This window comes from Nelumbo lutea, chromosome 5 (genome assembly GCF_056320005.1).
Source record: "Nelumbo lutea isolate HS-2025 chromosome 5, American lotus-T2T, whole genome shotgun sequence".
Lineage (NCBI taxonomy): Eukaryota > Viridiplantae > Streptophyta > Magnoliopsida > Proteales > Nelumbonaceae > Nelumbo > Nelumbo lutea.
In genome coordinates, this window is record NC_142688.1 from 10,067,323 (window position 1) to 10,185,666 (window position 118,344).

The window sequence follows — 118,344 nt, forward strand, 5'->3', positions numbered from 1 at the left end:
GCATCAAAACAGGTTTCAGTTACTATATCAGAAAGTTGATATTAGAAATTTTCATCTAAGCTCACTTTGGAAATAGTACAAATACAAATATATATATTATAAATACATACAAAATAATATAAGATATAAATTTTTGCACTCTACATATTTGTATTTGTATTCCTTCAAAACTGAGCCTTAGTTTCGAACCTTCTTGCTTAATGTATCTCATTTGATGGGACTTTAGTTAAAGGCTTTCTAATGAGTTTTTAGGTAGGTCAGGCCTGCACCTAGTAGTTAGTAGTTACAGCTTAAAAGCCACTGGTCTTAATGGCGGGAAACCACCATCTCCTTTGTCACCAAATATTCCCATGAAGCTCCAAGCCAATCCGAAATTCCTTCAAAAGTTCAAAATATTATATGTGATTTATAAAAAGGGGGACAAGTCCCCAGTGTCCTGAGTCCTGACAAAAAGAAAAAGAGAAGAGGTCCAGACTCCAGAGATGAGATCCCAAATCTTGGGTGTCATTGTGTGAAAAATGGGGACTACAAACAATCAAAATTCAAACATATAAGATGAGTAGGTGACTGCCAAAAAAAAGGTTTCAGTGCCTCGCTGCCTTGAGGCGTGACCGAAGAAGCCTGGAAACACCTAAAACTCCTCCAATCGTCCTTTTCTTCTTCTGACGACGTAAAAGGGACACTTGAGGCCTAAAGCCTTCCCCCTGCTGAGCCAATTGGCTGCAGCCATTCATTATTCCCCAAACCCATCAACAAGCAATATCACACCTCTCTTCTTCTGTCCAGATATTACTTGAACAGAGTTATAGCTTCACCTTCCATTTCCATGCCCTCCTCCTCCTCCTCCTCCACCTTCTTCCCTTCAACTTAACCCCAATCAAATCTTCCCCAGGACCACTTTGCCCCGCCCATTTACCTTGCTGTTGCTGTGGCCATTATAGCTTAGCTGCTGCTGCTGCTGCATTAAATGCGGCTTCTCGTCTTCTTCTTCTTTAATATTTTCCTTGTGAAAACTTGAACCAAGTCCAAACCATAGAGCCCACTCTCCCTTTCAAATTTCAATCCTTCCCAGATGACAAAATCCTTTCTCACGGACTCTGCATTTTGGTTTCCTTAGAAGAGAATTGTTACGCATACGCTGGTCCCAGACTCCCAGTGATTTGTTAGGATTATCCTGCATGGCTGCATCCATTCCAGGGTCCAGAGACCTGTAGGCCAGGCCAGGTTTTTTCTTTTCTTTTTCTGGGTACGGCCGATCCACCCGGTGGTCCGATCCATGCGATATTGGACCACATGTACCATAAACCGTATTCGTCGTCGTCTTGTCTTGCTTAATCAAATAAAGATGTAGCTGTGCAGATTCAATGTTTGGCATTGCATGAGATGGTGACCAGCTAGAATTAGGACACGGACACATTGGATACTGATCGTGTGGTGCATTCAGAAAATAATTGAGTGGAACAGGGAAAACGAGGGCAGTCATTTGGGGCACATCCCATTTTTTTTATAAGGAGGGTACACCCTTAATTATGAGACAACAAGTTCACCATTTGAAAACTCAGAAGCGGCCTCATATTTCTTACTTGTAGCAATGGCGACAACAGGGTTTCATTGTCTTTTCACCCACCAGGGATTTTGCCTGGTTTATCAAAAATTGGATGTGCCCAAATCAATCCAATGACAGTATGTCAATCATGGATTCACCCATTCAGGAGGAGTGCACAATTATTAGACTCACGGAGAGAATGTGCTTGGCAGCTAAGTCCAGATATCTGTGTCGGGTTGCTAAGATAAATCAAACTTGGGTCCTTTCTTTTATAGAACGGAATCCTATTCAACCAATATGGAACAGTTTTAACGCTCTTAGCAGAACCCGAATATCACTGATTGCAATAGCTGTAGCAGTTCAGTATCAGAAAACACCATGCACATGCTGGCAGCAGCTATATATCTGCAGAGTGCAGCCCATCATATGGCAGGTTGGGTCTTAAATGTACCAGACCCGAATGCAGGGCTGATGCTGTAATTAGGTGGGTGTTTGGCATAGATGCCGTTTTTTGAAAAAGTGGCGCCACATAGGTACCACATCACACATCAGAGTGCTTCAAGTAATGCCTTTTTGTTAGATATTATTTTTCAGGAAAAAAAAATGTTGCTCCAGATCATACATTGAAAATTAGGAAAGTGTGGTATGGAGTAGCCTAAATTTAAAACAGTGCATTGTTGTGTGTTACAACGATGTAGCATCATCTTAGATGTTAGATAATATAGACCATGTTGAAAATATTGTTGCTAGCATTGATATGAATAAAACCAGTATTGTTTTCTCAGGAAACAGCCTATGTGGTAGCATCGCTTCCAAACAAAAAACAAGCATTGTTTTCTCCACATGTTCAGCACCATTTTTTGAAAAACAAAATGGTGCAATGTTCCCAGCACCAATGTCAAACACCTACTGTGTCTTCTGTTAATACTCTAACTCAATAGATTGGGTTGAGTGAGTTCGCCTTGAGTTTGGCTTCAATCAGAGTAAAGTCCATTCGAGCAACTTTACTGCTTTGCATTGAAAATATCTCTGTAATTGTGTGTTTTATTTCATTGGAAAATATTTTCAAGACAAAGTTGTAAAAGACTGTTAGAACGGTATGAGCACAAGTTTACCCTAATGGAAGCTGATCTCATCTGCCTTTGGTCAAGAATCAAGATAGTCCCGGTCTTTAGCCAGGCCAGGCTTGAAATTGAAGCTAATAAGACCCAATTTTAACTAACAGGCCTTGAACCCTGCTAATTTGACAACAAATATTTTCTCTCTCTATATTATACATTTGGGACAAGTCAAACCTAATTCTGACACTATTATAATCAGGACTCCAAAATGCAGATTCAGAACTGACCCCATTAATAGTTTAATATAATTGAGATGAATTGGTTCGGGTGTGTTGGGTTGACCCGACAATTGACAGTCTAGGGCAAGAAGAGCCAAGTATGAATCCTGTTTATGACTTTGGTTAAAAGGCTTGACATCGACATTAATTTATAGAATAGGCATCTATAGATAGAAATATTGTCTCTGTCTGGACTCTGGAAACACTGGCCACATTTGGGGGTGTCCGGGTGGAGAGAGAGAGAGAGAGAGAGAGGGAGGTGGGGGTAGTCTCATTTCTATTGTTGCCTTTTAACCTTTACAGCTGTATAAGGGAAAAGAGGAGAAAGAAGTAAGGAGAGGCAAAGAGGAGGGAAAAAAGTGATAAGAAACAGATTGTAAATGAAGAAGAGTGGGTTAGTTTTAATAAAACAAGAAATATATATGGATGAGAGATTTGAGGGGAGGGATTTTGGGTTCCATCATCCATGAAATGAGGACTGGGTCAAAAGAGAGTTTTTTCTCTTTGCCATCATATTATTCGACAATTATTGGGTGGGGACTAAGCAAATCTTTTAGCTTTGAATCGGGCTGTTGCCCGTTGCGTTGAAAATCCAAAAGCCAAACCCTCAGACCCAAATCAGTCGATCAGATTTACATATATAAATACATATCTACTACACCTACCATATGCCATATCGTCTGTACTACGTTAAAGCTATAAAAAAAAAAAAAATTGTAGGACCCGAGACATCCCCACAAAATCAAAAGATTTTATTGTCTCCCAATTTCCCAAATTCAAAATCCCCCTCTTTAACCTCTTGCCTTTTTGTGGGTTTCTAGTGGGTGGGGCACTAGGATTCTCAGGAAACCGGATTAAGTCGGTACAAAACCCGTTTCAACAGTTATTATAGCTTTACATCGAAAATATCTCCTCATAAAATAAAACACAAAAGTATGATAAAATCTTTATTAATTATGTGCTTCGCTTCTTGATGCTTGCTTCAAATTTTGATTTTAACACCCACTTACACGCGCGGCTGCTCGCATATAATGCATACAACATATTCAAAAGACACAAAGCCCGGAATTTGTGTTGTGTCTCATACTCTTATGGCTGGCATCTGGACTGGAGGATGAAAACAAATGTCCGGAAAAAAAAAAAAAGGAATAAAAAGAAAAACAAAAAATCTAATCTCGCACATTTCACCTATAACCACATCTAAATTATTAATTAACATGTTTCTTTAAAGAAATTATTAATGAGAAGTTGGAGACCAAACGGACAATTTAGCTTGAATTTGAGTAAGTCAGATTGTGACTTGTGAGGTACATCTATATAATCAAATCAAAAGACCCAAAAAATGAAAATCTGAAAGAAGCTAGGCAGACATCAGTGGGGGCCAGTGGGTCCAAAAACAACTTAGGCTCAGTTTGGAAAGATTATAAATACAAATATATAAAAAATAATATAAAATACAAAGATTTATACTCTATAAATTTTGTCCCAAATGGGTAAACCTGAAAGAAGTTTGTTGGATATTTATATTAAGAGAATTAATGGAATGTTTAACATTTCACTGAATGGAATGCTTCACTGCTCGTATTTCTCTCCATCAGAATTCAGAGATATGCACAATATATAGATGCTTCTTCCTAATTATTAGTAATTACCGGCAGATAACCAGAACCATGGATTGGCATTGATCAGCAATAAATTTAATGCAATCTGTTTGGATCTTCCAGCTGTTGGATATTTGATCGAACCCATTTGCCTGACAGCAAAAGGTTTCCGACAAGGACTAGCAATGAATGAAGAAAATAGGTATTATAACAATTTTGATCTGTACATTTTCCATGGATAGCAACCCATCAGAGAAAAGTGTCCCGAAATCAAACAATCCAGATTAATTGAGACGTACAGAAATCAGAGAAGTGAGATGGTTGGCCAGCGGACAGTGGGCGGGAGGGAGGGGACCAAGTCACCAAACCAAATCAATTAACAAACAATAGTTCAATACAATGGGGGTGGGGAGCCAGAGGCCCGGACCCGTGCTCTTTCTGTGTGCCCCAACCCCAAAAGGTCTAAAATGCGCATGTCGTATCCAAGCGCAAATTAGAAGATTAATGGAGTAGGCAGTAGCTGGGATCGGACAATTTGTCAAGGAGCGTTTCACTTCACTCCACGCTACTCACCCAAATAGTCCAAGCTACAGTAAACACAACATAAACATAAGAAGCACTATAAAAGTTGATAAGCACTATAAAAGTTGATATATAAAAACATGGTTGTGGGTGGGTATTCCGTATCGCATTCCAAATCTAACCTCTTCACGTTACATATCAAAGATTGAATATTTTAAGTGCAATCAAATCGAGTTCGTCTTTTCATCTCTCCTAATATTTATGTTCAGTTAGTTTAACATTATGAAAGCTGTGAATCATGGTTCCCATTAGTTCAAAGTGAGAGAAGAGCACATGCACCGTGCATGTGTTCTTGTGGCTGTGGGTGTAGACTGTGGTCTGTGTAGAGTAGGGGTATATTAATTACTATTTTACTACTTCGTAGCAGCTTACGAGCACGATCAAGTCCAAGTGTGCTACATTTTTACAGAGAGAGAGAGAGATCAGATCTCTCAAACCAGATCTAAAATTAAAATGGTTTCAAAGTTAAAATGAGGTGGGTTAAGTTGGGTTGGGCGGGATCGACTGGAGACTGGAGAGGACGGACACAATAAGGAGAGACGCTTAGAACGAGGTCAAACCCAAAATAAAAAAGTGTCAAATAAAACCAAAACTAAAACCCGAGTGGCCGACAGCTCGTTCCACCCTCCACATGCAAACAAAACTCATCCCATGAATTTCCTTATTTTCTTCTTTCTTGTTCCATCCTTTCTCTCTCGCTGACTTGATTTAACGATTCGCGCGATTGTGATTTTAGACACCCACCTCCGTCTAGATTCTAGAATTCCATATCAAGCAATTTTATGAGATTGAATTTCTTCATGTAATACACAATAAGCAAATATGCAAGTCTGCAACTTATATTTTTATAATAATTAATAATATATGTTCATGAACACATTACTTGAAAATTCTCTGAGACTAGTAGAGATAATTTATAAGCAACTAGTCTTTCATTGATGCAGCCATGGTTCATTTTCCGAGCAAAATGCCAGCCATCTCTGCTTTTCAATCTTCCTCCCCCACCTCGTCTTATCTCTCCCTCTCTCCAGGAGACGATGGGGACAATTGTCTATTTAATCTTCTCGTCCCATATGATACGTTTACTGGGCTTACACGCTGGAATTGCAGAGATGGAAAGCAATTTAACTTGCACTTAAACAACATAATTTCATGGAAAGAGAATGTACGATAGCATGGGTCTGATGAAATGGGTAGATTAAGATTGGATTAAGAACCGAAGAGGATGGATGGATAGTAATAAAATGGGGGGTAAAGAGTTCTAACTAGGGCTGCTAAGCACGTCCACGATAACTCGGCTGAAAGGAGGCAAACCCATCTGCTGCTCCTGGGCTCTGCTCTTCTTAAGCAGAGGCTCCGGCGAAGACGAAACTGATGATGCCACCGCCCATGAATCGTTGGAACTGTCGCTGCTGAAAGACACATCAATGACGCCGTTTGGACTTCCCGGTACGGACAGATACTTGCGTTTTCGACTGTGGTTGAGACCTTGGCAGCCCGATGTCAATTCCCGGATGAGTTCATAACAGTCATCCACCATGTCCTATTTGAGTACAAAGAGAATTGATAATACATTGTTAATGGTTAATCATGGTGGGTGGATGCTGAAAGATGGAGTACAAACTAATCCATCCACAATGTCGTAAGATAAGAGACTACCAACCTTGCTGATTTTCAGGACTCCCATGAGCTGCTTTTGATATTCGATCGGATTACAGGGCTCAACTTCCTCGATAACATGCAGCATTGTAGCAGCAGCCAAAACAGAAGGAAGATAACGAACAAACCTCGAGTCTAAAAAGCAAACCCAAGGGTCATTCACATTAAATAAAATGAATTGGACGAGAACAAGATAGGTCGTTCGTTTTAGACCGTATCATTGTCGCTGTAATGGAAGACAGAGATCGTTCAATTGCTTGCTTACCGGCAATGACGGAGAGGAGGAGTTGCTCGCAGCTCCTGAGAAACACCCAGTGAAGATGGTTCTTCAATCCCAGCCTTCTTATTATGTGATCGATGAACGAGAGTGGGGTCACGGGATTCATCTTCCACTGAAGGGTGGAGAGCACCAAGAGTTCCATTCTCTGAATAGTTTTCGCCTCGAACACATACTTGGTGTCCTCCACCTGAGCAAATAAAGAAAACATAGATCAGAAACCGAGACGACCAAGAACCCCATCCGACTTCCGGTTAAAAGGGGAAAAAAAATAAGGAAGACGAATGATGTTGCAAGACACGTACTTGCAGGTCTAAGAGAAGGGGAACTTGGGTCTCCTCCACCTTGGCAGCCAGAGAAAGACAAGCCACAGCGGCGAGTTGGGTCATCCATGGTTTGTCTCTCTGGAAATGGAAGCTATAGAAGAACCTATCGAGATAGTTAACTGCAAGAACACCGGTGAGAGCAGAGAAGGCGTAATGGGAATTGACCCTGAGAATCCAGTTCACGGCCTCCCGACGAGCCGACCCGACAGAAGGGTCGCCAATGTCGAGGTTTCTGATGAAGTGGTGATTCTGCTGTTCTTTGGTAAAAAGAGAGAGGAGCTCCTCGTCTTCCCAAAACAGGTCTTGTTCCAATAAGAATAGAGGGAAAAGAGATGGATTCGCTGTATTGTTTTCACTGTTTTCGCCCTTTTCTTCGTTTGCTGTAGCTCTTTCTTCTTCTTCCTCCCAACCGTTCTCTTCGCAATAGAGAGCATCGAGGAGGGATAGGGGGTTGGATTGCTGTTGATGCTGTTGTTGTTGTTGTTGAGCCATCTTCTTCTGAGAAGAAGAGGTTTAGGCCTCTGTTCATTCTACAAAATAGAAGAAGAACCACTTAATTTCACACCCAAAGACATATCTAGAAAATCTCTCTTGCTCGTTCTCTCTCTCTCTCTAAACAGAGAGGGGGACTCAAATCAGTAAAACGAGGGAAGGGTTTTTATTTTGGTGGTTTTTCAATTTTCACGCCTGTCCTTTTTTTATATATTGCAACAGTTTTTTAATTTTTATTTTATGTTTTTTGGTTTCGTTGGCGGGCAGGAAGTGTAACGGCACACAGACCAAGCAGGACCCATGAAAAGTTTGAAAACCACCCCGCTTGGCATTAAAAAAAAAAATAGACGTTGCTACTACTCTACTTCTAAGTTCTACCGTTCTACGTCTACGCTACTTAAAGGGGAGAGACTAGAGAGAGAGAGAGAGAGAGAGAGACGCTAACGAGTGTATTATACTGATTTAAAGGTCAACCGTAGTAGCAAGTAGCAACTAGCAACTAGCAAGCGGTATAGTATTTTTTAACATACTGACTGATTAGTCTCGTCGCTCGTTCTCTCACCCCAACTTTTCCCGGTTAGACCTCCGGTTTGAAGAGGGAAAGCCAAAAAGGAAAAATCAATCACCCGCGCTCTCTGAAAGAGTGAGAATGAGAGAGAGAGAGAGATGAAGGGAAGTGTAGACGATTTCCTCTCTCTCACAACATTATTGTTGCCGTCTTGTCTGCTTGTCCAAGCCTGAAACAGGGGCCGTACGCTTTCCTTTGACATCTCTATTTTGATTCAATTCTATTAAACGTTAATCAATATAAAATGGGCACCACCCATTAATCAATTTTTACTTCATCTTTAGTAAAATTTTTAATTAATTATATTGGATGAATCCACGAAGCAAGACAAGAGTTAATGAGCTAGCTATACAGCAGCATACAACAAGCACACAGACATACACATACAACTAGTGTATGTTTTGCCAGTAGTTCTTCTACCCAGTAGTTCGGTTTTGCCAACAAAAAAAAAAAAGAAAAATTTGAGGATGGATCAACTCATCAACCTATACCAGCCCAATTACGATCAACCACTGACATTGTGCTTGTTATTTGTTTTGTTTTGTTAAAGTTGTTTCTGTTGCCTTGGGAGTTCGTCTGCTGCAATCTGCCGCATTAGTAGCTGTGGCTCCTGCTGCTACATCTCTGTCATTAAACAAAAGAAATGAATCAATTAATGTGAGAGAGCCACCTAACTTTATCACAGACTTGTCCAATTCATTGTTGTTTCTTTCTTATACATCTGATTTTCTCATATTCTCTTCCCCAGTTTCTAAGAAGTATTCAGACATGTTATCCCATCAAAACCCAATACCAAGTTCTGGAAAATTATCCTGTAATTGAAATCATTGGAGGGATTTTTGCTATATGGAATGAGGAGTGAGGAGTGAGGAACACCCAAGGCTTACCAGCTGATTTAAGAAGAGTTGCATGGTGAAGACATAGATTACCTGTAAATTTGTACAGGTCCGGTCCTCCTTTGTGTCCAGGGAGCCCCCCCCCCCGTGGACCACTGATCTGGTCTGTAATAGTAATGTAAGCAAATTAAAGCTTTGGATTTTTCACCTTTTTCTAAAGCCCATATAATCATCTTTAGAATTCGTCATAACCCTTTCACCATCCGTATGCATGCTTCTCTGTGTGGCAGTAAGTACCCTTTTGTTCTTCTCTTTATTAATAAAATTCAAAACAGGATAAAACCACCTTCTGTTCGTTAATCTGTTGAGCCTTCGAACTTCAAAATCCAAGCAAATAAATGAGATTTCTGCTCTGAATATCTGATTATGGATGAGAATTGAAGTGGGTCATCTTTTTACGTACCGGATCAGACCAGTTCTGAATTCTGGCGATCCATGCCCTCCTTTTCCCATCATCATCAAGGCGGGTTTTTTTCTTTTTCTCTGAAGATAATAAAGCTCTAGTGTATATGTTACTTGTAAAGGAGTAAGGAGGGGGGAAAAAGGTACTCCACCAGAAATATAGAGCATGCGCTGGGAAATGAAATCATGGGGCTATTGCAATTTTGATTTACTTGCCTTGTTTTCTTCTTAAGCATCTGTACCTCTGTCTCTTTTTTCATATATATATATATATATATATATATATATATATATATATGAAATTCCTGGTTTGCATGTGGACTATTGAAGTCGACGAAATTGGATTGGGTGTTGGCTCATGGGTCATGGCTGACTGTGCGTTCACGTACTCCCCAAGACGATAAGTCGGTGATCGATCGTATACGATTGAGAAAAATGGAAGGAAGAGGTAGAGGTTTGCCTTGTACAAAACGATCGAAATCCAGTGAATTGTCCATACAAGGAGGCAGGAGCTAAGGTAAAGTGCATGCACAAAGCTAAAGTCTAACTAAAGCAATTGGATTCCGATTTCCTCTGGAATTGTGCAACTACGGAGCTTGAAGGATACATACATGAATAGCTACGGTTTAGCTATGGATGCATAGCTGGAGCTAAATTTAACATCAATCGCATGCAATCCAACCCCACTAGCTTGGCTTCAAGCGCAAGATGCCTAGCTCTCAGGCCCGGACTCTTATGTATATATATATCATTTGTGCATGCATGGCAGATTTTATATCTTAGTTTGCTCTAATTGTACCACCCTACTAATGTGTCTTGTCAACGCCATGAATTGCACTATTAGACTCTTGTTAAATTAAACCTCACTGAATTATTATTTTACTCTCACAACTACATATAAAACCACAGAAAGATTAGATTTAATTTAGGTGCAGCTATATAAATCCAATATTAGTGTTTTAGGAGGGAGCAGGCTAGAGCCACAAAACCTAGGGAACTGTGATCGAGCTCATGTATGAATATGAACCACAGACACAATATATAAAACATGGGTTTTTGTTTTAGTATTCCATCTTATTAATTATGTTTTGAAAAAACGTTCAATCATGCATTGTGTAATGTGTATTGTGTTGTAGACTCACAGTTGCCGTGGCTCGTGGCCCTCGATTAAGGGAGTTGAACCCGTATATGCGATTCTGGAGGAGTGAGGTGTCCTCCACGAAGGGACAGCCTGCTCTACCTACCTAGGGAGAAGGACAGACCAGGACAGCACGACCCATTACTTAGAGCTCACTTTAATTGAAATAATTAAATTACAAATATAATGGATTTTAATGTGCTTCGTTTGCTATGTTCCACATTATGTGTCCGGTCCTTATTTGAGAGGGTTTTTCATATTGTTGCTTTGGGTTTTGTGAGATGGGACCCGTAAAAAAGAGCCTTTTAAGAGTGTCGAGTGGTTTTATACTGGACTGCATTAATGTGAAATGCTGCTCCCAAGATTGTGTATAATGGGCTGTGTATCCAATCATCAATGAATACATCAGTGTATTCGATGGGGGTTTTCATAAGTAACTGAATCAAACCCAGTGAAATGGAATAAAAATTTGATTAATGGAATCTTCATTCATTATTTTTTAAAAACCAAAGGACCAGCTCAATTTTCCATTAACCTAAAAAACAGATATTAACCAAATCAATATATGCATTTTATATAAAGATATAAAAAAACAAAAAGTTGAAGAATCAAACTGGTCAAAAGTCAAAACTGGTCAACCAGTCAAATAGTTGATTCGGTTCAAAAACCTAAAAAATTTGAAAGACTGTTTTGGTTTCAGAATCAGAATTTTTCCCTCCCCTAGTGTTCTACACCTGTGGAGGGCAGCACATCCAAATTCTAATGAAGAATCCTTTTGATGGTATATGTATTCAAAGCAACTAAATTATATGTAGGCAATTGAGGGCCTGTTTGGAAGGGGTAAAGCTTTCTTCTAGCTTCTTACATTGAATTGTTTGGTAGTAACCACTAAGGCTATGTTTGGTTTGAAAGAAAAAGTAGAGAAAGGAAAAGAAAGGTGATGAAGGAAGATTTGGCCCGACCTCTTTATTATGTGACACGTGGCAGAAACGACAACTCGGCAAAAGGGGCCAAGCCTAGGCGGGAACAAGGGGACACACTTTGCCGAACTGACCCACCTTGTAACAGCTCGGGATGGACTTCGCCGAACTGCCACCTTGTAACAGCTCGGGATAGACTTCGCCGAACTACCTTGTAACAGCTCGGGATAGACTTCGTTGAACTGTCCCACCTTGTAACAGCTCGGGATAGACTTCGCCGAACTGACCCACCTTGTAACAACTCGGGATACACTTCGCCGGACTGACCCACCTTGTAACAGCTCGGGATAGACTTTGCCGAACTGCCACCTTGTAACAGCTCGGGATACACTTCGCCGAACTACCACCTTGTAACAGCTCGGGATACACTTTGCCGAACTGACCCACCCTGTAAACAGCTCAGGATACACTTCGCCGAACTGACCCACCTTGTAAACAGCTTGGGATACACTTCGCCGAACTGACCCACCTTGTAAACAGCTCAGGATACACTTCGCCGAACTGACCCACCTTGTAAACAGCTCGGGATACACTTCGCCGAACTGACCCACCTTGTAACAGTTCGGGATACACCTCGCTGAAACTGACCTGCCCTTTAGACACCTCCGAGCTCAAGACCGCCTCGCTCAGCACTTCGCATCATCTTCTGGGCACCAAAGCCAAACAAGTTGTACCATGCTTGACTGACTTGGGATCTGACGTTTGGCAGCAACACTCTAAACGGCCACCTGCCACCGCCACTGACGTCGCCATATCCAGTTAGACGGTTAGCCAATGATGGTTCTGTCTCAGCAGAAAGGATGACGGCCGAATTGACAAGCACAGGGGTAATCATACCCGATCTGACAAGGGCCTCGGGACGAGTACACGAAGTGACTATAAGAGCCCCCTGCCCCCCGACAACGGAGGTATGCAAACTTTGCGTTATCTGGTATTACCTTGCTTTTCAAGGGTTCTAACTTGAGTTTCGGAGCCTCTATACCGGGTTCCCCCTGGAGCTTTCCCATCTCCTCCGTTTCAGGTTCCCTGCTACCCCGTTCGGAAGCAAGGCAGCGGACAGCTAAGACCAGCCGGATCGCACTCCATCAATTGGCGCCGTCTGTGGGAACGCTTCAAAAAGCCTCCCTCCAAACTTCGATACCCCCTTTTTTTCTTCAAAAAACCCAACACTCATGGCCTCCTCCAGCAACACCGGACGTGGCACAGAGACAAACACCACCGGGGAGCAACTTCAGGTCCCCGTAGTGTGCGTTGGACAGTTCACCATCCCCCTTTCGGCGGATGGGATCCCCATCTTGAACACGACACAAGCAGTGGCACCCGTAAACCCTCCTACCACAAGCGTCCCCTTTCCTCTCCACATTGAGACAACCCTCACTGAACCAACTGCCGTCTCCCTAACAGTTAGCCAAAACCGACTGGAGGACCTGATGCAGTGCATGCGGGCAATGCAAGCCCAAATGCAACAGTTCCAGCAACACCAGCACCAAGTGCTGCACAACATCTCCCAGTATCACTATCAACAGCAGTTCCCCCAACTGCCACTGAACCAACCACTACTTCCACCTCGCCACCCCGCTCCGAGGCCGGTCAAGGCCTCCCCGCAGGATGGGCGCCCCCGCCAGGCGAAGGCCTCCCGGCACCTGAACCACCCCAATAGCCAGGCCTCGTCCCCAGGCCGAAGAGAGAAAAATGTCATCCCCGCCTCGCAACCCGCAGGCGGGTCGAGAACCTCGCCCGCGAGGTCGGCACCCCGGCGCTCCAAGCCCGAGCTCCCGCTCACCGAAAACCGATTCAGCGTCCTAGCGGCAGACTACCAGCACTCCGGGCCCATCAAGCTCGGTAACACGAAGGCCAGCAGCGCCAGCACAAGGCCTGCTCAACGGCGAAAGCGCCGGTGAAGTCGCCAAACCGCCACCCACGCCTTGTCGGAATTTAGAGGCAAAGACACGAGCTCGGACGAGGTAGGGGCTGCCCCGGCTCTCTCCGTTCCTTCCCCCCCTCGCATCAGAACTCCTGGCGGTCCCCTTACCCAGAGACTTCAAACTCCCACCTCTGGACAAGTACGACGGGTCCATTGACCCCAACGACCACGTTGACGCCTTTCAGTCGCAAATGCACCTCGCCAGGGCTAGCGAATCGTGCATGTGCGTGGCCTTTACCACCACCCTCAGGGGAGTAGCCCGCACTTGGTACAGGAACCTGGCCCCCGGGTCGATAAAGTGCTAGGCCCAGTTCGTGCAAGTCTTCACCACACACTTCGTCACCAGCCGACGGTGCCCCAGAACAGAGGAAAGCATCTTCGGAGTGGTCCAAAGAGAAGGAGAATCTATTCGGGGCTACATCAAGCGGTTCAACGAAGCATGCTTGCAAATACCGCGGTTGGACCCCGTAGTGCAGCTCGCGGCGGCCAAAAGAGGGGTGACGCACAAAGATTTCAAATGGCACATGGTGGCCAACCAGCCCGCGACCGTGGCCGAATTCCTCAAACTCGCGGATAAGTTCATGAGGACAGAGGAAGAAATCAACCAACGAACCGAAGGCAGGAACGAGAAAAGAAAGAGAGAAGGCAAGCTCTCCAACCCGGGGAATAGAAAAAACCCGACCCGGGAGCCGAAGCCGAACCAGTCCTTCCGGGCCCCCCTAGCAGTTCGGACAGACTACACACCGTTAAACACGAGGCGGACAGAGATCTTAATGATGATCAAAGACGCTCCGTTCGTGAAGTGGCCACCTCGCCTAAAAGGAAATCCGAACGAGAGAAACAAGAATTTGTATTGTAGTTTCCATAGAGACCATGGTCATAGCATCGAACAGTGTAATAACCTCCAGGACGAGATAGAGGGACTCATCCATCGCGGATACTTGAGAAACTTTGTACAGCACGACAATAACAATAAAGCATGTCGGCAAAGGGAGCACGAAAAGGATGCCCCCGAGTCTAGCAACAGACCTGCCGAACCGTTGCAGAAGCAGCCTCCGGAAGAGAGGCCAGTTCGGGGAACCATCCATGTAATAGTGGGAGGTTCGGTGGTAGCGGGGTGTACCTCGGAAGCAGCCCGGACTTCAGTTCGCGAAGCGGCCCTCGAAGAAAGGAACCCCCCAAAGAGACCAAAGACCGAAGAACCAATCTTTTTCACGGAGGACAACGCACGAGGAGTCCACTACCCCCATGATGACGCGCTTGTCATTAAGCTAAGGATTAGCGACTTCGAGGTCAGGCGCGTACTCGTAGATTCGGGCAGCTCAGCGGACATCCTCTTCAAATCAGCATTTGACCAGCTGCAGTTAAAGAGGAGCGAGCTGAAGCCCGCGAACACTCCCCTGATAGGTTTCAGCGGAGAGGAAGTCAGGCCCCTCGGAAAAGTAACTGTCCTTGTGGAAGTCGGCACATGGCCTTGTGCGGTCAGACTCAACCATGATTTCCTGGTAGTCGCGACCCCCTCCCATACAATACCAAAATAGGGCGGCCGATCACGCATATCCTACGGGCGGCGGTCTCCACCTACTATTTGGCCATGAAGTTCCATACGGATTTCGGTATAGGGGTAGCGCGGGGCGACCAACTCGAGTCCCGCAAGTGCTACGTTGCCGCCCTGAAGGGAAAAACCAAGGCGGCCGACGACCTCGAACTGGAGCGGCCGGTGGAGCAAGGTGAGGAGCGATCTTCGCCCACGGAGGAAACAGTCGCAATCCCGACTTCATCTACAGACCCAGCTCGCACACTAAGCATCGGAGCTTCCATCGAAGACCCCCTACGAGCCGAACTGGTGAGTTTTTTACTTCAAAATTTAGATACTTTTGCCTGGTCCGCGGCCGACATGCCCGGCATTAGCTCCGGACTGATAACTCACAAACTTAATACTGACCCTGTAGTCAGACCCGTTAGACAGAAGAAACACAACTTAGCCCCAAAACGCTGGAGAGCGGTCGACGAGGAGGTCGAGAAGCTCCTCGCAGCAAACTTCATAATGGAAGTCCACTACCCGAGCTGGGTGGCCAACCCAGTGTTGGTAAAAAAGGCAAGCGGCAAGTGGCGCATGTGCGTCGACTATATCGACCTGAACCGAGCTTGCCCGAAAGATTGCTTCCCCCTCCCCATAATTGACCGCCTAGTGGACGTGACCTCGGGAAACGAGTTGCTAAGCTTCCTGGACGCCTACTTGGGCTACAACCAAGTTAGGATGGATCCATCCGATGAGGAGAAAAACAGCTTCATAACCGAGTTCGGCCTGTATTGCTACAAAGTCATGCCCTTCGGACTAAAAAATGTCGGGGCAACTTTCCAAAGACTTGTAAATAAACTATTTCGGCCCTTGATTGGTACGAAGATAGAGTGCTATGTAGACGACATGGTCGTCAAGACTCAGTTTTCACAAGAGTTAATACAAGACTTAGATTCTGTTTTCCAAATCCTGCGTCAGTTTAGCATGAATTGAATCCCAACAAGTGTGTCTTCGGCGTCACCTCGGGCAAGTTCCTAGGCTACATTGTTAATCGACGCGGTATTGAGGCAAACCCAGACAAAATAAAAGCCATTCTAGATATGAAACCACCTCGGAAAGTAAAAGAGGTTCAGAGGCTAAACGGCCGCATAGCCGCTCTAAGCCGCTTCTTGTCTAAGTCAGCAGACCGCTGCCTACCCTTCTTCAAGGCAGTCAAAGGCAAAGGGTTCGAGTGGACCCAGGACTGCCAGTTCGCGTTCGACGAACTAAAAGGTTACCTCGCTAGTGTGCCTTAGCCCGGCCCGAGGTGGGCGAGGTCTTAGAAACAGACCGGGTCCAACGAGCCATATATTATGTTAGTAAAATTTTGCAGGGAGCAGAGGCAAGGTACCCGGAGATAGAAAAACTAGCATATGCCCTAGTAATAGCAGCTCGTAAACTCCGCCCGTACTTCCAGGCTCACACCGTCATCGTCCTAACTGACAAACCTCTTAGACAAGTTTTACTCAAACCCGAAGTCTCCGGTCGACTGACGAAATGGGCCATCGAACTCAGCGAGTACGACCTCCAGTACAAACCGAGAACCGCTATCAAGGCCCAAGCTTTGGCAGATTTTATCGCCGAGTGCACTTTCAGCCACGAAGCCCCACAGGTCGAGCCCGAGGTCCCCAGTTGCGGCGAACCCGGAGCTCCTGAGCCCATAGAGTCTGAACCCCGTGAAGTAGCACCCAGTGTGGCATCTCTCCTGGTTAGGCGAATAGCGAATTGGGATGAGGAGCCCTGGATCCTTCACGTGGATGGTTCCTCAAACCGGCAAGGCAGCGGAGCTGGAATAGTCTTGTGCGGCCCGAGCGTCACAAAAGTAGAATACGCACTACGCTTTGAGTTCGCGGCATCCAACAACGAGGCAGAGTACGAAGCACTGATCGTCGGGCTAGACCTAGCGCGAAAGGTTAAGGCAAAACACTTGGTCATCTGCAGCGATTCTCAGCTCGTGGTAAACCAAGTTACCGGCGAATACGAAGCACGCGATCTCTCCATGATCGCATATTTGGCCAAAGTAAAAGAAGCCCTGCTCAACTTCCGGTCACACGTCATTAGGCAAATCCCGAGGTCCGAAAACACTGAGGCCGACGCCCTGTCCCGGTTAGCCAGTACGAGTCACAACAATATGAGGACTGTGTACATAGAAGACTTACCTCGGCCTAGTATTCTCGGGGGGAGAGAGGAGGTCGCTCCCATCATAGAAGCAGAGCCGAGCTGGATCGATCCACTCGCAAGCTTCCTGATAGACGGAACCCTCCCTGCAGAACGCAATGCGGCCAAGAGGGTGCAACGCTAGGCGGCCAAATACGTCATAATAGACGAACGGTTATACCGACGGTCGTACATGCTCCACTATTTGCGGTGCCTGCGACCTACCGAAGCCGAGTTCATACTCCGCGACACTCATGAAGGCCTGTGCGGCGGACACTTGGGGGGCAGGGCACTCGCCCAAAAGGCACTTCGACAAGGATACTACTGGCCAACGATGAAGGCAGAAGCTGTCGAGCTCGTCAGAAAATGCGACAAGTGTCAGAAGCACGCTAACATCCACCATCAACCTGCCTCCGACCTCAAATACCTCGCCAGCTCGTGGCCCTTTACACAATGGGGCATCGACCTCCTAGGGCCATTCCCACCAGCAACAGGCGGAAGAAAATTCTTAGTTGTCGCGGTAGATTATTTTACGAAGTGGATAGAAGTCGAACCTCTGGCAACTGTCACGGCTCGAAACATACAGAACTTCTTTTGGAAGAACATAGTATGTCGGTTCGGGTTACCTCGGGTTCTAATCTCCGACAATGGCAAACAGTTCGAGGATATCAAGTTCCAAGAGTGGTGCCAGAACATGGGGATTCGGAAAAATTTCACGTCAGTCGCGCACCCACAGGCAAACGGTCAGGCGGAAGTAATGAACAGAGCCATCCTGCGCGGACTGAAAGCACATCTGGATCGAGCTAAGGGATTGTGGGCCGAAGAGCTACCAAGTGTCTTATGGGCTCACCGAATGACCGAAAAAGCAGCCACGGGAGAAACCCCCTTCAACCTCACGTACGGCACTGAAGCGGTGATCCCGGCGGAAATCGAAATACCAATGTTGCGATTAGAAACATACGACGATTGGACGAACGGAGACGAGTTACGCACCAACCTCGACCTACTAGACGAGGTAAGGGACCTCGCGCACATCCGAACAACGGCATACCAGCAGCAGGTAGCTCACTACTACAATAGCAGAGTAAAGCAACGAAGCTTCCGAGTCGGCGACATGGTCCTCCGTAAGATTATGGTGCCCGAACCCAGCATCGGCAAGCTTGGACCTAATTGGGAAGGGCCCTATAAAGTAAAAACAGCGCTCGGAGGCGCATACGAACTCGAAACCATGGAAGGCAAACGAGTACCCCGAACGTGGAACATCGTGAACTTGAGGCGATACTACCTATAAACCACCTAGCGAAGTGGAAGAAATCAGGCCCTATGTGCCACAAGGCAAGCCGAGGAACTTCAGCGTAGACAACACATTATCAGCTCGGCAAAAAATCAGTTCACGGCATAAAAGACCACGGAAATTTAAAAACCCGGCAAAGAAACAGCTCGGGGAAGATGAACAAGGGGAAAAAGACACTCCATTGCAAGAAACAGTACATTGGCAAAAAAAAAAAATTTACATGCCCGGAGCCACTTCTTCGCCATCGGAAGGCACTTCAACAACACCCGAAGGCCATGCCTCTCCTTCAGAGTCCGGCTCGCCATTGGCAGCATTGGCCATCTCCTGAGTTATACGCGAAGTGGTTATGCACTTACATCGAGGTCGGGGTATGTATTCCGGATCATCCACCGGCTCAACTTGAACCCCCTCCTGTAAGAGTCCACCATCAGATCGTCAAAATGCGGGGAGGCAATGTAGTCTTCAACTGCCTTCTTCTTGGCATCTTCAACGCCTTGGGAAAAAATATATGTTCTCTCCCTAATGTTCTCCTGAAGATACTCGACTTGATGCTGCAAATCCAACTTCAAGTCCGCCATATGCTTGACAACTACCCCCATGGCCTCGGCGTCACGCTGAGACCTCGCCTGTCTGGCCATCGCGATGCGAGCAGCCTTTTCAGCAGCATAAGCAGCCGCCTCAGCAGCCTGGGTATTTTCCTCTACAGCACGGAAGGCTTCTTCAGCAGCATGAGCGGCAGCCTCAGCAGCTCGCGCCTGTCGCGAGCTCCTCTCCACTTGGGCCGCCAAGGCATGAATCGAAGAATTCACCTACCAAAAGAATCAAGTGAGCAAAATGACAGCAGAAGCAATAGAATAAAAAAGGAAGACATAATCTAACTTACCACCATGGCATGTGTTTCGGCGCGGCAAGCGACCTGATTCAAGGGAAGATCGGTCCACGCCGCAACCTCCTCGGGGAAAGTAGCGTCCCTACTCTTCTGAAGAGCGTAGTTCGGCGTCAACACGCTCCTAAACTCCCCTTGAGCTCCCGAGCCTGAGGGCCCAGCCCGCGTATGAGCAGACCCGGAGTGAGCAGGAGCACTTGAGTACGCAGGAGCGCCCGTATGAGTGGTTTCAGCGTAAGGCGCCCCGGTATTCTCGTGCACCGGTGGAGTCACTTCGGGCTCCCTGGGCAGATCCTCCGGCATATGGTCTGGGGCTTGAAGCTCCTCATCCAAGGGCAGCTCGGTACGAGTTTGCTTGGCGACCCGCTTCCTCCTCTTCATACCTTGGAACAAACGCCCCCCACGAGTTCTCTCCGCATCCATCACACCTACAGAAACGAGTTCGACATCAAAAAAAAAAAAAAGAACAAAGCAAGCAAGAAACCGCATAGCCATAAACCTACCCGAACTCAGGCCGGCTGCTATAAGCTTGGCCTCCGTTAAGTAGTGGTGGCACTTTAAGCCTTGCCATGCCCACTGCCGGAGACCCTTCACCGTCTCTTTATCAAGAGTTACGCCCAAATCGGGAGCGGCCTCACCCCACCCGGTCTGAAAGGGCCATCCTTGTGCACTTTGCACGCCGAAGTAGTCCCTCTTCCAAGCCAGGACCTTATTAGGAAGATCGTGCAGAAGCTTGAAACCCTGGCGAGGAGTAAGGTAATACGCCCGTCTCCCCCTGGAAGAGAACCCGCCTGTCTCTTGAGCATCAAGATAGAGGAGAATATCTCTAAGTCTAAGGGAAAGTTCTGCTCGCAAAAAAGGGAAATTGTCCCCACTAGATTCCGAATAGAGTTCGGATGAACCTGGCCAATGGTGACACCAAAGTGGTTTATGACTTCGACGAGAAGGGGATGGAAAGGAAGTCGCAACCCTGCAGCAAGTTGCTCTCGAAAAATCACGATCTCATCGGGACCGTGTTCCCAAGGAAAGCTACCCGCAGGAATAAAATATGTGTACCCCCAGGAAGATTGTAAGACTGAAGTATGGATTGAAGCCCCTCAGGCGTCATGGTTGAAGGGCCAAACCGGTCTAGCATCCGACCTCGGCGGGAGGTAGACGCCAAACTGCCCGAAGCAAACTCGACCTACTAGTTCGTAGTCAAACTCCACATCAGGATCACTGAAGCAGTCTGGGGACACGTCTCGGTTGGTGGAACCTACATTGGCCCTACTCGAAGAATCGTCTGAGCTATCAAAGCTAGACATTGGGGAAAAGACGAATTCAAGAAAGTACTCACCGGAAAGTTTGAAGAAAAACCAAAGAACCGTGAACTGTATAAACCAGCCTTGACGCGAGCTGGAAAAGACTTGGACGCGAGCTGAAAGTTTGGACGCAAACTCAGTAGACAAACCGCAGAAGTGACAACAACCGGGGTCCCCCACTATTTATAGCTACAGTAACGAAAAATCGATCGTGCAGACCGAAGACGATCCGACGACCCATGTTCTTACCGACCGCACAACCCTTAAGGTCGAGACGTGATTGGCGCACGTCTTTCTGAAAAAAGCGAAACGTCAGCGCGTCTTTTTCAAACCGACGTCGCTTCGAGACGCGTCTTTTCGAAACTGACGCGCCGCACGTCTCCCTGACAGTCGACCGCGCACGTACAGCAGTGGTGTGCCTTTTTGAAATGACCCGCTGTCACGTCCCAGCGGCGCGAATTGGTTTGAAATTTAAAACGCGCGGTCACAACCACCAACGTTCTTGGGTAAGCACGTTTCTAGCCTTCTCAGAAACTGAAAAAACCCTAGCAAAAGCGTCTCGTACAGTGAAGGTTTGAAGGACGTGACAAATCCACCAGCTACCTCGCGAAAACTCCCCGCACCATGGCAAGACCCTCGGCGCAAGGAGTGGGGGGCAATTGATGAAGGAAGATTTGGCCCGACCTCTTTATTATGTGACACGTGGCAGAAACAACAGCTCGGCAAAAGGGGCCAAGCCTAGGCGGGAACAAGGGGACACACTTCGCCAAACTGACCCACCTTGTAACAGCTCGGGATGGACTTCGCCGAACTGCCACCTTGTAACAACTCGGGATAGACTTCGCCAAACTACCTTGTAACAGCTCGGGATAGACTTCGCCGAACTGACCCACCTTGTAACAGCTCGGGACAGACTTCGCCGAATTGACCCACCTTGTAACAGCTCGGGATACACTTCGCCGGATTGACCCACCTTGTAACAACTCGGGATAGACTTCGCCGAACTGCCACCTTGTAACAGCTCGGGATACACTTCGCCGAACTACCACCTTGTAACAGCTCGGGATACATTTCGCCGAACTGACCCACCTTGTAAACAGCTCGGGATACACTTCGCCGAACTGACCCACCTTGTAAACAGCTCGGGATACACTTCGCCGAACTGACCCACCTTGTAACAGTTCGGGATACACCTTGCCGAAACTGACCTGCCCTTTAGACACCTCCGAGCTCAAGACCGCCTCACTCAGCACTTCGCATCATCTTCTGGGCACCAAAGCCAAACAAGTCGTACCACGCCTGACTGACTTGGGATTTGACGTTTGGCAGCAACACTCTAAACGGCCACCTGCCATCGCCACTGACGCCACCATATCCAGTTAGACGGTTAGGCAGTGACGGTTCTGTCTCAACAGAAAAGACGACGGCCGAATTGACAAGCACAAGGGTAATCATACCCGATTTGACAAGGGCCTCGGGACGAGTACACGAAGTGACTATAAGAGCCCCCTGCCCCCCGACAACGGAGGTATGCAAACTTTGCGCTATCTGGTATTACCTTGCTTTTGAAGGGTTCTAACTTGAGCTTCGGAGCCTCTACACCGGGTTCCCCCCGGAGCTTTCCCATCTCCTCCGTTTCAAGTTCCCTGCTACCCCGTTCGGAAGCAAGGCAGCGGACAGCTAAGACCAACCGGATCGCGCTCCATCAAAAGGTATCTAAGAAAACATTTACGATCTTGTATACGTTTCCTTACCTTTACTTACATTTTCCTTCAAATCAAACATAAACTAAAGGAAGCTTCAGCCAAAGAAAAACTTATTTTTTTGTGTAAGATAGTAGTTATTTTGGACTTTTCTAAGGCTTGAATCAAACATTGTTCATAGACTGTGCAGGTAGGGTGCACCTTTCTATTTTTTGGCCAACACAGGTGGAGTGCACCTTAATGCGAAAAGCTACTTGGAAAGCCTCTCCCAAGGACCCAAACAGGCAATCAACCAAAATTTATGCCTTCCCAAAGGGGAAAGGCTTGGCTGTTTGTAACAAACAGATTGAGTACTTCCTATACATGAGACTTACCATGTTTCAGTGCTTTCTCAGTCACTCAGACTAAGAGACCGAGCGAGATAAGGTGTCAATGGCCTATGCTGAACAAATAGCCAATCGATATCCTTTGCCACCGGCTGTATCTGTGTACGCGTCAGTCTTCACTATACGAGTTTCTTTGAGGCCCAACCTTGCAAAATAAACAACTCTAGCTCATATATATATATATATAATTAAAGCAAAACTTCTCCAAGTAACATACTTCCTCAAACTGCAAAAGAGTCACGAGTCATCAATTTCCATCTACTCAAAGCTTGTTCTCTCTACCGCCAAAGCTATCAATCTCCCTGAACATAAATTTGTTTGTTTTATGGTTTTCAAAATCGGATTGGACCGAATAGTGAGATCGGAAAAATTAGGAATCGGTTAGGTGATCAGTTCTGTTTTATCTTAAAATTATTATTTCACTAAAAACCATTAATTTAGTCAATAAACTATTGATCTGGGCATTTGAACTGTTTAATGATTTTGATCGTTTTCTATTTTCTTAAAATTTTTTAATATTTTTTTGTCAAAACGGGATGTTCATTCAATTCAAACAATCGGATTATTTGACCCAAAAATCAGACCCCTGATCAATTCGTTGTACAATTCGATTCTATTGTTATCCCTTCACAAAGTACATTCTTTTATCGCAACATTTCTTTGCTGGGCCTTAAAATAAACCCAACCACCTTCAAAGCTGCGCAGAGATACGTTCCTTTAATATACAGTTTTTTTTTTAACTTATGCATTAATTGTAGGATTTATATCCAATTAATCCAGATGGGATTCGTGTATTGATTATTGAATGTCATTAAATAAAAAAAATTGAAAATTATCAAAATATTATATATTATTAATAAAACATACTATAAGATAATTTTAATGTTATTTATCATAAATAAAGTGAATTGTAAATAATTTCTATGAGACCTAAGCATACCATTTTTTAATGAACATACAATGTTCAACCCATATTCAATGATAAAAATAAATATAAATTTCATAAAAATATAATCAAATCATCACCCTTAACCAGATCAGATTTAAATAGAAAGGGCTATCATTATAAGTGAAAAGGAAGTGTGTCAAGGTCAGTTGGAACTTAATTTAGAAGTACACAAGAATGTCACATCTGCTGCTAACATGAACTCATTAAGCAATGGCAAGATAACAGCAAATAAAAGGGTTTTGGTTTCTTAATTCACGACACTTTACAATATAGGGTTTCGTGTGATTTATACATCTGATTGAGAATACAAAGATCAAGCGTAGGGTCTAATAATGAAACCTAGTGAAGAACTATATTTACCACCATACATCCAAAGATTTTTTAGAAAGTTGTGATGCATCAGTTGTTTTGTTTTCGGAAAAGACCTCATGAGGATATGTTCAGTTTGAGCAGTTCGATGCACGCATCCAACACTGTTCCAGACCTTTATGCGATTGCTTCGCCCAGGCTTAGATAACAAGTAGCTGGCTTTTCATTTCCCGTGATGTCCTGCTCCACCTTTCCTATGCTTCTTTGCTCTTAGGTGGTGTTTGATAACTGATGAAATAAAAGCTGAAAAAAAAAATAGAAGCTGAACTTTAAAATGATTTTATCATATCTCAACAATTTAAAAGGAATCTTCTTACTTCTTAGCACATCGAATTCAATACCCATATGGGTAATTAACAAACAGTCCCTTAATTTGAGGCAAAAGTGACAAGGAAAAGAGTTTAACTGGTCTAGCATTCCATATTTATGCGAATTTTCAAAGAAAGCCTCTCTAATAACTCACACAAACAAGATAATTAAAAACTCATAAAACAAGTGATCGACAACTTAGTTATACTTTATAACTAAACGAGTCAATTGAAACCCATCGGTCAAGATTTTCAAGTCAAAGGCATGCGAAAGACTGAAGACAAAATTATGGTTTGTTTCCTCAGATAATTCTACTGAAGTATTTCTTTTCTTTTTCTTTTCTTTCTAACGAGGTGTATAGTTTGTAACTTGTGTGTGACGTCTCCCACGATTTTACCCATACATGCATGGGGCCATGACTATCAAAATAAGGCATGAATGTTAGTGTAATGCATAAGATTGTCGTGGAATCGAACTCTCTCTCTCTCTCACTCTCTGAGAGTGTGAGTGAATGACTTCAGGTTAAAGTTGTAACTTTGATTTACATACTTTTTTTGGGATTAAAGCTCAGAAGAATCTATTGTCAAAGAAAAGCTTAGAAGCGTCTTAATAAGTCTTAACAAAAAGCATCGAAAAGACGCATGCATCTGTATGTCTTTAGTTTTCAGTTGGGTTCCTGCTTGCTGCCAAAGTCCAAAGAAGATTTCGAAAGTAGAGATGTAAAATATTATTCTTCTCTTTCGCTTGTTCATTCTTTCGTTTGGTTGAGATTAGATGGAATAGATGTGTGAATGCACTTTCCGATGTGTCTCTGCAAATTCATCAGATTTTAAAGACCTCTCCCTCTCGCTTTTATGTACCCAAAAATAGGTTCCATCTGATGTTACTATTTCACAAACATCGCAGGCTGGGCAGAGAGAGAGAAGAGTAGAGCGTAGAGTAGAGACTGGAGAGAAAAACAGGTCACCATGTTTTTAATTTTTCCATTCTCTTTTGGCTCTTTGCTTCTGATGTACGAAAGTAGGTTTCAGTACCTGGACCTCCATGGAAATTGAAACTCTGCGTCTTCTTCGCCCATGGAGACGCGTGTAACGCTTCTTGACTATTTTGATACTTCATTCTCCCTCCTTTTTCTTTCGAGGGCTCAACCAACGAGGCATGCTTTCTATCTAAAGACAGAGAAAGAGAGAGAGAGAGTAAAAGAGAAAGGGATAATGGATAAAGACGACGGAAAGGACCAATAAGAATAGATCGATGGATAAAGAACGACGGAGAGAGAGAGGAATGGTGATGGCTGATGGGGTGATGACTGGGTGATATACAGCCAAACCCAACACTCAAGACTCAACCGATCTAAAAGAAATGCGGTATGCTACTATTTGTATGTCTATATATATATACACCATTCAGAGGGCTACAAAGCTACTTGGCATCTTAACTCTTTCTTTATCGTAGAAAAAAAACAAAGCTTGCCATTTATACACTGTTCAAACCACTCCTTTGCATCTTTTCTTTTCTTTTTTTTTTCTTCTCTTCGATAGAAAAATCATTCCTTTGCATCATAACCACAACAATCACGTAACCAACACACCCCCAGCACAAACAGCTGTAGCTACTGGCTAGCATTTATGCCCTGTTATATTTTGTCAAAGTCAAATACCCCTTCCCGCCCCTCCGGTCCTTCTACAGTTTCATTCATTGCTCCAAACTTTTCAACCGTGTTGATAGAATCAAAGCACACAACAAACTATTCTTCTTGTTTATTGTTTTTGTTGGTAATATACTAATATTCTTGTTTATTGTTTAGCTAATAGAGAAAAAAAAGACTAATTTTTATGTTTTTATTTCATCCATTGTTTTAATTACCTTAAATTTTTGTTTCAGATATAACATGTTAAAAATTTCCAGATTTTGACAATTTATTTTAGAGCTGCGAATGGATCTGGTCTGGAGACTATGGACTAGGGCAGGGTAGACACGGCCCAAATCTGAACCCATTTTGTCAAAGTAAAAACTAATCTTTTTTTTAACAATATAATACGGCCCATTTGATGGTGTATGCTTTTTTAAATAATAACTGTATAAGAGCCATGCATATGTATGTAAATCATATATATATACTAATAATTTATAAGAATGCTTGTATATGTGAGCTATGGCTCAAGTAGCTTTGCCATGTGGACATCATAGTAAAAGATTCCTAATGGAGTATAGGAGATACATAATCTTCCAGGACCATGGGCATCAGGCATCACAAGCTGCCAAACACAAAATTAACCATTTCCTTGCAGGCACCTCCTTAATAATTGCCACTATTTGTCGAATTAGGTTGGGCTTGTCAACCCTAATCTAACCCGAGCTTTGAACTCCCAACACTAACCCCTAACCCAATCCAATGGTTTGGGTTGGATTTAGGTTGGCCCAATTTTGAAAAAAAAAATGGTCGTTCTTCTTAGGTTTATTTAGAATTAACCAGTTAAGATTAACTAGCTTTTAGCATTAATTTATATAGGAGGACAGAGCTGTGTTTTAGGAGTGCCATACATAAAAGAAACTGACATTCTTAGCCTTTATATTTATATAATTGTTTATGCACGGAAATACATAAATACATATACGTGTGTGTGCGTGTGGGCATAGACATTTTAAGTATGGATTTGGGTAGGGTTACCTGAGGGCTGAGCTTAGGCTCAACCCTAACCCTAACCTGACCTTTAACCCAACAACAGCACTACCTAATTTGTTTCACCCAGATTTTCAAGATATTATTAAATAAAAAAAATATTTGTGTAAGTATAAAATACAATAGATTCAAATTTTCACGTAAAATTCAAAAAAGAAAATCATCACGACATAATGGCTGAAATTTCTGAAATTGAGAACCTCGATCTCATTCATCATCTTTATTTCCATGTACCTATCCTAAACCTAGACTAATTAATTGATGGGAAGCGATCTAGTATATATTTAGAACTGTGACTCAACCATAAACACCATGGCTCATCTAATCTAGGTAAAGTAGTTAGACGAAATAATCAATAGAGAATATAGGGTGTGATTTGTTGGGTTGTTCAACCATAGTAAAGTATTCCATAGTCCTAGTGATATGGAAATAATGGAATAATGGAATAATGGAATAATAATAATAATAATAATAATAATAATAATAATAATAATAATAATAAATCCCTCTCAACTCACCCTGGTAAGTTCCATCCTTCATATAAATTGGTTTGTTGTTGACAGTTCGGCTTTGGAAAGTTGGTAGTACACTAATACTAGTGCTGGCCCCTAAATTTCATCAAACCGGTTCATTAGATGCAGTTTTTCGGTTTTTGGTTTAAATTTTTAGAATTAGAAATTTGGTTAATCAAATTAATTGAACTTTCTATTATTATATATAATATATTATATATTATATGTAACATATAGTATATAATATATTATATATTTATATATTAATATATAACATAATAAAATTTGATTTCATAATATATAATTTATATTATATGTAATAATATATAATAAAGTATATATTATTAAAATTTGGTTTTAACTGAAATAATCAAAATTTTCGGTTTATCTATAATTCGGTTTTACTTTTTTTAGTTTGGGTTTTAAAATTTTAATTTATTTAATTTGATTTTTAACTGAATAAACCGAATGCTTACCCATATTCGCTATTGTGTACATTCTCCATTGGGAGTCTAGTTTATTGGATTCCTAATGAGATTTTAAGAAGAAAAAAATTATATTTCTAACTTACACAAGTCTAAACTGTGAACGACAAAATAAAATAAAAATAAAAAGTTGGACATCTATGATGAGAACTTAGAAGAAGATACATGGATAACTGGGGAAATTAGGTGTGGTTGATGAGACCATCATTTTTATTTACTAGGGGAGTTTGGGCTGGAATCATTTTAAAATTAACAATGCTCATGTCATAATTTGGAGAGTTTGGGCTGTGTTTGACACTGTTTGCCAAATGACAAATACCCTTTTTTAATTTTTGGGTAGATTTGGAGGCCAGGTAACCATGTCATGTCAAAATCTCTTGTTGCTTTGTCGTTGTTCCATTCTTCACAAATCACACCCGTCTCGAAGATCAGAAGGTTTGGAGTTTGGAATGTAGGGGGCGGTGGAACTGATCCTTCATCCATCCATTTATCGGGTATGGACCCCCCAGTGTTGGGTTGGGCACAAAGAAATTCAACATCTTGTGCCCTTGAGTTTCTTACAATGACTAGATTGGAATTTGTATTTATTGTTGTGTGGTTTGACTATTCCTAGCTGGAGGGTGATTTAGCTTCCAATCGAGCAGCGAGCTGAATCTATCTGTAAGACAATGGATCAGAGAACCCGGGGTGGTTAACTCGGCGAGGTTGCTTCGATGTTTAAGTTAGCATACCACAATGCAAGCTGAATGCTTGAGAGCTAGGGAGTAGAGTAATCACGCATACATTTGCCTTGAGGTTCCCATCTTTATATACTAGAGTAACCGTGGGTCTCACGAAAGAGCTCCGGGATCTCCGGGGTGTGGAGATAGGATCCGTTCCGCTTCCAAAGGAACACCACGTAGATAAGGCTTATCATTTTACTTCCAACTCTGGCGGAGTCGGGATGAGTCCTTATCGTGATCTCGGAAAAGTCGGGGTCTATTAGTTCATCGTGATCCCTAGAGATTTAGGATTTGTTGGAGAGACCTCTGGAGTTGGTTACATGGCGATTCGGGTTGTTAGCCCCGAGTTAATACTTCGATTCTTTAATTTCGAACTGGATTGGATACCGAGGTGCTTCGATGCTGAGGTGAGTTTTGGGCCGAAGTAGCTGAATACCTAAACTCAAATGTTGCGAATTAGACTTGCCAGGCGGAGCTATCATCTCTTAATTAGGTCATGTCCACGTATCCCCTTCTCGATAGGTTGGGGATGGGGCAAATCACCCTTCATCAGTTTTCGAGTTTAGATTTCAGTCAACTTACTCCCCCCATGTTTCGGTTTATACTTTATACAACTGCTGCACATCTAATGTTTTTACACTACATTTGGATCCAAGGGTATTAAATCCGCTTTCCGGATCCTACCCGTTTTACATTTCCAAATTCCAATAGAAATATCAAATGTAGATTCTAATCACTAGTCACTAGATCCGGTTCATGGGTAAAATCCTGAGTGGGGCCTATTTTATGGACTCAAGATTGTGTTGTCATTTATCAACAACTGGGTGTTTGACTTAGTTGCTTTGTGCTCAAATATTTTTAATCCCCACATCTAACTTTTAGCGATTACTCAGCCTCAGCCAAACAATTGAGAATGAAAGAATTAAACTATCCTTGCCAATTAAACTGCATTTACGTATTCCACCCCCCATTACAGAGACATGACATACAAGAATCAACAATATCGACGAAAGCAAAACTCCATATCTCTCTCTCTCTCTCTCGGATGTCCATCTGATAACTCTGTTTTGTCTGAACCCCAGAATCCCGCCAGTCGGCCTTTCTCATGAGGTCATTTCAATCTGAATCATTGATCGGATGATGGACCACCAGATATCATCTGTGAATGTAATTTTTCTAACCATCATCTCTTTTTGCATGTCCTTCAATATTCATCCTGGATTCCTTTTAATCAATACATCCAAATTAGAGCCCAAACCGGACTTATTTGGCTAACCTCTTGTGTACATACTGTACAAAGGAGATACAGAGAAGCAGACGATAGATACCTCAATGTGGAAAGAGATGAAGGACGACCCAAGCAAGAGCAACAAACGTTGGTTCATCTAGTAGTCAATACGTAATCTGGCCTCTTCTCTTTTATCTCTCAACACGTTTCCATCACCAACAGTGTTTTTGTTACATACGAGACATATTTTATAAAATTTAACTAAGTTGGTAGCCGGTGAGCTACCAACTTAAATGTTGTTGTGGCCTGGCCTCTGACATCACGTTGGATCCAACCAACATAATATACATTACAGGCCTTTCCCATGTACCATCGACAGAGAAAAGGATGCAACAAGCACACCAACATTCTTCCTTTTTCTATTTTGATTTGGCTCAGACGGAGCCAAAGTTGAAACTAGACTGAGAAAAAGCCTAGAAATTTCCAGCTTCACGTTTAATTAGACATTTTTTGTTCTATTGAATAAAACTTTCCTAGAAAAAAATATAAATCAAGATATAAGGTTGAAGGGTCGAGCTATAAATTTCATATATTAGTCTCTCTCGAAAATGGTGGAATGCACGCCATCTGTTTGATCAAACTTTTGGCCAAAGTCGGGTTAGACAGACCCAAACCCAACCCACCTTAGGAATGATAACCATACATTCAAAGGCGATGATGGATGGATGCCCATTGCCCCCCAAAGCCCACAACCCAATGTCATCGTTGCTTGTTGTAAAATGGATTTGCTTATCTTTCTCTCTCACAATGCGTATGCGTGCTCTCTGTGAGTGAGAGAGAGAATTCAACACCATTGTCAATGGGGTAAATATAATACATTTTTTGTTTTTGTGTCATCCACTTCAACATCAATAGACAACAGCACTCACATGACCTTTCATCGACGATCATAGCTCCGTTATCTTTGACCACAAGACTACTACTCCACACTCACCTCGATCGACAAAGTGCCCACCTCAGGTTGACTCCTTGACTCCCATCCCACCCCTGTCCTTGAAAGTAAAACCCCAAAACTCTTTACATCCCATCAAATAATAGACCCTACGTTTTACACGCTGCATAAGAACATTGGATACGTGGATCTGGATCCAGCATTTCGGACCCACAGGCCCGTTGTGTTATCAAATCCCAATATCTGAGTTGTTCATTTAATCGCCCACCCCAATACAAAAAGAGGTGCATTTTTAAGATCCAACTCCAAAAGAGATTGAGAGAATTCGACTCTCTTACCAACCCAAGAGACGGAGTTGAGAGTGAAGTGGGATATGCCTTCCACGTCCGTGTTTTAAAATCGTAACGCGCAAAAAAGGCGCAAGATCAATTTGTGCATTAGGCGCAAGGTGCAAGGCGAGGTGTATGTTCTTTTGAAGCAAGGCGTAAAAATATAAAAAAAATAAAATAAAATTCAAAAAATTATATATATATATTAAACATAATATTACTAAAAAATATAAAGTTAAATTTTAAAATAATGATTTAAAAACCTATTATTTAAAATTAAAATACATAAACATAAGATATAAAGCATATTCAAATGAGAATTTAAAAATAAAATCAAACATATAAAACCTCTAATCTCTTTTTTCACTCAATTGCAGTACTTCACATAACTATGTAATGTAAAATATATTACATTCCTGATTCTATGAGCCACCTTTGTGCAACGCCCTTCGAGGCAAGTGCAAACAAGTCTACATTAGGTCTTAAATTCTTAGTTTTAACATAAAAAATAATGATTTTATAGTTTTAATTATTTTTTAATAATACATTTTATTAGGATGAATGAATGAACAACATTACCAAATTGGGGGTTCATTCATTCATCCCAATAAAATACATTATTAAAAAACAATTTAAACTATAAAATCATTATTTTTTTTTTGTGAAAACTAAGAATTTAAGACCTAATGTGGACTTGTTTGGACTTGCCTCCAGCCCCCCAACCCAGCCATTATGTTCAAAAAAAAGCAAAAAAATGCCAAATTTTCAAAAGGCACATGCTTGAGCTAAGGCGCAAGGCACATCAAGCGCACCAGGCAAGCGCCTTTTGAAAGGGATGCACCTAGGACCTAAGCGAGAGGCGCATACCCTGAAATGCACCTCGCCTATGCACGTGAGGCACGCCTTTTATATCACTGCCCACATCCCACGTAAAAGATGTTCTCAATGTCAAAGATTAGCTGTGAGAAGCAGATGAGCAATTGTTACAGCATAGTGGAACCCATGTTCCGTGATTGTCACTGAAGAAAAAGACTAGTAAGCCTACAGATCAGACTCGCCTCATCAAATGTGTCCATGGATCATTATTGTGGGCTAGGCCCAGCAACTCGAAAGTTAAATCTAACTCAAGCTTTGAGTTAGATCACTTGGGACTTTGGTCTTTGGATATATATGCTACTCTCATTGTGTAAGCAGCTGCGTATCCAGTGCACTGTACATATGGGGGACTAGGGGTCGTCCATTTAGTAAAAACATGCATCCAACATAGTATAGTTAGCCTACCATAAACTTAGAAACCAGGTCAAATCCAGGTTTCAAAGAAGAAAGCAAAAAGAACAACAACAAAAAGGTTTCAAAACCAGGTTTCTAGAACGCCATTGCCCTGTGATTCTGTGATTTATGCGTGATATAAAATTCGAAAATAGACAACGATCGGATCAAACAATGGTTATTGGCTCATTGCTGCTTATGTTAAAACAATAAATTAATAGGTGATTTGATCATTAAGTGTGATTCATTGCTGGATTGCAGAACAACTAGTGACCTTTTGGGAGGGCATTCAAGCATTCATGCACCATCTTCTGGCTTTGCGAGGTGGCCCCCATCCCGGCAACCTATGAGCCATGTTTAGTTGGAGGGTTTGACTATGATATGGAAACAATATGATATCCGAAAAATAATTAACCAATAAACTGGAATCATAAACTAATAGCAAATCAGGTGTAATTTATCAAAATTTATGGGTAGGTTTTGATTGGTCAAAACTCTTTTCATATCATATCTTTCCGTATCATAGATTTTTCCTTTTACAGGCTTCTCGGATACCTATACATTATGGTATGGATATACAGATCAGATTAACATTATTTTTTTTATTTTTTCCATAGTTTTTCTATGCACATCATTTTTATTTTTGCCAAAACATTTGTATTTATTCTCGTCCGATGGTTAAATGGAGCGAAATTACAGTTGGGTTGTTTGCGGATTGTAATCGTGATGCATGCCGTTTGGCACTCTTCTTTACCTCAAAACACAGTATCGTTAAGAGTAGTGCAAACGATAATTCCTGATGAAATTTCAAAACCAGGGAAGTCAGAATAACAAGGAGAGGGTTGAAATTCTGCTTGAGGTTTAACATCTGATCTTCTATTGGTATTGGTATTATAGCCAATTTACTTTGTTTTTTTTTTTTTTGAATTCAAGTATTCTGTGCGCTTCATCTTGAAGATTTTCTATAGAGAGGGAAAAGTCAGATTGGATAGTTCAACCATCTAAATTCTAAAAGACTAGAGTAATATATTTGCAACCAAGCTCATATTAGACCGGTACATCCGTATCTTTTCTACTGCTTGTACAGATCCAACTGTAATCAATACAAACTACAACCTCTACAATCAGAGTAGACAATTGGCCTGCTTGGCATACTGCATACATCAAACTGCCTCCAGCAGATAATCTGTTTGACAGTTTGCAGTTCATCAACTTTCTCGAGAACCTAAAGGGCAATTTGGCCTAATTTGGCTAGTTTGCTGCACCTGCTCAGTGCTCACAAGTTTTGAAAAAAATTAGCTAACTATATTCCTGACCAAATTTAGATCATATTCTTGCTGATAAAATAACATAAACCAGATCGAAGTGATCATTTTCAATCAAAAGAAATTGCATCAACAAAAGAAAATTGCTTGGGATAGATGAAATTGCATGTATGAATCATTTCCCTGCAATAGGGAAAGATAAAATTCATCAACAAGATAATCCAGTGATCTTCTAGCTACAATTTTTATCATGTTTTTTTTTCTCAGTTAATAAATAAACAAGAGCATCCAGTACAAGGGCTATGCTACATAGGCAATAGATTTAAGTAGCATCTGAGCCATGGATAAATAGCAGGGTTACTCCATCCACAAGACTGATGAACTTCAGTAACTGACAGTCAAACCATATCAACCAAACCAGAAGGATTCTCGTAACTGTTAAACATATCACCACCATAACCTTTGTAACAAATAAATCTATTAGCCACTTCCACGTTTAAAATGTTCTCGAATGAACCTCTCTGCATGAGATGGGTACTTATTTCGAATGTATTCTCTAAGACACTTTTGATAGGAGAAGTCTATCCACCCACCATCTGTTCGTACCACAAACAAGCACCTTGAGTGTCTAAATTGAGGATGCCGATCAACCTTTGGAAAGGAAGAGACGAAGAGTCATTAGTTTGTTAAACAGCCTAATACTGTACACATATTCAACCTTTTTTTTTCTTCTCATACAATACGATCAGTTCTATCAATATTCAACCTATTTTTCTTCCCATACAATACAATCAGTTCTATCAGCTTTAATTGGCTAGCTAGCTTCAATTGATCAAGGAAAATGTACATGCAAAAAGTCTCTTTGCAAGACTTAATCTTGTTTAATAACTAGGTTAATCATTCCATAAAACTCACAACCAATGTACATGCAAAACAATCCATCAAAAGCTTTAAAAGGTAAATAGTAGCAGATTATGTCATAATCGGTTGGTGTTAAGATAGAGGGAAAATGTAAACCATAACTATGCTGGCAGGAAACTATTTCAGATAATGGCCCCTTTCAAGTTAGAAAGCCAACAACCCACAATTGATAATTTGAGGACTTGAAAACTTCACCCTATCAATTCATGGACACAAACAATATGTCGGACCACTTTGACTCCACTCTTTGATGTGTTTAGGCAAAGTTTACTACAGAGATTATTTCCTCTCTAATACATTTCTAAAAACCCCCAAAAATAAAGTAATATATAATTTGAAAATAAGACCATTGGAATAATGTTTGAGCATATTATAAAAGGAACAACTGCCCATGCTAAACTGGATGAATGACTACCTCAAGTGAGGATCATACTGCATCTCCAGTAAGCCCTATATGTATGCAATCTCTTATTTTCCTATGTCTTGCTACCAAAAACAACAATTGTATGTATGGTATTGGCAATACTTAACAGATTTATGGACAACAAAAGAGGATTATCTAAGGTCAGTGAGAGTTGAAAGCACAGTAAAATACAAATTTCAAATGAGCCCTCCTGCTACTGTGAAGCATCATGCCATGTTTCCACTAGAGTTAAGTCTGTTAAAAATATATAGCACAGATGGTGTATTGGCTTGAAGCTTGACTGATTTACAAGCACCCTAATAAGGAATTGTAGGTTTTCCATGCATAGTTGCAAATATACATTTACAACAGTATAGAGGAAAACATTAAAATATGAAAAAAAAAATCAACAACCAAGTTATACTACATATCCAATGAAAGCCTATATATGATTTTTTATTGATTATATAGGATGGTATTTACCATAATAGAATCAAGGCCACATCCAATTTTATCTTCAGAATGTGGATGATAAGCAAGAAGCTTTTCTACCACAGCCTTTTCATCTTCATCTGTTAGACGTTCTCCATCTTTATACCTGGCAGCAAGCAAATCTGTCAAACAGGGTAAAACAATATCTGAAAGCTCCAAGTGGATGATTCAATTTACACAGAAAAAAACTGATAGAGGTCAAGTTTTATGCAAAACCTTCATAAGACAGAGATCACCCCCCACATATGATACTTCTTTTGCAGGTGATAGACATAACTTAAGATTGCAATAAAAGAAAAGAAGAAAAAAAACAACAAACTTGAAACCCAATCCATTTGGTTTTGTTTTTCTTGGTAAAAGTAAATTATTCAGAGAAACTCCCTCTCACACAAAGGAGAGGGAGATCAGCAGAGGTTACAGAAGAGAGCCAAGTGAGCTGAGGAGAACCCACAGGACAGAGGGCTATGAGAGCTTTTTGGGTAATACTATGAGCTAATCGACTAAACTCTCTAAAAACATGAGAAAACTAAATGCTGACAAAAGAAGCTGCCAAACTGATAATGTCTTCCAGGATGGTGAAATGTGGAACTAGCTTGCAGAGCTCAGCATGCTTGATATCACAGATGAGAATTTGTGTGTACTCCACAAAAAGAGAACTGATCTTGGTTCAAGTCATCAAGAATAAACAATAAGAGAGTGTAGAAAGAGTGTAGTTCAGGCGTGATATATTAATTTTTCTTTTCATATGTTCTGTATTTTCTCATCAAGTCCTAGGGTAATTGATTCATAAGTGTTTGATCACATTTTGTGGAAATATGCTTTCTGCATTGTTTTCCTAAGCAAAGTTAGCACCAGAAATTGCATATCTCCCTCACACTCTTTATGCTGATTTGGAAGTTAAGACCCACACAAGAAGTGGCACCCAAAACAATTAGTAACTGAATGTGCATCTGATCAAGGTCTTTTGATGCAAATCAATGCAGCAGGTTGAATTTTCAAGTTTGTTGCACTTGTCTGAATGAAGAAGTCTTTCAAATCATCTTCATTTTCTAAAGTTAGGTTTTATCCGATTGCACATCCGATGAGCGCAAGATCACAGGATTCTCAGTTGAGGTAGTTTTGGGTTTTCATATTTACTTGCAAGATGAGGCATACAGTTTTTTGAAGTGAGGCACAAATTAAAAAAAAAATACATGAAAATGCCAAAAAAAATATTGTTTTTATAAGTAAAAATAAAAAATAATATTAACTAAAAATGCATACTTAAATTTTAAACTAAATGTTCTAAAAAGCCTATTTTCTCAAATTAAAATGCATAGACATAAACATATAAAATATATTCAAAGTGAAATGTAAAAATAAAATTAAACATACCATCTAAAACATATTTAAGTGCTCAACAATTCAAGCACATGAATTATTAGCTTTTTTGTAAGAACTGAAAATTGAGAAAGACTCTAAATTATAACAGTTGAAGGCAATTCCAGATTGGTAATCAGGTGGATGCAAAATCAAAGAGTAGGCCCATGGAGCAGTAGGTGTACTATAAGAGAAGTGAACAGAATTGCAAGAGAGTTGAAAGGACAACAAATGGTTAGGTAGATGCCTTGGCAAGACAAGGGGTTAGTAGGGAGCAGCTATTCTGGGGCACCACAACAGGAGTCTTAGCTAATGATGTAAATTAAGGAACAGTCTAGTTTGGGGGGAGGGCAGGGGAAGAGGGGCGAGTTTTAATCCCTGATGCAAGGGATGCACTAGCACTTGGCACTTGTACATTATTCATCTTTCTCAATTTTGATTTTAATTTTAATAAAATTTTTTCATCCATCAAAATAAACAATTCAAGCACATGAAACTTTCAATCTCTTTATTTCTTTCCTAATCACATTACTCTAAAAAGTGCACAATTCTAACCAAGGCGCACCAGGTGCACACCTTTGTAAAGGAGTTGCATCTGGACCTAGGCAAGGCGCAGGCCTTAAAATGCACCTCACCTGTGCACCTGAGGCACACCTTTTAAATCACTAGTTGGAGCAAGGTGTGTGAACTTACAAAACTTAGAGGACTGGAGGTAAGAGATATGAAGGCAGGTCATTTCACCTAAATATAAAAGCTCTTCATGTAGTGTACAATGTGAAGAAGAATAAAGAAATCCTGCCAATGGTTGTTAAAAGGTAACATACATAAAATAGGTGATGTTGGCTGCCCAGAATTGGGAAGCTCATTTGGCTGAACATTATGAGTTGAAAAAAGGTCACTGTTTGGAATCGACAGTTTAGAGGATATCTGAATGACTGAGAAATTGGACCAATGGCTGAGCTATTGCAGAAATTTCAGAATGTGAAGCCTTGCCTCAATGAAAAAGACAAGATGGACTTCGGACAGGTCAGGATCCGTTTCTGTATACTCATTTTTTAATAAAATGAAATTCATCGACAGAAAGCACTTTCCCTCACTCAAAGATATATGGCATCCCTCTGTGCCATCTAAGGTGATCTTTTTAGTTTGGAAAGAAACACTGGGCAATTGCCTAATGACAGGTAATCTTGACAGATGGGGTATGATGTTAGATGACAATGATAGTCTGCCAAACTCTACATTTCTGGAATTTATTAAAAAAAAAAAAACCTCTACATTTCTGGAATCAGCCAATCATCTATTTCAGAACTGCCATGTTTCTATAAACATCATCATCATCATCTAAGTCTCCCAACTATATGGGATCGGCTACATGAATCCTGTTTTGCCATTCCATTCTGTTCACCATCAGTCTTCCCACAAGCTTATCAAAGAAAGGAGAAGTTCCTACAAGGTGTAGGTGATGTTCTTAGGGCTTTAGAGCAGATCAGTTGAAGCTTTCTTCCATGAATGATATCTGAAGGGGGTGAGGAAAGGGATAGAGTTGTTTGAAATGTGCTACCTTCACAGTCATTTGGATTAAATGGAGCAAAAGAAATTCACAAATCTATTATCTATGAACAAAATATCAGTTCTGATGATATTAAAACAAGGAAAGTAAAGGGTGACCTGTGTTCATGGCTGTCAATAAACATGGTTTGCAGGGTAGTTCCTTACTATTCTTTTTTTTAATGCCAAAAGTGTTATTTGTGAACAGGCAATCTTTTTGATACTATTTACTTTTTTCCCATTGCACAATGCCTTAGTGTACAGGAGTGCAGATTTAATCTTTGCGATATATATTTCTTAATACAACATTTGAAAAAGAAAAAATAAAAGAAAGAAAGATAATAGGACTCGAGTCGAGAATGTTATGGGCAACATCAAATATTAAATAGGTCTATGACAGATATCAATATGTTTGCATTATTTCTGATTTAAGGCAGGTAAAAATTCAGAGCAACTTTCCATTGTTAATAAGACAACAATCATTGCAGTAAATAGTCACTAAGCACCATTAGCCCATGATACAGGTCAATGTTATAAGAAAACAAAAGTTATTATGGTGGGTGATGAAAATTATTGAAAGCCTCTATTTTCTGAGATGCCTAGTGTTGACTTCTATAGTGGTGTAATACTGTCATGTCACCATTGACCACCAAGATTTTATCAGGATAGGTAAGGATTCCCATTCAAGAAGAAGCTAAAGCCACCTGATAATGGCCCTAAAGCTAGCTTGACCAGATTCTACCATCAACATAAAGCTAGCTGCAGCCTCTTTTGAAGCATTTAAGATCCTAATCAAGTTATACATTTACTGACCCAATCTAGCCATAATCCAAACCCTGCTATCAGCCTTAATCCTAGCTTCTAATCTGTTCATTAACATAACCGGATAACCCAGATTCAGCCTTCCTTCAAACCCAATGAAATCCTTCTTGACTATCCTAATTTTCAGTGATTAAAAAAATACATTTAATTTCACCATGTTTAAATATGGCTGCAGCATTACCTTGAAATCCAAAAAATAGTATACTTCTCCTACATCACCCTTGCTATCAAAGATATTTAAAAGCATTGAGATACTTCTTGAGAACCCAAGTTCTCTAATAGAAAAGAACACATCTTCCTGGGGGAACAAATGCCATTTTACCTTTTGCAGGAGAAGCTATTACCCAGTGGTGATCCACCAATCCAGGATCTTGGGAGCAGTACACTGGAAACAGATTAACCTTTTTGGCATTCTTTTGCATAAAGTGGCTGCTCTCTCAGACTGAATTTTGCACCTGACATGCTTGTTAACCTGGGATTTTACCACTGCACCAAGCGAATGCCTGATAGGAATCAATCAGCACCCATGAAGACTTATTCTAGAAAGGCCTTATAACAAGTCCTGATATGGCATAGTGGTGGTACTTGGGATTTGGACTGAATTGAAAATGCCAAGGGTATTTTTGTCATTTTCTGTGGAGGTCCAATGATAGGGTTTAAATTGTCTAATTATAGTTTGTTTATGTTTAAAATTTCAGTCATTGCATAAGTAAGATTAGAATTACTGAGTCTTCTTTGAATTGAAATAGGATATGACAGCTTAGTTTGAATCCTACTAGGATTATTGAGTCTAACAGTTTTACTCCTAAGACTATTATGAGTCTAACAGTTTGACTCCTAGGCTTATAATGAGTTTAGAGTCTATAAATATGTATGGACGTTTTTTTTTATGAATAATATGATTCAGAAACAAATTTAGAGTGAGTTCATACATCATCCCAGTGAGAGGCACGAGCTGCAGTCCCTCCTTGAAACTTACAAGTAAAGTAGGAAAGAAAAACAAGAATCACAACTGAGCCCAAAATAATTCTTCCCTATTTACCCCTTGCTTAGCTAACATATCTGACAAAGTATTTACTGATCTCCCCACCCACTGTACAGTGACCAACATATTCCTTGTCAGCCAACTAAATTTCTTCATTTCATTCTTGTATCGCCACATAGCCTCTTCAGGATTTTTCAACCAACCCACCGCCACTTTGGAGTCCCCCTCAATTATTAGTTGTTGTACCCCCAGCTGGTTTGCAAATTGCACCCCTTGTACAGCAGCTAAGAGTTCTGCCCTAATGGAGTTCCCAAATCCCAAGGGACCTGAGTAAAGCAACAAAATCTCTCCCTTCGCATTTCTTAAAGCACCCCCCATTCCGGATAAACCTAGATTACCCATGCTACTTCCATCAAGGTTCAACTTTAGTGAGCCTTCGGATGGAGGAGACCAGCTTGTAATTGATTTGTCCTTTAGAGATGAACACCTCGCTACTGCTGACCAATTTCTCCAAAGGTCATTAAAGGAGAATTGATGAAAGATTTCCAAGGTCTTCAGCCAATGTATTGCCCTATTTAACACACAGTCTTTCAAATCTTGGCTGCTCCTTTCCTTTTCTTGAAAGATTCTAAGATTTCTTTCTTCCCAAAGAGTCCAAATCAAAGCAACACGAGCACATCTCCACATAATTCTCCCTATTTTTGTAGGCCAATAAAAGGTAGAATGGTTGAAGAGCATGTGAACTTCTGCTGGTAGACTCCAACTACCCCCAAACAACGAAAGTAGCCAAGCCCAAAGGTCTGCAGAAAAGGGACAAGATATTAATAAATGGTAACAATCCTCACCGTGAGCTCTACAGAGGATACACCAATTAAGAGAAATACAGAGGAAAGGTCTTCTCTTTTGTAGGTTATCTAAAGTATTAACTTTCCCATGGAATACTTCCCAACAAAATGCCATAATTTTAGGGGGAACTGGCCTACACCAAATTTCTTTTGACGGAAAGGGTTGGTGAGTAGAAAGTTGAGAGGTGGACTTGAAAAAAGAAGCACAAGTGAAGGTTCCATTGGGTCTAGGAGTCCAAACCCTCTTATCTGGCTTGGAGGGATCCAAACAAACCTGATTAAGACAACCAAGCAAAGCAAAAAGAGAATTAATTTCATCATCCCTAAGACCCCTACGAAACCCAAAATCCCAAGTAGGATCTAAGGGTGTTCCCAAAGGTGAGACAAATGTTGAGACCACCTCTTTTTTGTACAAAGAAATAGAAAAAAGCGAAGGGAACAAATCCTTTAACGGTGTCTCCTACCCAAATATCCTCCCAAAAAAGGACAGAGTTGCTAGAACAAACTTCATACCTGATAAAATTGAGGAATTGAGGAAGGGTGTTGTGAATAGCCTTCCAAGGTGCTACTAGGTCAGTTTGCCTCGATACACCAGCATCCCATCCATTCTCTGACCTCCCATGAATGCTTTCCACCACCTCATGCCACAATCTCTCTCTTTCCAAAGGCCATCGCCATAACCATTTCCCTAACAGGGTTTGATTTTTTCTAGTTACCCTCCCAAGTCCCAAACCCCCTTCTTTACTTCTGCACACAATTTCCCAATTAACCAAGTGATCATTTTTTTCTTGTCCCAGCTCCCATAAGAAATCTCTCATCAACTTCTCCAGTTTCCTAGCTTCCCTAATTGGTATCCTAAAAACAAACAAATAATAGGTAGGTAAATTAGCCAAGGTAGCTCTTATTAGGGTAATTCTCCCTCCTAAAGAGATATAATTCCTCTTCCATGAGGCTAATCTCTTCTCAAACTTTTCTCTCACTGGGGTCCAAAATCTACTCTCCCTAGGATTTGCCCCTAAAGGAAGCCCTAAATATGGCATAGGCCAAACAGAAGTGGAACACTCAAGACACTCCGTAATAGCCTCGACCTCCCCTACCTCCAAATTTATACCCGCTATGCAGCTCTTTTCTAGATTTATTCTCAAGTTAGAGATACTTTCAAAACCTTTTATTAGCTCCTTTAGGTTTGCTACCTTTTCGCTAAGACCTCCTTCACAAAAGATCATTAGGTCATCTGCAAACTGAAGGTGGGTGACAGGAACTTGGTGTCTCCCTATTCTTCAACCCCTAATGGCATCTTCGCTGTCAGCCTTAGTAATGATCCTACTAATCACATCAGCTACTAAGGTAAAAAGGAAGGATGAGAGTGGATCCCCTTGCCTAACACCCCTGCAAGCTGGAAAAAAATCCCTCACCATACCATTTACCAGAATAGAGTAGTGACAAGTACTAATACACCCAAAGATCCAATTACACCACTTGTCCCCAAACCCACAGTTTTGCATAACCTCTAATAGAAACTTCCAGTCCACCAAATCATAGGCCTTTTCAAGATCCAATTTACAAATGAATCCTCTCTTACTAGACCTTTTCATTTCCTCCACACACTCATTCGCAATTAAGATTTGATCTGTTATTTGTCGCCCTTGAATGAAGCCCGTGTGTTTCACTAATGATAAAAGGGAGGACTATTTTGATCCTCAATGAGAGCACTTTAGCCAGAATTTTATAGATGCTTGTCACCAGACTAATATGCCTAAAATCTTTTGGGTGGTTGGCATCAATCTTCTTAGGTATCAGGGCCAAAAAGGTGGCATTAATTCCAGGACTTATAGTGTGATTGTCTGCAAATTCCTTAAAGACTTCAACTAAATCCTCTTTCACCACCTCCCAACAGTCTTGATAAAAGCCCATCGTAAAGCCATCTGGACGTTTTACACAAAGGCAATGAAATATATTGAGTTTTCTTCAGCTTATGCTAGCTATGGTGAGTGATTCCCATGCCTTAGAGTGAATCTAGGCACCCCGTGAGTGATTCCAGGTATTTTCTCTCTTCTTTCTCTTTTATTCCTTCAAGAAGCCATTACAGCCATAAAACTTTGATCAATAAGACCATTCAACATTCTCTAAGGACTAGAACTGAGCTGGTCCTACATCAATGCCCCTATCCACCTTTTGCAGGAGAAGCTATTACCCAGTGGCGATCCAGAAATCCAGGATCTTGGGAGTGAATGAGCGATACACTGGATACCAACTAACCTTTTTGGCATTCTTTTGCATAAAGTGGCTGCTCTCTCAGACTGAACCCTGGAACCTGACATTCTCATGCTTATTAACCTGGGATTTTACCACTGCACCAAGCAAATGCCCTTGATATTTTGTTATTTTGCTCCTAATATTTGGAATTGGGTCTTTATGTTGCTTGGGTGCAAGTGGAACTTGCCCTCTGAAGTAAATTTGCTTTTTGATCCCTCAGAAGCCTTGCTAAAGTAAAGGAGTGCATAATGACAAGGACAATCTTTTGGATGAAAACTTCAAACCTTTTTGTGAAGTATCCTTTTGACAATTTTAGGAGAACTTGCCCTCTGAAGTAAATTTGCTTTTTGATCCCTCAAAAGCCTTGCTAAAGTAAAGGAGTGCATAATGACAAGGACAATCTTTTGGATGAAAACTTCAAACCTTTTTGTGAAGTATCCTTTTGACAATTTTAGGAGAAATTGGGCAGAAGTGGCATCCACAACCTCTAAAAAGAATAGATTACAAACAGAATGGAGACCCCCTCTGGAGGGAGTGGTAAAGCTAAACTTTGACAAGAGAAGTCAAGGTAATCCAAGGACCTTGGGTATAGGAGGGGTTTTGAGATATAAGGAGCAGCATTTTATCCTTATTTTCAAGACCAGTGGGAGTTGGCAACTCTACAAAGGCTGAGATACTGGCAGTAATACAAGGAATAAAAGGGGACTCTAAGGTGGTAGTGGGTTGGTTGTCGAATCCAGAAACAGTCTTTCGGGGCTACAGGGATCTTCTCAAGAAAGTTAATTGGCTTATAAGTGTAACTGATGTGGGCCCCATGGCTGTGGTCCCCACTGTGTTCGTATGACAGCACATGTAATCTTTGTTAGTTATATCAGTGTTAGTTGGTAGTTATTTCAGACAGCTTGTTATTTCAGCTTATTAGTGTTTTATTTGCCATGTAAGCATTAAGGGCAATTCTGCCTTTTTCTACAATTAGTGAACATAACATATAAATATTAAGAGTGGGACGGCAGATTCAATCTATCTGTCCCTCTCCTTTCTAAACCCTTGTGTACTTCTGCTTCTCCTCCTTTTCTCCTTCTTTTCTCCATCCGAAACCTTTTTGGATTCAAGATTGACTGTAGTCTTGATCGACTACTATAAGGAACATGTCAATTAGATTTCAATGGGTTAGTAGATCGGCAAATAGCTAATTCTTTGGCTAAAGAAGGGGTATCAAGGGGTGGATTGTTTTGGGCTATCTTATAATTATAATTCTATTTAGACTTTAGAATGTGCTTATATTCTCAGTTTTAAGGGGAGGTAACATCTCGTGCCTCCTCTTAGGGTGCTTGTACACTTTTTCTATTCTTAATAAAACTGCCACTCATTTATCAAAAAAAAAAAAAAAGACCTTGCTAATGTAGCTGAAATAATCAATGTTCTGAGAACCAGACCGGGCATAGGACTGGAGAGGGGAGAGGTTCAACCAGGGTCGAACCGAAGGTCAAACCATGATGACGTGGCATATACATATATATACTAGAGGTCATATAAATATTATATGTAATATATTTTACATTACAACTTTTAATATACTTACATATGGTGCATTGATGGCAATTGGTAAGTTCCTTAATTTTTAAAGAAAATGATTAGGGTTCAAGTCTCTTAATTTACATTTTCTCTAAATACATGCTTAATAAAGTAATATGTACAATAAAAGAGTCATTAATTAACACAAGAGGTAGACTAATGGTAATTAAGCAATATATGAAAATAAGAGGTCATAGGTTCAAATTTTGATGAGCACATTTTATACTTTCCATTAGTTAAGGACCTAGGCGGTTTCATGAAACTGGGACTGGTTCACCGGTTTTCCAGTAAACCGGCCGGTCAGCCGGTTTTCACCAGGTTTTTAATCAAAACGATTATTGGGGTATGACCGAACCGGCTAGGGTCCCAGGTCTCGGCTCAACCAGTCCGACCGGCTGGCCCGGCCCGGTTTTCTAAACATTGGGGATAATAAACCATGTAGCTACAATGTCCCTCCCCACCTCAATAAGTTAGGAATAAACTTTTGAGTCATTAGCATATATCTATTCTTGGTACATTGAAACATTAAATTGATGCCTATCCAATCATGAGCGTATCATATTTCAGTAAATATGTCTATATCCAATTATTATGAAAGCTTTGTGTAGAAAGAGAAATGAATAATTCAAAGGCCAGGTATTGACATTGTATATGGATCAATTACACATTCCAATTTGATGACAAAACAGTTAAAGATATATAGGAAAACTCCCTACAGACATCTTTAAATTTCAGCCTTAAGCCACAAATGCATGCATCCCATGGCTACTGGTCCATTTTCCAACTGATCGAAGACCATGCCCAGTCATTATAAATTTGGGTGTAGAAATAACAACAATTAATTAAAGTCAGGTGTTGAGGTTGTAATGTATCAATGACGCACTCCAGTTCAATGCCAAACTATCTAAAGAAAGATGACGAGTTGGGTTCCAAATGACTTTTATTGAGATGTTAAATATAAGAAATTGGCAAGCATTTACTTCACAATTGTGAAGCATTACTTAGCTCATTGCCAGGGTATTCTCAATATATTTAGGGAAAACAAATGTTATCAATTATGTGATGTTAGAAGCAAAGTATTCTTCAAAAGACCTTTAAATATTCTCTGGACAATGAAATTCCGAAATAAGTTAATTAACATTTAACAGGAGAATCTGCATTGGAAGTTATCCTTGCTATTACATTGTAATTTTCATGTTTAGTTTCATAGAAGGGGCAACTTTCCACTCCACGGTTAGTAAGCATCAGTCACAAACACAATTACCCTCTTCTGGATGTCTCATACAAGTTCCAACAAAGAAGAAATGAAGATGAAAGCTAAAATCCATGGAAACTCCAATTTAGCATAAGTATCCAACATGCTTTGAGGCAATAAAACGTGAAAACACAACCATTTCTGAATCCACTAATAAAGTTAATTATGGAATTGTTTAAAAGAATGTATACTTGATTAAATATAAATTGGATTCGTGAATGTTTAAAAAGAACCTAGACAATGGCATAAATATTGCTGCGAATGTACCAAAAGTTGTTCATTTCCCTGACACTGTGCAATAATATGATGGCTCTAAAAAATTCTATAATTCGTCAATATTGCTACTTCAAAAAGGACATACTTGAAGCATTTTAGAAAATGCCATTACCATGATTTCATTGTGGTCCAAGAAGCAATGAGATAGAAGATTAGCATTATTTAAAGAAGTTATTTATTGCAGAACAAACAAGCATTCAGTTGGTTATGCTATAATAGAGGTCAAAGTTCACTCTTGCCACGCTACGATGAAGACTCAAACTTCCTTCAGTTCTGATTATTTTCTAGAGCAAATGAATAGAGAAGAACAGAGCGATTCCTCTCTTTGACTCCTTGGACCCACTCTACCTATCAGAGTAGAACGGTATCATTTTCTTTGAATACCCAGTTATTTCCTACTTCCGTGAAGGTTTTTTTTTTTCCTGTGAGTGGTTAAAATTTTCTAAAGTCTATCCTTTCTTTTCCTAAGAAAATGGGTCAGTGAGAAAATTCCAAAGTGGTTTTTCTTTTCTTTTCTTTCCTCTTCTACCATCGATTAGAGGAGATTGTGTCATATACTTCAGTTCCATCCCAAACGAATCGGTGAGTGGTCAGTGACTCAAATTACGCGTCTCTGAGACCTCCTGTTTGCTCTGAATTATCGGTTCTCACTGACATTTAAATAAAATTGAAGAAACAAAATAAGCGTCAAAAAATAGGAGGGGGATGAGGAGAATAATAAATTTAGCTTTCCGGGAAATTTACTTGTTAGAATGGAGAATCTCCTTGGTAAGAAAAGTAATGGGCTCGATGTCTCGAAGAATCTCCGCCTCTCTATCTTTCCACCGCCGGTATCCGGGGTCGTCCAACCGAGAGTGCCGTAGCGGTTCTTTGGCACTCCAATCAGCTGTGCGCTCTATCCCGGCGATCTCATTACTGTGTGGCTGACACGGCTCGGCCGCCGCACAATAAGACGGTCTGCCCACAGCGGCAAAGAAACCAGAGGCGGAACTGCGTTGTTGGAATCGGGTATAGAGGAGGGGGATACCTCTTAGGAGTAACGGGGCGGCCATGAATGAGAGTAGGGAATGGCGGAGCGACAGTGTACGCATCCTGTGGTTTTCCTTCGTAATAGAAATTAGAAAATTAAATAAATTAAAGGTTATTATATAAAATTTTACTTCACTTTTTTTCAGGATAAAATATAAAAACCTCCCTTCATGTTTCACTTTCGCAGAAACGATAAACCTCCCATGTAAAAACCTGCAGTTACATCTCTTTTATTATTGTCCTCTAAAAAAATCTAATGCATTAATTTTCCAAAAAAGTATTTATTACCCTTATATCTAATTCAGATGAAAATTAACTAAAACATCCCAGGAAAAAGTATTTTTAATTAAAAAACCTATTAAAACAGTAGGTTTAGTGAAATTTAAATGGACAAATCTGATATTTTGATTTTTGAATTATATTGAAAGATGTATTTAGTGAGCTGTAAGGGCAATTTTATAACTTTGAAGTCTCCATTTTTAGGACAAAAATAGAAAGGAGGTAATTGTAGTGTCAAACATTTCAAGGGACGTTTGTATATTTTACCGTGACACTCCATGTGCTTTACCGTAAGAACTAAATCAGTAGACTGTAATTTGGTTCGAGTGATAATTTGGTCCTCGAATTTTAAAATACAATAATCTAGTATCCAAATTTTTAAAATGTGACAATCTAGAATTTGAATTTTTAAAATGTGACAATTCAGTATTTGTCGTTAATCAATTCGTTAATCAGCTGTTAAGTGATATTTGAAAAGTCAAAAATGCCCTTTGAGTGTCATCTAATTTTCTTTATCAACCATCAAAATGTTAACAAAAATCTGAACAGTTTCAAATCGTAGCATCTTCTATTAAAAAAAAAATTGGTAATTGTTTAGAAGAATCTAGAATTTGAGACTGTTTATTTTATTGTCAATGTTTTGATGGTTGATAAAGAGAATTAGATGGCATTCTTAAGACATTTTTTACTCTTCAAATATCACTTAACGGCAAGTATCAAATTGTCACATTTTGAAAGTTTGAGTACTGAATTATCGCATTTAAAGTTTGGGGACCAAATTATCACTCGAACCAAAGTACAAGAATTTTCCCTAACTAAAACACTCATATACTTCGCATATTACTAAGGCACCCCCTGATGGTTTGCATTTTGAGTCTGTTTATTTATTGTTCTTTCACTTTGATGAAGATGCAATTTGACAATTTTAGCCATGGCTTCTATTACCATAAGAAGGAAATGTCTATTTTGCTCCTATTTAAATGAGGGTGACAGTGGATTAGTCGTCCCTCAAAAGCCTTAATCAGAGAGGAATATCACAATCACTCGAAACCCTTGATCAAGGATTAGGAAAAGAAAAGAAAAATAATATGCATGCATTTCATAACGCATAGTAATATAAAGTGGTTGGGGGCTTGGGGTGGTAGATGCTAATTCGGATCTCCTACCCACATGATACAGTAGTTCAAACAAAACTGAAACAACTTTGGTTTAACTAACATGGTTTTAGTCTTTGAGTAAGGGGCAAAAAAATGCTTAGCATTGAAAGTACAACAAAACAAAGAAACAAAAAGGGGAAGGATACAGTGGGCTCTAGTTTGGTTTCGAAAAATAGAGAAGGGGAGAATAAGGGGTCGGAGGAGAGTGTGCATGAGAGGACTGCTACTTAGATGTTGAGCGAGATTTCGCTTAGGATGGATGCTATTTGGATGTTGGAGAAGAGGGAATGGTGGGGACAAGGTGAGAAATGTCAAGTAGATGCTAATAGGGGTTTAACTTGGGCAGGCCCCAACCCGAAATTTTATATGGGCTGGGATAGGGTACAAATGGATCGGATTTGAGGTCTGGTCTCATTTGGTTGAATTCGGATCGCCTCTGTTCGAATTTTCGTGTCGGATGATAGGATCCAGTCAGGAATCGAATCACCCCTATCCGGTCCAATAAGATCCGTTTTGTGATATATGTTATATATTTATTTGTATAAATATATGTAATACATATATATGCTATTTATTTTTTTATAAATATATTATTTATATTATATTTTTGTAAATTTGTTATATTCTTTATTTTTTATAAAAAATGTGTATATATGATAAAAATAATTAAAAAATACTCATATTTTTTGTTTTTCTTTATTTAAATTGGTATATTTTATTTTCTTTTAATACTTTATTAATTAAAAAAACAAATCAGGTTGAATCAGATCTAAAGATCCAACTTCTCGATCGGATTTGAATTCAGATCCTTGCCTATCAGATCCAATCGGATCCCCTAGGGTTGGGCTTGGATTTTCGGTCCTTAGGCAATGCTTAGGTACAATAAATCAAGCTTCTTTATTTTTTTGGTTGGACTCGAGCCTAACCCTTAGGTAGCTAAAACCCGGTCCGATCCCGGCCTAACTATATATATATATGTGTGTGTGTGTGAGTGTGTGTGTGTGTATACATTTGTATACATATTTACATAAATGCATACATACATATATACTTTTAGAGCAAGTTCATAGACCAAATTGAGCCACCCGAGTGAATCAATTACAATGTGGGCTAGCTCGGGTTGGGAAGATTGGGCTTGACCTTGGGCTTGGGTCTTAAGCCCAAATTTTAGGGTCAAAACTGAGGCCTGGGTTGACCATAACCCTGACTCAACCCACCCAACTTGCACTAAAGATAAAGTTTTGAGGGAGTGAGACAAGAAACGTTGGGAGTAACACCGAATAGGGGGGAATTGAAAAGAGGAGAGGTTGTTGAGATGATGCTTTTCTAAAAAAAACTATGATGATTTTTGTGGTTATGTGAAAATCATAAAGAACAATGTTACTAATTGGGCATGCCACACATTTCTTGTCAAGCCCAAGTTTTGAACATTTGTATGATTACGGGTTGGCAATTTTTCCCATAAAATCGAGGCCTTACCCTGCCCCAAATGGGCTGGGTTTTTCCTAATCTTAAACAAGGATAAGGCAGAGATAGGGAAAATATTTTTACCCCAACTTGAGGATGGGGTGGAAACTGGGAATAGGGCTTGCATATAATTCCCTATGATAAACTAGTAAAATATTCATAGGTTTAATATTAATTTTTGAAATACTTCTAAGTCCCCCCAAATTTTTAAAACAATAGGATCTGATAATTCCATTTTTATAATACCCCAAATTACCATAATTCAAATCTTAAAATACCCCAAATTCCAATAATTATATTTCTAAAATACCTCTAAATTAGATGTATTTTTAGGTGGTTATGTCAGGGTGGGAAAAATTCAGGAATTCCTCACCCTTGATGGAGAGTGGATGCCCCACCCCATTGCCATTCCTATGTATGATTAGAGCTCAACATCTTCTTCCTCAATCTACACATGCATCTACAACTTTTGTGTTTGGAAACACTCTTTTAGCTTTAAAGAAGAGTAATACCCCAAAATTCCCATAATCTAATGTTTAAAATACCCCTAAATTCCCATAATATAATTTATAATCCATTCCAAATATGATGTATTTTTAGGCGAGGAAAATTCAGAGATTCCTTCATAATTTGACACCACACATCTCTCCATGAGACTAGGAGCTGCCATGTATGAGATGTGTGATGTCCAGTTAGTAGGGTGTTGGAATGTGCTGATGGTAGAGTGGGTGTGTGTGAGAGAAAGAGAGAGAGTAGGAAATGCTTTTTTTTTTTTCTAAATGAAAAAACAAACGGTTATTAGCAGCCAAAAAAAAGTAAACCGAGTGTAAACTATAATGGAAGCTATAGGGAGGGTTTTAGTTAATACGATAGAATATAGGAGTGTCTAAATGACCCTTTTTGTTATTTAAAACTTATTTTCCATTACGCCACCGTTATGGTCATGGTTTTTAAAACCAACCCATGACTCAACCGGTCGGGGGTTTGGTTATCGGTTTGAATAGTTAATTGACCGGTTCAACGATTTATTGACTAAAATTAATGATTTTGGGAAAAAAATGAAACTGGTCAGGTGACTGATTCCCGGTTTTTTCGGTCCAACCATCCAGTCCGATCCGATTTTAAAAACCATGATTATGGCTGTGATCATTAAAAATTGTCTATTTAACCTTTTTTTTTTTACTAAGTAATTAAATATTTTCAATGATCAAATTAACCCTGTTTCCCTATTAAGTAGTTTAAAAGAGAAACAGGTATCCTTCTATCCTCCAACCCAAAAGTCAGGAGCCCATTGTCATTTGGATGAAGAGATAACTCCCAACTCTCATATGGAGGGTATCATAAACAAATTTCATCATCTCACAATTTTCATGGAGCGCAAACTTAAAGGGACGGGAAGTATGCTAAACTTACAAAATCCATTCATCTCCTAATGGTAACCAGCGGTGCTTCGGAACAGGAGGTTTTGAAAAGTATGGATAAATATAATAAAATTGGAAAAAAAAAAGTGAAAGTGAGTTTTAGATAATAATTTTAAATTAATTAATTAAAAAATAAAAAATCATAAAAATAAGTAGTGGATGAAGGCATTTTGGTCTAGATATAAAAAAAACCGACATAATTTACAAATCTGGGCCTCTGTGGAAGTAGTAGCATGGGCCGTACGACCATAGGTTTGGTCTAGAATCTCTAGATATAAAAAAACCAACATAATTTACAAATCTGGGCCTCTGTGGAAGTAGTAGCATGGGCCGAGTTGAAAAATGGTCGAGAGTACACGCGCACATACAAAAGAAAAAAGAAATGAAAAACTTGAAAACAATGAGTAAGCTATAGGATTAGAGAAACCCAGTGAAAGGACCGTTCTTTTTATTTTTTGTTTTGTTTTGAATATGACCGTTCCAATATGATTAAGTTTGGGTCCAAATTATTTATTTAATAGATTTATGCGGTAGGTGGAGATGCACATCTCATCCTTCCTTATCCACGGTATGGCCCAGGGCCTCTTCATATGTATATCTTCTCCGTATGAACGTTTATTTTGAATTTGACCTTTTAGCATGTTGTTTTGTTTGGTGAAGGAAAAAGTAGGGAAAGGAAAAGAAACCTTTATAAACCTTATATAAGATTTTCTATTTTTTCTTTCCTTTATCAAATGACATCTAAAATTGATATAAAAATTTGCAGTTTGAAATGTTTCAGTTATTAATTATTTCATTTTTATGGTAAAAAAACTGTATTTTCAACATGTATCATTTTTTTAAAGAAAAAAAAACTTATCGCACTTTTTCTGTCACTCTTTTCAATCCCACTTTTTCATAATTAACATGTTAAAAATGGGTTATACTATTTGAACATAAAAAAACCCAAAATAATCTATCATGCATTGCGTTTTTGTGACCTTGAAAATTGATACATATTGTTGCTGTCAAGGATGGGGCCGAGGGTAATAAGGTAATTTTGTTTCTTTGGCCAAGGCCGATGTATCCAACCTAAGAATAAGAGAGATAACGCTAGAGGCCCCGGGTGTTATCCTAAGGGCGGGGACTCCTACAGTCAAGTTAATCAAGCGTATAAAAGGATCGGACCAAACTTGAAACTTTGGTTCAGATGAGATCATTAGATAGCAAAAGAGCTAGAGAGCAGTAATGAACAAGATGGATTTACCTTATACTGGGCACCCCTTTTTATACTTGACTTTGCAATGAAGTAGTTAAGGGTTATTAGGAATGGACAGCCAGGATCTCGTTCAGTCAATGCCACGTGGTGCAATCCTGGGCCTGACCATATTCGCCTATATTGCATATCAATGTATCATACAAGTTGGTATGATACAAATTGATAATCTGATGTTTGAACCATGGTTTTCGGGCCTTACTAATCTGTTTAGAACCTTCCCACTACTTCCAATTTTCTCTTAATCTATATCGAACCAAATATATTTCATGTTAAAAATTTAGACTCCACTTTTTGTATTGAGACATACATTTACATTTACCGTGTTCAATGTTTGTAAGACTTACATTGGACACTGACTTGGAAAGCTTGTTCGGTCATGCGTTGAATACATGGTTTTTAAAATTGGACCAGACAAGGAACTGTTTTGGAATTTGGTTCTCAGGTCAAATGGTTTAATCGTTCGGACCAAATGAATGGCCCGCTTTGGCAGAAAAATAAAAAGAAAAGGTCAAAAACCGTTGTCTGAGTTGATATTTCGACTATTCAACACAGTGGTTCAGTGACTAAATGAATGTTTTTTGTCAAAAAGCAGTTTTAGGGTGAAACAAAACTAATCATGTGACTTGTTCCCTGTTTTTCCAATCCAACCATATGATCCAGCCCGATTTTGAAAATAGTGGTTGGATAGTTCAATTATTGGTTCAAACGATTCAACCGGCTGGTCCGATCCGACCAGCTGACCTGTAAAACACTCTTATTCCTCAGCCCTTTTTGGCAAGACAAGGAGAATATTTCATTAAAATTGAAATCCAAAGCACATCAATTGGTTATTTACAAATAGGACTCAATAGAAAACATTTTCTAAAAACATCATATCGGCCGGCATGTTTCAAATAATATACCCATGACTTGCTTGGACTATAAGATTGACATGGAGCCAAAAATAAAATGACAAGAGAACAATAATACCTTGCCGGAAACAAGATTCTTTCCGGAAAGAACCATCAGCTGATAGATTTGCTTAAAATGGGGATCCATATCAGTTGCAGTTCCATTGTTTCATTGCCCCTTAGGCTCAGTTTCGAAGGAATACAAATATAAATTTATAGTGTAAAAACTTATGTTTTATATTTATATATTTATATTTCCATTTAATAGGAATATAAATACAAATAGATAGAAAATAATACAAAATACAAGCTTATAAATTTGTACTCCTTCCTTATGAGTTATGAAATCTCCCTATTCCGCATGTGATCCATGCTAAAGACTTCGCAAATTGATGGAATGTTTGGCTGGAGGAATCATTTGGCGGATTTCCATTTTTAAAATTGTCACGTCAGTTGATTCATCAGTTTGTGTGAAAAGTGCTATTTTGTAAGATTAATTTTCTCAAAAATAATAGTACTGGTTGATTGGTTGCAGAATCTCACTGCCACCACGGTTCAGGAATGGGCTACCATTATGATTTGTGGTTATGTTAAAGGTGCAAGCTGGAAAGGATTGATTCTAGTAATCGATTTTTGGCTGATTTTCCAGAAACCGACATAATCGACCAACCAAACATATATATGGAAAATCATCATCAGTGCCAAACATTACCTATTTGATGCATTGGGGTTGGTCTATTAGTTTACACTAAAAATTCTAAACATACACAAATACATACACACGCACTAGCGATGCATGGACTTTGTTAAGTAAAAGTTAAACAATATAGATAGGAGTATATAATTATTTTATATTTTAACTTTTTAATAACCAATTCAATTGAACTCAAACTCGAGTTGGTTGATTTTCTACCATTTCCGATCGGTTTTGGTTTAGCAATTTTTCAACTCGACCAAGTTAGGTCAGTTTCGATTTGGCCATTAATAAGCTAACCAAAACTGAACTAACCCGACCATATATATATTAAATATAACTTTTTAATACAAAAAATGAAAAACTCACATATTTCTTAGTCTAAAATATTTTACATCATAAATTTTATTTTTTTATAATATCACTATAATTTGTTAAATTTAAATTTAATTTTTTGAACAAACAAACCAAACTGAAAATAGATCCAAACTGATACAACCTGAGTTGACAAGTTTTAAACTAATGGTCAATTGTATTGGGTGATAAACTCCCCACCTAACCAAGTTAATTTGGTTAGCGAAACAACTTGCAACTGATTTGAACCAATCCTTTAACACTTATAGTTTCAACTAAATTAATAGTCTAATGACTCTAATATCTAATAAATAACAATAATTTAACTTCCTATAATTATTGAAAATTTATAGCAAAAACACACAATTATTGAAAATATAATTATAATAAAAATACAATAAATACTGAAAATATATTAAATTAGTTAATAAATAGTATAATCTCAAGTAATAGTTTAATCTCTAATAAATATTAATCAATAAATTATAAAAAATGCATAATTACCATAAATAAATTTATAAAATAAATATGACAAATTAAATTTCAAAAGTTAAATAATAGTTGTTTAATATCCAATAAATGATTATTGAAAACATATTTATAAAAAATTAAATAAATAATTACTGAAAATAAAATAACTATTAATTTTAGTGTATATATATAGTGAATGTACACTATTATTGTAAAATTATTACTAACAAATACTATTTTTTGAAAGTTATTTTTTATAATTATTAATTTATATAAGTGAAGTTAGTTATTTGCAATACTATTTAGTTATTTAAATAATATTGTTATTTAAAAAATATTAAATATTAAATATATAATTAATTTAATATTCCATAAAATTATAATTAGTACTATTATAACATAATTCGTCATTAATTTTGTAAAATAATAAATTATTATTATTATGAAAATTATGAAATCTATTATAATTATTTTTCTACTTTTAAGAATTTTTTAAATTTATTACCTAATTTTGTTATTTAAACTATTTAAATTTTAGTCATGATATATTTCATTATTTAAATATTTAAATAATATGTAAAATATTTAAAAATTTCATTATTTGAATTTTATTTATTTTAATGTTATTATTTAATATTAAATGTTTTTTATATAATTATTTAGCTATTTTTATTGTTTTGTCATTTAAAATTTTTAGTTACTGAAATATTTAAATAATGTTTTATTTTTTAATGTTAAATTTTTAATATTTGAATAACATTTAAATTGGATAATTCATAAAATTATAATTTATATTGCTACTACATAATTTCATGATGAATTTTGTAAAAATATATAATTATTAATAACTATTATAATTAATTTTTGTATTTTGAATAAATATTTTAATGTTAGTATATAATTCTAAATTTTTTTAATTAAAACTTTCTTTAGATGTATGTAAATAAAAAGTGTGGGAGAGGATAAGTAAGAATTAGAGATAGTTTATGAGGGAATCTCTCTATTGAAATAAAGATAATTTAAGAGATAAATAGGAGTTAGAGATGATTTAGGAGAGAAATAAGAATTAGAGAGAATATAGGAGAAAGTGGAGGTATTTGGGCTATACATTAGAAAAGCAAATCCCTCTTTCTTTATGGCTGTTAGAAATAGTTAAGCCTGTGTTATTTCCTTATTAATTTAATGGGTAATTATGTAGAATTAAAAAATAAAAAATTCAAAAAAACATAAAATTAGGAAGAGGGTTTGGAGAAAGGAGAGGCATGGTGACATGGACTCTAATTCTTTGTTTGAGAAATGGTATAAAAGCCATTTTATTACAGTTTTAATGTCACCTTTAATGGTTACTAAAATGTCCATAATTGTGTATTTAATCCATATCTAATGGTAAGGTTGAAAATGTAACTTCAATTATTACATACCACCTCATTTAATCCCCTCTCATTAAATCTTATACTTAAATTATTAACTCCCATTTTTTCTTATTAAATTAGATCTGTGTCAATATTTTTAACAATATAAACCCATATATTTTAAAACTGACTCAACAACAAAACTATTTTTAATCCAAGTGGTGGCTAAGCAATTCAACTATCCGAATCAAATTGATCAACCTACGAAATCATAGTTAGGTAATAAAAAATTTAAAATATAAATAAATGTAGAAAAAATTAGATACATTTATTAATCAAATTAAAAATAAGTGTAATAAATAAGCATTATTTTTATTGGTAATGAAAATGAAATACATAATTTAGAACTGGTAAAAAAATGAAATTTTGGGTAAAACATGTTAACCTTTAATGACATAAATAAATAATAAAAGTTAATAAAATATAAAAATACATAAATGAAAGAATACATCAATTTTGAAAAAAAAAACACGTTTAGGCACATGTATAATATCATATATTCATTATATTAAACAAAAAGTAAGTGTGACATATTAGAATTATTTAAGCAAGGTTTAGCTGAACGCTTTAGTTGTTCAGCGGGTTGCAGAACCAATGATAAGGTTTCTCGCCAGTATTAAATACATGAGGCCTGCATCTTTTATGGTGAGGCCCATTAATTCATTATTGGCATGGAACCTCGTTATTGGTCCCACAACCCGCTGAACAGCTAAAGCGTTCAACCAAGGTTCAAAATATCGATACGCCCGATATGCCGATATGGGTGTATAAAGCGAATCAATACTCCTTTTGGTTGTTTTTTTTGCCAACTAGTTAAGGGGAACCAATTTAGGTCTTCATCACACCCTGAACCAGTTAGACCACCGATACACCCATTGTAGGAGCGTATCGGTGGGGTGCCGAAATGATACATATCGGTCGATACGCGCCGATACGTGTCGATACTTTGAACCTTGCGTTCAGCTAATTTGAATTTGAATTATTTTTACACACAAGAAATACTAAAAAATTATAGAAAAAATTGAACACATCTATAATTCTATATTTACACTACTATTAAAAATATGAATAAGATTGTGGAAATTTCTTTTGACTAAAATACTCATTTTTGAATTTAATCCCTATTTAATTATGAGGTTTAAATTATAAATTAAACTACTACTTTTCACCCCATTAAATTCTCTCTATTTAAATCTTACATCTTTTTGATAAATAAAAAAAAGATACACAGAAAAGATTAAATATTACAAAAAGAATAATCTAGCCAAGCAAGTAGGCCTATCAATGATGCTTGAAACTTTACAACTTTATTCGATTATCACATATTTAGATGAGGTGCTTATTGTAACTAGATTTGGATTTTCAATCCGCATCTGATTAATAATAAAAAACAAACAATAAATAACAAATAAAAAAAATAAAAAAATACATAAAGTTCATAGGAAATTGTGGATACATTATTATTATCATTATCATCATCTAGAATTACCATGTGCATATATATATAAATAATTAGGTTGGACATGGATTGGAATAAGTTTAGGCTTGAGCTTAGGGCGGGTTTAGGTTACCTAAGGGCTAAGCCTGAGTTCAACCCAAAAAATTAAAAATCTCAAACATTTGGACTCAGGAATAAAAATCCAAATCCAACCCATATAAAATTTCAGAGTGGGTTGATCCAGAATTGGATTGGGCCAAATCAAGTTGCACCCCTAGGTTCTATAGCCTGAAGCACACAAAATTTAATTTTGAATCGGTGCCAAATTGTATCATTAACATTACTTTTACTAACCACAGTTTTTATTTGTACAAATCAATAATACCCAAAATTCCTCAAAATCACTTGTCTTTAATGTTGAGTTTGGTTTGAAGGAAAAAAGTAAGGAAAGGAAGGAAAATGTAGGGAAACCTTTACAAGCCTTTTGTAGGTTCCCCTTCCTTTCCCTACTTTTTCCCTTCAAACCAAACATAGCCTAAAGGAAATGAATTTGATAAATTGATTCCTCCAAAGTCCAAACAACGACCTACTATTTTGTTTGCAAATGTACCATTTACTAAGGGTGTCAATGGACCAGTTTTGGATTGGACCTCGTCCAGTCCAAAATCAATTTGGACAAATTGGATGAACCAACAAGACATATTGGATTGAACCAATCCAATCCAAAATATTTATTAGATTGGATTGGACCTGATCTGTCTGCAACAAATGTATATTGGATTGGTGGATCAAGCCAATATCTGGTCCATTGATATAAGATAAGAATATATGTGTCAATGGACCGGGTTTGGGTTGAAACCAATCTAAATCAAAATGAATTTGAACAGATTGGATGGTCCAAACATTGAATTGGATTGGTCCAAATTGGTCCAAAACATTCATTGGATTGGACCAAATCTAGTCCAATTGACACCCCAAGTCATTTACCATGCTGATTACGATAAAATCCATCACCAAATGACAAATTGAGAGGCAAGTAGAGGTGTCCACGTTTCGGTTAACCGAACCATGGGCAGTTTTTGTAAACTGAACCCATACCACTGGTTAATCGGTTCGTTGGTTTCAATTTTTGACTGATTCCGTTATTCGGTTTTTTATATTTATAACATATATTATATAAATATATGTATAATATAATATTATAAATAATAAATGATATATAATATATTATAAATATTATAAAAATATATAATATATTTATAAATAGATTATTACAAATATAATATATGTATATATTTATATATAATATATAAAAATATATAAAATATACAAGTAAATATATATACCAGTCGATTTAATTAACCACCGTTTTTTGTAGGTTAACCAAAAATCAAATCGATCCTTTGGTTTTTCAAAAATACCAAACCCAAACCAAATTGATCAATTCGATTAACCACATTTTTTGATTTAATTTTCTTAGTTTGATTCGATTTTTCGATTTTTGATGAACACCCCTAAGGGCCCCTAGCGACTTGTAATGCTTCATGATGTTGATGAATTAGGAGTGTAATATCCCCGAATTATGCATTATTCTGTCAAAAACACGTTTGGAGCAGACCATATATTGATTTAGGTGTTTTAAAGTACTTTATTTTTATAATTGAAAAGGGCCTGTTCCAAGAAAGACGTGACATATCAGAAAAAGAAGTATCATGCTTTCGTTTTTGTTTTGCCCTTTGTTTTCAATGTGCCTGTGCCACACTCAATGTCTCAAGTCTCAAAGTCTCACACGATGATTCAAGAGACGTCAAAAATGTTGATTCAAGAATCGGCATCCTGTCCGAAATTCTAGGCCTGTTGTCGTTGCTTAGAATCAACATTATCATTTTTATCAAGCACCACAGCCTAAGTGTTTATGTAGCAATAAGCTACATCGATGACTGACATGATGTTCTAAAGGCCAAAGGGTCACACGATCTTATCAGTTAAAGTACAAGAATACCTTTACGTTGTTGTGATTTGTGAAGCTAAATGGTGAGTGTAGTAGTAGTTAAGCTAAGCTTTGACCATTAACTACGTAGCTATAATGATGCTGTAGTATGGATTAAATTAAATTAGAAATTCCCACGGAGGGTGCGACCATTCCCGGAAAACTGAAACATATCGCGTTCGTTTGACTACAATTAAATGGATCTCGGACGGAGTGGAGGGGCCATTAGATTGTCATCCCGAATCGCTGAAGATTGAAGAATGAAGAGCACCCGATGGTCGGTCCAGACTCCAGACACCCCCCTCTCTCTCTCTATATATATATAAATCTCACCTACTGTCCTATCTGGCCGCCCGCCACTGCCATTGATTGACTTAAAGCTCTCCTGCTTAGAATAAGAGAGGGGAGGGGGTGTGACAGTTCATAGAATACAGATTGGTTGGGAGTTGGGAGTAGGAAGAAATCCGCGGTAGAAATGAGAGAACACCGGCCAGCCACAGGCCAAAGGCAAAAGGTGCACCGAGACGAGACTTGTCTCCTGGTGGTGCTGAAGACGCGCCCTTCTTAGTTGACGGGGCAATTGCCCACCCACACACACACCTTCCTCTCTCATCATCATCAATGAAGGGGCCCACTTTAATTTTCATTTTCTTTTCTTTTATTCATTTTAAAATAAAAAAAATCAAAATTAAATTCAACTTCAAGTCCGTCTGTGCGACAGACCAAGATAGCAAAGAAGGAAAGGAGGAGGAGCCCCTGCTCTGCGCAGCGAATAGGAATTATAGGATAACAAGGGTGAGGGTGCGGACGCAGAAAAACGTTTCTACTACGATCGCTGTGGATGGGCCAGTCGTCTTCGACTGCCGGAATCCCATCGGCGTCAGACCGCCGCGATACCAACTACAGCCATCGCACCAAGAATAGATCCACGCCTGTTATCTCGCCGATGCAAGTCGAGCTGAATCCCGAGATTCCGAGGAATGTCGCAGGAACTTGTGATTACATTTCTGATCTGCCCGATGAATGCTTGGCCTGCATTTTCCAGTCCCTTGGCTCCGGCGACCGTAAAAGCTGTTCTCTAGTCTGTCGGCGATGGTTTCGAGTCGAAGGACAGAGCCGACACCGTCTATCGCTCAAGGCGGAATCCGATCTACAACCTCTGATTCCCTCTATTTTTTCTCGGTTTGATGCTGTAACCAAACTGGCATTGAAATGCGACCGACGATCCGTCAGCATCGGCGACGAGGCTCTTGTCCAAATCTCTTTGCGTTGCCGAAACCTTACACGACTCAAACTTCGCGCTTGCCGTGAGTTGACCGACGCAGGCATGGAGGCATTCGCTAAGAACTGCAAGGGTTTGAAGAAGCTTTCCTGTGGCTCCTGCATGTTTGGTTCTAAGGGCATGAATGCCATCCTAGATCACTGTTCTGCTCTCGAAGAGTTGTCGGTGAAGCGCCTCCGTGGCATCACGGATGGGACCGCTGCCAAGCCTATCGGGCCGGGTGCCGCGGCCTCGTCCCTCAGAACTATATGCCTCAAAGAGCTTTACAATGGCCAGTGCTTTGGACCGCTTATCGTCTGTGCCAAGAATCTTAGGACCCTAAAACTATTTCGTTGTTCCGGGGATTGGGATAAGCTTCTGGAAGCCATTGCAAATCGAGTTACTGCTTTGGTAGAAGTCCATCTCGAGAAGCTCCAGGTTAGCGACCTTGGCCTCGCCGCTATCTCAAATTGTTTGGATCTGGAAATCTTGCACCTTGTTAAGATTCCAGAGTGTACAAATGCGGGCCTTGTGTCTATCGCTGATCGCTGCAAGCTCCTGCGGAAGCTTCACATCGACGGATGGAAGACAAATAGGATAGGCGACGAGGGTCTTATTGCCATTGCTAAACGCTGCCCTAACCTTCAGGAATTGGTTCTAATAGGTGTCAATCCCACTTCTTTGAGTTTGGGGCTGCTTGCAGCCAATTGCCAGAATCTAGAGCGATTAGCTTTGTGTGGGAGTGAAACGATTGGTGATGCGGAGATATCGTGTATTGCTGCCAAATGCATCGCACTGAAGAAGCTTTGTATCAAGAGCTGCCCTGTCTCGGACCATGGTATGGAAGCACTTGCTAACGGTTGTCCTAATCTGGTCAAAGTGAAGGTCAAGAAGTGCCGGGCAGTAACCTCTGAGGGTGCGGAATGGTTGAGAGCATGCAGGGGGTCATTGGCTGTCAACTTGGACACTGGTGATGTTGAACATCAGGACGCCAGTGCTAGTGATGGTGGAGCCCAGGAAAATGGTACCGAGTTTCCTCCAGTGGTCGGCCAAGTCAATGCTGCTGATATTCCATCGAGCAGTCATGGTCGATCAACAATGTTCAAGTCGAGGTTAGGCATTTTTGCTGGGAGGAGTTTCGTAGCCTGCACCTTCAGGCGATGGTCAAACAATAGTAGTAATTCCCGCAACAATTAGTGGGAAATTGCAGAGAAGGTTGAAGGAGGAAAAAAAGCACCTGATGCGTTAACATTATTTTGTGTTGTATTATTTGTTGATGTTCTCCTTGTTTCTAGTATCGTGTGTTGTCCTTCAAAATTGAAACCCTGCTGTTGGAAATGGCAACTGCAAGAAATTTTCAGTTTTCTCTTGCTTGATTATATCTTGTATTCATGTGTTTCTGTGCTTCTTTTTTAGACAGCTTCTACAGAAGTTCTCATTCTTATGTATTTCCTTTTCTTGATGCACCTCTTTTGTCTTTATCTGCAAGAAAACATGGTTTACTCAACTGCTTGTGGGGCATATGAATAACAGCTTTAGCAGGATGGCTACAACATTTAGATTATATCTGTGCTCTATTCATTGATGATTATGTATACTGGTCGAAATATCCATAGCAGGTCTTATGCATACAAGGTAATGCGTTTGAATATGATCCTTATGATGCTAATTGCTGACACGAGCTTATTGTATATTCTCCACTGGGTCAGAGATTTGAATGTTTGTTGTATATTCTTAACTGTTTGTTGGACTTGGTTAAGTTACACAGCAACATGATATTGGAACCTAACTTGCTTTATATTTTTGTAAAGTGAGATGATGCAATTAAGAGTCTCGTATTTTTGCTTTATTCTTTTTGGGTACATGTGCATGTTGGGGGAAGGTTAGGATCATAGGCTATCCCTTGGTTGATGTTATCAGGGAGGGGTCTTTTTGTATTCTAACCATTTTATATTCCCATTCTTTTTTCCCCTCATTGAAATCTCTGGTCTCTTGCTGATAAAGTAAAAAGAGGTTCATTGTTCTGTTAATGTATGGTATTTTAAATGTGGTAAACTGCACTTGTAGTTTGAAATAGCTCAATGTTTTTCTCCGTGTAAACCTCTTTCCATGTTAGAAGATTTGGCTTAAAAAATTTGATAATGCTATAGGGAAATGTCATTGAGTTGGGCACAGTACTGAAAATGACAGAAAGCCCCTCTTGTAGCTGGCTTGAAAGCATGGTGTGAAAAAAAAAATCACATCATATTCATTCAAATGAATTGAATTTATAATACTAATTAAAACTTCTACTGCATAGTATGATGAAAGACATACAATATCTTATTTACCATGTCCTTCCATTATATTATTTGTTTTATGGTTTCTCTTATTTTTATTGTTGTATTACTTCAGTAATGTTTGTAACTCAAAATATGCACATGAAATTAACCATATTTACTGATTCATCATCATTTGCCTTATTTAGGTTTGATAGTGTTGTTTCGTGTTGCATGTCATCTACCACTGTCAAACTTAGCATATTCTATAATCGTTTGGAATCGTTGTCAAAGAAGATTATCTTGTAACATGAGTCCTGCCTAAGGTTTGGATTGACTTTTGTCCATGCAAAGTCATACTTGGGGACATAATTAGGGGCCACTCTTTCTATCCCCTGTTCTATGTTTTTTTTTTTTTTGTCTTGATTATGAATCCTATACATCTGACCATGTTATGCACATTGTATATGGTACATCCCTTTGCATATACTTGCTCAGTTGCTCTGTACCTAGCACATGCACATGCACATGCACATGCACGTAAATAGTTTTACACATAGAAACATGCATGTGAGCAATTGCAGTGAAATGGTAATTAAGGGTACTGGCAGTTGTCATGGGGTTCTTGCATTATAAAACTACAGTGCATACTGAAAGCTCTTCTGTTTATATCAGTGGGGGATTTGATTTCAAGCCCTAGCAACTGGAATCAATCACCAGGATTTTCTTAATTCTCATCTCATCCCAGTAACTCAATCAATTCTCTCAACTATGTTACTTCTATACAGTAGTATTGCATGGACACAGTGACAGGAATTGAAATCTGACACATGTCTAGGAGTTGATTTGGCAAGATAGAAAACATGGACTTGCAGGCATATCTGTAAAAAGGTAAATACTAATGAAATTGTCCATATATTTTGAATTCTAACATAATGTATCAATAGAAGAAGGTTTTAAAGTTCCATATCTGTTACTCAGGTGTATGGGAAAAATAACATTCATCATTTACATTAGCTGTTCCCTGGTATGAAATGATTAAGGCTCAGTTTGGAAAGAGTACAAATACAAATATGTACAGTGCAAGTACATACAAAATACAATATTTTGCACACTACAAATTTGTATTTGTACTCCTTCTAAACTAAGCCTAAGGAGAGAAAGGAAAATGTTATGTACAAGCATTCCTTGAGAATCCATGAAGCATTGGTATATGGCATGTGTTTGAATTGCATATTTCAAATGGGTTATACCTCTTTGTTGGATGATTGAATACTTGAATAGATGGTGGGAATATCCGTACAATGACCTTCCTACTTATAAACAAGGGTATGAGAAAATGAAGCACAAATTCTTAGGTGTTTTGCATGGTTCTGGAAACCTTGTTAAGCAGATATATGGGGATAGTATTGAATTTAGACTCTTAATCTGTCATTCCTTGGTAGTGGTGCAAAAAGGGATCACCTGTATGAGAAAATGAGAATGCATTTTCAATTCTATGTTATATATCATATTACATACAAGCCCTTCTCACTTCCACAAGTTTAAATCATTTGATCCCAAGTTTGTAGATCTACCTTTTCTGTATTCTCAATGGTATCGTTTGAATTCTGTTAATGTATTACATTACTTTAAGTCAGCCCTTTATTTGCTATAGCTTGTCATATAAACTGATTAGGTTTTGATATTTATATAATTAGAACTGTGATCATGCATTTTTGTTGACAGTTAACTGTTTGTTAATTTCTAAAAAATACACATTGTAATAAGCTTTAACAGAAGATAAGGTCCTATTTAGACTGGAATTGGGCTTGGGTGATGATAAGATGATTATGAAGATGGTGGTAGTGATGATGGTGATGATACTTGATTTAGCCTTTCCTCAAAAACAAGTCTGAGGACTTCCTTTGGTTCTGCTCCTCCAACTTGTGATTGCTGATATTCGTTTCTTCTTGAGGTTTATTTCCTTCTGATTCAAATGTTTGTAGGGAAGTTGTGGTAATTACTCTTTATCCTTTTTTTTTCTCCTTTCAACTTCTTAGATAATTTCTTTATGATTATCAAATTCAGGAAATTGTGGTCATTACTCTGTATCCTTTTTCCCCCCATTAGTACTGCATTTGTTGGTTGTATGTTTTTCCTTGGAGGTTTTACTACTTAAAGTAATGATTATGTGGACGGTTGAAGATGTTGGCCACTTGACTTACAACCAAATCTATCTTTGCATTGAAGGACAAATTGCTTTAGGATGTTGATGTCAGATGACTTGGTTGCTCCATTAGTTTTTCCATAGTTCAATTAGCACCTTAGGGTCCTGTTCATTATGTAGATGAAATTGTTTTTCTGCTGCTTGATTTGGCTGTTTTGGCTTTTACTACCCAATGCATCTTTTATTTACTTACCTACCTTTTTTTTTTTTTTTTCTGGAAAATACAGTAAATCAAGCAGCATGAGCCTAGGAGCTACGTAATAATTTTTCTAGTATTGTTGGATTCTTTATTCTTCTCATTTGACTTTAACTAACCTGGAATTTTTATCCACATAGACTGGTTTTGGCAATTAGATTGTGGGAAGAAGTGTGAAGTACTCTGGTGGTTCCATGGACTCCCAGGATGTCATCCTAAAATGGCATGAAGAGGAAAAAAGAATCTATCAGAGTATATAATTTATTAATTGTTTATAATTCCATGTCTATTTGTATTTTGTTTTGGCAATTAGATTGCCGAGCAGATGAGTCTTAGACTCTTAGGTGCTCAGATCTCTGCAAAGCTGAAAATTGCTCCCCAATGTCTATTTGTTTGCTTATATGATACTTTTACTTGGTACAGAGGAAGAAAACATAGTTTTAATGACTGGGGGGCTTGGGATCCTACTACAAGTGCTAGAGTCGGTGAATGTTCTACATATATGTATGGCTTTCATTACTGGATGCTGATATTAGTATTGGACTAGAGAGCTGAAATGAAGTGTTAGATGGGAGGGGGAGGCTACAGGGTGTGGTATGTCGCTTCTTTGCTTGGATAGGTGTATCATTCATTCTAGGAAGAACGTACCTAGTGTACTGTCTTGGTGGGGACACTAATTTATATATTCTTCTGTGAGGGAAGACAAAAGCTGACAATGCTGGTCACCATTTATTGTATTGGGTGTGTTCTTCTGTAGGTGACATGTTTGGCGTGCAAGACACAAACGCCCCTTGTGGATGTTGTGGACTTGTGGTGGTGGTTCCAACTTCCAAGATCCGTGCAGCTTTTTGAACTGCTCACTTGTTTCAGGTCCAAGCAAGCGGTAGGTGTTGTTCCATCTGGTTTGCTCTACAAGTCTGAGATTCTTGGAGCCCATTCGGTCAGGACTCAAAAGAGTAAACCAAAGCAAAGCTATAGCCATGGCCGCCACACGGTGTACATCAAGACAATCACGTATGCAAATTGGCGTGTTAGCTGTCTGTTGAAAGACTGGGCATATATCATCACGAAGTTTCAATGTTCACATGATGTGCTTTGTGTATCCATCCATGCTTTTCAGATTCAGCAAATGGTAATGATTTTCACGACTCACAAGCAAATGCAAATAAAAATAAAGGAGATTCCAAAGGTCAAAAAGTGTGGTTCTTCACTTGAGAGCCCTGATCCTGCACTGCATTGCTTTAATAAAGAAAAGTAAAAAAAAGAGAACTTTTACAGCATGAACAATTATGTTTATAATTAGGGTTCCTCTCTCCGGTTTGCCGCTGATGGATTTAACAGGTTGTGAATCCCTGGCCCCACCATCCCCGTTTTGATGAGAATGTGAGTATATATACATATTATACTTAAACGGACTTTCTTAATAACAAGTGGGCCAAAAGAACAGAGTGTGGATCTACTTGAACCACAAATTGAACACCCCTTTAGGGTGGATCCATGTTTAAATCAAATCGAATTGGATAGGATAAAGTGTGGATCTATATTTAATCTAATTATAAACAAATCTAATTTAGGTCACCCCTAGTGGTATTAAAATCAAATTCAGACAATGAGATGCCAATACCATTTGCAGCCCTAACAATAACCACAGCAAATCTCAATCAATCAAATGGAGCGGTAAATGGAAACTTGGAATGTGTTATTCCCCTTCATTTCGCTCTTTCGCTCACATGGATAGAAGCAATTCATCATTCACCATTTAACTAGTCATTTAGGCTCCGTTTGGGATGGGGATAAGAAAAAGGGAATATTCTAAAAATATTCTTTTTTCTCTCATTTGTTTTGAGGGAAATAGAGGGATGGGATGAGAAAAATGTGGGATGTCAGATCCCAAAATTGTGGATTTGGGGTCACATTAAAACCGTGCGACCCCGGTAGAAAAATTTGAAAAACCACTGTTACCATCGACAACAAACAGAGGAGGGAGAGAACCAGTGCCTTCTCCATTACCATCGGCGATTTGCTACCTCCCCTTTCCTGTTCGAACCCAGAAGCAGAGTAGCGGCGGCGGCACCCCCTCTCAGCCACTCCCTTCCTCCCTCTCTCCCCTCTTCTTCTCTTTTTTCTTCTTCTGTCTCTTGTTTTTCACAAAAAAAAAGTGCTATTCATCATCTTCTCAACAACGAACAAAGGAAATACCAACGGCGGTGACCAGGATCATTTACCCTCTAGTACCTCTCTGTTCATCATCTTTGCTTTCCGCCGGCGAACTATTGTCTCCGACGACACTTTTTGCTTTCCAATGGTTGATCAGCGGCACTGTTCATCATCTTTGCTTTCTGCTGGCAAACTACTGTTCGTCTTCCTCTTGGTGAAATAGAGCACTCCACAACGACTATACTCCATCATTCCTACCGTCTCCAGCAACCGTTTCATTGGTTTTGACTAGTTTCTCCGATCATCCATTGTTTTTGATTCCCTCATTTTCCCTCTCTTTGATCGCCGTTGCAGTCATGGAGTTCTCTTCACCTTATATGAATCCAACGAAAAAGTAGCTCGTTATAATGCTTTTCCCATTATTTTCCCATATATAAAACCAAACAATAAAAGTGTACATCTTTACACTTTCCCATCCCACCCAAATCTTCCCACAAACCAAACAGAGCCTTATTTATCATATATTAACAATAATATAATATGTTAAAGGATAAATATAATATATTTAAAATAATATATAGTATGTGAAAAATACATATAATATGTTAAAAAGTATATATAATTTAATAATTATTTTTTCTACAATATAGGTATGGCCCAAGATACACAAAATCACATGGCAGCATCAGCCTTCTTCCTGAACCATGTCTTTGTGTTTAAAAGCTATCTTCCTAAAAAATGAGGATTTTGCTAGTTTTAGAAATGGGTAGAATCTCCTACCCACAAGATGTTCCTAACACAGAAGTGGTGTTTTGTGGGTAGGGATGCGAGAATAGTCTGTTGGTAGCAGATCTGGACTAATCTAGAGGACTATCTAAAACTAGCAAGGTACTAACCAGTTGGTTGGTAAGGTATCCTGTTAGTCATAGTGGAGATTTGGGATTTAATCCCACCTACATTTGGGTTTTGTTTTTTTTTGATATCTTTTGAAGGGGGGTAGGGGTAGCCCCAACCCAGGTGCAGCCGGGACTTCGCTACAACCAATAGGCAAGGGGTTTGGGTTGGGAGATGGGCTACCCCTGTTGTGTAACACTTATTTAAAAAAAAGAAAGAAAATATCCTTTATAATATTGGTTGCATTTATGAAACAACAAGGTTTTTGAATTGCTGCTGACTTAGACGGTTGGACCATTCGTCTCAAGAACCATCCAGGTAATCGGTTCCGTTTTCCCCCAAACCCGGTTTTGGTAAAAAACCATTGAAAAAGTCAACAACCTGTTGACCCGAGTGGTCAAACCATTGACCAATTCAATGATTTTGGTCTTTTTTTTTTTAATTTTAATTATTTTTTTGATTTATTTGTCAGAACGGGCCATCCATTTGAACCAAACAATTGGACCGTCGATCCAAAAACCGGTGGCCAGAACGGTTCCATTTCTGAGTCGTGTTTTAAAGCGTTGTGAAACAGAACATACATACATGTAACCATTAACTGAACACTTCCTAAATCGTTGTAGCCATATAAGGTTCAAAGTTTCATACAAATAATTTTAAAATCATTTTATTATTGAAACACAATATCAGTCATTTTTAGTTTAATTTATTTATAGTATTCAATATCCAAATGCAATTCATTCAAATTCAAACACAAATGAATAGAATTGGGATCATACTAACAAGGACTCGTGCCATGCATGGGCTTTGTTAAGTGAAAGCTAAACAATAAAAGCACATAAGAGTACACAATTGTTTTATATTTTAACATTTTAAACAATTAATAATTAGTTATATTTTCTATACTACTTTTAATAGTTTTTTTACAATACAAAAACAACAATAATTAATTTAAGTTAGGTTGTTCATCAAATCAGTGAAATCGACCAACATGACCCAATTCAACTTGAGTTGGTCGGTTTTCTAGTATTTTTGGTGGGTTTCGGTTCAGCAATTTCCCAACCTAACCAGGTCGGGTCAATTTCGGTTTGGCCATTTGTAAATTGACAAAAACCAAACTGACTCGACCATATATATATATATATATATTAAATATAATTTTTAATATGGAAAAGTAAGAAAATTCTCATATTCCTTAGTCTAAAATATTTTATATTGTAAATATAATTTTTAATTTATTTTTTTAATAATACCACTATAATTTTTAAATTTATTTATTTTTTTAAGTTTAAACCTTTTGAACCAACCAACCAAACCGAAAATTGATCCAAACCAATATAACCCGAGTTGGCTGATTTTCACTAATGATTGGTTTCGGGTGATCAACTCCCTAACTCGGCTAGGTCAATTTAGTTGGCCAAACAACCTACAACTGAACCGAACAAACCCGTGAACACTCTTAATTTTAGCTAAACTAATAATTTAATCTCTAATAAATAACAATAGTTTAATTTCCAATAATTATTGAAAATTTTTATTAAATAACAAAACAAAAATAGATTTATACATAATTATTGAAAATATATTTATCACAAAAAATACAATAAATAATTACTAAAAAACAACAAATATAAATTTTAGTATATATAAGTATATACTAAATATAGTTTAAGATTTTAAAATTATTATTAATAAATATGATTTTTCTAAAAGTTATTTTCTAGAATTATTAATTGATATAAGTGAAATAGTGTTTTTAATATTAGTACATTAATAATTGTAATTATTATTATATATTTTTAATATCTATTAAAACATTTTTTTTGAAAGTTATTATCTATTTTTGTTATTTGAAAGCTTCAATTTCTCTGAATTATTTAATCTATTTTTATTATTTCAATAATATTTAAAAATTTTAAATTATTTATATTTTATATTCTTATTATCAAATATTATTAAATCTATTATAATTATTTTTGCATTTTTGAGAAAAAATTACACAATTTCTTTATTTAATCTATTTTATTTGTTTTTAAATAATATTTAAAATATGATTTAGTTATTAATTTTTTGATACTTAAAATATTTAAAATTAGTTATTTACAATATTATTTATCTGTTTAAATAATATCATTGTTTAGTTATTTTAGTATTACTTATTTATTGAATTTCATAGTCTATAAAATTATAAGTTTTATTATTATTACATAATTTCGTTATTAATTTTGTAAAACATAAAATTATTATTGATTAAAATATTTTGAAATCTATTATATTGATTTCTAATTTTAATAAAATTTATAAGTTTATTACATATTTTTGTTATTTTAACTATTGAAAATTTAGTTATTTAAAATATTTAAAATTTTATTTATTTTAAAGTTATTACATAATATTAAATATTTTATTGTATAATATTTGGCTATTTTAATACTTTGTTATTTATAATATCTAGTTATTGAAAATTTTAAACAATATTTTTTAATTTTAATTTTTTATTATTTGAATAACATTTAAATTGAATAATTCATAGAATTATAATTTGTTTGGTTAGTACATAAATTCATTATGAATTTCATAAAAGTATAAAATTGTTAATAATATGAATATTATTAAATCTATGATAATATTTTTTATGTTTTTAATAAATATTTTAAGGTTATTACATAATTTCATTATAATATTTAAATAATACTTAAAATTTTTAATTCAACCTTTCTTTTGATAGATATAGATGAAAAGTGGGAGATATGATAAATAGGAATTAGAGATCATTTAGGAGAGAAACTCTATTAAATTAGAGATAATTAAAAGTTATATAATTTAGGAGATAAGTAGGAATTATAGATAATTTAGGAGAAATTAGTTAGATTAGACTAGATTTTGGTAGAGATAGGTTTACAAATAGTTTTAAGAAGGGATATCAAAAGGGATGGATAAACATATATGATAGAGGGATGGACCAGACATGAGAAGTCAAAATGAGAGAGGGAGAAGGGAGTGATGAGGTGGCTTCATAAGGGAGCAAAGAAGACTAAAATGAAGAGGGATTAAGAGTTCTCAGTTAGGGAAAGTTTCATTTTAATACTTCCTCAGCAATTAAGCATTTATTCACTATTCCACTGATGTGGCGCCTAATGGCACCTAGTTGTCAATAAACAGTTTTATCAAGTACTTTTTTTCTCGGTTTTGAAAACAAATAAAATACAAACATTTATTTAATAAATGAAAACTATATCATACACATACATAATCAGATAAATCTCAAATCACATTTGTGGAGCCTGGGAGGCCAGGTCTGTTGCGTGCAAATGCTGTGCATAGAATATGAACAGGACATTCATCTGCATATCGGAACATCTCCTGTACTTTAGGCTCAGTTTGAAAAGAATACAAATACAAATATGTAGAGTGCAAAACTATGTATTTTATATTTTGTATTTGTACTCCTAAACTGAGCCTTATGTTGCCATTCACCGATATGTTCCCGATGTACGCCTGTATGTCCTGTACACATGTTTTTGTCTTCATCTGTACAACATGGTGAATATTGATATTGCTTTATCTATCATTCACTATTCACTGCACATTTCTGATAAACCATCGACTGTTTACTGTTAGCCTCATTAACTGAATATAGTTAAACAGGAAAATAATCAAACACAAATCTTCAGGTATACTAATCATAAAAAAAAATCAGGTGTACTACAAAGAGGAAAACACTGAGCACTTAACTCTGAAAAGTCTATAATTAACCTTTCATTGACAAATCTAATTAACAATGTGTATGGATTCCACTGACAATAGGATCCTATCTTTGTCCATTAACTTTTGATTAAATGACTGAACTTTTTCATCCGGTTGGCACCCTAGAAATCCTAAACTATTCAGGTAGAATACCATAAAGAGACTAAAATATAACAACAAAGTTCATAAATAGAAAGATCAGTCATCCCTCTGTTAGATGACGATGATAATGGCAAGCATGGGTCACTTGCACCTTCCATTAAATTCCGCATCAGTACAAAACAAAGCTACTTGTGAAATCCAATCTACGTGCTTCTAGTCTACTTTCTTCTCTTTCTTTGCATGTGATTTCCAGTATAGAAGTATCTGACTGAGGATGGTGCCATTCATCACAATACCAATCACAGAGCCCATAATCACTTCAAATGAATCAAGGTAGACAGACTATCACAAGGACAATATTATTGAAGAAATAGATATTGTTAAGGTATTTGCATGCTGGCAGCTAAAATACCAACCAACCTGGCAGTACACATGATGGAAAACAATTTGATATGTCCAACATGGATATGGTCATTCCCTTGACTTCATGATAGACCAACCTTATAGTCTTATCCTAAGTGATGAAATCATGGAGTAAGAGTGGGAACAAAGGTTCAAGAGTGCCAAATTGAAAATTATTAGAATCCACTAAAGGTTGCATTGAAGGGGGTGGTGCCATTGTACAACCTTTATGACATGAGTGGGATACTAGAGCATAGTTTTCAAGGCACCAAGGGAGCAGCTAGTTGCCTAGGTGACAACCTATGTTCCCTAGGTTCCATAATCATATTTCATTAATTATTTTCGAAGTATAAACCTCATGTTAATGCATAGAAAATCAACATATTCATAAGAAAAAGAAGAAAGAAAAGAAAATTCAGAAAATATGGGGACTGAACCCCTATTTTGTTATAGGAAAAGAAGAAGAAGATAACATGAAAATAGTTTAAATGATACCAATTTAAGAGAAAATTGTAGTTTTATAAGGCCTTTCTTCTTCATGGCAGACCAAGAAATGTAATTTAAACCAAACGTGTGATGTGTTCTCCTTGTACAAAGTTACATAAACTGCTGTGGTAGGTGTCTTGCTGTTGCTATTTGTGGTTGATCATATTATTTTCTAATTCTGGATCCATTTAGGACTTCCAGGTTTTGAAACTTGCTTCCTAGTTGTTGGTTCACATTTGAAATTTGGATTGCTACGCTACCTGGAGTATTTCAAAGGGGTTCCTACCCATCTTATGTATTCAGCTTTTAGTGTGAATTTTGTGTCTGGCATATATTCCGTGCCATGTCTAGGTAATATGGTTGAATTCTATGTAATACTTGGTTACAGGTCTTATTAGGTGGATCTTTGTACATTGTAATTCAGATAGTGGACATATCTGTCTTTTTCAATGGATATAATAACCAATATGATGAACAACATAAAAGCTTGGTATTTTACATGCTTGTTCTTTGAGTTGTCTTTTTCTTCTCTGCTTTTCACATTGCCTTCAACCTGTGTCTTGATTCTAAACAGCATGAACATTCAGTTCTCATAAAATACGAATCATCTTCATGATTTAACATGTACTTATTTAGGTAGTTAAGTAGCCTCTTTTTCCAAATATGTCAAAACTTCAAACAAATACTTTCTTTTTAAGGTAAAAATTTCGAGAGTTATGGAGGGTGAACTTCAATTAACAACTAATATAAAGGAACTCAAGGATACTGCTTGTTGGAGCCTTTTCCTGGATGCTGGTGAAAACTCTTACTGCAAAACATCACACTATAGATCAGGAACTATAATACAAAAGAACATCAAGTTTTTCCAATAACTATCCACATAAAATCTGAACTCACCAATGGAACCACCAAAATTCATAAAACATGTCAAGAAACTGAGCTCCCCTGTGCTTTTGTTCTGCTCCAAATTATTTTGAAGTAACCATGAGAAGGGTTGTAGAAGAAAACTTGAAACATAAATACTTGGCAAAAGAAAAACATAGCTATTTTTTGAAATACCAAAAGATGATTTTCTTAAAATTGGATTGAATAGAGAATAAGAAAAACTCTTATTTGCTTGCATGGTCTGTTGCATCCAAGCACATGAAACACAGAAGTTCGAACTTCAAATGGATTTCCAGACAATTTACAACATATATGGTTTTGAAACTACAAAAGTTTTCAAATTTATGAAATAGCCTTACTTGAATTTTTAGTATTTTGGGATGCTAAAATGCTAAAATTAAGCAAAGTCGGTACGAAAAATAGAGAAACATGCCATTAAAACATATTAAGCATTTCTTAACCATAATAGCAGAATACAACTTCCAACTATCCACTTACAGTGTAGTTCTCCCATATTTGAGGCACTCTCGCAAAGAAAAAAATTGCATGCTGAGAAGCCTATAACAAATGATTTCTGGGCCAGATTAGTTAAAATAAAAAAAAGGAAGGGAACAAAGCACAAAAAGGTACAGAGACAACAGATTGCACTTACATATAGAGCTTCGAAAAGAACTGGATCAATCTGGCCAGCCAAAATGGTGGGTGCTACAGCACAATATCTTAATAAGAAATATAGTAATGGAAATGGAGTAGATCTCTTTGAAGAAGACAGGTTACTCCCTCAAGATACTGAGTTCAAGAATTATTATTTTATAATTGTGATTATCAAGGTAACTCCAAAACAGACAGGTACTTGTATGAGTAACCATGGAGGATACAGTAATGCTCTAACCCATGTTTTAGACCCAACAGGTTGAGAATAATAATAGATGATAGCAACCAAAATTATAGCTGCAAAAGAAATTAAAAGAAAAAAAGATTGGTCAGATTTCATGAAATTGTGATATCAAGCTAATATATCCAAAGCACTGAACTCAACATAATTAAGCCTTAATCCCAATGATTGGGCTAAGCTACATAAATTCTTTCATTTTGCTCCATCAAGAGCCATTTCCTGTTAAATTCTAAGTTCTTGGGTAATTCTTACTACTTCAGCCAATGCCTTCTTTGGTCTTCCTCTTGCTCTTTTAGGCTTTCTACTTGCACCAAGTCACTCGATCCTCATTGGTGGTCATTGGTCATCTATGCATAAAATCATCTCAAGTAGAAGGAATTCTCCTTATTGCAATCCTCTTCTAATTATTTACTCATAATATTAATGAAACCACTTGGTGCCTAACAGGAAAAAAAAAGAAGACATCTAATCCATGATAGACGAGTCTTCTACTCTTTCCTGTTCATTACCAGGGACACAAAAAATAAATAAAATGGAAGATAATTATAAATCAAATAATACCATCTGTCAGATCAAGTTTTGTCATGGAGAATTATAAATCAAATAAAGTGGAAGAGAATTATATTTATTATATCAAGTTTTGAACAATAAATATACTTATGAAGTGATGTATCAAATAAAAACAACTCATCACTTTATTTTTTATTTTTTATTTTTTTTTTGTTTGCTTTTCTTCTTCTTCTTCTTCTTCTTTTTTTTTTTTTGGGGGGGGGGGGTTCCTGCGTGCAAAAGTGGGAAACATAGTTTCTTTGCATGCGTCCATCCTGATATAGCATTTATCATTATTGATAGTGCACCTAAAGACAAGAAAATATGAAGGTGCTAACCATATAAATGAGCACACCTTGAATTAAGAGAAAGACCAGCTCCCCATAAGCTGAAAAAGGAAGTCTTTTGTGAAGACAATATGCCAAAGCTATGGTAAAACCAATGACTTCAAGCTCAAATGCTGCAATGCTAAGGCCCTGGACACTCTTATGCTTCAAAATTTTTAATATCTGCATTGAAAAAGTAATGGTAATTAACAAAATAAGTGAGATGAGAAGATATAACTTTTTAAATAATGTCTAGGCAAATAATGTGGTCGGATCTGCTGCCCACAAGCTGTTCCCACAGGACATTACAGCTGCACATTGGGAATACCTCCTTGTTATTCATGGGGAGATGTTCCAAATACATGGCCGTGTTCTGTGGGTGGGGATGTGGGAAGAGTTTGTGGGTAGCAGATCTTAAGTGCAAATAATGGTAATAATAATTGGGGTGCAAAATGAAGAATCAGATTTATGTAACAAATAACATAAAGTATCTCCTATTTTTAGTTATTCTATGCTGAATCAACTTGTGTATATTTAAGTTCCAATATCATTAGTTCAGCTTGTAAGAAGTTTTGTTTTCTACACAAATCTTTAATAGCTTGATCAGTTTGGCCTTTTACCACACTAGGGCTGGCTGCTCCTTTTTCCGAGAAAAGGTAAAGTGTAATTGTATTAATAAAAGCTCCTGCATACATGGCCGTGGTGTTCTGTGGGTGGGGATGTGGGAAGAGTTTGTGGGTAGCAGATCTTAAGTGCAAATAATGGTAATAATAATTAGGGTACAAAATGAAGAATCAGATTTATGTAACAAATAACAAAAAGTATCTCCTATTTTTAGTTATTCTATGCTGAATCAACTTTTGTGTATATTTAAGTTTCAATATCATTAGTTCAGCTTGTAAGAAGTTTTGTTTTCTACACAAATCTTTAATAGCTTGATCAGTTTGGCCTTTTACCACACTAGGGCTGGCTGCTCCTTTTTCCGAGAAAAGGTAAAGTATAATTGTATTAATAAAAGGTCCTGTGTACATTGAGAAGCTGTACAATATAGAAGGACCTCACAAAAAGACCATCCTCAAAAAGTATAATTAGAAGTATTGTCTCTAAAATCAGTATGCATAGACATACAACTTCTAATAACCTCTATGGCCGAGTTAATGACCTCGGCTTCGGTAGAAGATTTTTTTTTGATAAATGAAGAATTTATTAGAGAAAGAAATCAGGAGAAACTGTTACAGAAGACACTTGGAGAGGCACAAGCTGTGACCTCTCTAATCCATCAAACACTAAAAAAGATTACAGCTGACCCCAGTAGAAGATTTTTTTTTTCAAATATCCTATGACCACACAACCCACAGAACTGCCGGAGGGATGGAAGACCAGCATATCTTTCCTTTCTTGGACAGCCCCTGAATATGCCATTCCTCTAACAGAACTCTCACCGAGGCTGGCATGCACCAGCTTAGGTTCAGGGATTTCAAGAAGTGAGTACAAACTGTACAAATTGCAGAACTAAACTTGCGGTGAAGGAAAAGATGCCCGGAGGATTCTACTTGCACATTGCAAAAACAGTACCTCCAATCTGACAAGTTAAAGCCTTTTTTCAGCAACATTTCTTTGGACAAACACCTCTCTAAAGCTGCCACCCATACAAAAAACTTGACTTTTGGAGAAGCCAAATTCCCTCAAATGGCCTGACTGGGAAAAGGGGCTTCAGACCTCCCCACTAGAATGTTCTAGAAAGATTTAACTGTGAACCCCAGACTTTGTCCATTTCCAAACTCTTGAGGCTTGCATCTACAAATTTAGCTGCTGGCCTAGTAACAAAGTAAGAAAATTTGCCACCTGCTGAATTTCCCAGTCACTAAAACTTCTCCTAAAGGGAGGAACCCAGCATAGCCTGCCTTCCTGGATCAAAAGAGAATCAGTCACTAAGGCCTCCTTATCTAAGGCCACGTTCTACAAGGCAGGGAACAACTCTTTTAGAGTGCTGTCACCAGTCCAGTTGTCTAACCAGAACCTGGTCTTACCGTAAGAGCAGGAGGGAATAACAGCATCCCACCCATTGTTTCTTAAGCCACATTTCTCCTCAATAACCTTCCTCCAGAGTTTGTTTTGTTCAGTTGAAAATCTCCACAGCCAGCTTCCAAATAGGGCTGGCTGCTCCTCATAGGACCAATACATTCCATACTTCAGTTAACTTATCAAGTTAATGGATTTTGCTGCAAACCATACTCTAGTGATTCAGCAACTTTAGGAGTGATTTGCAGAAAGTTGTAGTGATATTGTGCAATTAGTCTGTAAGTGCAATTTATGTTTGGCTATTGAAGAAAAGCTTTAAAATTGGATAAATTTACAGCAAGTTATGCACAACTCTGTCTTTTGATTCTCATTACTATGTTTTCTTTTCTTTTTTTTTTTGAAATAGGTAAACTCTGCCTTTCTCATTACTATGTTTTATTGTTGATCTTCTCATTACTTTGTTTCAGTCTCAACCAAGAGAAACCCATCCAACCCAAATCACCAACTCTAGGAAACCACATAAATTACAAGAAGAACTTAATCTCCCTCAGATGCTCCTTAGTGATTCATATCTAAAATCCTTTTGCCCCATCTCTTTCTGTCCCTCTGTGATGAAATTTCACACTGTTTCTGAAAAACCTGAAAAGTAACATATGAACTCTCTCAGGCCACATACTGTGATCTCCAAACCCAGAATAACTTCATTCCTACTTTCCCAACATAATGATGTAGGGCAGGCTAAAGAAATCAGGTAAAATAAGGACTTTGGTCAAATTAAGGCTGGAGATGAAAGAAACTAGAGAGAACAGAAAAAAGTTGATAAATACCAGTGAGAGTAAAAAATGGTTGAAACTAACAAGAAATCCATTACCCAAACAAAAATACCGTATCCTTAATTTTATCAGGTGTGATGTCAACTCTGGTACTTCTGTTTTGTTTTGGGAAGACATCTGGGTGGGCAATTCTGCTATCAAGGTCATTTTCCCTCCTCTCTATTCCCTTTCTCTCTACAAGGATAAAGATATCTCTCACTTTCTTTCAACACTTGTTTCTCCATCCTCTCTGAATCAGGACTTTGGGTTTCGTAGGGGCTTGAGTGATCATGAACTCTCGTGTTTCAGACCTTTTGTCACTACTTGAAACTTGAAAGTGTTTTTCTGGACCCCCTCAGATCTGATGTGAGACTATGGTCCCCTCACCCAAAAGGTTAATTCACATGTGCCTCTTTTCTTTAAGTCCCTTTGCTCTTCCCCGGGACAGTTGAGTTTTCCAGCTAAGGAGATCTGGTCTAGACCTGTACCTCCTAAAATTATTATTTTCTGCTGGGAGGTGTTCTATAGGAAGATCAACACTTTGGACTACTTGTAGAAGAGAAGGCCTTCCATGTGTTTGTCTCCTAACTAGTGTGTACTTTGCAGGGCTAATGGTGAGGATTGCTCCCACTTACTTTTAACCTGTTCTTTTTCTGCTGCAACCGTAGCAGGTGGAATTTGACTACAACCGTAGATCAGCTCTTTGACCCCTCCTTTTGCATGGCCCACAAAAACTGGCAAAACAATGTGGAGGTGCATTAGATGTGCTGCTTTGTGGACAATTTGGGAATAAAGAAATGCAAGGCTATTCCAAGAGAAGGAAGAAATATTCAGGCTGTAAAGGATTGTATTTTGACTAGGGCAATCCACTAGCTGAGATCTTTGGACTCCTTTCACACATTCTCTTTTGATGACATTTGGAGGAACTGGATAGTTGTGGCTAGTAGCAGTACCAGCCTACTAGGAAGAACAGGGTATCAGCTGTGTGGGTGCCTCCTTCTGAAGGCTGGACAAAGTTGAATTTTGATGGTAGCAACCAAGGCAACCCATGTTCTTTAGGGATAGGAGGGGTGATGAGAGATAAAGACAGCGATATTTTAGCATTATTCTCAGGCCCGTGGGTATAGGAGATTCTATAAGAGCTGAGCTTCTAGCGGCAAAACAAGGTATTCAGATTGCAGACCAGTTAGGAATTCAGAATCTGCTTATTGAAGGAGATTCAAAAGTTGTTGTGGGTTAGCTAAAAATTCTAGTTTCAGTTATTTGGTGCTACAGGGACCTTCTGAGGAAAGTTAATTGGTTTTCAAGGAACATGACTGCTACTTCTCAGTGGGTGGGTAGAACAGCAAATACCATAGCAGATGGGTTAGCTAAGCAAGGGGCATCAAGGGAACATTTATTCTGGGCAGCTCTGTAAATTTTCATTTTCCTAGTCTGATGTAATACAATGTTGTTGTTTAGGAGGGGCACCAGCTTGTGCCTCTCCTTGGGCAGTCTGTATTGTATTATCAAATTGATGTTTTTTCAAATAAAATCTCACTCATTTTTTATCAAAATAAAAAAAAGATGGAAGACTTACTTTTGAATTGGTATTTCTAGTAGATGCTTGTTAAAGATTAGACTTGTTCATGGGCTGGGTAGCCCGACAGGCCGGCCTGGCCTGGCCCGCCCCAATCTAAGTTGGGCTTGGACAGGATTTCAGGCCCGCAGGCTTGGGGTCGGGCCTAAAATATCGGGCCCGACCCCGACTTGATAATGTACTATATAATAAAAATATATTTTTATATAATAAAAGAGAATATATATAATATATTGTTTCTTTATTTTTCTTCTCCTTTTTCAAGTAATAATGAGATCCTTCATTATTTTTTTAGGTTTTGAGGTCTTTTAATATAAATAAAATAGTTTTTAATTGAATTAAAAAGTAATTTTTTTTTCCAAATTTCTGGCCGGGCTTGGGCTTGGGCCTGAACATATTCTATTAATGTAGAGGGGCAAAGCCTGGCCCGGCCCGTAAACATGTCTGTTAAAGATAATCTATTTTAGAAGTATACTGTATAACCAATGCTGTCAAAAGGAAAACAGTTCCTATGGTATACAATTAGTTTTCTACTTTACTTGACATTCAATGATAAGCCAAAACAAGCCAGCAATTAGACAACTATCATCGTCATCATCTAAGCTTTGTCCCAACTATATGGGGTTGGCTACATGGATCCTGTTTCACAATTCTGTTCAGTTCAGTGTCATATCCAGCAATTAGATAATGATAAACCAAAAAAAGTAAAATAAAGAATGACTTGATAATATACATACCATTACAAGATACTATATGGTAGAGGGCTTATGCAAGGTAAATGCCATTTTTTCTCAAACTTTGAAATTTGAATTATTGGAATTGGAACTTTGAAGGCATTTGATTCATATTTGTCTTTCCATATGAATGCCAAGTTTTTCAAAACCACATCATGTTTTTTATATTTATCTTTTACATCTTCTAAATAGTAGATTTCTATTAAGCGGTTAGGATGCAAGACTGTGATGCCCAGATAATGGATACCAATACAGACATGGATACTGGAAATGGGGATACTACTCTCTTTCCTAAAATCTTAGAGATTGATATGGGTACAGGTATCCCATATAAAATGTTTATAACTGTATATCATGTTTCTATATCTAGTTTTTGAAGCTAAGTGCATCAAAATTTATGTCTTGCCAAATTTAATTAAATATCTAACATATAAAAATCATTTATAGTGTGTTTTGTTAAAATATACTATTTCATATATTTTTAAAGTGTTTATGATATTGAGTATATAAAAAGTGTTCATGAGGTTTTTATCCAACCTCTTCAAAGTATTAAGGGGTTGAAACGAGAGAAATCAAGTTTATCAACTTTACTGAATCTATCATTCTATAGGATTATTTTTCATAAGGGGATCTGTGGAAAAGAAAAGAGAATTATGTATGAGAGCACTTGTCCAAAGACTCCAAACCGGATTTCCTGCCCACCTCTCTCTACCCACACTCTACCTGCTGTGAATTGCAGCCACACATTGCCGTCTTGTATTCTGAGATGTGCGTGCTGCAGTGTACTGTGGGTAGAGAAAGTGAGTAGGAAATCTGGGTTCGCATTTGTCACAAGAATCAGCAACACACACAAATATTAATGAGCCTGGAGATTGAAGCATGAGCACTCCATTGTCCTAATATCTTATAACTTGCTCCATTGAAGACAAATTAGTAACTAAAGAAGGCACAATAAACATGATGCATAGGACCTTTTGGACCTTAAAGAGACCAAATGGAAGATTGACCCATGTTTTGAGAACAAAGAACTTATCAAAAGACCATATTATCTTCAAGGAGAAGTAGGCTATGATTTTACAATTGATTAATAGTGATTTAAAAAAGAAATTCCAATTGATTGGCATCAAGGGTAATTAATTTTCAATTTTCAACAACTAATATGCCCGTAAAGATTAATTTCTGGTGTTTCCAATTACTGGGTGCTACACCTCCATGGATATAAAGATAAAGCTCTAAGGAATCCCTCATAAAACTAGAAATGCCTTCTTTTATAATCTCATGAAACTAGAAATTGCTTCCCAAGAGGCAAATCCAAACTCTCCCATTGGTAACACCAAAGTTCAAGATGAATATCTCCTCCCAACAAGATACAAGCACCATTTATATGATTCTATTGCTAGAACCATCTAAATATATAAAAGTACAGCTTTTCTAGGATATCAACTTCATAAACCTAAGAACAGGAAGGTTGCAATTCTTTCCCTACATAAGTTATTAGAAGCAGTTCTCATAACCAGTTGATAAAAACAGTAAATTTGTCATCTTTAACAGATGAAAAGTTCATCCAAATGATTTTCCAATTTACAAGTAAACTCCTGACCCTCTATATCCACTAATACATTTCTGACGGCACTCATAGACAACCTTTCTCCATCTCTTGGTCAAATGCAATTTAAAGGCACGACTTTTGAACTGATTTGCAACATAAGAAAGACTTGTATCTATTAGGATCAATCAGCGAAGTACAAGGCCAACATTGAGATGTTAGTTCCCTTAAGAGTGACAAAGAATCAATCAGCCATCCTTCCTTCATAAAAGAAAAGAAATTCCCGGAGAGACAATTGGCGGATCGTCAGAAACCTAAGTTTTCGAGAAAATGAAACCGGGAGACAATAAAAGATGAGGACCCTTTTAAGTATAAGCGCCCACTAGATCAACATCGAAATTCGAACAGAATAGCAAAATGAGTTGCAGTCGTCAGTCCTTTAAAACTTTTTGAATCTAGGGTTTACCGGGATTTTTTTTTTCTAAAAGGGGTTAGACGATGATCACCTGTGGCACTTTGACGGTGGTGGAAGCGGCGACGATACAATAGCCGAGGAGCTTCGATATGAGAGGAAGCAGACAGTCTTTATCAGGGAATTTGCCGTTGCCGAGCGATGCCAAAGCGCAGCTGAAATCCATCCCGAAGATCTCCATCTCTGTTCCTCTCCAACTGATCGATCACAAGTCAATAACCAATTAACTCACTGGGCCACCTTGACTCTCTGCAGCTCCAGGACTCCTTTGATGCCAGTCTGACATGAGAAGCATCCCGGGAAAAAATAAATGAATAAATAATAAATACAAAATTAAATAATAAAAAAGTAAAAAACCGGATCATCGCCCACCGGGTTCAATTATGGGTTTGAGTTGGGCTGGGCTGGATAACTGAGACTTGGGCCGGTACCGTGTAAAACCTAACCCGTTACCGTGAATGCACACATCTTCTGGTTCTAAGTTTCTAATGTTTACAAAACGAACGGCCGCGCGGTCTAACAACCAGAGTTCCCAACTCTGATTTCCCTTTTGAGATTCATTCTCTCGCTTTCTCCTCATTTTTTTTTTCCCGGGACGACTGTGCAAATGGATGAGAAGATCGCCTGCGCTGAGAAGGAGGTATCTTTTTCCTCTCTCCATCTCTCTTCCTCTCTCTCTCTCTCTCTCTCTCGCCTACACACTCGTAGAGCCATACAACTTAGTTGATTTATATTATAATTTATTTTATTGTTCTGCCAATAGGACTCTATCAAAAGAGCATTACTTGTTTTGGGGGTTTAAGATGCGTTTTCTGTATGTGAGTTTTTGGGGATTCAGTTTGGCCAGATAGTGACTAAGACGGGAGTCCACTTAAAGTCTTCATATCACTCGATACTTCACGGTTTGCAATGCAATATTAAGCAATCAATGAATCAAATGTGTTTTTGAACCTCCTAATAATTAACGCTTACAGTTTGGATGAAGGTACTGCAAACTGAGCCATGTTAGAATTTGATTAGTCTGTGGTTGCATATAAATTGAACTCTGAGCTGAAACGTGAAGCTAGAATCGTGCACATCCCACTGATACTCAATCCTTCAAATGAAAGTCCTATCGTGCATATAGACACTATGGAATCGTTTGGTAAAGTTCAACAAAAAAATGACAACATTTTCAATGTTTTTCTTTTCCCAGGGAGCTGAATTGGAATCATTTCTGCTTCTGATAAACAAGAAAACAATAGAAATAGTACTTTGAAACATTACCAACCACCACCTAGGTTTCTAAAGGACCAACCAAAACATAATTGTATTCTTTTTCTATAACCATCTTTTCATGTGGATGCATAGCAATTGAGTTAGAGATGAATAAATGTGGTATCATGGGCATTAAATTATGCTTAAAGGTGCTTGGCTGTAGCAGATTTTCTATGATCTTGTCTGAGGTAGCAGCTACCACTGGGCTCCCCCTAACACTATAGTGGAATTTATCAATCAATGGTCTGCTTGCAGGTTAGGGTCCAGGGGTAGACTCTATTGGAAACGGATTATGCACACAATCATGTGGTGCATTTAGGAGGAATAAAACAGAAGGGTTTTCAAGAACACGGATAGAATGTTGAGTAAAGTAATTTAAATGTCTTGGCAAGCAATTTAAATGTCTTAGAAGATTCTTTGAGGGTCTTAGTCCTTAGGGAAAGAGTTATTGGCCTGATCAACTCCTGGTTATTGACTGGCAAGCAATTTAAATGTCTTAGCCATGGGGAGTTGGATAGAATCTAATAGAAGTTCTGCACTGGTTCAGCTTGCCATCTCAGCCCTGTCACTGAGCCTAGGCCTGCTACTGAATTCATCTTGAAGTTTGATGGCAGCTACAGAAGTGTCCATGGCCATTTGCTGGCTGCTGGCAGGGGACTAATTCTAACTCCAAGGGCATTATGATTTGGGCTTTCAGTGGGTCAATGGGTGTAGTCAATGCCTCTGAAAATGAAATAAGAGCTGTCCTCGTGGGCTTACAAGTTGCTAAATCTATCCAAGTCTGCTCCCTATATGCTGAAGGGGATTCCAGAAATGGAATTGGATGGGCTTTGGACCTGGAGAACGGTCCGTGGAGATTTGCCAACTTCCTCAATGAAATTAGAGAATAATCAGCCTCCTTAAACTGTTCTTTCAGATGGATTCTAAAGGATGTGAATCATATTGCTGATGGGGATTCCAGAAATATAATTGGGTGGTTTTGGACCTGGAGAAGGGTCCTTGAAGATTTGCCAACTTCCTCAATGATATTAGAGAATTATCAGCCTCCTTAAACTGTTCTTTCATGTGGATTCCAAAGGATTTGAATCATATTGCTGATGCTTTGGCCAAGTCTGGGGTGGGTAGGGATTTTTTGTATAACGCTAATTCTTTGCCTTTGTAATTCCCTGGGTTGCTTCCACTTATTTATTTATTTGGTTGTTTCACTTGTTTGGTTTCCCTTTGTTTGTACATCATCTCATGTACACCCCTCCCCCCCCCCCCACACACACACCCCTTTCTAGCAATGAAAGTTGTCTTTTCTCAAAATAAGTGCTTAAAGGGTAGCCGTTTTGTAGATGTGGATTTGGATAATGATGAGATTGTCAACAAACAAATGACTTGCCACGATACATAGAGTTCCTTATTTCTTCTTGTTGGCGTAGTTTAGTTTGATTTGGTCTGACATTCTTTGAATGATGTATACTATTTTTCTCAAATAACATTTGTTTTTTTTTCTTTTATTTTTGTTTCGGAATATTCACATGTTAATATGCTTAGGTTCTTGTCGAAATTGTGAGGTTGGCCCAAAGGCGAGTAATGAAGGGTGCAGCAGGAGGCTGGAAGGAATTCTTGGATCATTATGATAAAAAGTTGGGCTCTAGTTTAAGTGACCCTGCAAGGAGGTCAATTGATGTATTGGCTGCCTTTTTGAAGACATTCACAAAAGAAGAAGATCTAAAGGTTAGCGTTTTTGTTGTTGTTCATGGTGTTATTCACTACCAAATATGTTATCAATTGACTGATAAAAAATAGATTATGCTGTGCTTCTTTTTTTTTGCAGATTTTTGCTAAAATTTTGCAATGCCATTCCAACCGTAAAGCCATTAAAAGTCTTTCTAAGAACTCTCCAGATCTCGAATCCCCTCAACAGGTATGAACTAGACAAAACTTAATAGCTGATAGTCAATGGAGTTTATAATGCCTGTCCAATTAGTTAAGTTTTGTCATATTTTGATGTGTTTCTTTGTTTTCCGTTATTTTTTCTACCTTTTTTCTGTCTGAATGGTTTTAGCAGCTTTGAAATAATTTATGTTAGTTGTGCATCTTTCTTTAAAGCCCTTTGCTCCAACCCCTCCTCTCAGGTCTTCCCTGTTAAAGAGGTTTGATCAAGGTCAATACCCCGCAAAATAGCAATTTTTTGTTGGGAAGACTATTACGGTAAGATCAATACTGTGGAAAACTTGCAAAAGAAGAAACCTTTTATGTGTTTGTCCCCAAATTGGTGGTTTATGTGCAAAGTGAAGGAGGAGGACTGTAACCATTTGGTGATATTGTGCTCCTTTGCTACCAATATTTGGAACTGGATTGTTTCCTTATTTGGGTGCAAGTGGAACTTGCCTCTGAAGTAAAGCTGCTGTTCACTCCGACTGCTTTTGGGAGATTGACAAAAGAGGGAAGCTAATGTGGAAATGTATCAGAGCCGCTACCTTGTGGACTTTATGGGAGGAGAGAAATGCTAGAATATTTCAAGAACAGGAAAGAAGTCTTGCTGAAATCAATGAATGTATATCAACAAGGACAATCTCATCGTTAAAATCTTTACATTTGTTGGCAGATTACTCCTTTGATGACTAAAGGAGAAACTGGGCAGTAGTGGCTTCTACAGTCTCCACCAAGAACAATTCACAAGTTGAATGGAAACCCCCACCGGATGGAGTGGTAAAAGTGAATTTTGATGGCAGCTGCCAAGGTAACCCAGGGCCATCTGGAATTGGTGGGATTCTGAGAGACAAAGACAGCAATATGTTGTCTTTTTTTTCAGGAAGTGGGTGAAGGTGATTCTGTAAGGGCAGAGCTACAAGGTATATAGATGGTTAGTCAAATTGGAGTGAACAACCTGTTAGTAGAAGGGGATTCCCAGGTAGTAGTAGGCTGGCTGAATAGCCCAAAAATAGCTTGTTGGGGCTACAAGGAACTGTTAAAGAAAGTTAAATGGATGACAAGAAATATGACTTTCAGATTTCAGTGGGTCAAAAGATCAGCAAATGCAATGGCTGATTCTCTGGCCAAGCAAGGGGTGTCAAGGGGAGATTTGTTTTGGGTTACTTTGTAATTGTGTTTCAGGCCTGGGCATGTTTAGTGTATATGGTTCAGTCCTCGGGGGAGGTAACATCTCGTGCCTCCTAGGCTGATTGTATTTTCGTTATTTGAATTAATAAAACCACTCTCATTTATCAAAAAATAAATAATTTATGTTAGTTGGCAACCTTTCTTCACATTGTTTCGTTTTAATCAATCCATTCATAGATGGAGTTTCATCTGTGTTGCTGGAAATCATTATTTTGATTCTGTTATTTGCTGGAGCACCTTAAAGCGTCTTCATTGAGGAGAAAAAGGACAGACTAGGTTTAGTAATTGTCTCATGTTGAGGCTCAGTTTGGTAGCTATTATGAATCAAACTTTGTTGGTTTGATTTATGGGGATGCATCTAATCTTCTTATAAAATGGAAGATGAATCCATTTCACAACTTATTGTGATTGTCACCATTTTACTCATGGAATTTTTCTTCTGTCACACTTTCTAAGCATCTTATTAGAAACTTTACAAGCCTGTGAATTCATTTTTTTGGTACATAGGGGAAGAATTCATAGTTTTTTCTTGATCATATTGTTTATCTTTGTTAACTTGTTATGTGGTAGTGCAGAGACTGGTCCGTTTAACTCTTGAACACCCACAGTATCCAATATACTACTCATTTCCATCCTATAATGAGGTTTGTTACTCTCTTCTCTTTTGGACATATTCATCTTTATTTTGCTTCTATCTATCTAGTTTCTCATCGATTTATCTCTTAATTTTAGTTTTTATTTCTTTAACTATTTACCCTAGATGTAAATATTTGCATGCTTTTTTGTTATATGGACATGAAACAAAAGAAACTGATACTAGTAGTGCTCAATTCTAGGGTTGTTATTTCATTGCTCCGTTGTTTATGATTTATTTCCTTTTAGAACTTATCCTTTTTTATGGCTGTTATTTCACTTTTCTGTTGTTTATGATTCGTTTCCTTTTAAAACTTGTCTTTTTTATCAGCAAACTTGTCTATATACACATGTTATACTTCTGATTAATCCAGATGTAGTTTTTTAAGAGACAAAATTCTCTCTCTTTTTTTTTTTTTTGGAAAAAGCAAAGAATTAATCATATTGCATCAAAAGCGGAAAGCATGTACAAGTCCAAACCATGTACAACAGGATGCTATAAAATGGGAACACAATAGTCTCATACTCGTAAAAATTAGGCGTTATCTATGGCTTACATGGAGAGGTCAATGAACAGAAAGGAGGCACAACCAAGTGCAATGGAATCATAGACAGGATATTAGGAAGATAAGAAGGTTAGCAAGGGAACTGGAAGTGACCTTTCAAGTTTCAATGGGTACAGAAGGAAGGAAATGGATTAGCAGATACGTTGGATAAACAAGCGGTCAGTAGGGAACAATTCTTCAGGGCCTCAATGTAATATACAACGAAATTGGTTAGGTGGAGAAATCCAGCCTACGATTGAACTTGTGAGTTAATAGTAATTGTTCACGGCACCAATTGCTTTCCTTAGGTCTGCTTCTTTTGATGATAGACTATGTTTAGGATAATGTGAGCATTCCTTTCACCCTAGATCAGCTAAATAGTTGCATTTGAAAAATATTCTAGAATACTTTTCCTCTTCTGCAAAGACTCTTCAATTGCCAGCAGGAGAAAAAAGTCCAAGCTGGAAAGCAACCCCATACTAAGCTCCAGAGGATGGATTTATTATTGGCTAGAGTATATGCATGATTATTGAAGATCTGTATTATATGTAAGTCCAAACTTTTCCCTTGGTTAAAAAAGGTCTAAAATGGAGTATAGAAAGCACCCAAAGAATCTACAAAGGATGGATTTATTGGCTGAAATACATGTATGAGTATGACAATTGAAGATCTGTACTATATGCTGGTCTGAACTTTTCCCTTAGCTAAAATGGTTACCAGTTTGTGAAATTGAAAGTCCTTCGATGAATATTTAGCATCACCATAGCACTTGGAGGTAGAGGGAGATTCAAAGGGAGTATAGAAAGCACCCAAAGAATCTACAAAGGATGGATTTATTGGCTGAAATACATGTATGAGTATGACAATTGAAGATCTGTACTATATGCTGGTCTGAACTTTTCCCTTAGCTAAAATGGTTACCAGTTTGTGAAATTGAAAGTCCTTTGATGAATATTTAGCATCGCCATAGCACTTGGAGGTAGAGGGAGATTCAAAGCTGATCATTTCTTGGGCCAGGAATAAACAGCTTGTGCCATGGAGGACTGCAAAGGGGTATATAGGTATGAGTTCAGGGAAATAGAAAACATTACACAAGATCTCAACATTACATTCAATTGGGTAAGTAGGACTGCAAAGGGGTATATAGGCAACAGTTGTTTTGGGCGCTGTTGTAACATTTGTAACTTATGGGGATTGGAACTGTTTCCTTTGTAATAACCAGATTTAGCATCATTTAATAAATTTTTAAATTTCTTGCTGATAAAAAAAATAATGGCATCACCATTGACAACAATGGTGCTTAACTCATGTAATAAAGCTCATGATGTTATCTCAAACATGTTTTTCTCATTTGTTGTTTTCTTTGTCTTGCTTTGTTTTAGAAGAGGGGGACTTACTCATGTGGTAAGGTAGTCTAACTCCCTAGAGATTTTAGGAGGTTGTATAGTCCTGGTAATACCATAGTTGGGAAACTCCTAGATTTATTTCTTCAAGAACTTAATCATGGTTCTGAATGTTGGTATTGATACTTTGCAAATGATAAATATTTTCTAAATCTTAAGTTTTAGCGATGACTCTAGGTTCAGTTAGGAAAGTCTTCTGCGTTAAAGCAATAGTTGTAGTTAGAATAAGGAATTGGAATTCTTAGTCTAGAAGTTAGTTTTTCATCATTCAGAAAAACATTGAATATATTGTATGTTTCTCAACTCTATCCTTTTCACACAGCAATTTTCAGGGAAAAAGTCATTTATACATGGCAGAAAGGGTCATCTTGATTTGACGTGAACGATAAGGAGGTGGACTAGCTCAGTCTTCCAGTTAAGAACTTAGGATTGTCTTCATTCATACTCTCCTGATTGAAAATAAACACCTTTTGTCCACAGATCCAGAGGGCCTATTCTTGGTGATTTTTTGTTTTCCCCCATCATTTGTGGGTCTTCCGACATGTTTTCAGTGAAGTTTCCTTGGAGCTTACCCATAAAAAAAAGTTTCTTTGGAGCTTGCACAGAAAGTGGCCTTGCCCCTTCTTTTTTTTTTTTTTTCCCCTTATGTGGATTGCTTTCCTGAATAAAGTTCTCACTGTCATTTTAGCAACACAAAAACAAAAATGTATTTGCCATTCTGGGAATAGTTGTCAAGGCGACGCCTAGGTGACAAGGCGCCCTTTGAGGCTTGCCTCACCTAATAGCCAAGCAGTTGTTTACTTTCTATTATAAAATACTTTTTTGCTCATTCTTTTTTGAGATTATAATTATAAAATAGACATTATTAAACTAAAATAATCATTTTTTGTGTTTATATACTAATTTCTTTTTATTATTATCTTATTTATTAGGGTTTAATCAACACAAACATTGCTAAATGCTGTATTGAATCCTCAAAGACTTCAAAACCTGAACCAATAAGCAAGGAAGAACTTGAAATTTTATCTAATCAGCACATTTACTTATTGATAAAAAAAATCAGCACATTTTCTTCTTCCATATATTCTTCTACTTCTTCTTCTACTACTACCAATACTTTTTCTTTTATTCTTTTCCTATAACAGAAATAAGGTTCAGCCCCTATATTTTTTGAATTTTATTTTCCTTCTCTTTCTTGTCACGAATATGTTGATTTTCTATACTTTAATATGAACTTTATACTTTTCTTATGAAAATTATGAATAATTATTAAGGAAATATGGTTATGGTACCTAGGGAACTACCCTAGGATCTATGTTTTTAACATAAAAAAATCCATCGCCTAGGTGACTAGGCGACAAGGCGTCCCCCTGTCACCTAGCCTTGCCTTGGCGCCTTGAAAACTATAGAATCCACCTGAATGAACAATTCAAGCTATTCCTCAAATTTCTAGCATATCTGACCCAAAAGAGTACATAGACCAAGGTGGCCTTCCCCCCTCTTTTTTCTTCTGTGGAATGCTTTTCTAGATAATGTTCTCAATGTCACTTTAGCAACCGAATGAACAATTCAAGTTATTTCCCAGATTTCTAGCATAAGTGACCACAAAGAGTACATAGACCAATGTACACCTCCACTGGATCTCAGCCAGTTAATTATTTGGCAATACCTCTTGTATTCCTTTCCCATTTATGGATGCAGCAAAAACCAAATGGAAGATTAGTCCAGATTAGTCTTCTTTGCCTGAAGTTAATTGGTAACTGATGGGTTGTGCTTCTTCCCCATCCAAACTTTTGCTTGGATGGATGAAAACCTTCCGCCTCCACATGGCCGCATACTTTAGAATCCATTACCTACTACCTGATGTTGGACTGTTTGGAATGGATGAAATTGGTACATTTTTGGAGATGCTTTTGGATCCTTTGAGTAAAATGGTCAATCAGGTGAATGTTTTGCACTTTTTTTAGTATTCTGTTCTTGGATTTTTGACGTTGGTTCTAATCTTTTGATTTTCAATCAATATGATCTTTTTTGTTATCAGTAGTTCAATACAATCTCACTGACATACCCTTACCCAAACTATATAAATGCACAGATATTGATGCAAAAAGATGAAATAAACCAACAATCAGCATCTATCCTTATCACTTGGCACCTATTAGTCATTATCATCAAGACCAAACAAGAAGCCAAAGTAAAATTTTATTTCAGCTCTTATTCTCCTCTTTTACAGCAATAATGTGGACCTTGTATAGACAACTATCAAAAACAAAATATGGACCTTGTATAGACTTGTTTCCCTAATATAGTGGCTCCCAAAATTATCAAAAGAAAAAAGATATAGCGACTCTTACTCATTGTCCAACTCATACATATGGTTCAATGATTTCGAAACTGACTAGGACTTCTAAAGAACCTTCAAAAATTGGCTTTTTGATCCATTACAAGGTTGACATCAATTTCTAATAATGATTGCTACTTGGAGTCCACTGAATTTTTATAATTACATATTTTTCGTTGTACTTTATTAGTTTCCTGTAACATGCTTGAACTATTTTATACATTCAGAGTTTCTATATCTTTTTATGATTGACATAATTGGATTACTTTGTCAATTATGGGACCTGCATTCCTGTTTATATGTTAGAATCTCAAAAATTTTGAAGCAGGAATGGGTGGTTACAAATCTAGGTAAGATCTCAAAGATAGCAAATTCAAATGAAATGTTCGCTGTAGATTGTGAGATGGTTCTTTGTGAAGATAATACAGAAGCAGTAGTGCAAGTGTGTGTTGTGGACCATAACTTGGAGGTATTTCTTGGGCATATTACCATTTCTTATGCACCATAAGCACTAATGGAAATTTGGCTCTTGTTATTGTTTATTCCCTTTTCTTTTTGATCAGCAACACAGAAATTTGTTCATTCATTAATAGAAAAAAGAAAAAAGAAAGATTACAACCAGAAGTTGTGAAAACACTGCCCAACCCAAAACAAGACAAACCCACCTAGTTGAATTACAGCCTATATTGTACATATGCTATCTTTTTTTTTTTTATCAATAACAGTAACTTTTATTAAGAAAAAATATTATAGAAAAATACAATATGAAGGGAGGGGTAAAAACACTTAACCCTCCCTAACATTAAAGGTCAGATTACAACACATCCCAAAAGAGATTTGCTCTTCCCACCCCTTGTTTGGCCAAAGAGTCTGCCAGAGAATTGGCACACCTCTTGGCCCACTGAACCTGAATTTGCATGTTTCGAGTAATCTGGTTGATTTTCTTTTTTTCATTTAAGAACTTCCACAGACTAGAATCTTCCTCCTGCAACCAACTAACTGTCAGCCTAGAGTCTCCTTCCACCAACAGATTTCTGATTTTCAACTGCTGAGCTCTTTTGATCCCTTCCAGAGCTGCCAAAATTTCAGCTCTCAATGAATCCCCCTAGCCTATAGGTGCTGAGAACATGGCAATAATTCGGTCTTCTTCATCCCCGAACACTCCACCTATATTTGAAGGGCCTGGGTTTCCTTCACTGCTGCCATCAAAGTTCAATTTAATGAATCCCGAAGCTGGAGGAGTCCAAGCTGGACTAGGGGAAGAAGTCAAGGGAGCAGACCAAGCCACTCCTTTCCATTTTCAAATGATGTCTCCTGCTGAACAACCTTCAAATATCTTCATAGACTTGACCCAGTGGACCACCCTAACATATATTAATTCAATGATGGTTTCCCTGCTTTTTTCTTTCTCATGAAAAGTTCTTTGATTTCTTTCCTCCCACACAGTCCAGCATACATCTGCTCTAGCACATCTCCACAATATTTTACCTCTCTTTTTTAAATGCCTCACTGATTAGTACTAAACAAGCTCTGCACACTTGAAGGGAAGGTCCACTTGCAACCAAAAAGAGAGAAAAACCAACACCAGATTTTTGAAACAAAGGGGCAAGAAACTAATAAGAGATAACAGCTCTCACCATTCTTCTTACATAAAATGCACCAGTGCAGGGATAAACACCAATTAGGCCTTTTCTTTTGAAGTAGGTTACAAGTGTTACACTTTTCTAGGATAGCTTCTCAGCAAAAAGCACCCACTTTGGGAGGAATTGGTCTACCCTAAACTTCCGAGACTGGGAAAGGAGAACCAAGGACCAGATTGGACTGTGTTAATTCTTTGAAAAAAGAAGAGCAAGAGAAGATACCCGACAGAACAAGAGACCACACCCTATTGTCCACTCTGGAGGGGTCAATAACTACCTCCTCCAGAATCTTAAGCAAGTTAGAAATGGACTCCAATTCAGAATTTCTGTGAGCCCTTCTAAAACCCAGATTCCAATTAAAAGCAGAATTAGACAAGGTAAGAAAGGTGGTTACAGGCTCATTTTTAAACCTTGAGAGAGAAAACAAAGAGGGGAACTGCGCTTCAAAGGAGTGTCACCCACCCAAATATGTTCCCAGAATCTCACAGACATACCTAAACAGAGACCATGCCTGATAAAAGGAAGAAAAGAAGGATGGCATGAATAGACGTCCAAGGAGAAGCCCTTGTAGCCCTAGATGAGATCCCCGTATCCCAACCATTTGCCTCTTGCCCATGAATAGTTAGGATTATTTTAGCCCACAAATTCTCCCTTTCTTTATTCAATCTCCATAACCATTTCCCCAAAAGAGCTTCATTCTTCTTCTGTAAGTTACTCAAACCTAGTCCACCATCACTTTTGGCTTTTGTAACCAAGTCCCACCTAACTCTATGGTCCCTTTTCTCCTCCCTTGGTTCCCATAAGAAATCCTTCATTAATTTTTCCAAAATCCTACATACTCCTTCAGGAATTCTAAACACAGACAGAAAGTAAATTTGAAGGTTTGCCAAGGTTGACTTAATCAGAGTTTTCCTACCACCCAAAGATAGGTAATTTTTCTTCCAAGAGGCTAACCTTTTTGTGAATCTGTCAATCACCGGGTTCCAAAAGCTCCTCTTGGTAGGGTTATCCCCTAGTGGAAGCCCTAGATATTTCAATGGCCATTAAGCGGTCTCACAACCCAAAACTTGAGCCCTTTCTTCCACCTCTCTGACACTCATATTGATGCCCATCACACAACTCTTATCAAAGTTTACTTTGAGGTTAGCCACTTGTTCAAACACATTGATCACCAGGCACGAAGTGATAGATAGCATACATGGTAGACTGGAAAATGGATGGGATGCCGGTGTATCACGTCAAGCTACGTTGGCTTCCCCATGGAAAGTAATCCAGAGTATCCTCTCTCAGTTTCTCAACTTTGTCAGGTATGATGTCAATCCTGGTACCTCTATTCTATTTTGGGAAGACATTTGGGTGGGTAATGTTGCCCTTAAAGACTAGTTTTCGTATCTCTATTCTATTTCCCTTTACAAGCAAAAAACTCTCTCATTTTCTCCCTTCTCTTGTTTCATCCCCCTCTTTAAGTTGGGACCTTGGCTTCCCGAGAGGCTTGAGGGATGATGAACTTAACAGTGTTTCAGATATGTTGTTCCTTCTTGGCCGTGTCTTTTTGGACCCCCTTAGTTTGGATGTGAGATTATGGTCCCCTCACCCAAAAGGTTACTTCACCTGTGCTTCCTTTTTTAAATCCCTTTGCTCTTCCCAGGGACAGTGGGGCTTTCCAACCAAGGAGATTTTGCCTAAGCCGGTTCCACCTAAAATTATTATTTTGTGCTGGGAGGTGTTTTATAGAAAGATTATTACCTTGGACTGCTTGCAGAGGAAAAGGCCTTCTTTGTGTTTGTCCCCTAACTGGTGTGTACTTTGCAGGGCTAGTGGTGAGGATTGCTCTCACCTACTTGTAGCTTGCTCCTTTTCTAGTGCTATTTGGAGTTGGATTTTCTATTTGTTTGGGTGCAGGTGGAATATGACCACATATTTAAGTCAGTTGTTCGGTCCCTCCTTTTTTGTGTGGCCTACAAAAAGAGGAAAAATAATGTGGCGATGTATTAGAGCAGCCACCTTGTGGACAATTTGGGAAGAAAGGAATGCAAGGGTTTTTAAGGAGGAGGAAAGAAGCTCTCAAGCTGTTGAGGAATGTATCTTAACTAGGGCCATCCATTGGTTAAGAACTATGGACTTATTTCATACATTCTCCTTTGATGATTTTTGGAGAAATTGGATAGTGGTGGCTAACAGCCATGCAAGGAAGGATAGGAAATCTATAGTGTGGATGCCTTCACCTGAAGGATGGGTAAAACTGAATTTTGATGGAAGTAGCCAAGGAAACCCAGGCCCATTGGGGATGGGAGGGGTGCTGAGAGATAATGAAAGCAAAATATTAGCATTGTTTTCAGGTCCCGTGGGAATAGGAGACTCCAATAGAGCTAAGTTGTTAGCGGCGGTGCAAGGTATTCAAATTGCAGAACAAATAGGAGTTCAGCACTTGGTAGTTGAAGGGGACTCTGAGATTGTTGTGGGATGGCTCAAAGAACCAGCTTCAGCTATGTGGCGACATAGAGATACGTTAAGGAAAGTCAACTGGATCACAAGAAACATGACTATTACCTTTCTTTGGGTGGGAAGATCAGAAAATTCCTTAGTGGATGGGTTAGCTAAGGGGCTTCAAGGGAACTTTTATTTTGGGCTGCTTTGTAATGCTAGTTCTGGTTAATTTTGGTCAATTCTGTTTTTAATTTGATGTAATACTTGTTAGAAGAGGTAACAACTCGTGCCTCCTCTTGGGTCTACTGTATTGTCTCATATTTCTGATTTAATAAATCATACTCATTCATAAAAAAAAAAAAGCTTTAAATTACTAACCCACCTAATCTCCTCCCCACTACAAAACAGAATTGTGTCATCCGCAAATTGTAGATGAATGACCGGAACCTTGTCCCTCCCAACTCTCCAACCACTTATCAAGCCTCTATAAGCCTCCCTAACACTTCAGCAATCGGGATAATAAGGAAGGGTGAGAGGGGGCCCCCTTGCCTAATACCCCTAGTAGCTAGAAAATGATCTACCACCCTGCCATTCACCAGTATAGAATAGTGGCATGTTCTGATACACCCTTTTATCCACTTGCATTACCTCTGCTCAAAACCAACGGACTCTAATACTTCTAGCAACAAGGACCAATCAACCAAATCATAAGCCTTTTTCCAGATCCAATTTGCACACCAGCCCTTTCTTCTCTCTTCTTTTAAAATCTTCCACACTCTCATTTGCTATTAAGATTTGGTCTACAATTTGTTTATTCTTCACAAAAGCACCTTGATTAGGGGATATGATTGTGGGAAGCACCTCTCTAATTCTTCGGGATAACACCTTAGCAATGATCTTATAGAGGCTATTTACCAAACTGATGGGTCTAAACTCTTTAGGGTGACAAGCTTTCTCCTTTTTTGGAATTAAGGCAATAAAGGTAGAGTTCAGGCCTGGATTTATCACCCCTCTTTCAAAGAATTCCGAAAAAAACACTTTGGATAACAGCCTTAATTATCTCCCAGCAGTCTTGATAAAAAGCCATCGTGAAACCATTAGGGCCCGGGGCTTTAGATCTATTCATAGAGAAGATGGCATCCTTTATTTCTTCGAGTTCAAACTCTCTTTCCAACCACTCAATCAGCTCATGGGGAGCCTTGGCCAATCCAACACTTTAATCCTTAATCTCTTGTTTAGAGGCCTTCTGAAGATAGATTTGAAATGTTCCACAAAGCCCCAACAATCTCATTTTGTTGGGTTAAAGTTGTACCACCAATTTAGAAAATAAGTTCTTCTTTCTTCTGCCATTAGCTATAGCATGGATGAATTTTGTATTCCTATCTCCTTCTTTCACCCATTTGTGTTTGGATTTTTGCCTATAGCATGGGAAAATATTGTACATATGCTGTCTTTGAACTCTTTGTTTTGCTAAACCATCTACTAAAACTATTAGCAGATCTCCTAGCCTACTTGATTTGAATTATCATATCTCCTAGCAGATTACCCCCTTACCTTTCTTTATCCATCCCATTATCATCTTGAATCACCTTCAAGAATCAATCTTGCAATTCACATATCTCTAGCCAACTTAACCCCAAACACTGCAGCAAAGGATTCTGCACTTACAGCATCATCTTGCTCAATTGGGCCTGAAAACAAAGCACGTATACAGCCACCCTCATCTCTTCTCACCCCTCCAATTCCTGATGGGCCTGGATTGCCCAGACTACTCCCAACAAAATTCAATTTTAACCACCCACCTATTGGGGGAGACAACACCTCAAGGGGTTTTGGTTTCCTAGAGGAGGATCGAGCAATTGCCTCCCCCAAACTGTCTCTAAAAAATTCTTGAGTTTCTTTCTTCCCAAACTGTCCAATCACTGCTGCCCGAGTGCACCTCCACAGAATCCTGCCTCTTCTGTATGTGCAACTCAACATAGAAGGGCTAAACAACCTTTCCAAGCTTGGTGGAGGATTCCACCTGAAGCCAAAAAGAGAAACAAGCCATTCCCAGATACAGTAAACAAAGGGATGGGAGATTAAAAGATGGAAAGCAGCCTCACCATGTAGCTTACATAAAAAACACCAGTTGGGGGATAAGGACCAATCTGGTCTTTTTGTTAATTTCCTTCAAGTGTCAGTTATATGCCCTTTTTTTCCCTTTCAGATGGTGTTAATATCTGGAATTTTTTTCAGGTCAAAATTAATGAACTTGTGAACCCCAATAAAGCTGTTGCTGATTATAGAACTGATATTACTGGAATCTCTGCAAAAGATTTGGATGGAGTCACCTGTACGTTGGCAGATGTACAGGTAATATAACATCTCTTTGAAAGTTATCTGGAGCTACTTGTTTTTTGAGTGCTTTCTTGAACAGACTTAAGGCCTTTTACAGAGATCACTGAAGAAGCTATTAAAGCATGGGGCTATATTAATAGGCCACAGTCTGAATAGTGATCTAGAAGGTATTTTAAGGATCATATTCACATTTCAATCTGTTTGAGTTTTCTACCCTGTGAATTCGTTGGATATATTTAAAAAAACTGCTTCTCTTTAAGATGCCTCAAATTGGTAGCTTTACATTTCTTCTATTTCTGTTTTACAGCACTGAAATTGGATCATGCCAGGGTAATTGATACATCCTTCATTTTCAAATATATAAATGCTCCTGTTACCAGAAGGCCTTCCCTAAATAATCTATGTAAGGTAAGTTTCTGAAAGAATTCTTATCATCATTTGGGCATATTTTAACTTCTCTAGGTATAAACTGATTAAGTTTCAGTATACTAATTATTTGGTCTTTTTCTGTCCTTTGGCCATTACATTATCCACATTAGTGCTTGGTAAAACTGGCCAAACACTCTAAACATAGCCTTGTCAACATTCTGAGTCCTTTAAATGTTTGATTTGGATGATTTATCTATTTACAATTCATTCCCTCTCCACTTTCTCTCCTCAGTCCCCCCTACCCATAAGAAGAGGAGAAGAATTGTTCTGTATGTATGTGCATCTATGTTGGTAAATGATTTGCAGCATGGCAACTAAACTTCCATTGCAGTATATTGCTATATCAGTCTATCACTTTGTCAATGATTTATGAAATAGACAAGGCGTTTAATAGTTCTTCACTTCTTCTAGCATTGAAAATAAAAGAAAAGCATCATACTAATTTTATCCACAATGCTTTTTCCAATATAGGCTGATAAATAACATTTTGTGACATAGTGGGCATTGTGTTTGTATCAACTTTTTTTTTTCTTGGGGCTACACAATGGGGCAGCAGGATTTGATCCTAAGTCTCCACTAGACTGCCAGAGGTCTTACCAACTAAGCCACCATCAGTTGGTGTGTTTGTATCAAACAAACTTTTAGACACAAAATTGATGAAAATTAATACACCATTTATGGTTGATAATGATGCTTTTTCGTTAAGATTTGGTAGTGAGATTTTTAACCTTTTCTTAATCATTTTAACCTTGTTTATGATTTACTAGAGTGACTGGTTTGTTTTGAACTGTTAGAAACCTAAATGTTTTTCCCTTGGTTTATCACTTGGCAGTCTGTTTTGGGGCATGAAGTTCGGAAGCAAGGTGCCCAGCATAATTGTCTAGATGATGCATTTGCTGCAATGAAATTAGTTCTTGCCAAACTAGAGAAGGGATTTAATGAGGGTATTACCATGCCTCACGAAGATGTAAGTGAATATATAAGATGTCCTAAATTTTATATCTACCAATCATAAAGCCTTGCTAATTTCATCATGTTCTTCAAAACTATAGATACCTGAAACAGAACTAGCGAAGTTGCTGATTCATGGAATACCAGTTGAGGTGCCCAGCAAAGAATTAAAGAGAATCTTTCCCACGGACTACATGGTTGAATTTCAGGTTGAATATTTTTACTTGGTTCATTTTTTGTGGGAATTCAATTTTAGGAATAAATGGATTCAATTAAAGCATTTCAATCATCCAGGGTTTTGGGTTTCACCATCTGATGGATTTATTAGGATCTGTGCAAAATTTGGCCTAGTTGGAAGATCAACTAACCCAAAATTTGTGGCCCATTTTTAATAATTAACTCTTAGACAGTGACTCAGTGAGCACGTGGCTAAATGTTTTGTTGGCAGCCCAATTTAAAAGTTCGAGGACAAAAATATTCTACATTTGCCATTTTCAAGGATGCACAGGAGGCAGGTCAAGCATTTGAAAGAATTGAAGGCATCAGAGAAAAGGTACATACCAATCGAATTGACCCTAGTTCATTTGAAGTTTTAATAAGAGATTGCGTATTGAGCAATATTTGAAGTTTACTTCACTTTTATCAATAGAAATCCAAGTTACACCAATTTAAAATTAAAAGAGTCCCAACTGCATTGTTGATAGATATGTCATGGTTAACCAAGCCATTAGGAACCTATTATATCGAATGGAGAATTACTCTCTTTCACTCATACATGGGTGCATTTTGGTGTTTCCATGTTGTACTTGGGAGTTGTAAGGGTGTCAATGGACCGGTAATTGGACGGTCCAGATATTGAATTGGAATAGTCCAAAATATTCATTGGATTGGATTGGACATGGTCCGTTTATAATGGGCTCACATTGGACTGTATCGGATTGGACCAAATCCAGTCCAATTGACACCCCTAGGGAGTTGGGACTTGTGAAGTTTGTGACCCTGCATTATTTATAAGTTACAGCTGAAACTTTCTTTTTTTTTTTTTTTTTGATAATTCAGCTGAAACGTTCTTTCTAGATAGGGAACAAACAATGTTAGCCCAATTTTTCAGTCGGAATATGGTAGAAAACTTGTGAGGCAGTGATGCTACACCATCGAGGAAATGACACTACCACCTTAGGTATTTTGATCATTAATTCATCATACAGGTTATTGATGATTCCGGATCTGTGGCAAACATAGATCTGTATAGTGGGCCACCTAACCAATCACAATCACAATGTGTCCAATGCATATATAACACTGGTGTGTTCACTCGTGGTTGGTTACATAATCCATCATTGTCCATGCATTTGTTTGCAGCAGATCGCAATGCATTGATGATCAATATGGAAATTGAAACTGACGTAATTTTTCTATCCTCCCTCTGTTAGGACTCGCGAGGACGACCCCAGAAATTCATTTCATTTCAACTAAGCACTGGAGCAACTACCAGCCTCTATGTTCGTAAGATGGCTACAGATGACCTTGATCCATCTGTTGAATCAAAGAAGAGATTGCTTCAAGAGGAGAGGATCACAAATGAAACTAAGAAGTCGAAGATGATGACCACCGAGGAGTCAAAGCCAAGCACTGAATCAAATCAATGTGAGCACCATATCAAGGAGATAGAAAGATTGAAAGAGGAACTTAGTAAAAGGGAAGAAGAAAACCGTAATTTGCAAACGATCATGGCTGCTCTTATAAGGAAAAGTGGGCTTTGAAATGTATTTTCATTCATAATGCAAACCATCTAGGTGTTGGTTTTTGACTTTTTTGATTATATATGATATAAACGTAGAACAGGAATTTCTTTCAGCCAAATCATGCATTGCATCGAACAGCTTGAGAAAAACAGGTAAACAGAGAATCGACACTTTCACGCAAAGAGTAAAACTGAGGAGATTTTATCTTAAAATCCTCCAGAGTTAACGCTAAATACAAACGATACAGGAGATAAAAAGGCACAAAATGCTAACATCACTATATAATATGACAATGATGCCACTGCTTCACCAAGTGCAGAATCGTATCAATAAGGCGGTGGGGGATAGATTCCAGGGTATGGACCTGCAGCAGCATTTTAGCAGGCAATCAGAAATTTTGCAAGATTTCTCCGTGATAAAGGAGGATAGAAGATTGAGTAGACGGTTAAAAAGTAATATACCTGGTGGATAATAAGATGCTGCTGGCGCAGGGGGATAAGGCTGTGGTGGGTATGCCGACGGCGGGTAAGACTGGGGAGGATAGGCAGCTGGTGGAGGGGGTGGGTAAGCAGGTGGTGGATACGCTATTGGATTAGGTGGATATGAAGAATAAGGAGCTACCGCCGGGTAGGTTGTTGCCGGTGGTGGGTAAGCGGCTGTAGCTGCTGGGGGGAAGGGATATGAAGGGGCTTGGGGTATGGATGGTGCTACATATGGCGGTGCTGATGGAGCAAAAGTTGTCGCCGCCGGCTTCTGCAATGTCCGACAAAGTAAAGTTTGATTAATTAGCATCTGCGATACTATTGTTACCTATACATACTCACAAGGCTACAATATATGGAATATAGCTTACATTAGCGTTTTGGTAATGCAGTATGAGTCGAACTTCTCCCGCGTATCTACATGGAGGAGGGAATCAAGCAAGAAAGTTGCTCAGTTACGATTGATACATAAGCCTTTCCGCTGGGTTTTGGTTTTCCTTACCTCCCACTTTTGCCTTGTAGCGGCCAGGTCGTGTCGTCGAAACCCTGGGAAAGAACTTTTTGGAGTTGAACCCTAAAAGAAGCAGTAGAACCAGGGTATTAAATTATGAGATAGAAATGTATGAGGGAAGGGCGGAGGAGGGTGGAGACTGGAGGGGGAAGACTCACGTTCCGCTGCCAATGAAGTCGTCGTATGTGAGGGTGTTGCTATTCCAAACGTTGACTTTTAACCCTCGGAGGCCTTCGATTAGGGTTATGTTGAACTTCTCCTGGAAGGTAGGGTTCTTACCACCGTCTGTGATCATACGGAGATTATGACAAGTATGATTTAGTAAAAGTGAATCAGGACAGAGTGCCTGACTTGAGAAACTGGATAGATGGACAAAAGAATTGTCCTGGTCCATGAGATCTGAGAAGGAGAGGGATGATAAAGAAATGAATTGGATGAAAAGCACATACCTGTACAGGTCCTGGTTCGGAACTTGGTACCTCCATATTCAAGGCAGACATATGGGTCCTGCCTTGAAATCCATTCTGTATCCTTCAACCTCGTACACCCGACGACTACAAGAAGAACAGAATGAATATAACCAGGATGAGAATGAAGACGGTGTCAATACTCAGTAACAGTATTGGGATCGAGGAAGGGCATACCAGTGACCTCGAACAGCTGACCTTGAATCCCACTAATCGACATGGAATGGGCACGCTGTCGATTTATTTTCTGGATATTTGATTCATCAAACACTCGAAAGTCGAATGACGAAACTGTGATGGTGTGATGTGCCCTTTTAGAGAGTAGCTGGGGAGAAAGGAGAAAGTGTTTTTTGTTCTTTCTATTTTCGTTTATTTAAAATTTAGGGTAAAAACTTTGGGGGTAGAGAAGATGTGTCACTCCAGTACCCAAACTTCAATTTGGCTTCTACCGTTGATATTCCATTCGTTATATCCATCACGTGATGACATGTGACGATTGAAAATTTTTAATATATCCGAAATACCCTTGAGCAAATTTGAGGACCATTTTAACTGGCGGATTTCTTTTTCTTGCATGGTGGTCAGAATCTTGAATCATATTCACCTTCGGAGCTCTTGGTAAACCGTCGAAACATTGCCAAAAACCGCGGAAGAATTATAGTCGACAATGATTCCACTAGCCTTGCCGTAATCAGCTTCTCCGACGGTGCTACATGCACTATATATATAGCCTCTGTTGTTCGTCAGTTTCTCAGATTCTATAGCCTCTGGAGGAGCTAACTAATCCAAGGTTCAAATCGATACCAAACCCCCACTTCGTCGAGAACAAAGCCCATTTTTTTTAGTTGGACTGTGCACCTCGTGTTGTAATCCATTGTGGCATTGAGTACTCAATGGGGAGCTCTTTATAGATTCCGCAAAGTCGAATAGACGAACGAGAGGAAATGATATCTATGATCTTTTTCGAGCACATTTGAATAGTGGAACGGCATGGATTTTATGAGAGACCTTATGGAGCGCGATCCGGCCGGTCTTAGCTGTCCACTGCCTTGCTTCCGAACGGGGTAGCAGGGAACCTGAAACGGAGGAGATGGGAAAGCTCCGGGGGGAATCCGGTGTAGAGGCTCCAAAGCTCAAGTTAGAATCTTTCAAAAGCAAGGTAATACCAGATAGCGTAAAGTTTGCATACCTCCATTGTCGGGGGGCAGGGGGCTCTTATAGTCACTTCGTGTACTCGTCCCGAGGCCCTTGTCAGATCGGGTATGATTACCCTTGCGCTTGTCAACTCGGCCGTCATCCCTTCTGCTGAGACAGAACCGTCACTGCCTAACCGTCTAACTGGAGATGGCGGCATCAGTGGCGGTGGCAGGTGGTCGTTTAGAGTGTTGCTGCCAAACGTCAGATCCAAGTCAGTCAGGCGTGGCGCCCTCGGGCACGGACTTCCCTGGTGTCAGGCATGGTACGACTTGTTTGACTTTGGTGCCCAGAAGATGATGTGAAGTGCTGAGCGAGGCGGTCTTGAGCTCGGAGGTATCCCGAACTGTTACAAGGTGGATCAGTTCGGCGAAGTGTATCCCGAGCTGTTACAAGGTGGGTCAGTTCGGCGAAGTGTATCCCGAGCTGTTACAAGGTGGGTCAGTTCGGCGAAGTGTATCCCGAGTTGTTACAAGGTGGGTCAGTTCGACGAAGTGTATCCCGAGCTGTTACAAGGTGGGTCAGTTCGGCGAAGTGTATCCCGAGCTGTTACAAGGTGGGTCAGTTCGGCGGTGTATCCCGAGCTGTTACAAGGTGGGTCAGTTCGGCGAAGTGTATCCCGAGCTGTTACAAGGTGGGTCAGTTCGGCGGTGTGTCCCCTTGTTCCCGCCTAGGCTTGGCCCCTTCTGCCGAGCTGTCGTTTCTGCCACGTGTCACATAATGAAGAGGTCGGGCCAAATCTTCCTTCATCAATTGCCCCCCACTCCTTGCGCCGAGGGTCTTGCCATGGTGCGGGGAGTTTTCGCGAGGTAGCTGGTGGATTTGTCCCGTCCTTCAAACCTTCACTGTACGAGACGCTTTTGCTAGGGTTCTTTCGGTTTCCGAGGAGGCTGGGAACGTGCTTACTCAAGAACGCTGGTGGTTGTGACCGTGCGTTTTAAATTTCAAACCAACTCGCGCCGCTGGGACGTGACAGCAGGTCATTTCAAAAAGGCACGCCACTGCTATACGTGCGCGGTCGATTGTCAGGGAGACGTGCGGCGCGTTAGTTTCGAAAAGACGCGTGTCGAAGCGACGTCGGTTTCAAAAAGACGCGCTAACGTTTCGCTTTTTTCGAAAAGACGTGCGCCAATCACGTCTCGACCTTAAGGGTTGTGCGACCGGTAAGAACGTGGGCCGTCGGATCGTCTTCGGTCTGCACGGTCGATTCTTGGTTACTGTAGCTATAAATAGTGGGGGACCCCGGTTGTTGTCACTTCTGCGGTTTGTCTACTGAGCTCGCGTCCAAGTCTTTTCCAGCTCGCGTCAAGGTTGTTTATACAGTTCACGGTTCTTTGGTTTTTCTTTAAACTTTCCGGTGAGTACTTTCTTAAATTCGTCTTTTCCCCAATGTCTAGCTTTGATAGCTCAGACGATTCTTCGAGTAGGGCCGATGTAGGTTCCACCAACCGAGCCGTGTCCTCAGACTGCCTCAGTGATCCTGAGGTGGAGTTTGAGGACTACAAACCAGTAGGTCGAGTCGCTTCGGGCAGTTTGGCGTCTACCTCCCGCCGAGGTCGGATGCTAGACCGGTTTGGCCCCTTTGACCATGACGCCTGAGGGGCTTCAATCCATACTTCTGTCTTATAATCTTCCTGGGGGGTACACATATTTTATTCCTTCGGGTAGCTTTCGTTGGGAACACGGTCCCGATGAGATCGTGATTTTTCGAGAGCAGCTTGCTGCAGGGTTGCGACTTCCTTTCCATCCCCTTCTCGTCGAAGTCATAAACCACTTCGGTGTCACCATTGGCCAGCTTCATCCGAACTCTATCCGGAACCTGGTGGGGACAATTTCCCTTTTTTGTGAGCAGAACTTTCCCTTAGACTTAGAGATATTCTCCTCTATCTTGATGCTCAAGAGACAGGCGGGTTCTCTTCCTGGGGGGAGACGGGCGTATTACCTTTCTCCTCGCCAGGGTTTCAAGCTTCTACACGATCTTCCTAATAAGGTCCCGGCTTGGAAGCGAGACTACTTCGGCGTGCGAAGTGCACAAGGATGGCCCTTTCAGACCGGGTGGGGTGAGGCCGCTCCCGATTTGGGCGTAACTCTTGATAAAGAGACGGTGAAGGGTCTCCGGCAGTGGGCATGGCAAGGCTTAAAGTGCCACCACTACTTAACGGAGGCTAAGCTTTTTGCAGCCGACTTGAATTCGGGTAGGTTTCTGGCTATGCGGCTTTTTTTTTTTTTATGTCGAACTCGTTTCTGTAGGTGTGATGGATGCGGAGAGAACTCGTGGGGGGCGTTTGTTCCAAGGTATGAAGAGGAGGAAGCGGGTCGCCAAGCGAACTCGTAACGAGTTGCCCCTGGATGAGGAGCCCCAAGCCCCAGACCATACGCCAGAGGATCTGCCCAGGGAGCCCGAAGTGACTCCACCGGTGCACGAGACTGCCGGGGTGCCGTACGCTGAAACCACTCATACGGGCGCTCCAGCGTACTCAAGTGCTCCTGCTTACTCCGGGTCTGCTCATACGCGGGCTGGGCCCTCAGGCTCAGGAGCTCAAGGGGAGTTTAGGAGCGTGTTGACACCGAAGTACGCTCTTCAGAAGAGTAGGGACGCTACTTTCCCCGAGGAGGTCGCGGCGTGGACCGATCTTCCCTTGAATCAGGTCGCTTGCCGCGCCGTAACACATGCCATGGTGGTAAGTTAGATTCTGTCTTCCTTTTTTATTCTGTTGCTTCTGCTGTCATTTTGCTCACTTGTTTCTTTTGGTTGGTGAATTCTTCGATTCATGCCTTGGCGGCCCAAGTGGAGAGGAGCTTGCGACAGGCGCGAGCTGCTGAAACTGCCGCTCATGCTGCTGAAGAAGCCTTCCGTGCTGCAGAGGCAAATACCCGGGCTGCTGAGGCGGCTGCTTATGCTGCTGAAAAGGCTGCTCGCGTCGCGATGGCCAGACAGGCGAGGTCTCAGCGTGACGCCGAGGCCATGGGGGTAGTTGTCAAGCATATGGCGGACTTGAAGTTGGATTTGCAGCATCAAGTCGAGTATCTTCAGGAGGACATTAGGGAGAGAACACATATTTTTTCCCAAGGCATTGAAGACACCAAGAAGAAGGCAGTTGAAGACTACATTGCCTCCCCGCGTTTTGATGATCTGATGGTGGACTCTTACATGAGGGGGTTCAAGTTGAGCCGGTGGATGATCCGGAATACATACCCCGACCTCGATGTAAGTGCCATAACCACTTCGCGTATAACTCAGGAGATAGCCAATGTTGCCGATGGCGAGCCGGACTCTGAAGGAGAGGCAGGGCCTTCGGGTGTTGTTGAAGTGCCTTTCGATGGCGAAGAAGTGGCTTCGGGCATGTAAATTTATTTATTTATTTATTTATTTATTTATTTACCAGTGTACTGTTTTTTGCAATGGAGTGTCTTTTTCCCCTTGCTCATCTTCCCCGAGCTGTTTCTTTGCCGGGTTTTTAAATTTCCGTGGCCTTTTATGCCGTGAACTGATTTTTGCCGAGCTGATAATGTGCTGAAGTTCCTCGGCTTGCCTTGTGGCACATGGCCTGATTTCGTCCACTTCGCTAGGTGGTTTATAGGTAGTATCGCCTCAAGTTCACGATGTTCCATGTTCGGGGTACTCGTTTGCCTTCCAAGGTTTCGAGTTCGTATGCGCCCCCGAGCGTTGTTTTTACTTTATAGGGCCCTTCCCAATTAGGTCCAAGCTTGCCGACGCCGGGTTCGGACACCATAATCTTACGGAGGACCAGGTCGCCGACTCGGAAGCTTTGTTGCTTTACTCTGCTATTGTAGTAGCGAGCTACCTGCTGCTGGTATGCCGCTGTTCGGATGTGCACGAGGTCCCTTTCCTCGTCCAGTAGGTCGAGGTTGGTGCGTAACTCGTCTCCGTTCGTCCGATCGTCGTATGTTTCTAATCGCAACGTTGGTATTTCGATTTTCGTCGGGATCACCGCTTCAGTACCGTAGGTGAGGTTGAAGGGGGTTTCTCCCGTGGCTGCTTTTTCGGTCGTTCGGTGAGCCCATAAGACACTTGGTAGCTCTTCGGCCCACAATCCCTTAGCACGATCCAGACGTGCTTTCAGTCTGCGCAGGATGGCTCTGTTCATCACTTCCATCTGGCCGTTTGCCTGTGGGTGCGCGACTGACGTGAAATTTTGCCGATTTCCCATGTCCTGGCACCACTCTTGGAACTTGATATCTTCGAACTGTTTTCCGTTGTCGGAGATTAGAACCCGAGGTAATTCGAACCGACATACTATGTTCTTCCAAAAGAAGTTCTGTATGTTTCGGGCCATAACAGTTGCCAGAGGTTCGGCTTCTATCCACTTCGTAAAGTAATCTACTGCAACAACTAAGAATTTTCTTCCGCCTGTTGCTGGTGGGAATGGCCCTAGGAGGTCGATGCCCCATTGTGCAAAGGGCCATGGGTTGGAGAGGTATTTTAGGTCGGAGGCAGGTTGGTGGTGGATGTTAGCGTGCTTTTGACACTTGTCGCATTTTCTGATGAGCTCGACAGCTTCTGCCTTCATCGTTGGCCAGTAGTATCCTTGTCGAAGTGCCTTTTGGGCGAGTGCTCTGCCCCCTAAGTGTCCGCCGCACAGGCCTTCATGAGTGTTGCGGAGTACTAACTCGGCTTCGGTAGGTCGCAGGCACCGCAAATAGGGGAGCGTGTACGACCGTCGGTATAACCGTTCGTCTATTATGACATATTTGGCCGCCTGGCGCTGCACCCTCTTGGCCGCATTGCGTTCTGCAGGGAGGGTTCCGTTTATCAGGAAGCTCGCGAGTGGATCGATCCAGCTCGGCTCTGCTTCTAAGATGGGAGCGACCTCTTCTGTCCCCCCGAGAATACTAGGCCTAGGTAAGTCCTCTATGTACACAGTTCTCATATTGTTGTGACTCGTGCTGGCTAACCGGGACAGGGCATCGGCCTCAGTGTTTTCGGACCTCGGGATTTGCCTGATGATGTGTGACCGGAAGTTGAGCAGGGCTTCTTTTACTTTGGCCAAATATGCGATCATGGAGAGATCGCGTGCTTCGTATTCGCCGGTAACTTGGTTTACCACGAGCTGAGAATCGCTGTAGATGACCAAGTGTTTTGCCTTAACCTTTCGCGCTAGGTCCAGCCCGGCGATCAGTGCTTCATACTCTGCCTCGTTGTTGGATGCCGCGAACTCAAAGCATAGTGCGTACTCTACTTTTGTGCCGCTCAGGCCGCACAAGACTATTCCAGCTCCGCTGCCCTGCCGGTTCGAGGAACCATCCACGTGAAGGATCCAGGGCTCCTCATCCCAATTTGCTCTTCGCCTGATCAGGAGAGATGCCACACTGGGTGTTACTTCACGGGGTTCAAACTCTATGGGCTCAGGAGCTCCGGGTTCGCCGCAAATGGGGACCTCAGGCTCGACCTGTGGGGCTTCGTGGCTGAAAGTGCACTCGGCGATAAAATTTGCCAAAGCTTGGGCCTTGATAGCGGTTCTCGGTTTGTACTGGAGGTCGTACTCGCTGAGTTCGATGGCCCATTTCGTTAGTCGACTGGAGACTTCGGGTTTGAGTAAAACTTGTCTAAGAGGTTTGTCAGTTAGGATGATGATGGTGTGAGCCTGGAAGTACGGGTGGAGTTTCCAAGCTGCTATTACTAGGGCGTATGCTAGTTTTTCTATCTCCGGGTACCTTGCCTCTGCTCCCTGCAAAATTTTACTAACATAATATATGGGTCGTTGGACCCGGTCTGTTTCCTTTATTAGTACCGAACTGACCGCCTCGTCGCTGGCCGAGAGGTACAGTTGTAAGACCTCGCCCACCTCGGGCCGGGCTAAGGTTGGCACACTAGCGAGGTAACCTTTTAGTTCGTCGAACTAAAAGGGTAGGCAGCGGTCTGCTGACTTAGACAAGAAGCGGCTTAGAGCGGCTATGCGGCCGTTTAACCTCTGAACCTCTTTTACTTTCCGAGGTGGTTTCATATCTAGAATGGCTTTTATTTTGTCTGGGTTGTCCTCAATACCGCGTCGATTGACAATGTAGCCTAGGAACTTGCCCGAGGTGACGCTGAAGACACACTTGTTGGGATTCAACTTCATGCTAAACTGACGCAGGATTTGAAAAACAGAATCTAAGTGTTGTATTAACTCTTGTGAAAACTGAGTCTTGACGACCATGTCGTCTACATAGCACTCTATCTTCGTACCAATCAGGGGCCGAAATAGCCTATTTACAAGTCTTTGGAAAGTTGCCCCGGCATTTTTTAGTCCGAAGGGTATGACTTTGTAGCAATACAGGCCGAACTCGGTTATGAAGCTGGTTTTTTCCTCATCGGATGGGTCCATCCTAACTTGGTTGTAGCCCGAGTAGGCGTCCAGGAAGCTTAGCAACTCGTTTCCCGAGGTCGCGTCCACTAGGCGGTCAATTCTGGGGAGGGGGAAGCAATCTTTCGGGCAAGCTCGGTTCAGGTCGGTATAGTCGACGCACATGCGCCACTTGCCGCTTGCCTTTTTTACCAACACCGGGTTGGCCACCCAGCTCGGGTAGTGGACTTCCCTTATGAAGTTTGCTGCGAGGAGCTTCTCAACCTCCTCGTCGACCGCTCTCCAGCGTTCTGGGGCTAAGTTGCGTTTCTTCTGTCTAACGGGTCTGACTACAGGGTCAGTATTAAGTTTGTGAGTTATCAGTCCGGGGCTAATGCCGGGCATGTTGGCCGCGGACCAGGCAAAAATATCTAAATTTTGAAGTAAAAAACTCACCAGTTCGGCTCGTAGGGGGTCTTCAATGGAAGTTCCGATGCTTAGTGTGCGAGCTGGGTCCGTTGCTGAAGTCGGGATTGCGACTGTTTCCTCCGTGGGCGAAGCTCGCTCCTCACCTTGCTCCGCCGACCGCTCCAGTTCGAGGTCGTCGGCCGCCTTGGTTTTTCCCTTTAGGGCGGCAACGTAGCACTTGCGGGACTTGAGCTGGTCGCCCCGCGCTACCCCTATACCGAAGTCCGTAGGGAACTTCATGGCCAAATAGTAGGTGGAGACCGCCGCCCGTAGGATATGCGTGATCGGCCGCCCTATTATGGCATTGTATGGGGAGGGGGTCGCGACCACCAGGAAATCATGGTTGAGTCTGACCGCACAAGGCCATGTGCCGACTTCCAGAGGGACAATTACTTTTCCGAGGGGCCTGACTTCCTCTCCGCTGAAACCTACCAGGGGAGTGTTCGCGGGCTTCAGCTCGCTCCTCTTTAACTGCAGCTGGTCAAATGCTGATTTGAAGAGGATGTCCGCTGAGCTGCCCGAATCTACGAGTACGCGCCTGACCTCGAAGTCGCTGATCCTTAGCTTAATGACAAGCGCGTCATCATGGGGGTAGTGGACTCCTCGCGCGTCGTCCTCCGTGAAAAAGATTGGTTCTTCGGTCTTTGGTCTTTTTGGGGGGTTCCGTTCTTCGAGGGCCGCTTCGCGAACTGAAGTCCGGGCTGTTGCCGAGGTACACCCCGCTACCACCGAACCTCCCACTATTACATGGATGGTTCCCCGAACTGGCCTCTCTTCCGGAGGCTGCTTCTGCAACGGTTCGGCAGGTCTGTTGCTAGACTCGGGGGCATCCTTTTCGTGCTCCCTTTGCCAACATGCTTTATTGTTATTGCTGTGCTGTACAAAGTTTCTCAAGTATCCGCGACGGATGAGTCCCTCTATCTCGTCCCGGAGGTTATTACACTGTTCGGTGCTATGACCATGGTCTCTATGGAAACTACAATACAAATTCTTGTTTCTCTCGTTCGGATTTCCTTTTAGGCGAGGTGGCCACTTAACGTACGGAGCGTCTTTGATCGTCATTAAGATCTCTGTCCGCCTCGTGTTTAACGGCGTGTAGTCCGTCCGAACTGCTAGGGGGCCCGGAAGGACTGGTTCGGCTTCGGCTCCCGGGTCGGGTTTTTTCTATTCACCGAGTTGGAGAGCTCGCCTTCTCTCTTTCTTTTCTTGTTCCCGCCTTCGGTTCGTTGGTTGATTTCTTCCTCTGTCCTCATGAACTTATCCGGGAGTTTGAGGAATTCGGCCACGGTCACGGGCTGGTTGGCCACCATGTGCCATTTGAACTCTTTGTGCGTCACCCCTCTTTTGGCCGCCGCGAGCTGCACTACGGGGTCCAACCGTGGTATTTGCAAGCATGCTTCGTTGAACTGCTTGATGTAGCCCTGAATAGATTCTCCTTCTCTTTGGACCACTCCGAAGATGCTTTCCTCTGTTCTGGGGCACCGTCGGCTGGTGACAAAGTGTGTGGTGAAGACTTGCACGAACTGGGCCCAACACTTTATCGACCCGGGGGCCAGGTTCCTGTATCAAGTGCGGGCTACCCCCCTGAGGGTGGTGGTAAAGGCCACGCACATGCACGATTCGCTAGCCCCGGCGAGGTGCATTTGCGACTGAAAGGCGTCAACGTGGTCGTTGGGGTCGAAGGACCCGTCGTACTTGTCCAGAGGTGGGAGCTTGAAGTCTCTGGGTAAGGGGACCGCCAGGAGTTCCGATGCGAGGGGGGAAGGAACGGAGAGAGCCGGGGCAGCCCCTACCTCGTACAAGCTCGTGTCTCTGCCTCTGAATTCCGACAAGGCGCGGGTGGCGGTTTGGCGACTTCGCCGGCGCCTTCGCCGTTGAGCGGGCCTTGTGCTGGCGCTGCTGGCCTCCGTGTTACCGAGCTCGATGGGCCCGGAGTGCTGGTGGTCTGCCGCCAGGGCGCTGAATCGGTTTTCGGTGAGCGGGAGCTTGGGCTGGGAGCGCCGGGGTGCCGACCTCGCGGGCGAGGTTCCCGACCCGCCTGCGGGTTGCGAGGCAGGGATGACATTTTTCTCTCTTCGGCCTGGGGATGAGGCCTGGCTGTTGGGGTGGTTCTGGGGCCGGGAGGCCTTCGCCTGGCGGGGGTGCCCATCCTGCGGGGAGGCCTTGACCGGCCTCGGAGCGGGGTGGCGAGGTGGAAGTAGTGGTTGGTTCAGTGGCAGTTGGGGGAACTGTTGTTGATAGTGGTACTGGGAGATGTTGTGCAGTACTTGGTGCTGCTGAAGCTGGTGTTGCTGGAACTGTTGCATTTGGGCTTGCATTGCCCGAATGCACTGCATCAGGTCCTCCAATCGGTCTTGGCTAGCTGCCAGGGGGACGGCAGTTGGTTCAGTGAAGGTTGTCTCAATGGGGAGAGGAAAGGGGACGTTTGTGGTAGGAGGGTTTACGGGTGCCACTGCTTGTGGCGTGTTCATGATGGGGATCCCATCCGCCGAAAGGGGGATGGTGAACTGTCCAACGCACACTACGGGGACCTGAAGTTGCTCCCCGGTGGCGTTTGTCTCCGTGCCACGTCCGGTGTTGCTGGAGGAGACCATGAGTGTTGGGTTTTTTGAAGAAAAAAGGGGGTATGGAAGTTTGGAGGGAGGCTTTTTGAAGTGTTTTCCCACAGATGGCGCCAATTGATGGAGCGCGATCCGACCGGTCTTAGCTGTCCGCTGCCTTTCTTCCGAACGGGGTAGCAGGGAACCTGAAACGGAGGAGATGGGAAAGCTCCGGGGGAACCCGGTGTAGAGGCTCCGAAGCTCAAGTTAGAATCTTTCAAAAGCAAGGTAATACCAGATAGCGCAAAGTTTGCATACCTCCGTTGTCGGGGGGCAGGGGGCTCTTATAGTCACTTCGTGTACTCGTCCCGAGGCCCTTGTCAGATCGGGTATGATTACCCTTGTGCTTGTCAACTCGGCCGTCGTCCCTTCTGCTGAGACAGAACCGTCACTACCTAACCGTCTAACTGGAGATGGCGGCGTCAGTGGCGGTGGCAGGTGGCCGTTTAGAGTGCTGCTGCCAAACGTCAGATCCAAGTCAGTCAGGCGTGGCGCCCTCGGGCACGGACTTCCCTGGTGTCAGGCATGGTACGACTTGTTTGACTTTGGTGCCCAGAAGATGATGCGAAGTGTTGAGCGAGGCGATCTTGAGCTCGGAGGTATCCCGAACTGTTACAAGGTGGGTCAGTTCGGCGAAGTGTATCCCGAGCTGTTACAAGGTGGGTCAGTTCGGCGAAGTGTATCCCGAACTGTTACAAGGTGGGTCAGTTCGGCGGTGTATCCCGAGCTGTTACAAGGTGGGTCAGTTCGGCGAAGTGTATCCCAAGCTGTTACAAGGTGGGTCAGTTCGGCGGTGTGTCCCCTTGTTCCCGCCTAGGCTTGGCCCCTTCTGCCGAGCTGTCGTTTCTGCCACGTGTCACATAATGAAGAGGTCGGGCCAAATCTTCTTTCATCAAGACCAAAGAGCTTACATGATTCAAATGCTTGACCAACGAAGACAACGACGCCATTGCTGCTTGAACGGATATAAATTGTAAGAAAGCAACAAGAGACTAGAGACTAACAAAGAGGAAGAGCGTACAACGGACGGGGAATGGGGAGCGGAGTTATGTCGTTACGTCGGAAGGGGCCACAAGGCCTACTACGTGAATAGAAGAAGCATTCACTCACTCACTCACTCCCTCACTTCCTATCTATCTGTCTATCTCACAGCAGCGCTTGTTCATCCATACATCCTTTTTAACGTCCCATCTTCCCCACTTTCTCCCTTCTTCTTCTTTTACTTCTTTCTTCAGTACTGTTTATTTCTTCCTTCCAAAAATTAACCCTCTCTCCTATCTCACAAAAACCTTATGACCAACCCATAAAAGATGATCAAAATTGAGGAAAAAAAGAAAAAGAAGAAATGATAGAGAAAAAAGAGAGGAAATCTTCTGCTTCTAAATGAAAGATCCTTGGCTGAGTTAGAAGAAAACCTAGGTACAGCTAGCAAATCCAATCTACAACCGGGAGAGAAATTGGAAGAAGAAAACGCACAGGAGAAATCAAAGAAGAGAGGGAGAGATAATCACCAAGGAACCCAGAGGAAAGAGGAAAGTATCAATACCCAGCAAGAGGAATAAAGGGAAAAAGGACAGAAGAGTTATGGAAAGAACCCTGCCAAACTCTGGCGAAGGTCCGTCGGCAACGGTTGGTGGGGCGCAGAAGGATCGTCGGCAGCTCCATTGAGTCGGTACGAGTCACAGAAGAGGCAAGACTGGAACACGTTCCTACAGTACCTGAAGAACCACAAGCCCCATTTATCGCTAGCAAGGTTCAGTGGTGCGTAATCGAGTTCTTGAAGTACTTATACCAGTTTGGAAAGACGAAGGTGCACTTAACTGGGTGTGCCTACTTCGGACACCCATAACAACTTGTCGAGAAATCTTCCGCTTCATCCTTCACTCCGGCAACAGCAAAGCCTTCCTCTAATATTCTCCGACGACGGCGGCAACCTTAAAACTAGTCTCTTGTGTTAAATGGTTCGTAATGAACTTAAACTATCGTAGACAAGGGTTTCTTCTAAATTGATCATTGGTGGCGACTGAAAACACCGGAATTCCTCTCCGACAACGATTTCCAAAACAAACCCGCCTACGATGAATGCTGCGACTTCGAACAGACCACTGATGATTAAGTGATTCTCTAAGCAAATAAGAGTTAACATGGGCAGTTTGACATTTTGAAAAACACATTCTCTCTCTTTTTTGACCGCCAAAGGTATTTATGTCATTACACTAGTCTATTAACGACGATTTGGGAATTGATAGTTTTTGAAAATTTAGATACTACTGTAAAACATTTTGAAGTGGATACTAATTTGACAAAATTTCCAAAGTTCAGGTACTAAACTGAACTTTATCCTAAATTTTAACTATGTTCCTACTCTATTGCACATCCTTAGTAAAAAGAATGTCAAAAGACGAAAAATGCGTCAAAAACTAATCACATTGACTAGCTTTCACACTTTTTTGAGTTCATTAGAAAATTAATTAATTTAGTGATAAATAGCCATCTCTTAGTCTATTAGTAGCCTCATATAAATCCCATCCGGACTGTGAATTTGGCATTAATTTATTGTCAAGATGGAGCTAAGTTTTCTAGGGGTGGACTGAATGGTTAAAACTCCTATAAGTTATTTAGAAAGCCTGTTCTGCTCATCAAAATTCGAAACTGTGATGTGCCCAAATTACTCCTATGGATGATTGTTGATCAATGATGACGTCAACTGTGATTTAAGGAAATGGAAGCTGGTGCAGAAATCCCCTGACTGAATAAAATGGATCAAAAGGAGAATGATCATTCAGTCCAGGGTTAGAATTCATATATAGGTCCAAAATACAGTTGGGATAGGTGTCAGTTCGAAATTGATGCTAATTTATCGGCGAATATAAGTGTATAAATTGTGAATTTTTGACTTTTTAAATGTTTATAAATTTGCAGAGGAATTCAGAAACCTACATTAGGCCTGTTCGTACTTTTCCGCCAAATAAATTGCATATAAGTGAGTACAAGTACAATCCAATAATCGGATATGCAGAAATTGCCAAATCCTATATGAAATACTTCAAAATTTTAACTTTTAACAAAAAAACTTCTTATGCTTAAATGATTATCGGGTACCTGGTAATTATTTGGATCATACTAGATTCGGTTCTATTTTAAATAATATTTTTTAGGTGAGTGGGCATGAACCAAAATGAGTGCAACATTTGCTATAAATGCAACACAATATTACAGACAAAGTAGGCCCAAACCAAATGATATATTCTTCTTTTTTAAAAGAAATGGTACATTGATGAACACTAATCTCCA

At 39.8% G+C, this 118,344-nt stretch overlaps 5 protein-coding genes and 1 pseudogene across 8 annotated transcripts; 2 read left to right on the top strand and 4 right to left on the bottom strand.

Annotated features, from left to right (window-relative positions):
• Nucleotides 1-5,889: 5,889 nt before the first annotated feature.
• On the bottom strand, nucleotides 5,890-8,601 carry LOC148850260 (cyclin-D3-2-like). Its single transcript, XM_088943945.1, has 4 exons — nucleotides 7,310-8,601; nucleotides 6,993-7,194; nucleotides 6,732-6,862; nucleotides 5,890-6,611 (listed from the first exon to the last, which is right to left on the bottom strand). The coding sequence occupies exons 1-4, from the start codon at nucleotides 7,820-7,822 to the stop codon at nucleotides 6,330-6,332; spliced, it is 1,128 nt and encodes a 375-aa protein (XP_088800071.1). The 5' UTR covers nucleotides 7,823-8,601; the 3' UTR covers nucleotides 5,890-6,329.
• A 25,613-nt stretch (nucleotides 8,602-34,214) lies between these two features.
• LOC148850261 (DCL-like protein) lies at nucleotides 34,215-47,945 on the bottom strand. Its single transcript, XM_088946591.1, has 3 exons — nucleotides 47,572-47,945; nucleotides 35,898-36,012; nucleotides 34,215-34,741 (listed from the first exon to the last, which is right to left on the bottom strand). Exons 1-3 carry the CDS (start codon nucleotides 47,916-47,918, stop codon nucleotides 34,571-34,573), a joined length of 633 nt encoding a protein of 210 aa, XP_088802717.1. The 5' UTR covers nucleotides 47,919-47,945; the 3' UTR covers nucleotides 34,215-34,570.
• Nucleotides 47,946-61,110: 13,165 nt separating this feature from the next.
• On the top strand, nucleotides 61,111-63,327 carry LOC148850262 (F-box protein At1g47056 pseudogene; annotated as a pseudogene). Its single transcript, XR_016099511.1, has one exon. The product of XR_016099511.1 is annotated as an F-box protein At1g47056 pseudogene (transcript).
• Nucleotides 63,328-73,392: 10,065 nt separating this feature from the next.
• Nucleotides 73,393-84,535, bottom strand: LOC148850263 (Mannose-P-dolichol utilization defect 1 protein). Of its 2 annotated transcripts, none has more exons than XM_088943467.1 (8): nucleotides 84,254-84,535; nucleotides 77,084-77,237; nucleotides 76,163-76,235; nucleotides 75,937-76,003; nucleotides 75,783-75,842; nucleotides 75,297-75,357; nucleotides 75,166-75,207; nucleotides 73,393-73,828 (listed from the first exon to the last, which is right to left on the bottom strand). In XM_088943467.1, exons 1-8 carry the CDS (start codon nucleotides 84,398-84,400, stop codon nucleotides 73,725-73,727), a joined length of 708 nt encoding a protein of 235 aa, XP_088799593.1. In that variant the 5' UTR covers nucleotides 84,401-84,535; the 3' UTR covers nucleotides 73,393-73,724. The 2 variants fall into 2 exon arrangements, with proteins under 2 accessions (XP_088799593.1, XP_088799594.1); XM_088943468.1 differs by having other exon boundaries at nucleotides 73,393-73,931; nucleotides 84,254-84,518.
• A 95-nt stretch (nucleotides 84,536-84,630) lies between these two features.
• On the top strand, nucleotides 84,631-103,159 carry LOC148850264 (small RNA degrading nuclease 1-like). Of its 2 annotated transcripts, XM_088943463.1 has the most exons (12): nucleotides 84,631-84,859; nucleotides 87,016-87,198; nucleotides 87,299-87,388; nucleotides 89,163-89,231; nucleotides 93,838-93,978; nucleotides 99,815-99,931; nucleotides 100,014-100,083; nucleotides 100,224-100,324; nucleotides 101,178-101,312; nucleotides 101,398-101,505; nucleotides 101,745-101,849; nucleotides 102,730-103,159. In XM_088943463.1, the coding sequence occupies exons 1-12, from the start codon at nucleotides 84,827-84,829 to the stop codon at nucleotides 103,057-103,059; spliced, it is 1,482 nt and encodes a 493-aa protein (XP_088799589.1). In that variant the 5' UTR covers nucleotides 84,631-84,826; the 3' UTR covers nucleotides 103,060-103,159. The 2 variants fall into 2 exon arrangements, with proteins under 2 accessions (XP_088799589.1, XP_088799590.1); XM_088943464.1 differs by lacking the exon at nucleotides 93,838-93,978 and having other exon boundaries at nucleotides 84,682-84,859.
• Nucleotides 103,145-105,194, bottom strand: LOC148850265 (elicitor-responsive protein 3-like). The gene is made up of 7 exons (XM_088943465.1): nucleotides 104,679-105,194; nucleotides 104,484-104,588; nucleotides 104,193-104,319; nucleotides 104,026-104,097; nucleotides 103,895-103,940; nucleotides 103,503-103,794; nucleotides 103,145-103,405 (listed from the first exon to the last, which is right to left on the bottom strand). Exons 1-7 carry the CDS (start codon nucleotides 104,719-104,721, stop codon nucleotides 103,368-103,370), a joined length of 723 nt encoding a protein of 240 aa, XP_088799591.1. The 5' UTR covers nucleotides 104,722-105,194; the 3' UTR covers nucleotides 103,145-103,367.
• Between the last annotated feature and the right edge of the window lie 13,150 nt (nucleotides 105,195-118,344).

What these genes read in the sequence shown, in the direction of transcription:
- LOC148850260 (XM_088943945.1), bottom strand. Translation starts at nt 7,822, where the DNA reads ATGGCTCAACAACAACAACAACAGCATCAACAGCAATCCAACCCCCTA. An exon ending in CCTCCTCTCCGTCATTGCCG is followed by an intron (nt 6,863 to 6,992) that starts GTAAGCAAGCAA and finishes TTTGCTTTTTAG; the next exon opens with ACTCGAGGTTTGTTCGTTAT. An exon ending in GAGTCCTGAAAATCAGCAAG is followed by an intron (nt 6,612 to 6,731) that starts GTTGGTAGTCTC and finishes GTACTCAAATAG; the next exon opens with GACATGGTGGATGACTGTTA.
- LOC148850261 (XM_088946591.1), bottom strand. Translation starts at nt 47,918, where the DNA reads ATGCGTACACTGTCGCTCCGCCATTCCCTACTCTCATTCATGGCCGCC. An exon ending in GAGATTCTCCATTCTAACAA is followed by an intron (nt 36,013 to 47,571) that starts GTAAATTTCCCG and finishes GCTTGCTGCCAG; the next exon opens with GTATAAAGATGGAGAACGTC. An exon ending in GTGGCCTTGATTCTATTATG is followed by an intron (nt 34,742 to 35,897) that starts GTAAATACCATC and finishes TCCTTTCCAAAG; the next exon opens with GTTGATCGGCATCCTCAATT.
- LOC148850263 (XM_088943467.1), bottom strand. Translation starts at nt 84,400, where the DNA reads ATGGAGATCTTCGGGATGGATTTCAGCTGCGCTTTGGCATCGCTCGGC. An exon ending in ACATGGGTTAGAGCATTACT is followed by an intron (nt 76,004 to 76,162) that starts GTATCCTCCATG and finishes TTTCTTATTAAG; the next exon opens with ATATTGTGCTGTAGCACCCA. An exon ending in TTCTTTTCGAAGCTCTATAT is followed by an intron (nt 75,843 to 75,936) that starts GTAAGTGCAATC and finishes CATTTGTTATAG; the next exon opens with GCTTCTCAGCATGCAATTTT.
- LOC148850264 (XM_088943463.1), top strand. Translation starts at nt 84,827, where the DNA reads ATGGATGAGAAGATCGCCTGCGCTGAGAAGGAG. An exon ending in CCCTAAATAATCTATGTAAG is followed by an intron (nt 100,325 to 101,177) that starts GTAAGTTTCTGA and finishes ATCACTTGGCAG; the next exon opens with TCTGTTTTGGGGCATGAAGT. An exon ending in TTGAAGGCATCAGAGAAAAG is followed by an intron (nt 101,850 to 102,729) that starts GTACATACCAAT and finishes TCCCTCTGTTAG; the next exon opens with GACTCGCGAGGACGACCCCA.
- LOC148850265 (XM_088943465.1), bottom strand. Translation starts at nt 104,721, where the DNA reads ATGTCGATTAGTGGGATTCAAGGTCAGCTGTTCGAGGTCACTG. An exon ending in CTACAAGGCAAAAGTGGGAG is followed by an intron (nt 103,941 to 104,025) that starts GTAAGGAAAACC and finishes TCCTCCATGTAG; the next exon opens with ATACGCGGGAGAAGTTCGAC. An exon ending in AGCATCTTATTATCCACCAG is followed by an intron (nt 103,406 to 103,502) that starts GTATATTACTTT and finishes ATGCTGCTGCAG; the next exon opens with GTCCATACCCTGGAATCTAT.